Source organism: Struthio camelus, chromosome 12 (genome assembly GCF_040807025.1).
Source record: "Struthio camelus isolate bStrCam1 chromosome 12, bStrCam1.hap1, whole genome shotgun sequence".
Taxonomy (NCBI): Eukaryota; Metazoa; Chordata; class Aves; order Struthioniformes; family Struthionidae; genus Struthio; species Struthio camelus.
In genome coordinates, this window is record NC_090953.1 from 17,313,446 (window position 1) to 17,416,189 (window position 102,744).

Sequence of the window (102,744 nt, forward strand, 5' to 3'; positions counted from 1 at the left end):
AAAAAATTTACTGAAAGCATTTTTCAAAAGCTAAGTTAATTTTTCAATCCTAATAATATTTCTGCTTTCTATGTCAAAAAAATACAATTTAAGTGAGGAATTCCATACTCCAGGTTGCTATTCCCAACTCAAATTTCCTATTTTGCTAAAGCTCTTTTTATGTAAACACAGAGTATATTACAATCACTTTAATTATTCAAAATCCCTTGGTAGAATAGCCAGAGTCAGCTCAGAAGCACACAAAGAGGGACATTTCCATGCAAGAACCTCTGAAATAGCTAGGTAAATACAAGACTTCAGATGATTATAGCTACTATTTTAATGGAACTGAAAACAGCCACTGGAGAGAATCAATTGCCAGTGACCTACAGCATTTTTCTTCAGGCATGAAGTTAAAACGAAGGACGTCCTGAAGAGCGACAGACAAGGAACAAATGACAGTGTCGCCATCTTTGTGGACAACTGAAGCCGTTTTGGTTTTTCAAGAGGAGAGCACCATGAGAAATATTGTCTATGTTCTGTGCCTCTGTCTAACTCAAACTATGCGTCTCCCTAGATTGTTTCCAGGATTCCTTTTTTTTTTCCCTCTGGGAAAAGCTAAGGTAGACCACTTCTATTGCTGATGTTCAGAGTTGTTTGGTTTATAAAATAATATTTGGTCTCAGTATTTCTAGTAGATTTGAAATACAGTCTCTCTGAATTGCACCTGCATCATTGGTTATTACCAACTTTCCAAGCTATGAACTTTGCAAGCTCCCCAAAACAAACCCGGCCTGCAGAGAAAGGCTTTGTTCAGAAGATAGCGAAGGACAACAGAGTGAGAGGCAAAAGCTGAGCAGAGCTGGCCTCTGCTTTCTCTCCAGAGCAGATGCCACAGCTTCGGCATCACGCTGCACTAGACAAAAGGCACTCAAGAATCTGAGACAACTTCTAATCAGATTCGTATGATGTAATACATATATTCACAGCAGAACAGACACTAAGTCATGATTTGCCTGCAGTTACACATCCTAAAACACTTAGAAACGTTTCGGGCAATAGGATAAGTATTTAATAGCATTTAATAGTTCTATCACTTTCTTGGGTAAGAAGACAGAAAAAGGGATCCTAACTTTAGGGGAAAAAAGGTTTGAAAGCATTACTTCAGGAAAAGCAGGTGATCAAAGGTCAGAGATCTCTACAGAGTGTACTGAAACCCCAACAATGGGGATACTGCAGTTTGGAGATTAAAGTTTCGGGGGGGAGGAGGGGGGCTTTTCTAGTTCAACTGAAACAAGCCAGTATATCTTCAGATAACAAGCTTTTATAAAAGACTGTCAAATAGGAAAATAAGAGCAACAACATGGAATGCTTAAACTTAGAACGCTCTCGCAAATATGAAGCCACATATTAACTTTATTCTGATTTCATTTTTTAGGAATCATGTCCAAATATATCCCACCCCAGTATATTTGAAAGTCATTATTCCAATTTGTAATAACATTTAAGTAAAACCTAAACTGTAGCATAAGGCACTCACACAGTACTACAGTTTCAGACACAACATCACACGATTGAAGACCTACCCGTGATTCAAGCACTCAGAGCGGTGCCTCGCTTTGCGCTCACTGGAATTCTTACCGTCACACTCCAAACAGAGCCTAGACTTTGCAAGCAAACAAAACCCTACTCCTCCCAGACTAAAGCTTAGAATGACAAAAAACTGTTATGCTTTTAATCACCTCTGCATAATGCTGAACCTCCATTACTCAGAACTAAAAACTTTTTTTTAAAACAATTTTGAACATTAATGAAAAGGCAGACTACATCATTGATGTGCAGTCGCTACTGTTTTTGAAATAAGATACAATTTAATAGTTTAAAAGGAGTTTGTTACCCCCTTCTCACATTCTCACCAATTCTGACTATACACCCTTCTCCACAAAACAAAGACATTTAATGAACAAAACAGTAAGAAATATAAAATGATTAAGTGAATAGCTACAACCAAGGATTATTAGGTCAAATATCAGTTAACAAAAATAAAAGCTATACACGCATTCGTTGGTCTCCTTCAAAACACATTAAAAATATACAGAAAATTTGTGTTTTAAATGCTTAGACATGGATTTTCCTTTCAAGCCCTCTAAGTTCCTAGACAGACGTTTAATGACACTGATTTGCAGAAGGGCTCCACTTGAAACAATTTAAATACCTTTTGCCCTGACAGCGCTACAGAGGTAATGAGGGGAAGCACTTCTATATATACATATGTATAAAAAAAGGTCACAGGGAAGAAATACCGCTAGGAAGGAACTCTGAATATGCTTTGATTCTATCAAAGCATATGTTGCTCAGCTAGGGAAACAGATGTCTAAACAGGTCATTCTCAACAAACACCGCCCTAAGAATGAGAAAAGACTAGCTGGCAGGACTTGGCTTTTAAAAGCAGTCTCATTAATCAAGAAATCAACTATTCAATACACATAAAATACAGACAGGTATAATACAGGTTTTAAAATACCTTGTAAAAAGCAGATTTGATCCTCCTAAAAGTCTAATCCATCAGTTGTGCATTTTAAGTATTATACGTTAATCAGGATAATCCTCTTCAAAAATAAGCTTATTTCACAAGGTAACCATTCAGTAGCTCTGCTGCCAGGCTTGAACACCTCAACAGTAACTAGTTTCCACTCTGAGGACAAGAACAGAGGAAGTCTTATTCTGTACAGTGATCATACAAATATTTAAAGGCAATTTTAGGGGTTTTTCTTTAAGAGGTTACACAAACAAGTTTTCACTCTTGCATTTAACTTTGTGTTGCCGCAACTCAAGAGATGCACTGTCACAGCGTATGGATCATCCAATTACTTTCTGGTGTAAGAGTCCCTCCACAGTGAAAGGCAAGAGTTAGATGGAAGTAGAATCCCTACTCCTTTTTGCTTTCAGGGTTCAAAAAGTAAATGGACCTTCAGCAGATGATTTCATCAAGTCTATTTATTAATGCATTTCAAGTTTCAAAAAACCTTACATATCTTTGCACAATACTTTATTTTTTGCAATTTTAGTAAAAATTTCCAAAGTGAACAAAAAAGATACTGTATAAAACACAGTGGACATGAAACTGACAGTAGTATTCCATTTCATTTGTCTTGATCTTTCTTTTTGTTTTACCACATCTACACTTGCAGTGGAGAGTTCAGTGCACATTTCTCTGTTCAGAAAACATTTAACTTAGACTCAAAATAAAATAGGGCAGCATTTGTCTGCCAAAACCCTACCACAGGATAACATTACAGGCAAAAAATTTACATGTTCCAAAGTCTACCACACTCAAGAAGTTACTAAGAACTCTTGCTGAATAAAAGTCACCATTTTAGAAATGCAAACCCACTTCCAATCTTTGCACAGTCTTAAAACAAATGTATTTCGAATGGTTTAAAAGCAACTACATATACTTCTAACTAGTTAAGATCATTTAGAATTATTTATATAGTCTATTGGACTGGGGTTTCATGTACAAAATTTGTCTCTAAACCATGTACAAAAAGCTGTATTTTGAAAAAGTCACCACATACTGTACAAGTTTACAAGGAAGAGATCCCATTATATTCTGTAACATTTTTGGCCTTGCTGGCTTGCGTCACATTATGAGAATGATTGTGTAAACCTTATACTCTTAAACAAAACAAAAAACAAAACAAATAAAGGAAGCCTGTCCAACCCTTAGTAAATTTTCTCCTAAGCAAAGCCAGGAAAATTATAGCCATTTGCGCCTCTAATTAGCTGGGTGCTTTTGGAAAACAAGCAATAAATATATCACAAGCTTAAACATTTTGTAATGCCCCTTTCATCTCCTGCATAGCAGTAAGCACCTTAAGACATCTTTTGTTTTCTCTTTAAAAATGCCAATTATTTACATTCGCAATAAAAACTTTGGAATGGGACATTGTGCTGTTGAACTTCACTACTCTTACAAAATGTGTCAGGGAAAGTTGCTAGTCCTAACTACAATTTTAATTCTGCCACAGTAGCTGGGCAAACTACTCTACTTCAGTGGTTATCAATTAACAGTATCTTGCTGAAAAATTACGCAATTATTTGATAAATTAAAAAATTTTAAAAAATGCAAAACTACAGCTTTTCTTTCTTACCACATCCCTCAGAATCAGGAACTTAATGATCATACTGTAAGAATATTTGAACATCCCAAATAAACTGGCTGCAATTTTAAAACAAGTTGAATAACAGGCAGAATTTTCTACTAAAGCATGGAAATATTTCATCCAACTTATTCGTTATTTAACTGAATAATCAGACAAATTAAAAATATTTATGCTGAGCTACAAGAAATCAGACATTTATATAAAACAATTTTGAAACATTCTGGCATTAGCAAAGTTTGCACAACACCTGTTATACCTCTAAAAGAGCATTCAATCTTGTATGCTATGTCTTAGCAGCTGTTTGATAAAAGATGAAATGAGTGCTTGAAACAACTTTGATCATAAGAAAGCTGGATTTGATTCAAAACTGCTGTGTAAAGCATCACAGGATCCTTGACCATTATACACCATCATCCTCTGTTATCCTGAGTATGTCAATTAAACAGTAATTTCTTCATTAATAGAGGAAAAGTTTTATAATACAAAGAAACATCCATATTGCAATTCTTTTGTTTACAATTGCACACAAGTACGGGTGTATGTTAGAAATACATGTCTGCATATAACAACGTATATACATTGGCAAGTAACGTCTCCAATGTTGAGGTGGTCTAGCTTCCTAGCCTTGTCTGGCAGTTGAAAAATATATATTTTTTTCAATTCTTGAATAAAAGTTTTACTAGAGCCATATTTGCCTGCAAGTGAAGAAAATGCAGCAATGAAGAGCACAGAAGGGGGAAGAGAATCACGATACCCTAGGACTTTGTGCCGCTAAATTTAAAATACGCAAGAAAAACATTTTTCTTCTTTCTGAGCTGGAAGATTCACTCATTAAAGGTTAAACATCTTCACTTGTTTTGAGGGTATATCATGCTTTTTTCTTCTATTTTGGAGTTAGACTGGGGACAATGACTTATTAGGTTTTCTTTGGAGTGAGTTTTCCCATTGTAGGCACTAGGAAGAACCAAGGCAAAAAGCTGCAGTCAACGTCTCATATGTCCCATCTGATAACTCTCTCGGGGCCTTTGCCGCTGCGGTGGCTGAGCGGTTTGTTGTGGTCTCCTCCTTTTTAAAGTGCCTGTTTCAAAGAAAAGCATGAGTTATTAAAAAAGCAGAGAAGAAACAACGATTGCCAGAAAAGTAAGTTGCCTTGGCCTTGCAAGTTAGACATAACTCATTTTCTGAAAGGCTTCATATCTAGACCCGCAAGGTTTTAACTAGATGATTAGCACTGCATGCAGCATTGACAGAATACATTTGTTTTAAAAAGTCGTTATCTCAATAGTAATTCTTTAAACAGACCGATTCTCACAAAAAGTAGCACACCAACAGAAAATGAAGGAAAACCCAAGTTAGAAACACTCTTCAATGCTTTCTGTATTTTTGACGTGCATATTTTGTTGCAGGAAAGTAAGACAAGAGCTGCATTTTCATGAATTGTTCCACTGACGTGAATTCCATTTGTAGTTTCACAGTCCCAGACCGTGAACTGTAGGTCTCAGCACACTAGCGTCCCTGAAGGTTCCCTTTTGCAAGATTTTAGCTGAGGATAAAACGTTTCTCTATGAATGTAATTACTTGGTATACTTACCTGGAAGTGGTTTATGAGGAGGCAACTTTGGATTACTGCTTGGAGTATGAACACTGCATATCTTAATGAAACCAGCCATTAACATGATGAGGGCAATTCCCATAAGCAATACTGCCCACCAATGAGCCTAAAAACATTTAAAAAAAGGTTTTCTGTTTTTTCAGGAGTCTTTTTGGGGGAGGGGGAGAAAGGGAAGAGGGAAGGGGGACACACGATATAGGGGCGATTAAATATGGCTTTCCTTTTCCTTTTAAAAGCCACCCAAAAGCTATTCTGAAACATCACTAAAAAAACCCCTATCATTTTAAAGAAAAAAGTCCCCAAAAGTTTTACACAGAAAAACAAAAAATACTTAAGACTCATTCTATTAACTGAAAAGTATTTCTCACAAGATACTTCACTATCACAGAGTGATATAAGCCTAAAACAAATCAAAGGCTTACACAAAGCTGACTGACTGGACAGCTCCGTCATATGACGTTTCTCTGAAGCTCTCCCTCCCAATCCATTACTAGGAAAACATCATCTTGTGCAGTAAAAGAATAGAAGTACGCTAGTGGTCAATAAACTCAGTCGTCCTCCCTCACCCCCAAAATCAGAGCATTCAAATATGAATTGTAAAAAGGAGAAAAACCTCAGTTAATTAAAAATGTGAACATTAACACAAAAATAAGTAACGACATGAATAGAAGTACTAACACAAAATATTTCTTGTAAGGCACTGTATCCATTCCCTCCAGTCTGTCAGACTTCACTTGCTGCCCTCAAGGTGCTTATAGACCAACTAGTTAAAGCAAGGATTGATTGTATTTTGCAGAATGCTGAAGTACTGCGAATATACAGCAACATTTACCAGCTGTGAGTACTGATTTACAGGAATATTTGATATTAAACTGTTAAGAAACAAATACTTACCACAATCCATTCCGCAATATTTTCATATAGTTCCGGATTAAATATCGCTTTCTTTAACCTCGCTAGAGGGCCATCAGCATCTACTAGCCGACATCTCATAAACACATCACAGTAGCCTTTAAAATCATTACAAGGAGATCCAGGTTGCAAAGTAATAGTTTTATGATTAAAGTGTTTCTCCCACTGTTTAGAACCTGTACTTGCACATGTTGTTGGGTCCACTGAAAAGCAAAAAGTGAATACAATCAAATTAATTCAAAATATCATTGTAACAAAACATAGATGCATGAATACTTTAACAGATAATTGTGTATCTGTTCAAAACACTTATGAAAATGTTTTGACATGCTGTCAACCTGTAAAACAACAAAATGCATTGTTTACTTCCTACAAAATACAATGCAACGTCTATCTGAAATCAAGTATTAAGAAAACTCTGGTACAATCTCAAGTTAATAAAAAAACCTAAAATACAAATAAAAACCTAGCAGGAAAACTCTTCAGATATCTAGTGCTATAGACATGCTAAGAATTCACACAAATCTTACTTTTTCTCATGCAGCAGACATGACACAATTCTCTATCGTCCTTGCCATCGGAACTAGCACACGTACATTCCTCCAAGCCATACTTCTCACAGATAGAGCCAGCACATTGCTATTTGAGACAAAAGCAGGAGTACACAAAAATCAGTTTCAGATTTAAGCATACACTAGGAAAGAGACTAACTTTCAATAGCTGAAAGCACGATTAACAGGTATATGAAAGTGCTCAACACTTCCAACAACCAGCTTGAATTTGCTCTGAAGTTTATAAAACAAAAAAAATGATCAAATTAATCCAATTTCAGTATTTAGGCTTATTTGAAAATATTATAAAGGCAATTATGATTCTACACAATACTTTTTTTAAACACAGCTTTCTTTTAGAAATGGCAGGTGGCCCACAAAACATTTCTAGCACTACAATACACAGTGAAAGACGATTACTCCATACCATAGTTAGGAAAAAAAGGTGTATTCAAAATATTTTCCCTTAGAAAAATAATAGTAAAAAGTTAATGGCAGGAAAGATTCTGTATTTCATTCCACTGTAGGACAACCCCTCAAATTAAAAAAAAATAAAAATAAAAAATTATATCCATAAACTTATTTTAAAAAAAATCAAATAATTGCATAAAGAAGAGAAAATTTCTGTCTTTAATCTAACCTTAGATTAGTTCCAAAATTATAAACACAATTATTTGATTAAAAGTTGACCTGTAGAACAGAATGGCAACGCAAGTTACTACTCTTTAAAAGGATAACTTTCTCTTGTTTCTCCTTCCAAGTAGACTTAGATGGATTCGTAAAAGACTTCCCATTAACTTTTAATAGTGACTGCCATGGCCTCTGTAACAGAAGAAACCAATGGCAGTACAGGGTAATTCTATATGCTTGTACGTGTATGTATGGGTGAGGAGCTTTATATTTCCACTAAATCAAACTGAATGTGTATTTTAGCACATTAAATTTTCTAAGGCGACGAAATTACTTGTGAAGACTCAAGAACAGATAGAAATATGATGGAAAATGCATTTTCCTACTTTTACCAAAGCTTTAAATGGAATTTTCTTACATAGTAAATCTAGCTGGCTACTTGTTAACTACTTCTCCAAGTCTGGTGTAGCTTCACAGTTTAGATCAAAACCTAGGAATCAGATCTCCTTGTGAAAAAGAGACTGTATTCTTACACCATACTCTAAGCATTGAAACAGTACTGCTTCTTCGTGCAGTGCCCTGCAACGTGCAACTCTGCTGAGTTGCCCACGACTGTAAAAAACCTACCCCATTTAGGCAAACTTGGGTGTGCCTGTTGCAGTCTGTGAAGTTTGGCTTAGGCTCAGATGCTGGACAGAGCGCACTGACACCGTTACACATTCCTTCTTTCGCACAGTCAGAATCATTTCGACACTTATCAGTCTTCAGTTTGAAATTACACTGTGCAGTACAGCAGGGGCCTTGACTAGGGCTGGAAATAAACAGAAGATATGGATATAAAGAAAAGTGCAAACAACTTCAAAAGGGTTATTACTCCTGAAACCTATTCAAACATCCAACACGTTTTCGATTTGTGCTAGGCAAAGTGTGAATTGAAAAACATTTTTTCCCTCCCTTACAGTAACGAAAGGTTGCTGGCACTGAATTTCTGTAGAAATACCACTTACATTGTTTAAACAAACAAGTAGAAGAGACAAGTTAGAAGCTTTTACATCAGAAACCACAGTAAGCATACAGTCAAATTTTGGGAAGAGGAAAGATTTTCCAAGAAGCCATGTAGCTTAAACCAAGCAAGTCTCAGCATGACTGGTTCCCTCAAGACACTTAATACTCCTTTTTGCTATGGACATCAAGGAGTTTGAGCCTCTGATGGGATATACGCTACACATACCCTATCAAACTAGTGTACCTGGCATAACTGCAGGAAACAATTATTTCTTTTTTTTTTGAAGCCGTATGTGAGTACTCACGCCATTACAAGTAGCAGAAGAGCGTAGATGATAGGTAACTACTTGACTAGAGTCAAGCCACACTGGGTTCCTCAACCCAAGTTATTCTCCATCTCAACACCATTCACAGTGGGCTTTTCCTTGTTGTTATTCAGTGGACATCAGAGGATAACATTGGCCTTCTGCAGTTCAAGATCTCTACTTCAAACTACTGCATACTAAGAAAATCATTCTTTTATGTCACAGACAAACAAAAAAGACTAAGGGAACGCGAAAAACAGTTGGATAGCTACCATAGCTTTCCTAAAGTACGCTGTTATTTTAACATGTTATTTACACGATCCATTCTTACCCCTGGGTTTTGCTTTACGTGTCTTTGGAAACTTGGTACCATTTAATTTTCAATCTTAATAGACAAAACTGGGAAAAAAAGAATTATAAAACAAAGTAATGCAGCAATTCCCATTGAACACCACGCCAGCAGGGCATAAAGCTAGAACTACAGTTAGCTGAACACAAGATTTTTAGAAGGAAGCAAAGAAAGAAGGTGGCAGCAGCACCTGGTGTACTCAGAAGGAAACAGGTCTTCACCACAGGCACAGTACAAAGTAACATAAAAAAAATCTCAGAAATCACTGTTAAACAAAGACAACACAAGACCTTTCTTTTGGCAGAAATGACTAGATTTGCAAGAAAAAAAAAAAAGACACACAAAATTATTGCAACCATGAATTCACAGGAAACAAACCTTCTACCATGTCTACAGTATTAAACAAACATTTTCAAAGTAGATGTTACCCTTACTTCCGCCCACAGGTTGGCAAAGATTATTTTTTTAAGGCAAGAAGTTTAACTAGTTAATTAGAAAAAAATTGTGTATGTTGCATTAAAGATGGAGTTGTTTCAGACTTTTTTTCAGTTTTTTCAGTTTTTTTTCAGATTTTTTTCCCCCCTCTTCACCTTCGCCCAAGAGTCTAATCTGTTGTTCTATTTTCTGTCTGTCTCTAGAGCAGAACAAAAGCTCATGCCTTCCTACAAAAAAAAAAAATCCACTTAAGTTTTTAGATGAAGTAAAAAAAATTATGTCTGTTTTAAGCCACGTAACTGAAAGATAAAAGCTGAGTTACTTTAGTGTAGTATCTACAAGTGTTTCAAAAGTTAGTTGTATAAATCACTGTGTATACTGCACTGCCAAGATAGAAGGTGATATAAAAATGTAATTTTATTTATGAAGCAAGTATGGGGTGGGAGGGGGAATGATATCAATCAGCTGTATCCTTAAGTCATCTTCTAGATAGGTAATACCATACAAATGGCACTACGACTGCATCCGATTTCAGAATCGGTCGTGCAAGTCACTTAGTCTAAGTTGTTGACTATCTTACAGTGCACTTAAAAGAACTCCACCTGTATGGAATCACCACTCCCTTGAGAGTTCCCTCCTCATGAGATGTTTCAGTACATGCGATCATATAAACTTGTAATTATGTTCAGTATCAGCTTTATAAAAAGCTTAAAGCTGTAAATATCCTCCTTTAGACTTTGGGCAATTTATACTTTCTTGCAGATGCTATAAGAACAACATTCTGATCATGTTTTTCTCAACCACAAGCTTTTTGCAAAAAGCTTCTGGGCAAAACACTTCAGAAAAAAGTCAGAATTTCAACACACATACTGAATATTAAGATATATTAGCACTGTTACCATCAAGTGTCCCATTACGTTTTTTCAAAAGCTAGTAAACAATCTCACATGGCTACTAACCAAAAGAAAGCTGCAATAAGCAGCAAGAACTGCAAAGCATAATTGCACTAATGAACTAACTATATGAAGTATTTTAAATAAAACAAACACTTTAAGAACAGCACGTAAAGTGAGATTCAGATTCTAAAATCTACCAGATTCAGATTCTAAATCTACCAACAAATCTGAATAATTAAAAAGTGTACCATAACAGACATGTACAATACCTGCAGTGTTTGCCTGGTTTTAATCTGCATTTCTTATCTTCTGGCTGGTTTGCATCATAACAGCATTCGTCTTTACATTGGTCACTGTATCCACAATCACATTGCTCTCCTTGTTCTACCAGTCCATTACCACAGATAGGTTGACCAGATTCTGAAAAATGCCGTATATTTCAGTACAAAACAGTACAAAGAATATGCGAATAGAGGTACGAATATCAGCACTGACTTGCAACAGCATCCAACTAAGCGCAACTGACAAAGCCTGGTCAGGACGGGCTTAGTACAGACTAGGATTCAAATAAGCAAACTTGCACTACTGTTGTTCATCATCCAGGTTAGTCATTCCTACAATTTTGAGCCTCTGAGCACGAAGCTTCCGCTGGTAACTATGTGCTTTCCTTGTGTAATTTTTTGCTAAGCCTTCTCAGAGCAGGACCTGCTAGAGCAGCTTACCTGGGACCTTAATCCACTTGGGTTTTAAATATCTCCAAGGATGGAGACTCCACAACCTGCCTGGTCAACCTGTGTTCAGCTACCCCCACAGTAAAAAAGTTTCCTCTTACACTTCAAATGGGATTTCCTGTATTTCAATTTGTGCCCACTGCTTCTTGTCCTCTCATTGGGCACCACTGAGATGGGCCTGGCTCAGTTTCCTTTACTCTCTCCCATCAGGTATTCATACAGATGGATAAGATCACCCCAGCACCTTCTCTTCTCCAGGCTCTCAAGCTCTCCCCATACGTCAGATGCTCCAATCTCTTCATCACCTTTGTGGCCCTTGGCTGGACTCACTCCAGTATACCCATGTCTTTTTGAATTGGGGAGCCCAGAACCAGATGCAGTACTCTAGATCTCAAATTCAATTCTTTACTTATAGAACCTTTCAAGTAAACTGATCAGTAGAATAAAAATTAATTTCAAATTAAGCTTAATATGAATAATCTAGCCATGCTGCATTCAGGATGACTAAATACGTACCAACAAAACAATTATTTCTCTTTTTCTCAAGAACTTGGCTGATGTTTCGAATACTACAGATAGAGAACTTGTTGTTGTTAAGTTTGTCCCCAGATGTAGCTCTTGCATACATGATGTAATTGCCATTTTCTTTCTGTCCCAAGTTCTTGGACTCTCCTGGAGTGCATTCCATTCCAGAATCATGCTGCAAAACAAATATTTAATACTATGTCTGTCAAGGGAGCTTCTCTAATTTCTTGCTCTCTTTTTCTGCACGTGCACAAGAGACCTGATGCGGTTGCATTAATACAGGGAGAAGAAAAGGCTCATACAAACAAAAGACTGTCATATTCTCAAAGGTTTCATGGAACCTAATTAAAACAAATACAGAAGATAAAGCTTTTATGGATAGTGAAAAGCATCTAATTTCTAAGGAATAGCTTAAGTTTTAAGTGTTAGAATACTGTTAGAATATTTGAATTCTTGTGGACAGGTACTCCACTCCCATTGTGCATCCCAGAAGGGATACAAACTCCAGAAAGTTTCCATCTGATCATGAGTGGCTTTATGACCAAAGGCTGTAAGTGCTCTCTGGAATAAAAGCAGGAGGAACAACTGAAACGGTAGTTCATATTTTGTTTGTTTGTTCCAAGGGAGAGGTAAGGAGAACTTCAGAACAGAGCAGACGGTTTTTGTCCACCAGTGAATAGCTCTACATGATATCCAGCATGAAATGCATTTTAAAGTTGGTGTATTACCAATTATCAGACTGACAAAAATATTTTCTTTAGAGTTCATCTTAGTCTTAACCATTAATGCTGTTTTGATGCATCTAACTGCCCAAGAATAACCTACGTCTCCAAGAGAGGTAAATTTTAAAATTAGGTACGCTTGAGGAACTATACTTTTACTTACTACCCTGAATCAAATGAACTGATAGATAAATTAAATGAATCATCTTCAAAACTGATCCAAAGATGTTTCATTCAGTGGGATTAGCTTTCACATTTATGTGCCCATATTTTCAGTTACACTTGGAAGGCTTGTTCACACTTATAGCAGTTGTATTAGAGACTTTCTCAAGGCACATGAAATAGGCATTCATGTGTGAACATGTTCTGGAATAACTCATTATTTCTGTCGTATGTTGATTTCCATTTACTTCCAAGAGTAGAAAGCCTATATACTTAAGTTAAAAAACAAAGCAAAACAAAAAACTCAAATACTCCCTCCCCTCCCCCCCCCCCCACACACACTTTGTTCTCGTCTCCAACAACACAAAAAAGTCTCATGCTTTGGCTTGCCACAAAGAAATCATATCCCTAAATGACACGGAGACAGACTTTTGCTCTGAAATATTCTAGATATTTTAATCTACCGCACAAAATTTCTTAGGCAATCTTGCAAGAATAATGGAACACTAAAATATAGCTGGTTTTATCTTCACTTGTTGAGTTAGATATCTTAATCAGTTTTGCCTCTGATCCTTACTCCTCTCTAGTATCCACCACATTGAATTCTTATAAAATATCTTATAAAATAGCCTGGCCTTCAATAAAGAAACAGGAAAGTTTTAAGGAATAATAATATACTCACTTTATCAGAGAACAAACTAGTAGAAATAGACAATTCACAAAATATACTGTGGCACCAGCGCTGCAATTACAATACTCAAAAAGCCCTACTGCAGCAACCTGGCTTTTGTTTGTACGTATTATATGCATGCACACAGACACATGCAGTCATGCATGCATTTTCCTTCTTTATCAGAAACAGTAAGAACTGGATTCACAAATCACGCCTTCCAAAACGTTTGAAATCAAGGAACAGTTCAATAGTAATACTCACAGGGGAACCAAAGTTGTGTCCAACCTCGTGAGCAAAAGTGATGTGAGAAACCTTAGGAGGAACATGAGAGCCGTAGTTCTGAACAGTGATGATTCCAGTGTTCAAAGATTTCTTTTTACCATCAGAATAGAGTTTGCTCTTTTCACAGATTCCACCAGAGCTCCCTGCATTTGGACAAAAGTGTAATAGTTCAGGCATTTAAGAATAGTAGTACTGTGTTTCTTGTTCTAGATGTCAGCTGAAAAATAACAGTTTGTATACACAGGAATATCAGTGGAAAGAAGCATGTATTTCAAATGCAATTATTTTCGGTATTAACTCCTCATTGGACACTTATGAACTAAGGGTGCTTCTGTGTAATTTATGTTAACCCAGCTTTTAAAGTAGATTAAATTTATCTGCATTAATGCAGAGTCATTCATACAGTAAGTTAGCTGCTTCAGAATAGCTATTTCAGTAAGAGCTATTTTGGGTTTTCACAGCTTGGATAAGCTCTATCATACCTGCAATACAAGACTAGCAGGGTGTAATGTCCAATGCTGGTGCACTCAGCCTACATCCCTGAGCTTTCTCCAAGTAAAAAAAAGGCAGGAAAAACACAGAAAATGCTTTCTCATAACAAGAAATTATAAAACATTCACAGATGTTTGTAAAAAATGCCTAAAATTAGCTACATATCCTTGTCAGCAAGGCTGACTCATTTTTCACCATATAACTTAAAAGCTGAAAACGGTTTTGATGTGTGGGTTAATCAGATACATATTTAAAAGGTCAATCAAGTGCATCACATTCACTGTTTGCAAGAGTCTTGACATTGTGACTTGAATTTTACTGCAGTTTCCTGTAACTGGAGTTTGTACTGAGCCAGTGCAAGTGTAAAATACAGCTGTTCTACTGCTAACATAACTGGTGTCTAAAATACACTTTCCTTGTACAGGAAAGAAGTTTCCTCGCTTGTTAAAGTAAAATTTCAGTTTAGTGAAATATCCAACATCCAAATTTTCTCCCAGAGCAGCTGCACACTGCAGTAGTGATAAAATCTCAGACTTGTGCATCTTACAAGTCAATGAATAAAAGTAGTACAAAATTATATCTATTTGCATTAACACATAAGAGATCTTTAAATACTAGACTACTCAAAATTACAGTCTTTAAAGAATGCTTCAGGTACATACCCCTTTTAAGATATCTCTCGGCCATACATCTAAATATTTGTCATCTAGTCTTTAGGTTATCATTTTAAAAGCTATATAAAACCTGAAGTTTAACCTATTTAAGTTTGTGCATTAAGCATGAACATCTCTCAAAACCATCAGATTTTCCCGAGCTGACCTTTTTCTGGGAGCAGTGTTTATGGAGTTCACACTCTAATTCATCCTGTGCTCTCTTCTCAGCCTACACGCTGGACTAGTCAGCACGGATCCAGTGTCTTATTTACACAGGCCCCCTCTGGATTAAGTTTCCTACGGTTCTTCCACAGTCAGTAAGATTACTCCACACAGGTTCCTCTAATTTATTCCACTAGTGGGTCAACTGACCTGTAACCCTCTGAATATTCTACTAACGTTTATTTGGAACACTTCAATCTCCTAAAATGAAAGAGACACAGAGACTGTCATACCATGACACTCTTCCACTTGCTCCAGTATTTTTTTTGGCCAACACATGCTGCAGAGAAAGTACAACAGGAGACAAAGAGAAGTTATAATGTAATGCCCAAAGCTAGCCCTCATAGAAGGGCCTAACGTTTCTTCCATAATTACTCTATTAGAGCTCTTGATATGTTCTTTAAAAGAGTCTGGATGCTTTTATGAGAATAAGACTGTTCCTTCTGAATTTGGGATTCTGATTTCTGTGGAAGTTTCCACAATTCGAAATTTGTGCTGAGCTACGATTAAAGAATCTATATTTACTTAAACTTAAGCGTTAGGAAGTTAACATCAGATTCACGCTTGAGTAACTTGATTCAAGAGTCTCATTCTTTTCCTGCCCAGACTTTCTGCCCAGCTCTCCCCTTTCTCAGCTTTAGTAGAGAAAGGCCTTTCAAAGTAGTAGGCCTTTGAAAAAAAATGAATCTTTATGTTCTAGTCATTCCTCAGCTTTAATTTTAAGCTTTTATTTAGGCTGAAGTTCAATTTATTTCCAATTTGGGGGGGGGAGGGGAAGGAGAGAGAGACAGACAGACAGATAGACGATGCTTGTCTCATCTCAGTGATCTCAACCCAGCCCTCCCTCCTCAAGCTATTTTCCTAAAAATAAGAACCAGCGCAGGGGGAGGGAGGGTGGGGAGAAAGAGGAATCCACAAGAATTAATTCTGTAATAAAGTGAGCAACACACTTCATTAAAGCAGGAACCCCAAATACTCTGTTTTTAAAAAAAAAAAACCACTACATTTATATTTTTACTTGATCCAGTTAGTTCACAAAGACTGAAAATACGGAATTGTTGAAGCTCTTTAAAATGATATTAATTTGTGCACTGAAGAACACCTAGGACACCTAACAGCATCAACCTTTATTTTAGCTGATCAGGGCAAGATCTGTCATTCAAGCAGTTAATCTGCCAAATTTAAATTACATTAAAGTTACAAGTTATCACCAGAATTTCCACATCTGTCGAAAGCTTCCTCAGGTTGGTAAGAACGCAATTATCTCAATAAATACCACAACAAATACATAGATTAAGTTTCTTTGGTGAAACTCTCAAATGTAGCAGTAGAATTAGGGTAAGGTTTTTTTGTTTGTTCTTTGTTTTTGTTTGTTTCCCTACATCAAGGGACACCCTTAAGACCCAAAGCAGGGACTAGATTGAGACTAAGGAGAAGCAGTTCAAGAGTCACAGAATAATTACTGAGGTCTCCCTCTGACTTTTGTTTCAAAAAGATTTGCTTCCAATACCATCTAGAAAGTCTGAAGATTCTGCACTGTAATTCTGCTACAAAATGCAAATTGCACAGCTGCGAGCTCTGTTCATATATAGCAGAAATACTTCTGCTTTTTCTATCATTCTGCTCATCACTCTTACCTGTCATAAATAAAAAGTCACCCAGACAATATCACCTTTGTCTACCAAGAGAGTATGTTTTTCTTTCTTGTTCACGTATTGCTCAAGGAAAAGACATCATGACTAATTGCAATGCTACTTTTTTACATACACACACACACATATATGTAAAAGATGTGTATTATATATTTTATGTTTATTATGCTACATATTTATATGTGCAATACATATGTTTTATATATACGTAAAAAAAACATACCTAACCAAAATTGTGAAAAGTTGGTTAGGATTTTTCATCCACTTGCTGTTGTCTTAAACAAAGTTGTTTCTCCTTCTCTTCTTTGCACCTACCTACAGTATTGCCTTTATCTCATAACGCAGGTTCGGCTATAATTTATCTCATAATGCAGGTTTAGCTAGAGTTACCTGAGGGGGCTCCAACCCAAGCCAGACCAAGGACTCCATCATCAAAATCACGGTCTGTAAACACATAGGCCAAACAATAATCATCATGATTCTGTTCCGAGTTCAGTTCCAGAAACTTCTCCACGCCAATGTTCGGAAATCGGAAGGGATTGGAAGAATCCTTCTCATCTGCAGTTGTGTTAATCTAAAAGTAAGTTGAAACAAACTGTAAGACATGGTTCATTTTCATTGGACTTGTAAATGCCAGCTAAGAGGCTTGCTGTTGTCAATACCTTGTTATGTCAAATAATTAAAGAGGTAGGTAAAGATTTACAGGCCCTGGCATATTACTAGCAGAATATTTGGAAAAATGAGTTCTAAAGTGAACACAGAATTGCATTTGTGTGATAAATCCCCATCCCCCTTTTTATTCCCTGATTTGATTATGTTTTAATAATATTTTCTTTTTCATCAGTACTCAAAAGAGAAAATTTATATTCATCCTCTTAAATCATCACCTTTTAGAAGGACCTTTAATCTGGATATCCATTATCTATTTTAGAATTAAAGTTCTTGGGGCAAATGGACTGTATTGCTTTCTGCAGTCAACACTGGTGAAAAATAAGCAGTCCACTCCTGTAAGAGTTAGTCAACGTTGACTACAGCTTCATAATGGAAGTAGCAGTCTTTTTACAGTCAACACTAAAACTAAATCAAATAAGCAGGGTAGGAGACCACTTACTGCAGGGACACCCCTGTGTTACATACTTGCTTACAGGCAACAGTAACAGGTAAATGCCCCTGGAAATACAACAGCTCTTTTGAACAAACACTGCTTCCAAGTAAAATAAATGAACTAAAAGGACTTCCAATACAACTTACTCTTATTCGTTTCACCATAAAGCTGATGTTACGGATTCCTGAGAAATCTGTTGACTGGTAAATTGTGTCAATTGCTTTAACATGGCTGGATATCTGTCAGGAAGAAAAATACACCTACAATTCAAAGATCTATGCACTATACTACATCTATTCTTCAGTAATAGTAACTATATGTCCTGGACTTCTACATATGAGATATGGTGATATATGAACTCCAATACACGTTTTTAATGAAACACTGGTAGCGGATAATGGAAAGAGGTTTACTATATAACTTAATATCTACACTACTACCAAACCAGGTAAAGGCAAAATCTTCTGCAGCCAAGTGAAATTTGTTCATATAGTTCCACTAACCAGAAATTCAGATACCTGTTTTCAACAGTCATTCAATTCATTGCTACTCTAAGGTAGTATTGCAGTTAAAATTGTATTCAAAGCACTGTATTTTTTTTAAAAAAATGAATTATTGTATTATTTTACTTGTGTGAGAAAAAAATACGAAAAAAAGATCATTTACCTTTTCCAAGAGCACATAGAAAGCTAACTCAGTGAGGACCACGTTTTAAAGATGACTTCAGAGCTTTCAAAAAGTTATTCAACTGAGTTGATGTATAGTGTGATGAATAAATAGTACATCTCAGATATGCAAGTGGCAGTGAAACTTCATACTTCAAAGGAGTATGTTAACACGCTACTTACGTTTTTAGCAACAAAAGAACGGCAACAAAGAAGTTTTTCAGTTAAGATTATTTTGAAAGAGGAAAGGCATGCACCTGCAATTACCTCTGGCTTTTTTGACCTGCCACTACACTAGACACTACAGAAACAGATCTCAGAGTTCACAAGAATTTTGATACACAAGTGTTAAGTGAGGCTTGGCTGGTTGTCAAACAGGACAAAAGTCTTCTAGAACAATATTTTTCTCAGTAAGAACTGAGGAAAAATCAGGCTGCAAGTCCTACCCCGAAGCGTTAAACAAATCATGGCCGCCATTATTAAAGGAAGTACAAGTCCCCAGAACCTTTGTCACAGACAGATGGTATCTTTTTAACGAAATAAGGAAAAAGCTGTTTCAATAAGGTATCACTGTAGCAAATTAAACAAGTTATTCTAAATGAAATAACAAAGTACACACAAATTACATCAAATTTGTCAGAAATATTCCTCAAAGAGTAGACTATTTAAACAAATGGTTTGCAAATACCTGTGCGATTACAGCTTCTCTTGTTCCATAATGCTTATAGAACAGATGATCAGTCTGAATATAGAGCTGGCAAGTATTTTTCTCAGCCTGAGTGGCACGCTTTTTTCTTAAAAGTTGTGGACCATGGTCGTTAGGCTCTTCAAAAGGCTTCTATTTGCACATGGGAAATAAACGCATTTATTTTGTACATCTCCACTGTTTTCTAAACATACTCCAATAATGTAAAAACTCATTTTTTTGATCTACAATGTTGCACGACTAACTAATATATTATAACCATTCTTCAAGTATGCCATCTGTTTTAATGACATTCAGTCAAATCCTTTTGTGCATTTCATTTTATATTAAAACAGACAGCCAAAGTAAAATAGGTGCTTTGTCCATGCGATTTTTCTTCTTCCTAACCCTTTCCAAGGGTGAACAAACATAGTTTGTAGATTAGAAAACACAGTGCTGTGGGATCTAAACGCACCCTCCCTAAGGGAGGCATTTCCCTCCTAATTACCTCAGCAAACAGACATGCTGAAGCACTTCAGGATGGAACAAATGGTTCACTAAATATGAAGTTAAAATAACAGTCATTAGTTACAGCAGTATGTGCTAACATATTTGCCTTATTACATTCACTGCTTGATGGTCCACTCTCTTCAGGAAGTTTTTAAAAGCAAATTTTTGGGAAAGTACATTGTTAACAACACTGAACTCCACAATACTGTTGACAATCTCTGGAGTCACCAATGTAAATAAACTAAAATAAAATAGCTCCTGCTGCTATTTAACCAACTGTATTGCGTAGTTACGTTGGCATATATCTGACCTCACAAAACAATGTTGAAAGTTGAAACAGTTCCGAATATACCTAGAACTAAAAGGAGTTCAAGAATTTACTGATGGAGAGTTTTGGAAAAAAAAAAAAAAAAGTGAATTTTGTGACAAGGACCCTGGTGCAACCTCAAAGGCAAAAAATGCAAGATTCTGTAAACAGATAAGTAAGTCTCTTCCATAGACCACTTACCTCCTATTAGAAGCAATCTGTAGCATACTGTATGTAACCCCTCCGATCTTTCAGCATTGCTGCTAAGACCCTCCCAGTCATACTGCTTATAACTGAAAGCACTCATACGTCATTGCACTGCATCAACAAAACTTGAAAACCTAGCAATGACTGTTCTTCAAGGACCAGCACACTGCTTAAGAGATCAGGGAATCCTGAAACCTCTTCTTTCTCAGCTTCAGTCAAGTGTATTCCTCATCTCAAACTCAATTCCCATATCCAATTGAAATTCTAATTGTTTACAAATTTGAGACCACGTAGGATCCCATTAAAGCTATGAGCTAGCACATCTATGCAGAAGCAATAAGAAAAAAAATTTAGAAGAATTATTTAAACAAACAACCTCTAGTAAGAATTAGGCACCTGAGAACACAAAGGAATGATAACTGTGACCAAAAGCAAAAGAGACAACATAAAAGATCAGAGAGAGTTATTATACTGTAGTTTCTAATCAATACAATCTGTCATAACCTGTGTTGTACCTCTGTCGTTGGTTCTTCTATACCAGTCATCTGGTACTTCTGCATTCTTTCAAATACTGAATGATCTGCACAACCTCCTTGTGGTCCATATTTATGCGGATATTCTGAAAAGAGGAAGGCCAGACTGAGGTTTCAAATTCCACGTATGTTAGGTGTCACTTCTGTATAAGATAAAGCTATATCATTGCAACTTGTTCAATTTGTGTCCAACATTGCTCATGTGGTATTTTAAGGAAGCATCTCTAATAGTCACGCTGTATGCAGCTGTCTTTTTCCATTAAAGATTTCTACTAAGATGTGTTCTTAGCTTAACTAATATGATCAAATTGTGATGCTTGCTTCTTGTAATTGTTTTTTAGAGCTAGCAAAACAAAACTGGAAGTGAGCAGGCCTAACAAACTATAAGGACAACAAAAGCATTACCTCGGCATCTTTAGAGATTAGCCTGAACTAACAGCATTCTTACGCTACTGAACTCAACAGTAAATTAGTGCCTGAGCTTATGTACACAAAAGATGGCACTGATAAGAGAAAACTAGTTCTATTCTAATTGGTTAACTAACACCAAGAAAATTTGCTAAAATTCTTGTCAAAAGGTTCTATTATTTATCTTCCACTGCATTTTTGAAAAAGATCTGTATTGTGCGACTGTTAACTACCAATATACACAAATTGAAATGGGAATGATCAATTCCTTGTTTCAAACTCAACTCTACAATTCTAGAACTATGAGATCGCTAATAGTTTTGTTGGCAAGGTGAAACGCACAATTTGTCCATTCTGGAAAGCAAAGAATACAGTTACAGGTAATGGCTGTGCGTTTACGTATGTATTTGTTGAAAGAAGGGAGTCGTTTCTCGCCCCACCCCCCAGCAATACTAAAATATGTTCTACTCAAGTACGATCTCTTTTAAAGATTTTTTTAAATTTCAGGATGTTTTCAAGCAGAACTCATACCAGAATTCCACCTCAACATTCAACAACATCCTTCCGGGGAAGGTGCACTTAATCCATAAAAACAAATATGGAAAGCTACTTTTCAAATTAGTAAAGTCTTGAAATCTCATGCTTGTTCTCGCATGAGTAAGGTTGAATGAACACTGTTAGTCACTTTTTTAAGGAAAGAAATGAAATTGACAGGGCAACTTTAAATCAGCTGTCTCTTACATCCAGTCACATTCCTAGTCAGCTTTAATCACATGGTGCAGTGAAGATCACATGTCAATCTGCACTGCAAATCTACTATCACCTAAGGTAACGGCAAGGGTAAGGTACAGCTCTTAGAGAGTTTAAATCATTCATTGTACGGTTTTGTTTTCAGGTGGTGAAGAGTGAAGGAGGACAGTAGGTCTGAAAGAAAAAAATTAGATCAATGATGCTACACGGTACAGTCATGGTACTATCTGTTTTCAAACATACAGAAAACAATGACAGACCACTACATGATAAATTGAGGTATGCAATCATATTGCCTCCATGACATGTTTTGCTCGTTTGTTTTACCCTGGAAATATTAAACACAGAACAGATTTAAAACCTGTAGGCAAAGTGAAAAAAGAAAAAAAAAGCCATTTTACATCATCTCTTCAGTATAGCTGTTTAAAAGTTTATAAAAAACTCTAGCACAATTTGGGTACATATAGAGTTAAAGAGATCTGGAGATCCAAACTGGCTCATTAAGGATATCTTACAACAACTGGCTGCTTACCTCCAGTAATTCTTTCAATACATGCTAGCATTGAATTGCTAGCGTAGATCTTACTGCACATGTAAATGTGCTTCAGAAATATATGGTCAGATTTGTTTATTTTGAATGTTAGTACCTACTGAAGGTTTGTAGGCATCTTGTGCTTTCAGAAGCTTTCTCCAGAAATGAGAAGTACGGAAGAGGAGAGGTCTTGCCCCTTCAGCTTCCCTGCATTTTGGAACCCATTATAAATTGGTGCCCCAGTAACAGTTACAGTAGGGCTAACAATAGTTTAACCATCCTCTTAACAGGGTGTAAATCTTACACGAAACATGCAAACTTTATCAAGTTTTCTTTTCAGTAAGTATGAAGAGCCAGAATTAGGGAGGAAGCAGAGCAGGCTAACTAACAGGAGCGCAGAGAAGTTGGCCCTGCGGACTTGCGTCCCCATTACATGCATTCCAGGGGGTTTCACTCTGCACTGCCTCTAGCCGCGTTCTGTGGACCGAAAGCCCGTTAGCAACTGGAGCAGAGCTGATGCGCTCTTGGAGCACATATTTTGGTTCAGTTTCATCTGAAAGTTGTGTTAAATTATCTTTGATGATCATACCTGTTTCTTGAAGTCATACCATGTGATACTGCTAAACCTTTTCCCACCTGCTTTGGATTTTTCCCCTGTATCATTAAGCGCTGAACTTAATATTTCAATCACTAAAAACACAGGGGAGATTACATAGCAAGCAGGAATCAAAAAAAAAAAAATCATCACCGGGGCACACACAGGCCTCTGAGCTCTGAACCAACCACTCAATATGAGTTTATGATCCAAAATCCCCAAAGACTGAATTCAAGGAACCCTCTTATAAACTTGGACTGATCAAGAAATAAAAGCAGTTTGCTGATCTACGTTCCTCCCAATCACACTTACTTACAAACATTTAAACATCCATGTAGCTGTTGAAAACTTGTTAATGACAAATAAGACTAATTTAAACGTAAGTAACTGGAAGCATTTTTTCAAATTGGACCCTTGTCCAGACACAACATTTTTTACTCCAATTGTAAACTTCTTAGTGAAAAAGAGCTACCTTTAACAGAACATGCTTCTTGGCAAAGATAGTTTCAGCCTGAAAGAGCGAACGAAATCTTTATTCATTCACAAGTCATCCATGAGCTCAGTAGCAAATTAATTTTACCTCCTGGAAAGATCCAAGTACCATACTGTATTTCAAAGTGTGTTTTAAGTCTGAATTTTAAAGAAGCTGCTTTAACATACAGCAACATTGCTATGATGTAGACTGCTTTTTCTTTGGTCAACTTCATGCCTTTTTTGTTGTGATTAATGTTTGACAAATGAGATGATTCGGAAAATCTTGATGTTGTATGGAAGGTAATTTGTTGGGATTCTAGTAAGGATTCTTGTTTAAATGCAAAGAAAAAATTGTCAGGGAAGGGTAACTACAGTGAATGCTCACTAATCAGTATTTTGAATAATTCTAGACTTCTGAACTCAGCATCAGGACACTTTTATCCACTCACAACCAGCATAACCAAGACAGCTCCTGCTGGCAGCAACTGCGGGGACCCGCAGGAATCAACTGGAAACCCAGCATATTTTGCACTAGCACGATGCCATTTTCTGTTATCACCCTAGTTTTATTCATACTGCCTAGCATTATGAAAACTGACAGAACAGCACTAGCAATAAATGCTCACAGTGTATTTCCCAATACAATAAACAGTCTTTCCTCGGTGTTTTACTTCCCAAAGAGGTTAGGAAAACTCTTAATGCTTGACTGCCTGCAAATATTTCCCATTTCAAAAAACTGGCAAGAAACAAACACTTTAAAGGCATGACAGTGAAGACTATCAAAGTATTGAACATGAAACAGTCTGCAACAGCAACTGCCAAGTTATGCATGTGATGGGAAACAAATGCCCAAGGACAGATTTCAATCTTTCCTGCTAAAAACAGGAGTCAGGTAGTAACGGACAGTACAGTCTGGGACCATCTCTACTTTACAAAAAGAGCTGCACACAAAGCTTTCCTTTGATAAATGCTGGACTACTCCCAAACTGTGAGGCACTGTCCCCTGTTCAACTTCCAAGGCTTGTTATTCCCACCATCCCCTGCAGCAGTTTCACTTGTGAAGTGAGACAGAAATTACACGGTGTCAGATGACTTTGAACCAGGCAATGTTGACCCACACCACAGAAGTTCGATCATGCTCTTGTGATGCTCTTAAAGCGCTGCAAGAGGCATAAGCCTTCTGCTGCTTCTTTAGGATGAAGGCTGCTTAGCTTATTCCTACCACAGCCTTACAGACTGATCAGGAGAAAACACGTCTTTACAATCAAAGTGATTGCTTCTAGTGAAGGTCTCCCCCACCCCCACCCAAAAGGCCCATTTTCCACATGAGACTAGAGTCTGTAAGAGTTCAATTCTCTAACTACAGAAAATCCTCAAGGCAGAACAAATACTTTCTATTTTTCTCCCTTGTTGTCAAGGGCGTTCCTTATTTGTCCATTTTCCATTTTTGTACATCCTAACATAATCTTATAAAAAAGTCTTGCTACTTCATACTTCTCAGTATCATAATCAATTAAGCAACTAGGCCAACTACTTGATGGCTACTGGATTTAGGCTTCTGGGCAAAGGACAGGACATCAAACTTGCATTGCAAACGATGAGAATTCACTGCTTCAACAGCAATCTGCCTAGTTCTACCGAAAGTAATAATGTCAGAGCAAAATTCAAATATAAGCAGGTAGAATGAAGATAAACCCGTAAGACGGTTTTTTTTCCTAGTCAGTCAGTCACACTGTGCTCTCATGACAGCAGTCAAGTAGAACTTCATTATAAAATTGTCAACTACAATATGAAATAAGTAAATAAAGTTCTCACTAATAGTTTGCAATGGTTGGTTCATTCAGCGGATAGTGCTTGGCAAAAGTACAAAATTCTTTACCTTCTGTTCTTAGTTGTACAGTTCCTCCAAGATCATAAAGACAATTAAAATGACCGCTTTCATTTTCCTTAAGTTCTGAACAGGATTTTCCTGTCTGTGGTTGATGTAAGGAAAATGCAAGCAAATTTTGTATTTCACAATCTAAATTCAGGGATACATTTGAAGAATATGTGATTTAAATAAATTAAAAATACAGTTCCAGTGATATCCTGACCCTTGAAGAAAAAGCTTCCAATAAATCTGTTAATGAAAATAGTTCGCATCTTACTAGCGCTAAATTATAAAACAGTTCGATCAGGAGTGGTTTAGGAATCTAAAATCATTCATCTTGTGTTTCAAAGTCATGAATAGAAGGCTGCCTTCCACTGGTCACCACATCCACTGTAACACAGACAAAAGCTGCCTTATAAACTTGACAATATAATCCCCATTTACAAAAAAATCTTTTGTTTAACTACTGAATACGACCTCATTGAGATGCTAATCATATGTTGCATTGTGATCTCTGAAAAGCACTAAAAAGCATATTGTTTCAAAAGGCTGAAACATGGGTGACAAAAAACATCCCAAATTAAAGCAAAGACTTCTCCTCTTCCCCCACAATCTCTCCCAAATTAGCAATGTGAACATTTTTTGTTGCTTTTCCTCCATTTAAGATACTAGTTCAGTTTCTGTTTCAGATGATTTAGCTTCAGATTAAATAAATATCAAAGAACAGATTTGTAGGTTTGTATGTTTTTACTTTTAAAGCTACTGTAAAGCCTAAGGTTTTTTTAACTGTAGTTTAATGTAAAAATAGCATGCACGAAGGAAGAAGTGTAGTCTCAAAAGCACAATTGAGCAAGTGATAGAAGCAGTTGTATATGTAAGATATTTGAGACTACAGAAATGCTACAGGCATCTAGGATACCAGAGAAAGAAATTAAACTGTACAGCCAGAACGCAGTCACCTCAGCCCCTGCATCAACAGAAGTGGCATGTTTTCAAATAGCGCTGCTTAAAATTAGCTTCAGGACGGGCAATTTTCCACCATGCTGAGCAAGCAGCAATATTCACTAACTAGATGATTTGGCAGCCCTACTGTACTGTTGCTTAACAGTAAATATGGCTCTTATGAATAGATTTAGACAATCCCCATCAGAAAATCTGATCTTCTTTCTAACCAATGGATTTGATGCGCCAAATTATAGAGGAAAACCAGTGTAAGCTAGTGTAAGATAATTCTATCATCTGAGTAAGCAGTTAAAATCATATCCTGCTCCCATTCACTTTAATAAGATGCTAATATGAACCAAACTCATCATTAGCTTTTGCTATGTCTCAAGTCATCCATTAACTCCTCTGACAAAGATCACTTCTACAAGTGAGCTTTCATAAAAAAACAAACAAACAAACATTCACTGCTTTAAGGAGCAGTTCTAGTTCTTTCATTAGCTGATAGCAGTGAAGAGAGTCAAATTCAGAATATTCGCACAATTAGCCATTTCCAATCCACTTTTCAGTCACCCACTATTTATGCTAGAAAGAGCTGGGATATCAGACAACCTTCCCGGCCTTGCCCTCTGCGGACCAGGCAAGTCACTTGGCTGCCTTACGTCCATTTACCTTCCTCTTTCCATTTCTACCACACAATTATGAAAACCTTCTGTAAAGCAGATGGAGGTTTATTCACAGAAGTGCTATATAAATGGTAGCCCTATGTGCCTAACAGCCAAAGAATTAAATAGCATATGCAACTTATTTATAGAAGTGCTGTTATAAAAAACATTATCTTACGGTTTAACTCCAAGCTTCTGTAATTTTATACTAGCTATCCCCACTGCTCTTCCCCTATTATAGGTGGCAAATCCTGTCATATTACAAAAACAGTGGGCAAGGCAAACTGCCTTCTCAGACTTTCACCCAGAAAGTTTTATACAACTGAAAATTAAACGCATGCTGCAACTTCTCTAAGGGGGCCAAAAGTAGTATATGGAATGTTACCCTATGAAGTTAACTTCATTCTCAGATATGGGTCTTGCGGGCAGCAGGAAGATACACATTTAGTCAGTCAGAAAACTAATGTAGCTCACATTGAACATAAAATTCGATGAATTGCAGTCATTCACAAGCTCTTTAAAATTACGCAACTTTTATGTATCATTTGTTTTTGGTAAGTAATCATATTTACAGAATAGAGTAACAGAAAGGGCAAGCATACCTGGTGGTTCCCAGAAATTTTAACATATGCAGAAACAGCACGCATACAGTCACTGAATGTAAAATACGGCTGTATTTGATGCTTTATTCAATTAGAAAAATAGACAGAAGCTGCTGAGCTTTTAGCAGTGAAAGATCATTTCTTTTCAGCTGCATTCACACAAGAGCAGTAACTAGAAAGCATAATTCAAAAACCCTGCATTTGTCACTGGTTTACAGGGCAGAGAAAAGGATGATGTGAGGAAAAAACCACAACCAGAGCTTTTTTTTCATTTATCTTCCTATTTGTTGATATTCCTTTTCACAGTACAGCCTCAAATATGACATCCTTTGAAATAATTTATTCATATATCATGATAGCAGTTTAAGTGATCTCTAGAGCGCTCTAAAGCAAGACTCGTCACCCAATTGCATATGAGATTCCAAACTGAAGTTGTCTAGGATTGGCACATGGTCTGACATGACAAGTTTTAAATGAAGTTAAACTGATTTTTAAACAAGATTAAAATCCTGCTCAAAGTGAGTTTTCGACACACAACTCACTAGCTTTAGTAATCAAAACATAGCCTTAAAGTGGCTCTCTGCCAACAAATAATTGGAAGTGTTGAGACTCAGAATCACAATCTTAAGCTTAACCTCAAAAATACTGCACTAAAGTTACTGAAGCACCAAATAAAACTAATTTTTATTACAGCTGAGGACTGATCATACATAAAAAGGTAGCTGGAGTGAGGGCCAATTCTGATGCATCAGTTCTGGAAAGGCAGAAGCCTGCCATGATACTTTCTCATCCTTCTGGGCATCTATCTGCCAAGCTAGATTTCCTGGGGCTATATTTTTCAGCTTCAAGTACTGTTCTCTGTATGTTTCCATCAGCTCAAACTCCCATCAGAACTGTGTAAAACAAAACTTACTGGGTGCCCCCACATCTTCTAAATATCTATCTAAAAGGAATGGGGGATCTAAACCTGCAGGGGAAGCATCCATTTCCCACAAGTACCTTTGTACTTCGCTAAACGTAGGTAAATGCATACTGACTTGAATTTTAATTATCCTGTATTTTGCAGATCACAAGAAAGAGCAGTCATTACATGACATTTTAAGAACGCATTTTTCAAAGGCAACAGGTATCTACCAAGCAGAAAACATACCACTTGTACACTAACCTGACTGCCAAAGATTTCTTAAAATGGCAGGATAAAGAAAACATGCTCGAGGATGCCATATATCTCTTTCACACCATAACTATATATGAATCACTTCAGGACAGCATGATTCACACTGGCATATGCAAGCTGAAGTTTCATTTGATGGTTACAAATGACTTACAGTTTTTGACATTTAATAAAAAAAACTTATTTAATCTGTAGCACAAAATGGAAATACTCACTGATATCATCTTCATGATAAATGACAGAGTGAAATGGTAGAGTTTTGTCCTTAATATATCTCTCTGCTGGCTCAATATAAAAGGTCCCACTGTGAGTTTGGATGAATCCCTCAAATCTTCCATCAATAACAGATCCATGACTAAGACTTCCCTGCTCACCTATTAAGAGAAAAAGCACAGTAATCTTTTATACCTTTCTAAAAGCTTTCAGTGTAAACGTGTGTCAAGCATATACTGGAAAAAAAAAATCACCCAAACAAAAAAACAAACCAAATTAAATCAGAAAGGCTGATGCATGACTCTCATAATTATCCTGCTTGCGTTGCAGTTCCTAACTGCGAAAAAACTACACGAATTACACAAGAGTAAGATTCTGCCCCAGCGCCATAGCTAAGTTCAACAGATTCCTAAGACTCCAATGCAAATCAGATGCATAAATGGCATGTTTAAAAAGCATATAATGCAGAATTCAACTCCGTATTTTAAAGCTGTCACGTATATAGCATGTAATTTTATGACTAAATGTTGTCCTTACACATCTGCTCGTATAATTGTAAAAAAAAGAATTCAGTGTGTATACTGAATTTTAAAAAGCTTCCTAAAGAGAAAATTCCCCTACATTCAAGACGCCCATCTTCTCTTCAAATATAAGCCTGTTAAAATTGTAGCTAGGTTTAAATGTGGGAAGGCGTGAATATATATTCAAAACATTCATGATCTAGAAAAATACAATTCTCAAAGCTTAATCATTAGCCACTACAACACGCAGCATCTGCAGAAAGCCTTTTCCATAAAAGGACCAAAGATTACTAAAAAAAGTTTACACAGAAACCTCCACTGAGGATAGTTCAAAATCGGACAATGTCAAATTATCAGAATTGCAATTATTTTTACCATTCACCTGTATTAATTTATAGTTAATAATTATCAGGAATTATATAAAGCTCATACATAGTACTGAAATATGGAAGAGGCATCTTGAAGATATTGCAGTCAGCATACACATCTGTACAGATTACACTCAGATGTACCAACAGGCTTTGTAGAGAGCTCTAATTTTAAGATACTCCTAACTGATCCCAGATTTACTTCAGATAGTATTCTGCTAACACCTGCGTTAATATCCTGAAGTTAAAGCTAGACCATACATATTTGGGAATTTCAGAGTATTTGAAAGACAGACTGCTGGTCTGAATGGAAATCATCAAGAACCAAAAGCAAAACACAGTTTATTTACTGGAATCTCTTATTTTGGTCATGATCTTCATTGACAAGTAAAAAGTTGAATTGAGTAAGAAAGATAATAGAGATTTAAAAGAAAATTTAGAGTAAGCCCAGTGACTAGCTTCCTGTGGACCTTTTAAACCCATCTCTCATTAATAAAGAAAAAACCAAAAGGATTTCTGAAATAATTTCAAAGAATCGTGCCCTCAAAAGCCCTCCAACCTACATAAGCCAGCAGGTAAACTGATATCTTAGATGCATATGAAGTGCTAAGCTTATATACCTCTTAAAGTTAAAAACAGTCATGTCAAGACCACAGGTCATTACTAACAGTGATTTTCCATAAGCTGTTAGATTTCTTTCAGGCCTAAGACAGACTACAGAGATGGGGACAGAGTAATTCTTAATCTTCCTCTCCTTTTCATCTTTTTTCAATTCCATAATTGTCCTTCCTTTTTAAACAATTCTATGTTTTGCATTTACTGAAATCAGGGATATTACCCTTAATGACTGCAGCTCTGTAGTCCTTCAATTCCTTTAAATTAAAAACAGTGCTTTTTTTTTTTTATTTTTTTTTTTGAAGCGTAGACAGTCTTTAATTCAGGCTTCTATACAGAGTGTGTTCATAAACAGTTGAACTTCAAGTTCTATGCATATATGAAAATTAGGCAAAATACTCATTCAACTACGACTTTTACTTGCGGATGAGGGGAGAAAGAATGCAAATGCATTTAGAGGCATTATTAAAATTTAATAGTGAAGATAAAAAATGTAAATCCATATGATTAGGTTATCTATTTTACAGAAAAATCTCTGCTTAAAATGACTATGCTTCAATCCATTCTAGTGTCATACTTACCATAAATGTGTCCAGTGTAAATATGAGAGGTATCATAATCAATTACTGTGTTTGATGTTTCTACTTTAAAATCATCACTAAAAAGGGATGTATCTCTCTTCATTCGAAGATTGAAGTGTCTAAAGTGAATAAAACAAGAGATAGTAAACTGACTTGGAACTTCAATTACAAAAGCACTAAATGAAGTACTTTTAACCAACATTTTAGTGCAAACAATTTGCAGGCCCTGTAAAATTTACCTATGGAAAATGTCTTATACTGTGCAATTAGACAACTGACTCAGACAACAGCCTAAAAGATTTCCTTAAACAAGATTTAGATGCTTTTGATACAAGTAGCTAATTTTACAACATTTAAGTCAAAAAATACGATTAGACTTAAATTCATAAATTGAAAATGCTAACTTAAAATACGACATTCATTCCCATTTCTCCGTAAGACATAGACGAAGCTTAAGGGAAAAAATAAACCATTTCTGTGAGGCAGCCCTGTGAAGCAGAAGAAATTAGAACAACCAGCAGCTTATTTTACATTCATTTCCCATATTTAAATATAACATAAATGAAACATAAGTGGACTAATTATCATGGTTCACCTGAAACTTAAAAAACAAGATGGACAACACTTGCAATAAAAAAAACATATCAAACTGGTAGCTACATGTACAACTAGGTAAATAATTCTGCCCATTCAACAATCTGTTCAAATAACTAATTTTTGACACAAATCCTACTACTAATCTTTGTATGAAATATACTCCTTTATCTTTGTACAAAAATGAAAGTTTGGTACAGTCCTGTCAAGCAACAAGTTTTACTAAAAAAAATGGTGTTTTAAAAATGTCTGACGTTATTTTGCATCTGTGACAACCATTAATTTCAAAATTTCATTTTCTGTTGTGTTAAATTCTACATAAACATATTGTTCAAATACAGAAATCAGGGGAGTTGTTGAAACTTCAGTCATTTCAGTTTTACTCGCACATTCTTCCCATGTTTTCCTCTTTCCGCATGACCACGAAAATAAGGCAATATTACAGTCATGTCGCAAGTTTGCTACTTAAAGTAGATCTAACAGTTGGACTTTCCCCTAGTCAGACTTTTTATCTAAAATACGTGACCAGTCTCTCAGTGTTATTATTAAAATTAATGGTGGAGCTGACTCTCCACAGTGAAAACTGGCGGTCCCTTGGTGCTAACGGAAAAAAGGAACAATTAAGGGACATTAAGTTATTTTTCCAGTATAACTGAAGTATATATAAAATATATCTTCAGTCTTCACTTGCAGATTAGATAGCATAACACAACTGCAGTCGTAAGTATTTTGAAACAACTGTCTGTTAAAATGCAAAATTCAAGAACAAAGAAAAGGACATGCCTGTACCTGAAACACAATAAGGGCTTTAGTGACCCATGTTGACTACTCTGCAACGTAAACAGCATTCCACCAAAGTACCCTTATTACTGTTGTCACAGGGTTAACGAAGCTTCAAAATGATGAGCATTCTCATCTGGTTGTGCAGTAAATATTCAGAGGTAGCCACTAAAAGGCTATGAAATTCTGAGATGCGGCAGGTAGATGGGGAAGGTTACTTTTTAGCAATTTCCCCATGATTCTGGGGCTTACAGCCAAGCCACCCAGCGCTTGTATTATAGTCCCTATGTGGATGTTATATGACAGGGCAGACTCTCTGTTAAAACAAAAAAAAACAATTCACTACAGATGGACTTTTGAGTATTACCATTGCTTAAGAACCCACATCAGCAATAAGTTAAGAATTATCTGCACCTAGATAGAAAGCTACATTTTACAATAGTTATTTAGTATTTATTATATCAAGTAGGAGCAAAAATAAAAGTTCTCCTCCCTTAAGTCTCCTTGCCAGTTCTGTAAAACGGTCTTTTGGTAATATTGAGAGAGATTCATGACAATGAGGAAATAAAATGAATAATGAAACATTTTCCCAGGAAAATGTTGTAGGATGGAATGCTACAAGAATTTGCAATGCATATTTATAGATAAAATAAGAGTTTAAACCATTTTATATGGTTCTTCTGGGCAAAAGTTAGCAATGAAGAGGGAGAAAAGAAGAATTAAGATCAGCATGACAACAGCTTTAAGAACTTAATTCCTGAATGCTTTTAAGTTCTTCTCACTTCAGTTGTAATATATTGCTCAATGCGTTAAGAAGATTTGAACTCCATTCTAGCTTGAGCTTCTCCTGTGGTCAAGTTCTTCAGAGTTACTGAGGATGGATCACAACCTCCTCAAGTACATCTGGATTGAAGTTAGATGACAATTGATCCTGGTCTGATCAACTAGGAAAATCTGCAACACCCAGTGACTGCTGTGGTACATTTAAAGCTTTAGCATGGTTCCTTTCAACAAGGAATTTTGTTAGCTCTCCCCAAGGTCATGTCATCTTTTGTGTTCCTATTGCCTACTGAGAAGATACCTGAAGAATGTCGTGCTCCTTACTTGCTGCTGTCACGCTCTCCCAAGCAAATCTACTCCAGAGCTCAAAGCCTACAGCCTGGACACAGGGCCATGCCAAAACCTGAAATACTATTGCTAGATACATCCAGGGCAGGATATAATCATGTATTTGGCAAAGGTTTTTAATTACAAAAAAAGCATCCAGCTGTGTCTTGTAAGTTGAGTAAGAAGGTGACATCCAGAAAAAAGGAACATATCTAGGCAAGCAGCAAAGCAATGTAGAGAGGAAGCAAACATAAATGGTCTGTAAAACGAGCAAGTCCATCATCAGCTGTGTTGTAAACAAACTCGTCCTTCAACTACCACACCAAGCAGATTTGGTGATACGCATTCAGACTCCAGCAAGTTTTGTCTGTAAATGACACTTCACTGCACAACAGAAGGAAACTTGTAACAGTTTCAAACGCACAAACCCTGAACTAAAAAAAGTTTGACAGTGTTTCAGGAATAAAGTTGATTGGATGATGAGGTGTTAGAGGCAGTTAAGAAGTTGAAATATCAAAATATTTGCATTTAGAATAATTAAGTCAGTATGTTTTTCATTATGATTCACCTACACTATATACCAGCAAGCAACTGTACTATTTTAATTAGGTTGATAAACCCGCTGCATGGACATTTAAGTCGTATTTCAGTGCCAGCTGAACCAATAATCCAGATAGAGACAGATGCGATTATCATGCACACTGCAGCAATTAGGTTTTGTAGAAACTGACTTGAATAAAAATGTCTACCTGTTCATTTACCCTGAGATTCCTGTCTTCCGGGAATATTCTGGAATAAGTACAGTATTTGATGAAGATGTCTATAATTCCGTCTGTGGAGAACTGATGCATCTACTAATCCAAGCAAGAATATCTATTGAGGCTACTTAAGAAGTGAGTTTTTTCTACTGGGAAAAAAAAGTTATCGGGGGGAAAATTAACTCAGTTTACATTGCTTTTCTCTCTCAGAAATGCGAAGAAGTGACTCTAAATTAGATTTTTCTGGTTCTACTGATGTACTTTCCAAATAAAAAGATACAAGAGTGTTAGAAATAGCAGTTCTTCAACTACTTAAACAACATAAAAATTGCTGAGAAATAAACCCAAGTCAACGCAAAACGCAAGACTTTCATACACCAACTCCCACATACGCAAGTGGAGTAGGCACCACAGAGGCTCTGTCACAGAGAGAGTACTGGGTCATTTCCAAGTTTTGCCTAAGCGCCAGGCAGACAGATAAAAGGCCTCAGGCCCCATCCGCCAAGGCGCCTAGGGTCCCCTGCCGCGCTCTGCCAGCTACGGCAGGCGAGCACCTCCTTGTGCTGGGGGGCGGTTTGGCCTGTACCACGGGGCTGTGCTTCCGCTGGCGGGCGCTGGAGCCGAGAGGAGCTCACGGAAGCAGAAAAGGGTGCTTCCTTTTGGGTGGGACACCCTTCCCACCCAGTATTACCCTGTCACTTCAGGGCAGGCCATTAGTTTCAAAATAAAACTTTATTTAGAACACTGAACGCGAAGCTGTATTTCTTCCCCTTTTCCCCCTGCTCTCTCCTTACTTTTCCCATTGGTGCATAACTAAGACTACAAATTCTAACCTAAACGCTAATTCAGTTATGCTGTTAATTATCTATATATTAATAAAATTAGCTCTGTGTGTAGGATTAGTGAACTATTTCTAATACAGAATAATACAGATGTGTTTTACATTGACTATTCTTTCATCGTTAGTTTAACTGACTTAGTAAACCATTAGATAACCTGATCCTCCAAGGACTATTTTTAAATAGGTCTTTTATTGGTCATTTAAGCATGCACGATGGTAACAGGGTTATCCGTCTGGACTGTTGACTCTTAATACTGAAAAACGAAGTGAGAAATCTTCCTGTAATTCTCCCCCACCAAAAAGGGATGGGCAGGGAACCAAAGAAGTCTCTATTAGCCATTACTTCTAATTAGTCACCATTTTAACTAATCACTAAACTTTACACAATACTAATCATGAAACCCCATGTATTACCTAAACGCTACAGCAGGAAAAGAAAGCTGCAGTTTTTACAGCTACGCAGAAACATGTTAATGTGCTACTTATAAGTATCAATGAAAACAGCTGCACTGAAGGAGGATGTCACTTTATATTTGAGGAGACTCCAAATTATAATAATTGCATCCAACAAACGCATGGCTGGCAGGGACCCCCATAAAATCCAGTCCCTTGCCTTTACGGAGAGACAGGATCAAAAACCCCTGCACCAACTTCAGTGTGTACTTACTTTCTCAGTAAGAAATTTCTGAAGACTCTTATGAAACCCTTTTCAGTATCTCACCAGACAGAAGTTCTCCTAACATTTACTCTAAATCTCTTCAAAGCTAATATTTCTTCTTCTTCCTTGAAGGGAAGATGCACCGTTCTCTATCTCTCTCAAAACGATACGGAAAAGAATGCATTTCACAGTCGTCTTTCCTGGCTTAAATCCTGAAACTTCATGATTTCCTCTGAGCAAAGGAAGCTCCAGAGGACAACAAATTTGCCTATAACATTCCTGAATGTGGTTTCTAAATCTAGTAACAACACACACAAGGCTTCAGATAAATCTTTTTAATAATCACCATTTCTAGAGCCTACAGAGAGCTCTGTGTGACAGCACCTAGATCAATGCAGACTGAGCTAATTCCTAGTGTAGCAATGTGCCAGACAGAAGATGAGTATTTGCAGAAAATAATGCTGAGGTGCTTTAATTTCACGTTTACTATCTTAGGATAAGCCTTTTCCCAGCAGTATTGGTGTCTAGAATACAACTAACACATTTAAGACTGAGTTTCAAGCTTGCTTAGTTGCTGCTACTTCAGTCTTCGATGTATCTGATAACTGGTGCAGTAATAGGGCATTATTTGGTTACTACAGGATTGCTTGTTTGGTTGAAGCCAGAATTTTTGGTAAAAGCGTTGATATTGTTATATAATCTGCTTTGCTTAAAAAAAAAAAATCTGCGTTTTCCCCATGTCTTAGTCATTAAGGACAGTACCTTAAAGACTATCAAGAAAGAGGTTTTGATTTCACCTTAGGTTACCTCAAATTTGCAAGCATGCAGCAGAGCAATTCAGTCATAACTGAAGAAAATAGTTTATACCTCCATGTCAAGCCAAAAACTGCAGCTTCCCATAGGCTCCAGTTATGAAAATCCTATGATCTAGTCACAGAATATTCATTTTCCTACTGTACACAGAGCACGCAGTTTAAAACAGCTATGGGTACATACACACATTACTTGGTACAAAGACTATGAATGTGTACATGTAAGAATTAATGCTTAATCCAGTCTTCCATTTCTCTTTCATAAGAGTTACTTCCTAAGATTAATGATTTTGCCATGATGAAACACTCATATTTTAGGACAGTAAGAGCAAGTCAGCAGACTGTTTCTCAAAACTGGCAAAAAGCTACTATCAGTGGTATGTGAACAGGGCACTTAGTGTTTGCTCTTCTCTACCCTTCCTCCTTCAAACTGCTGATAGTAACCAGCAGCAGGCTGAGCATGCAGCATCGCTCAGGGATCAGGGCAGATTGTACGACGACGTACAGATAAGGAGCAGCTGGAAGGAGGAGCTGGCAGTAGCGTGGAACACAACTCCAGCGCAGAGTTCCTTTAGGTTCATATTCTTTTCTATTTCCAATGAGCCAGAACCAGAGCACAGAGCAATTGCGCTTCCCACATTTCTCCTCAGAAGTTAGAAACTAGGTGATACTCTGCTTGACATGCAAGTATTTCTTCTCTATCTTTCCCATTTAAGAAGTCAAAGTCCCCGTCTTCCCTCTTAGAGGGAGAAGGGGGTCTATTGCTGAAGAATGAGCCCTTCTTCCTGCCTACCTCCATGCGGGACACTCACAAAACCTAAACTCTGTTCCCACAGACTGTCAACAGACTCGTTCCAACCCTGAGCTATATTAACCAGAAGACAACTTAACAACTGACTGGGGAGTGTAAATCTACTCATGGGCTAAGTCTACAGCATCTTCACACTTACGGGCACATTTTTACAGTTCTCACTTACTGATAAACCCCCAAAACATATTCCATCGTCATTTAACAGCTGACAATTCCCACGGTCCTGCTAGTAACCCTATAAAAAAATCTCATCATTGAAACAGCAGGTGATAGGGTCACTAGGTTTTATCATTGTTTTTATTAAACATCCAGATACAAATAGAGGGTCTCATCCTCTAATATTTATCTAAAAATCAATCTCTACACTTGACAAATCTAGCCAGAATGCTTGCAGCTAATGTCCTGTTTTCCATTGACATCTCTAGGGTGACATTTGTGACCATTCAGAGATCTGTTTCCTGACCTTCAAAAGCTAAGCTTGTTATTCTAGAAGAACATAAGTGAGGAGGCAGCCTTCCTCCTTAGCAATTTGCCATTTATTATCCATACACATAGCTGCAAACACTTAAGCTAGCTCAGATAACAGAAACCAGCTAAGTAGGATAACAAGCAGCTACACATTGGCTAGTTTACACTCTGAGAAAGTAGGTCAAGTACCTCTGTCTTAAACAGTATAGTATACAGGTTTTAAGAACAGATTAGCAGGGTTGATTTTTTTTCCACTACAGCATAATTTTTTTCGTTTAGGAAGTTACACAGCATTTCTGTATCACTTGGTTTCCAGTTTATCCAAAATAACCTTCCTACCTGCATTTACAGAAGGTTTGAATATTTGTATGCACCAAGCGAAGAAGCAGCAAACAAACTAAGATTTAGGAAGAAGAGAAAACACTGGCTGATGGTATGAACAAATATCAAGTCCACTTAAGTAGTTTCATTTAAATCTATTGCTTCTGATTGTAAGAACATAACTTTTCATGGCTGCGCCTGCTGAAGTTTGTTAGCCAAAGAATAAAGTTCTAAAGCATGAATACAACATACAATGGTGCAGGTGGGAAACCCTGTGCCTCAGCTGGGCAGTCTTATTCTGATGCCATTATACCAGCTGTTTTCCAGACAAACTTTTGAGTGAAACACTAAATGCTTTTTCCCTCCCCCCGAGGGCTCAAAGTAACTCTACTTAAATCTCTTGCATTTTATGGGCTTAACCCAAAGATCAACCCTCTGAAGTATTTTTCACATAAATTTAATACAAAGACGACAAATGAAGCCAAAACTGAGAAAGAACTCACGTCCCTGGCTCCCAGTTTTCTGCCAGATAAAAACATTTGACCTACATGCACCAGCACTGAACAGCTTAGGTTTTTTTCAGTGAAATGGGTTTAAAATTGAGGGTTTATTCATAGGTTGTCTCTTGTCTGCCATTGAATGGCAAGTTATTTTTCAAGATACATATTTTAAAAGAAAGTACAATATATAGAGGATTATGGAAGAATGGCCACAAAGCGCTCAAAAACACTGAAAGGACTACAGTGAGAACGATTTTTTTTTTTTTTTTTTTAAATTCAAGGCAGTCTAAAATGTATTTCAGTAAGAAAATCTTGGGAAAAATTCACATCATGTCTTAAGTCACACAGAAGTTCTCAATCTTATTTAATGACCACTAAAGCAGTCTGAAAATGACCACTGACGTTTGAGAGGTTAGTTTATTTAGTAGTGAGTTTAAGTGCATAAAGACACACAACAAATTTTCAGACTAATTCAATAACTGTGCATCTGTTTTATGTTACCAGAGTCACAGAACATAGAAAACAAAGCCTTTTCATAAAGCAGGTACTAAGTTGTATACAATTACAAAAGTACTTCAAAATAAGTTAAATATCATTTAAAGAAAATCTATTGTTTAATAAAAACAGAAGGGCACAAGATAAAGTCCACTTTAACCCAAAGGTATCCGGCTCAGTTACTTCAGTCCATCTTGGTCTGCGTGGCAGTATGCTCAGCAGGTCACCTTTGAAATTCAGCATATCCAATATGATTTCAGTGTGCCTAGCCTCTTTCATTTTCATACCTACTCAAATAGTCAACAATTAAACAAACATACCAAGCTTTTAGCAGCTCTGAAGAATGACAGCAAAAAAAAGGATTACAAATTACTGTAGAACCAACAATTAAAAAAACAAAAAATAAGCAAAAAAACCCAGAAAAACCCACCCCACTTAAAGAACTTTGAAATGTTCTAGTCCTCTCCTGCCATTCATGACTGTACCAGAAAGCTCAACTGACATGAATGATAGCTATTTGAAATAACTACAGAAAAGATACCCGGACAGAACATCAATGAAAGCAATACTGAAGTCAATTAGCATACAATGCCTCACAAATCTCCACTATCAAATGATACATTGAGCACAGATCAAGACCCAAAGCCACACATTTTCACAATATGAAAGCTCTCATTGTTATAAAAGTTCTCTGGCCTTGCAGATGAAAAGTAGCTTTTCAATTATAAATTGAATTATTCAGAGTTGGACTATCATCATGTTTCTCCCGAAGATTAGTTTCCTGGCTGATAGAGCTGGTATTTGACCTGCAAACATAACTTTTGCTTAAAATTTTGAACTGCAGTTAAAAAAAGAAAGAAAAAAGCTACTGCTAGGGAAGATCTTAACATGAATGTCATTACTAGAGCTGTCAAAAGGAAGACAGAACGTGGGAGAGACCTCTTGCTTTTTTACAGCAAAGACAGTGAAGCCTTCTTGCTTTCCACCAGCTACAGGAAAAAGATGCGCAGGCATCAGGATCATCTAGCAAATATCTTCTCTCCCTCTCCCTTCCCTCCTGATGCTAGGTATAGGAATAAGGTCAATTTTTTCCATAAAAAGCTTCTTTGGGGATATTTGGGTGGATACCAAAACATTCCAATTAGGTCAGACCTTTAGACTGTAGGATGTCTGATACATCACTGATGAAGGAGAACTGTCATCAAAATGAAACAGACTAGCATCATTAACTTTAGCTAATAATTTAGAATTATCTTAGGGAAGAATCTAAATGAAGTCTCTTCTGTAAATTCAAAAAGTAACATTTATATTGCACAACTTAGGGGTATAAACAAATACTCAATACTGAAGATGTCATTCAAGATCTTCATCAGACATGTATCAGAATTTAAAAGAACTTGTATTACAAATTGTTGTTTGAGAAGTGCGTGACCTTGACAAAAAAAGGAGTTGAGATAGTGAAATAATATTTTAAGATTAATCTGAATCTTAGAGAAAGGCATACAGGTAAGTGCAATACTGAGGGGTCATGAGTGGAACCAAAGTCAAGTCACTAATTCTTGAATGCCAAATTTGGGATGAAAATACTGCTCTTCTGAACAGAGACCTCTGCATTACTACCAAAACCTTCTCCTTTAGCATCATTAAGTGAAAAAAGGTTTTTCAGTGAATACAGAATAACGATGGCAACATTCCAAGATGAGTATTTCTAAATTCTAAATGTGTACGTTCTCAGCTCAAATCTACCCTGCGTTTTAGTGATTCCCTGTAATGCCACCCAAGTGAGTCAGATATCACAGCATGAAATATCATTACAGTTGAACAAACTCCAAAAAACAGTTTAAAACAGGCTAGATCTTTTACTGGACACAAGACACAGTAAAAGCTAGCAGAATATTTAAGAATCAGTTATTTATTGAACTTTAATAGATCAGTCACCATTCCAAGTTGGGTGGCAACTACAGCATTTTTAGCCAACAGCTGAATGGCACGATCACTTTACAATGTATTACAGCTTTACACAGTATTTGCCTAATAGTAAAGACATCACAGAAAGTTTGCATATTGCTCTACTACAGGGCAAAAACGTTACATACAGTAACACTAATGAGATTGCTGGAATTTTTTCCAGCTGCTTATTGATGCAAAAAACTATTCTCAGCTCCTTGACCTAGCAGGCCGAACAACCTCAGGTGAAATCCTACCTTACAGGATCTTCCTAGTTCTGCACACCCTGTGACACTTCTGAAAGCACTGTTAGGCACCTTAGCTGTCAAGTTATTCGAAGTAACGATTGAGTCTCAGGGCCTGCTGGACTCAGCACATTAGGTAGATGCAAGCTATTAGTCTTTTCTTGGTAAGAGCATAAAGACAATGGCTCCTTTCCCTCCCTCCCCATACAAACCCAAGAAGGATGGGGTAATAAGCTTTTTCTGAACTTCTATACTGTTTTTCTCCTAATAACTGCTGTTGCAGTTGTAAAGTTATATAGCAGTACAGTAGAGCTGGATTCATTCTTTGTGGGACATACAGGTATGTCCACCCTTGCAGTGGAGCAGAACAGCAGACAGCTGTTATTCTAGCGAATAACAAAACAAAAAGAGAATGCCTAGTGGTCTCCAGAGACCATGAATGATGAACCTGGAAGTTTTCCCACATCCCCTGCAACAGTAAGTAGAAGTGTGAGGAAAACGAGAAACTGACAAAGACCAACTTTTAGAAGTAGATTTCAGAAAACTCCTATTGAAAGCAACTGTTTGCCACAGGAACCTTCAACTGTAGCTGCTCCTCACAGAGTATCGAAGAACAACATCTCTAACTCCAGCTTGATCCTGCCAGATCAACTGGGTCTTGGCATGACCACCATACCAAGCAAGCCCGGAAAAAATATCCTGAAGCACGGTGAGTCAGAACAGCTAAAGTAACATATGGCTGAAAGTCGCTAAGCTAAAATATCACATGAGCTGTACCACTCCCACCAGTTTCTTCTTGAGACTTTTACATTTGTATATGCACCCAGCGATTGTTGGTACTCTACCATAGCTGAAAACACCCATTACGAATCGCTAAATTTTCCTTGTCAGGTTTCTATGTTATGAGAGCACTTTTATTTGAAAATTAAGGACTCTCCTTGAATATCAACACGAAATACCCAGACTCTACAGAGTATCAGCATCACTGATTTTCAGTGCAGTGGGAGCAAAATTTGTGTTTCATAATTAATTAGAAGATACTCAAGTTCCTGACAATCCTATCGTGGACTTCAACAAATGTTTACACAGAGTAAAAACAGGTATGATAGTCAGCTACATATGGGAGCACGACTGGAAAAAGTACCTTTGAGTTCAGATGAACTGTATAAGGTGCTAAGGGCTGAAGAACAGGTTATTTCAGTTGCATTGACTGACATAACTGTAATATTTACATAATTTAATCCCATATTGAGCTTGCTTTTAAGATTTTGAATACTCTTGCCTAGAAAAATCTGTGTTTATCTGTCATGATTTGTAAACCCAAAGAAAACATGCAGAAAGATCTTCATTAGTAAACATGTCTTTTCAAGCATCTTTGGTTTTAAAGAAAAAAATAGTGTAACATTAAACAAGTGAATGATTTAAAATATTCACTAGCATAACCACATGAAGTCTTTTCACTTACAGTGAAAGTACTTTACAGCTTACAAAGAAGTAATGCTGCATGCATATTGCAAGCACTTCCAATAGCAGCTCTCCTATTAAGGCCACATGTTCCAAAAGCAGCAATGTTTATAAAATTCATTAAGCTGTTCCTTAAGTTCAAAATTCTAAGTTTAAAAAAAAAGCTTAGAAAAATGGTAGTTAAATTGAAAAAATATCTGAAAGAAGTTCTCATTGTACCTTCAATTTAGTAATAAGCAGATGTTACCAGGTCTTCAAGTACCACTTGAAAAATTTCATTTGTTCGCTCACTCAAAATGCGTAGGAAACTTTCCCAAGTGAGAGTCATCAATTTTTACATAATCCAGGAGAAAGCAGAAGTGGGTGTGGATGGGTGATTAGAAGGACAAATTAGAAAAAAATTAGAAAGTGCAAGTTATTACAAATGCATTAAGTAGAAAGTTGACTGACAGTACAGCTAAACACTACATAGATGTAGTTCCTTTATTCTTCTTGAATGCACCAAGGTCTCAGGAATTCACATCTTTTTCTTATTAGGTAAAAGCTATAGTTCAGAGACTATTATGTGTCAGGCAAGTTTTTCAAGCTCTAGCTTCAAAATGATGTTACTATTAATAGAAGCATCCAGCATATTTTTGACATTCTGTGATTGACAGCTCAGGTTAAGATGATCTGCAATTAATATATTGCTAGTGTCTGTACTGAAAAAGTAAAGAAAATAAATTTCAATTCAAACTTCAAACTTCTCTGGATAGGAAGGTTTGTGCTCAGTAAGCAAACAAGTAGAAGTACATATTCTGCAGCTTAGTAACCAGAATTACATAAAATACAATGCTAACTTTTACTATGTCCCAACTTCATTGTTAAAACTACTGCCGTTATCTAGACACACAAAGGAAAGTTATACCATATTATATTTCTTCACTCTATCTCAAGCTGCTGCCAAAGTGCTTTTGTATGAAATACTGGATCCTTACAGATATTTTATTTAAAGGCAAATTTATACCAGGAACTTAGCAGGTTAATGCTAACACCAACTTTGAGTGAACTTTCCCTTTGCTCAAAGGGTGTCTTAAATGTACTTATACTAAAACAGCTGATAGAACCTGGCATGCAGAAGAGCTATGGCACATAACCAGATTTTTTTTTTTAAACTTCGTATTATTTCCAATTTCATACACTTTAGATATAAGCAAATTTTGCACCACTGATGAAATAACAATGTCAACTCATCTAAACCGATGATGGTTTATCATTCAAAAGATTTACTGGGCGTCCATATGTTACTTCAGCAATCTTAACTGCCTTATCAAGTAAGCGTTCTAACATTGAACGGTGGCTGGGTTACTCTAATTCAAGTATTAAAGCTGCAATACAAGCTGTATTTTAGATCATCCAGCCTGAGTTTATAGTGACATTTTTGAAACATTTCCATGTTTAACAGTACACTGTGTAGAATTCAACTTTCAGATGAAGGTTAAATAAAGCAAGGTTTCTACAGTATTGTGTTACACGTCCATTTGTAAAACTATTTAGTCTGATGTGGAAAAGGGTAGCTTTGGATTTTATTTTGTTTTTTATTTCCCCCATTATCTATTTGATAATATTAAACTTAGCCCATGGTTACACAGTAACTGTAACTTGGTGTAAATATGTGAAATTTCAATTCTGCTTTTTCCTTTTTGGAAGAATACTATTAAGTATAGCTCTTAAAGTCAAACAATCTACAAAAACAATCAGATGCTATTTGTATAATCTGATTTATAAAATAGTTCTAGCTACCAACATATTCAGTAAGTTTTCTGGAAAGTGATGCTCTAAGTTTAATGAACACTAAGCTAACATTTGTCAGCAGTGCCACTGAAAAAAGTAGTACTGCATCTTCTCTTTCACTACATCTGCTTATCTTTGCACCCTTTCTTCTGACAGCACACATAAGGGCTTGAATCAGGAACTGATCTGGCTGAAAAATAACTAGCCAAATCACTTTCCCAGTCTGACTAACCACATGATCCACAGGCGCTTCTTCTGGCCCAAATGTCAAGACCAAGCTTATAAAGTTTAAACTGGCACCTGAGGCAGAGCATTTAGAACTGTTATGGTCCAGCTAGCTCTATTTGCTATTTTCAGCAGTGACCTGCAGTATATATGATAGAAAAAAGACAAACTACACTATGCACATAAGAATCACTTCATCAGAAGCCCACTCGAAACAAAAGATTAGGATTTAAGTACTGGTATAAGTAGCATCTGTTTAGTATCTTCATTAAATTAAGGAGATGCAAGTTGGACAGCATCACCCTTTCAAATCATGCTTATCTTTTTTTGCCAAATAATTTTCAGTGGATCAGTTTCCAGAACCTGTTCCTTGCATGGCTGTAGGACCACTGGTGACAGGACAAAGATGACAGTGGGAATGCGGTCAGGCCTGTTCCTCTTTGCAACAGTCCACGCCGATAAGCCAAAACTAACCACCAGCCTGCAATTTGAATTGTAGCATTGTACTGAAACTGAATTTCACCATCTTACAATCTTCATGGAGATTTAATTTCAAAGCAGGAAGGCTTACAACGAGAAGTCTGTGAAACATTCTACTCCGCGATCTTCCTGTTTATTAGAACAATTCAACAGCAAAGGCTGAAGTTGGCTGTGAAGCTAAGGCAGAAGTAGCAACAACGGAAGACTCTCCCGTACATAACACTCCCTGAACCTTTGTTTATCCCTTTGAAAAACGAAATAAAACCAAGAAAAATCCCAACAACGCTAACACCTAAGCCTGCTACTCCCTAGCTAAAGCACGTATACAAGAGGTGGACACGGTTTCCTTTCTTTCCTGAGAGGAAGAGACATATTGTCACAACATAAAAAAAACGTGGTTGTAAGGACATGACTTACAATTTAGGATTTGGGTTGCAGTTCTATAGCAACCAACCCTGAACATGCCTCCCTCACTAAAACCCTAATCAACCAAAACCCCAGTCTTACTGACAGACCTGCTCCTCCCCCTCCAGGTGCAGCACACATTGAAATTGCTTGATATGTAATCAAAAGTGCTATGCCAGCAGAAAACTAACACACCAAAACAAAAATTGAGCAGTTACCTATGCAACCCTAATGCTAGCCCTTTGGGAGCAAGCACTGAAATTCAGTCATTACACCATACACCTCCAGTAGCAGCCTTTTGTTCCCTGAAGAAATTACAGGCTGGCAAAGCAGCAGAATGCTTACCCATGAAGCAGGATCCCAAACACTGATTCAGAAGACCCATTTCTACTCTTGCTTTGTCAGATTTCTACCTGACATCAATCATTTATGTTAAGGTTTTTAGATACGGCTAGTACTTATTTACCAAGTTCTAGTTACTTAAAGGGCAAGTGAAATCATTAGGAAAGCATATTCCTAAAAATATTAAAGGCAGTGGTGCTGCAAAGCAGGGAGTCAGTGAAGAAACAAAGATATGAAAACAAGTGCTTTAACTTTTTCTTCCATCTGAATAAAAAGACAGGAAAAAGTCTCTTCATAGTTTAGAATTCCTAAGTAAAATCTACAAGTCATACATTAATGAATTGCTCACTTTTGTACTTGATCTTACAGTCATACGTTAAATGCAAGGCTAAGCACATCTTGTAACACAGCAGTTAGCGATTAGTTAGCATGGGGAAAACTTAAATTTCACCGTAGCGCAGCAAACAAATGACATTTCACTACGCATGAAACGGAACACTTTTTTAAAGCTACTTTTGTAGTTTCAAATCCCATTTGGAATAGCACATTTCTTAATTCAGACTGCCCTGGCAAAACGTGGCATAATTTTCTGCAAAGAGATAATGCCAAAGCTGCATTGTAAACTCAAAATCAACTCCCACTCTGTTCCCAGTATGACTCCATTGTTTAAGCGTCAAAGTGCGTTAACACTGAACCACCAGAAGTCTGAATGAGTGACTGCTATCAACAATTTCACATATACCCTGGACATTATAGCAAACACTCTCTGCAGGGACTGTAAACTGTGTTTTAGCATATTCTGCCTAACAGTAGTCAGGTGATTGTAGTTCACCAATTATATTTCATTACATAATTAAAAAGCATATATGAATAAGAAATAATTAAAACAAATACCTTTAAAAAAATATCACTAACCTTCCATGAGCATGAAAATCTAAGCGCAGGAATTGATCTTCATGCAATACTGCTCTTTTGGCACGCTGGTGTTTTTGGTGTAACAAATCCACATCATAAGACAATCCTTCATAATGTCTAATGTATTTATTTAAAGGATTTCCATACTGGCCTGAAAAGAGAGAAAAAAAAAATGTAAGCTTTAGCATGTTTCAGACACCGTTACACTCACACCTACACCAGTAGGTATTGCAGATCTGTGGCGCAAGACAGTTGATGACGAGAATCTGACTTCAGACTCATTCTGTTCTGGTCCCATGGACTAAAATGCACACTTCCAGCTGGACTGTGTCAGCTTGACCTTGGAGCGCATCTTCCACTTTCACATCAAAAGGAGCATGGTTCATTTACTACAAAACCACTCTGTGATACGAACTACATCAGTTTAAGTGGGGATTCTTAACATACATTTCAAATACGGTCTCCCGATGCACACATGAGAAGTGCAACAGCTTAGCATCTTTCTCCTGGTTCCTGAGAGGAACCACACTTCCATTTTCACTCTGCTTTCATAGCACTGAAATATCTACCACTACTGAAATATCTACTACTATTACTAAGCCTTCTGAGGCTTACATTCCACATGCCAACTAGCCAGAAAAATTAAGAACAAATCTCAATACCTAGCAATACAGATTTTATGCCTCATTAACTTCCAAATCTCTCTCCAAAAAAAATGTTTCTATCTCACAGAAAAGTTAAAGACATCTCCAAAGATGTAAATTCAGTTCAGTATTTTGGATACTCCTTATATATTTCTGACTCATATTAAGAGTACCTGACAGAAAATGGGGACAAACTTAGTCCTCATCTTCCATCATGAGTCCTGATGGAAGAAGAGAAATACAGAACTGACCAGAGGCAATGGCAGTTAGGAGCTCTGCATTGATTTAAAATATGTATACAGAAGACTACACTATCAGCCTTGTACACCCACTAGACTTGAACATTTTGCTTTAATAGAGTATTTTTGACTCTGAGGTTAGCAATAGGTCAATAAGGGGATAAACAACTTGTGCTGTCCAGTCACCCGCCAGATGTACTGCTGAGATGCAAGTCTGCCTATCAAAGCAGGCCAGCAGGCTAATAATAAGAATTGAAATGAGAAGGAAGTTAACAGAGTATAACTTTCCGCCAGAAAAGGGGCTGCTTTGTGTATTACATGCCTTTGGATAATTCAGATTTTGGTCACTTCTTCCTAATAGGTACAGTTTCCAGTTGGGATTCACCTTCATATTTTTCATGTAGTCCAAGCAGTCATAGTAGTGCATGCACAATTAATTGACAGCACAGTGCGTATTTCACAAAAAGTATATTTTTGTATCTTGATAACCAAAGGTCTCCATCCTCTGCCTCTGCACATTCCACACCGGTTCTCTTTGCAAGAGTAAGTCTTAACTGCATTTTCATTCTAGCTGTGTTGTTTGATAGCAAAAATTGCAAGAAAAATTTTGCATCTACTTGCCAAAAACATAAAGAGAAGAGATTTTGTGGAAGGAATTAAGAAGTGATTCCATAGCAGTGATCAGAGACCAAAAAAAGGCAGTTAAAAGCTCCAACTGTAGAAAATTGTGGGGAAGAATAGAAAAACACACACAGAAAAGCTCTGCTGCTTTACAACAGAGGTCTATTGAAAGCTGTAGTATACAGACCCAGTCTCATCTACATCAAGAGTATGAAATTAGAATACAGAAGTTGCTATTTTTTCAACTCCAAGTTGAATTGATCATCTTTAAACGTTTCTGGATAGAAGAGCAGAAGAGTTCTTTAAATATCAAAGCAGTTACATTTCATAGTGTTTACTACTACGTTCTGATATTTCGACAACCACTGATCAACCCTATAACATTAGGCACCAGTTTCTGCTTCTATGACACAAATGATTTTTCATTTTCTATTCTATTTTGTTAGTCTTCTTTGCCATATGTTCTTACTCAATTTCAATGTGGCAAGCACTTGCATACACACAAACTGACTCCTCATCTAGCTCCGGCTTCTTTAAATGTTTGTGGAAGATGTGCACATAGTCACCAAGATTTCTAAAAAGAAATAAAAACAGCTACAAATCAAGAGAAAAATTATTCTCCTCTTCAAGAGAGTAGCTTAATAATTAACTCCAATTTCCGTAACATTTGTCTTGGTAGCCTATAAATTCTTAAGTTAATTGAGCCCGACAGAGGACTTTTACTTCTCAGAGTATCTGATAAAAGATTAGTATTATTTGAATTGAGACTGCAGGACAGATCTATTAAAATGAGCATATGATCAGAAAGCTTGTAGTAAGAAATACTGAGCCATGAGTATTCAAATAAAGTTTCAGGTAGCTGCTCTACAAATCTCATGTTGCCACTAGCCAAACATCACAGATGACAATACATTTCCAGGCAACCCAGTGGAATAAGTCAACACTCCTCAGCAGTACGGTGCCTGAACGCTCAGCCTGTGGACAAGAACGCTTCAGTATACCCAGCAGTGAAAATGGGGTGGCTTTTTAACCTGAAAGGAAATGCCACACCTAGTTAAGCAAGTCCCTAGAAGACTATCCTACAGATTAAAAAACCCTCAGGAAAGAAGCTTTACTTTTACTGGGTTAGAACTAAATTCTAAGAAGGAAATACTCCACACAGAATTAGGCAGAACATTCAGGTAAAGGTCTCACGGTGTCAGTCCTTGTGAAAGATTTTTGCACATAAAGGTTTGGCGCTCTGCCATATCCCTTGAGAGTTGTAAAGAAAATATCTACAGTTGTCTTGCTTTCTGAACAAACAAATCCCACTGGACAGAGTCAGAGGTATATATTCTAACCTTCTACCTAAGCATCCACACATTAGGCAAAAGGTAAAATATATCACCTACTGGATTTTAGCTGAGCCTCTTGGCATACTTTGAGCAGCTATATATAACAGTTGTTCGGGGGCCTGCGCTAAATGATTTGCTGTTCAGCTCATTCATCATGATTATTGTCTCAGACAAGACTAGCGAGACTTTTCTAGACAAAACCTTCCCCGGCTAGCAGAGTCTGTGGGAGCGAATCATTACCCGCAGTATGAGGTGACAGAGTTAGGGAAGACTTAAGTCAACTGAGCATGGCAAAGCCCATGGGACTGGATGGGATGCATCCAAGAGTGCTGAGCGAGCTGCTGAGGCCATCTCAAGGCTTTCTACCATCTTTGAAAGATAGTGATTCATGGTGATTTGAGGAGGTTACTGATGACTGGAAGAAAGCAAATGTCACACCTATCTTCAAGGAGGGGGACCTGGAGATCTACAGGCTGGTCAAACCTGGGAAGATTATGGAGGAAATTACAGAGGCCAACTTCATGCACATGAAGGAGATCGGTAATAAACAGTACTGAAAGTTTACCAGTGTAAACCTAAACATCTATTAAGTTTATCTACAGCATGGTAAAAGATGGCAACGCTTAACTATCCATAAAATAATAAGATAAGCTTGGACTGTTCTAGAAGTGAAGACTTACCTGACAAAGGTAAATAGTTTGAATACAACTCACATTTATTACCAGTAAAAAAAAACTAGAGTCCGACTTCATAGACTATCAAAAAGTTCAATGGTCAGCCTAAACCTTATTGGACAACTCTTTTTACTGAGAGCATCATCACCGATTTGCAGATTTGAAATGCCAGCATATGATGAATACTGTTAAGAGAATGACTTTTGACTTAATCATCATTTGAATTACTTAAGATTATCAAAATCTGTCATATTTCTTCAAACAATTTTCAATCCACGGTTTTTCTCCTAAAAAAGTTCCCTTTACATGAGACTCCCATTAAAGAAGGGTACACAGCACTCAGATTTAGTATTTCTATGCTAAAGCATGTCAAAAGCAACCAAATTTGCAAATAGTGCAAATTCAGATCCTCAAACGTGAACCTGAATAAAGTTTTTAACTCAGTTAATTAGAAGCCAGTAATTCTACCACACACTGCCTGGCTTGAACTTCACTGAAGAATTAATTCAGGCTGTGGTTTCATGGCATCTACCAGAAGGGGAGGTCCCCCTGTCCTTTTTCATCCAGCCCATTTCTGCTCCTCCCTTGTGCCAGCACTACAACTGATTTGGCTCAAAAACATACATTCTCTTTTAGTCAAGTTGGTTTTTGGTGGAAGAAAAAAACATGTTACCAAAACAAAGTCAGCATCATTTCCCTTTACTGGAAACTTACACCTAGGGTACAGTTAGACAGTACATACAGCACCACTACTGTAACTGGCCCACAGATGTCTTTTTTTAAGCCTCTTCCTCCCACTTTGGCAATGCCCCAGTTCTTCTTTTCCATTGGGCCTGGGTCTGCACAATAAATCAATGGAATTTATGTTTCTGGAATAAAACTATTAATTTACTTTGTTTAGATTAGCAGGTTAGATTGACTCCTCAAGCAATCAAACACTGGAGCTCGTAAAGGAGGAGAGGCGGGAACGCATTACCAGGGCAAGACCACCAGGCAGCAGTAACTCATTAGAGTTGCTCTGCCATATGCATAACTGAACCTTTAGATCCTTTTAAAAGCAACCAGATTCCAATCTCAGGTTCTTAGATCATGGCCACAATAGGGTGCAGAGGAGATTATGGTATTTCAGAGTTATGATCTAAACACCATTTTTTTAAAATCACTATGGGCATTCTTCAAGCAACTGACAGCTGCCTTTACAAGTCCTCGTCTTATTCAGCCATATAAAATCCTTAACTGTTTATTTTAAATCCTAGTTATGTGCTAGAGGCCGAGTGCCACATTAACGAAGGCTAGTACTCTTCTCAATTGATAGCTAGGATGCAGACTAAATCATTCCTATGCTGATCATTCATAAATGCCTTCCCACAACTCCCCCATGTGTCCAGAAAAAAAAAAAAAGAATTTCTCCCATGCTAACTGGGAAGCAGGTTGTTCAATATTCAGCAGCACAAGACATTAAGATACAATTCAGAAGTCCTAACAGCACAGAAGAGTGCGTACCAGTAAAAACAAACAACTTATCATACACTCACAGTGAAGTTCATCATTTGATCAGCCTAGCCAAAACATGATCATTCTTGCTAAATCCAAACTTCTTGTTTCATTAGTTCTCTTTTCTGTATTTTCTACCTCCTCTCCTTTTTAAACAACCCTCAGCTAGAAGGAAGTTATATCAGTTGTTTCCATTCCTCAAAGAACATCATTATTTATAGATAATTAAGTACTGTTTAATATATTTGCATGCTTCTTCATTGCATGTAACAGAACATCCTCCTAACAGTTGCAAAGAATGTTGCCTCAAACTGAGAATTCATTTATACATGTCAAAATTAATAGCACCAGCATTGAAAAGAATCAAGCAACTCCAAGTGTATTAGAGAAAAAAGAATGAGATCCCTTTTACACTTTTGTAAAGTCTTAAAAGTTTGAAAGCAGTATCTACTGGAAACTAACACACATATCCCTTCTGAAAACAAATTCCACCTTTCCCCAATTACTAAAAAACACTGGCATGCCTTCTTCCTACTTACAATATTGAAACTGTACTCAAACTTCACAGCTAGGCAGCTTGCTTTCTGAAGATCATATTTATTCAGTCCTAGTAAAGAAAAAAAAATTTCTGACCCTACTCCCAAGTGAGCTAACATCAGAAAGTGATTATGCTTGTGCTTCAGGTCCTATCAGATTGAGTTGCTTATGGCTTGTCTGTATTAACCACAGACTGTACAGATGGTTACAAAGTATCATAATATGGATACTGCACTACACTTCATTAGTATCCTAACACCAGTGACCACTTTTAATTGTGCTCCTGTTACAGAATCTTAAAAGAACAATTTAGGCCAGAGAAGTAAACAACTTCTCCATCAATCACAACGAAGACATTTAATTCCGGATAATTAAATCACTCTAATCTTTCTCCCTCAAACAAATCATTAAATTATGTTGCATCTTAATACTTACAAATATGCCTTTGTGACTCCAGTTCACAGTTAACAATGAGTCATAATAAATTCTGTTAATCTATAACATACCTTTAACAGTATCTAAAGACTAGTATAAATAAATATTACTGGGGTGGACAAGACTTAAGTAATTCTGAAAGAAGAGTTAAATACACTTAGGTATCCCAGAAAAATGTCCCAAGTTCAACATATAGAAGAGCATTCCAAAAAAGGAAACATTAATGGTGGCTTTTTAAATTATTCGACACTTATATGACTTAAAACTACACAGCTTTACAGAGAAGTATAACTTGGAATCAAGAATTGTGTAAAATTAGTCCATACAGGAGGTACTGTATATGAAGAGAGCACAGGTAACTTCTTTTTTCAGTTGCTTTCAGTTCGTGCTGTTCTCATAGCAACGCCACCAAAAATCACGAACTTGCCTTTTTCTGGCACAGCTATCAACACCTTACTAAAAGAAAATCGTTCAAATGCAGAATTCTGTCTTTCCAGTGTTTGTAAACGTTTACAGTACTTAGTCAAGAGAACCTAGAAACTTGCCAAAAGTTTCTTTTCGTCAGACTAACAACGGGATGAGTTCAGAGCACGAGTCCCGTTTCCTTTTCCTTACGGCGCTAACCCGGAGAGCTGAGCCACAAGTGCGGCCCGCCGGCTGGAGCTTTCACGTACTCGGACGCTACTTCTCAGCGCGCCCAGAGCAGGCCAGGGCCTAGGGCGGCTCGCCCCGCTGACGGCCCGCCGCCGCGCCGCGCCAGAGCCCGGCGGGGGCAGAGGCGCCCCCTCGGCCGGGGGAGCCGGCCCTCGCCACCTGCTCCGCCCGCCCTCCTCCAGGGACTGCCCCGAAAGTCCAGCTCACCCGCTATCTAGGCGTCTCGCCCTGGAAGGCGCTCCCCTGCCCTGACTGGCTCAGTAAACACGAGCGCACCCGGGGAAGAAACTGCCCTGCCAGCTCCCTAGTGCTGAAGGGCAACTAACAGCCGAAGTTGCCCGCCGCCCGCGAGCGCGCTGTTTCTGGCCCCCGAGGGCGCCGAGCCCCTGCCGCGGGCTGCAGCCGCTTCTCGGGAAGGTCGGGGAGGCGGTGGGCTTCCCGGGCCGCCGCGACCCCGCGGTGAGGGCCGCTGCCCGGGCGGGGCCCGGGCCGGGCACCTGCTCGACGGCGCGGCGCAGCGCCGGGGGCGGCTCGGGGCCCGCAGCGCCGCCGCGGCCCGGGAGGGCAGTCCCGGGGCGGGGGGTGACCCGGGCAGGGGGAAGACACCGCCAGGCGGGAGGAAGGAAAAAGAGGAATAGCCGCGGCGGGCGGAAAAGTCCCGGGAAGGCGGTGGGGGCGCGGGGCCGGCCGGGGCAGGGGGTGCGGAGCCCGCCCCAGGGGCGGCGAACAACGGCCCGGCCGCGGCCTGCCGTCGGGCCGGGGAGGCGCGGCGCCCCGCGGAGCGCGGCCCGCCGCCGCCGCCAGCCGCCGCCAGCCGCGCGGGCAGGCCGGGCCGGCGCTGCTCACCTCCGGCGCCCGCCGCGCAGGAGCACAGCAAGATTATCGTCCCCGCCAGGTCCATCGTCGCCGGGCCCAGGCCCCGCCGCCGCCGCCGCCTACCCACAGCGCATCCGCCCGAGTCTCGGCACCGGGGACAGGGAGGGGCGAGCTCCTGCACCGCCCTCCGCTTTGTCCCCCGCCGCGCTCGGAGGCCCCTCGGGGTCCGCTTCCGCTTCGGCGGCCCGCCCCGGCGCCGCCCGCCCGGCCGCGCTCCGCTCCGCTGCACTCCCTGCTCCGGCCGCCGGCCCCCGCCTGCGCGACGCCAGCAGGCGGGGCCGTGCCGGGCCCCGCCCACCGCGCGTGAGGGGGCGGGGCCGCAGGGAAGGCAGTGCGCACGCGCGCGCCTTAAAGGGCCGGGCACCTGGCGGGGCGGGGCCTGAGGGGGCGGGCCTCATCCGGGCTGCCCTTCCCGCCCGGCCCGGCCGCTGCGTTGCCGAGCAGGCGCCCTCGGGTTTCTCTGAAGCCGACGCTGTGTGAACAGCCCGGTGGCCTTTTACCGTAACGAGGCCTTACGGAAGCTTACGCGCGTGGGCGGGTTCCCGTCACCCCCCCACCTACGCTTTACCCACGCGCGGTTTTCCCCCGCCGCCGCCCGCGGCACGTTGACCCGCCCCGCAAGCTTCGCTCCGGGCGCCTCCGTGAGGCCAGGGCGGAGGAAAGTCCTGCCGGGAAGAGGAAACCGTGAGTCGCCCGGGCGACACGCTGCACGTCCCGTTTTCCCGGTGCCCGCCCGCCCCGGCGCGCCGGGCGGCCGCGTCCTTGGCCTCGCGGTCTCGTCGTGACGAGTTTCTCCGCTCGCGGTCATCCCCGCTCCGTCTCTTCTCCTCCGCTTCTGGTGTCCTGCCGGCACGTTAACGCATAGGCGATGCTAAACCTCCTGAACGGGATTTGGCGGTCGTTTCCTCACCCACGCGCGAGGCCGGAGCGGCGCGAGGAACGGGGAACTGTGGCGCGACCTAGGGGAGATCTCTCCGCTGCTGAACCGTGCTCTTCTCCTTCTGAAACCCCCCTCGTTCCCTGAAACCCAGCTCTTCTGCCTTGTTTCCCTTAGCAGTCAACGCAACCGCTGAGTTTTCAAATGAATCCTTCCCTGTTTTATTGCTGAAATTAGCAATAGCTCGCTGTAAAAGCAGTTGACTTTGCAGGCGGCGGTGCAACTGCATATTCATTTCTGGATCCCCCAGAAGTTGGGTAAACATTGCACCGAAAGTGCCATTACAGCAAACTACTTCAGATAGGCCTGCGGCGGCTGATGGAACAGCTTCCGGAAAACGCAGATAACGAGAAAGAGCCCCTGCGGAGAGCAGAAAAGAGAAAGTCCTGTCTTCCCCAACCTGTATTTTCCGTTTGCTTTGGAATCGGCCCCCGAGGCGCTTCTGTCTCTGCAGGGGAGAGGAAGAGGAGGCACGTGGCCGCGAGGGCGAAGGCCGCACCCGTCCTCGCCCATCGCAGTCCCCGCACAACCCTCTTCTGCCCTCACGGGCGGTTACCAAACCGCCACAAAAAGCGCTGGAAAACGCCGAGGGAAGCGGAGCTCGTCCCGTGGCGGGCCGAGCCCCCGCCGCCCCGCCCGCTCGGGAAGGGGAGCGCGCCCCGCCCCGCCGGCAGGGGGCGGGGCCCGCCCCTCGCCCCGCCCCTTCCGGGCCCGCGCGCGCCCCGCGCCCCCCCGACGGCCGGCGGGCGCGCGCCCTCCCCACCTGTCCGCCCCCCCCCCCTCCCGCCGGGGGCCGCCTCCGCCCTCGCGCCTCGCCGCCGACCGGCCGGAGGGTTCCGCCGGTCTGATCCGGTCCGGCCCGGCCCGGTCCGGCCCTCGGGGTGCCCTCCCGCCGCGCCGGCCCCGCCGCGACCTGGGGCGGCTCCCCCTCCCGCCCCCACGTCCCCGGCGGGGCGGAGCCGCCGCGGCTGTCATGGCGTCGCGGGCGCTGTTGGCGAAGGATCAGCCGCTGCGGTGCCAATAGAGCGCGGCGGAGCCGGCGGGCCGGGCATGGAGAGCCTGGCGCAGCCCCCGCCGCCTCCGGGCTCGCTGAAGAGGGGCGGCGGGGGCGCGGCGGACCAGCTCCTCCCGGCAGAGGCGGCGGCGGCGGGCGAGGGCGGTGGCGGTGGTAGTGGCAGGGACGGGCCCGCGGCCGCTGAGGAGGGCGGCGGGCAGCCCGGCCCGGCCCCGCCGCCGCCTGCCGCCGCCGAGGGCAGCCCGCCGCCCGCCGAGGCCGCGGGGCCGGAGAGCCCCGGCGCGGCGCCGAGCTCGGAGAGCGGCCCCGCGGAGGCCGGCTCCGGCAGCAGCGGCGCCGCCAGCCCGCCGGGGGAGGAGTCCCGCAGCCTCGACTCGCTGGAGTCCTTCTCCAACCTGCACTCCGGCTGCCCCAGCAGCTCCGAGCTCAACAGCGACGCCGAGGAGGCGGGAGCCGCCGCGGGGGGCCCGGCCCCGGCCCCGGCGGGGGACAGGCCGGCGGCCGGCTCGCAGCTGCTCTCCGCTTCCAAGGAGCGCTTCCCGGGCCAGTCGGTCTATCACATCAAGTGGGTGCGCTGGAAGGAGGAGAACACGCCCGTCATCACCCAGAACGAGAACGGCCCCTGCCCCTTGCTGGCCATCATGAACGTGCTGCTCCTGGCCTGGAAGGTACCGTGTGCGCGGGGGGGGCGCGCAGCTCCGCGCCGCGCCCGCCGGGGCAGCTGGGGTGGCTGGCGGCTCGCAGCGCCGAAAACGCGTTAGTGCAACGCCGGAAGCTTGTGCTGATAAGGCACAAACTTACGTCTGCTGTTAAATCTCACACAAGCCACCTGGAAAACAAAGAGTCGCTTGTAGTCTCACCCATATATTCCTTGGGTAGCGCTGTCACGCATAGGTTTACTTTGTTGTCGCCTTTTAAAACAGGAATCTATATCTAGTTGATGCTTTGCTAAGCAATATATTGTTTGCGGATATGTGCGGGTTTCTAGTGAGTAAACGTTTCTATAGTAGGAAAAGTAGGAGCAATGTTTTGAGAAAATAGGTTATTTTTATGCAATTACACGTAGGCAGAATTTGGCAAAATATAGATTTGTACGAACAGCTGCCTGCATGGTAGTGATGTACTTGCACTGTTATGCAGCATATATTGCATTTGAAAGTAATTAGTAAATCGGGTCATGATCGAGTACAGCTTTGAGACCTGGAAGTTTTTGTGTTCTAATAACAGTCTTGGATACTGACTTCCTCTAGCCTTAGAGTAGTTGTTTTTAACCTCTAAATTTTTAAAATAGGAGGAAGGCAACTTAAATATAAGGTGTAATATGAACATTAATGATTATCTGTAAAAGGGACGTGGAGAGGAGCTATTAGGTTGATGTGCCTTGCAAAAATACTAGTAGTTCAAACCCAAAAGATAGGTGAGATAGTGGAATGATGCCTTAGAGTAGGAAAGCTCTATCAAAGTAGCTTTTCCGTTGTAGTATCAAGAGAGAGAGATTTGGTATTGGAAGAGCTGATGGCCATTCACAGGTGTAACAGGTGACACGGAAAAACATCAAAAAGAAGAGGAAGAATGCATTTTGCAAGTGTACGCCTTGGGCTTACAAGTCATGGTGTTTTGCAAACTCTAACGTGAGATTTATTACTTACTTCAGTGGTAGAAACTTTGAGACGTACTCACAGAATTAATGAAAGCAAGCCAGTCAGGGAGTGCAGGCAAGAGTACAAATGCTTGATGGTGTACCTGTATATTAGTGTGGAAAACTTGTGTTGCATTCCATTTGTGCTTCGCTTCAGGAAATATGTTTATCGACTTTTGCAAGCACAAAAAGATTCATTAGGAAGATGCAGAAAAAAAGTTATAGATTTTTGATATCTGATTGAACAGCACCTGAAAGAGGAAACCAACAACCAGAGGAATGTTCACTCAGAAACAAAGCGAAAAAAAACCTGGCTTTTAAAATTAAATTGGAAGGTGGACCTTCCAACAGTCAAGCTTTATAAAAAGTGCTTGCTTGAGAGGTTCCATCTTTTGTTCTTTTTCAAGTGGAAATAGAACACAGTAGTTGTTTTTAATGGAAGATAATTTTTCAGACAATTGTTGACTTTTTTTGAGTTACAGTTTCTGTACGTTTTCTTAAGCAGAATGGTTCATATATCAGGACAAAAGCTGTGGATACAGTGGTATTCGTAGCAGATGTTTAGACATCAGTGAAAGCAGTACAGGGAGGCTGTCTGTGATTTTACGCTATTGTCTTATGTAGGTTCTGTCTATCTCAAGTGAACACAAAGGTGTGTTTTATATTTCAGTATTCCACCCTTATTTTCCATGCTTCCTCTTTTTAACGTCTAAGGATGAGTGCAGGGCCTTGGAGAACTGGTTCTGTTACTATTCTGTGTAGTGCTGTTTTTAAAGAAATGGCTAGTTCCCGAATTTTCCCTTTTAACTCTTCCTTTAATGAAATAATATAAATGGAACAGAATTGTCCTTGTTATTTGCGCTTAGTTTTTGAGAGAGTTTTGTCCCTTGTTATTCTTATTTTGCCCCCTTGTGTATAAAATTACATTCTTCTGCTCTCCTCCATCCAGAGTTTTAGCTGACATTCTGCTTTGATTGAGTATTACTATGTTAGTGAGAATTAATGTGATATCTGATTTTATAAGTTAGTGAAAATCAAAATGCCTCTTTGGAGCGCCCTAGTATTTCTTGTTGCTAGAATTACAGAAAAGGTTTTCTGTAATTCTGTTTATATAAAATTTCAGCAGAGTATCTGTGATTTACAACCAGCCAGCTGATTTGGTGAAGCCACTATCATATGAGCTATCACTTATGTGCTTCAAGGTTTTTCTGTTAGCCGGTTATATATTGCCCCTGCCTATAATTTGATTCTCCTAATTAGTGCCTCTCCAAATTAGCCTTTCTTTTCCCCAGTTTATAGTCAAGAACCATGTTGGCATTGTTTGGAGTGGCAAGCTTATTGGCAGCTCATCTGTACATCATTGACAGTAGCCAGCTGCATACCAAGGCTGAGGATGGACATCCACATTCTTCTCACTTCTCCTGAACCAAGATGAACACTAGATTGGGTCAGGTAATTATAACTTGGGAATAAGCGAGCAGACCAAGAGATTTAAAAAAAGGCAAAAGCAGAATGAGAATGCCATAGTGTGCGTTAGGTGAATGAAAGCTACATGGTGGGGAAAAAAATAAAAACATGGGAGCAAAAAGGAAATGAGAGGGGGATGGCAATAAAGATGTAATAGAGAATAAGAAGGTAAACTCTTACACTTTGACCTATTTTTCCTGCATCAACCACCAACCTTCCTTTTCAGAACTCTGTCATCTCAAGGTTGAGTGTTTTGGTCATGCGGTAGGTAAACATGGTCTCAAAGGACTTCAGATAAAGTGTGCAAGCACTCAAAGTTGAGAAATGTTAAATTACAATACTAGCTTTTAGGCTTTCAAGAATGCATCCCTTTGGATGTTAGATTTTGTACTTTGCTTCTCCCAGGGCTGCAGTGATATTTTTGAGGTCCGGTACTGTGTGCCAGCTGTGCTTGAATAACAGCCTAAGTTGAGTTCACGTACTTGTTTGTGGCAAGTGGCACGTAATCAGTTTGCTTAAAACTAAAGACCTTTTTGGCTTCTTATTACTGAGTATAAAGCATCCAGAGGGTATGTAAGTCATAGTCACAGAAACATTTTTGCGTGTTTAATCCTAAAAACTCGGGTTAGCATTTGGATTTATTAAGGAGGACTCAACTTTTCAGATGTTTTAGCGTCGCAAGTTACAAGCTTTTTACCCCTGTACTCACAGTTTTGTAATCTCCTGTTCACGTGTTCCCGTTGTCCTCATTCAAAACAGGTAGGGTTTGGGGGTGGTTTTTTGTTTTTTCTGAGTCAATCTTTCTTGACTTAGTGAGGACTATGCGTAGTTTATTCATTTACTTACAGGATTGAAATAACTGCAGTAATAGATACCTGCAGTGTGCCATATATTCAAGGTGTTTCTTTGTAGTGGCTGTGAAAACGTTGTTCATTAGTTCAGCAAGATGGTTCTCTGTTCCTAGTCATTATTCAGTTTTTATTATGTTTCTGGGAGGTGTTTTTGAGATCAAATTTAAGATCTCTAGTGGGGATACAGGTATGCAAATTACTTTAGAATAACTGATTCTTTGGGAATGTTGCATTGTATGTTATCTGTGAAATATTGCTGCAACACTTGGATTTTTGGAAATTCTGAGGTAGCACCCATAGGGACTAATCACATTTCCTTTCAATAGTACCAGTTTTTTGGAACTAAACTTGTAATACAGCTGTTTAGCCTGCTGCCTCTCTCTTTGAAAGAGAGTTTGGGCTTGCAACTTTGAGGTAGCAGATTGAATGTCTAAAAGTCATAATTTAAAAGGCTGCAATTAGGAAATCATTGGTTTTCTTTGGAAGTGTTCCTGCAGATTCCTTGTAGAAGCTTAAGTTGCAGTGTAACCTTTAGAATAGTAAGCTGAGGAGTTCTCCCTCCTAAAGGAGTGTTACAGAAACATTCTTCTAAGTCACAAAAACCTACAAAAACAGTATGATAGTGAGTTCAGAAAGTAACTGTTGTGCCAAACAGCAGAGTAACCATTTAGGCTTCTCTTTTGTTTTCATTTCCCTAAGTGAAGTATTGAAATAGACCTTAAACAGATATGGAAAAGCGTGGGTTGTCTCCTCGGATGTAGGGTAGCTCAGCACAGTGTCTTTAAGCTTTTTTGAATCTGCAGACAACTCAGTTTTTCAGCAAAGCTGTGGCTCACTAGGTAGTTAAGTTTAGCAATGTAAAGCTTGCTTTTCTAGGTATCTTTGTTAGATGTAGTTTGTGCAGCACTCTTTGATGGTTTTTGGCGTTGCGTTAAGCGTTGTTTTTGGATAAATGGCCGTTCTCAGGATGTGTTCTATGGTAATATGTGGATCAGGTGCTAAGGCTTAACGAATGTGCCATGTAACTCTGATCTATGTTTTGTAGGCAGGATGATGTCCTATAGCCAGAGCAATCTGTGAACCATGACTAATTGTGCAGAAACTAGTTTCTGAAATAGCCAGAGAACAGAGAAGCAAATAATTTTGAAGCATGAGACAAGTCAAAGGGAAAATATAACATAATATGAAAGTAAATAACAGTAATATTAATAAAGTTTTGAAAAATTAATGCTTATGGCATATCTTGTGCCAACAGCTTAAGCAGCAGAATAATCCTGCTAGTGCGGTCGACAGCATATTCAAAAGTTCTTGCAAGTCACAGCTCCCAAAACCTTCAGTTTGTTGGGAGGACTGTGTTCCCCGTATGCTCTAGTTCTGCTAAAATGGCGATAACTTTTAGAACTGTAAGCATTACCTATTTAGGCAATTGTAACAATTATGTAAGTAAATGTTATATAACCTTACAGGCTTAAATATATCCAAATTGAGGTGCGGAGAAGAGGAAAAGTTTAAAAAAAAAATAATAAAAAAGCTAGTTAGAAGTTTTTAGTTTTAGGCTCTTGTAAAAATGGCCTGTTTTTCAGCAGAGCTGAGTACAGCATAGACCTGCTGATAACCATTTGATTTGTCAAAGGCCACAGTGGAAGTACTTAGTCTGCGATCTAACATTGGCCCTTTACATGTTGTCTGCTTTTTCTTTTTACTAATCTAAACCTTCTTATGGCCAGAATCACACTAGTTGCTTGGATGAACTCACTCAGCCTCTGAAGATGAGTTAGCAGTGAGCTTCTGATGAATGCTCAGGAGAGGCCTTGGCAGCCTTCCTTCCTTCCTGTGTATGTGAGATGGGTTGATCTTACAAATGATGGACCTATAGCTGTGCGTTTTCCAGAGTAAAAAGCCTGATCTAAGTTTTTGGGGGGTGAGGGAAGGTTATCATGTGGCAGCACATAGTATCTGTTGATGTTTATGAAGCTGTTTCTGCAAGGACGACGGACGCATATATTTGCGGGGACTTTTTTGTCTTTTGTCTTTGTCTTTTTTGTACAGGTTTGTACAAACCTTGAGCAGGTTGAAGCTTCCCTTCTTCCTTTCCAGAACACTGAATTTAGAGAAGTTGCATATTTTAGAAACACAGGTTCTGAGGCTGTATGTAGTATGCCATTAAAAATTGTTATGGTCCCTTTCTATATGCGTGGTATTTTCAGAAGTGTTAGTTTCGATACAAGACGGTGTCACTTAATTTTAAAGCCTTTCTGGACAGTGGGCTAAGGCAGCTGAAAATATTTAAAGTTATTGTTTAGTTTTCCAGTTTGTAGTCTAACACATAAAAACTCCATGGGTTTTGCTAGATAAAAAAATATTTGATCTAAAAATTTGTTTACCTCCTTTTTAAAATTTTTTGTTACAAAGGTGGCTCAACTGTTCCTTGCATTGTGGTTGTGTGAGAAAGATCTTGTTTCCCGCTCCTGAGAATGGTAGGAGAAACAGAGAGAAAGAAAAGCAGGCAGAAGTAGGAAGAGAGATTGGGGAGGAAGACCAGGAAAACAGAATACAGGAAATAGGTGGGAGTTGGAGAAACACGTTTTTTCTAACATGTGAAATTAATGTGAAATCTAGCAACAGAGCTCTGAAACCTACTGATCAAGTTTATCCCTCAAAACTGTTATGAAGAACAGCAGGTTTTGCTACTGTTGCTTACATTGTTTTCCTACTTCTAGTCGTTCACATGGAGAATGAGTTTGGCTGTGTATGATTCCCCTCCCCACCTTAGATTATAAGGTTGTTTTGTTTTATCAATATGTTTCTTGTAGCGTAAGTACTCATAATGAGCACTCGGACGTTAGGAAATGTCATGTTGTCTGTCTATCCTAATTCAGTCAGTTCTGTTCAGAAGTACTTATGTCTGTGATGGAACCCTGTTAGCCCTCTTTAAAGATGGGCTCGAGGTTTCGTGAAACATGCCAGCCCTGAGATTATGCAATGAAGTAATTCATTGATTTTGTTTAGCATTTAATTAAGGAGTTAATTTTGAGATTTAGCTTGTTAAAACATCCAAGAGATTCTGCAGATACCAGTAAAATTCATCTTCTTTGGTTCTCCAGTTAAAAAAAAAAAAAAATGCTAAGCATGACAGTTGTGAGGGAAAATTCAAATTCTTAGCCAGTGATACAAATAATATCCCTTTTAGTCCATAAATTCTGAAATATTAAAATGTTTATGCTACAAGAGAGAGCATAGTGCTGAAATATACATAACCCATATAATTATGCCTTATGGCTGCCATTTGCAATGTAAACATACATCTAGATTCCCAAATGTAGTGCAGAGCAGAGATCCCCAAGTAACGCTGGCTGAGCTGATAGGTATGTTTTTAAAACCAACAACAAACCCTAGCTTCAGTCCTGAAAGAAGCATCACAGTAGTCCTGCTGAGAGTGAGGTAGCATGCTAATTTTCTTCCATGCTATGCTTATGCATCTGTAGTGTTTCTGGTCCCAGAACCACTTCAGGCATAAGTAATTTAAGTAATTCTGTTCTGTGCTCTTACAGTGATACGCCTTAGGAGCAGTACTGAACCAGACAGAAAGAACTCAGATTGCACAGCTAATGATTGCCCAGGCTGAAATGCTGTCAGTTCAGAGATGGAAGTCTAAGACTTAGCTTTTTAAACCTTAAGTCCTATTAGCTACATGGCACAATATTTTGTATTTATGTGCATGTTCAGTATGAATGTTATGAACAGTATCAAAGATTCTGAAAACCATTAGCATATAGAGTGTTAGTGAAACTTAGAGAAGTTTTGGGAAGAAGTTAAGAAATTTTGTAAGTAACAATCAGTTGTAGCTCATTTAAAATATATTCTGAAAAATTCACAGGCCTTTGCATATGTTTGACTTTTTCTTGTTTAATTCAAATAACTTAAAGTTGCTTTGTAAGCATTTGAACTAATTAAGCCTTCTTTCTTACAAATTTATGTCCTGCTTCTCTAACGATTTATATCCCCTCAACCTTCCACTCCTGCTACCCTTATACTATCATTCCCTTCCTTCCCCAGATTCCTGACAGTACCATCAGCTTCTTCATATATCCACCATCTAAAGGTTGATCAACAGGCGATATATGCTGTGGGCTGTTGCTGACCTAAGTTTGGGCAGACTCGTTAGCCAGTACATAAATAACGGTTAAAATAACAGTGTAGCTTTTCCTTCCAAGGCAACGTTAACTTGGGTCTCTTTCTTCTTCCAGATTTAATGAACCTTGTCAGAAACTCATATGTTATTTACCTTAGTCAGTTTTAATCCTATTTGACAATTAGCTACGTTATTAGCCCAATCGCACCTCTCTTTTTTTTTTTTTTTTTTTCCAGGAAAGTGATTAAAATAACTTAGGTTTCAGGTTGGGAAGGAAACCATCTTAATCACAATGTGAACAGTGTAATCTGTAGCTATTCTGTATTTTTGAGTTTGGGGTACTTCATCAAAAACCTTTATATGTATTGTTCTTCCATCTCACCGCTTTTTACTTCCTCTTTCTTCTCCACACCTGGCAAAGTAGTTGGAGGTTATTAAAGCTTAAGCATGAATTAACAATTTTACATATGCCTTTCTATTTGTGTGTCACTGAGGTCTGTGTCCAGCCTCTCTTGTGTGGAGATAAAGCGAACCCTTGAAACGCAAGTGTGGGGCACTTGGATGGGGGGGAGACGGAGGGAGCATTAGTCAGCCTTTCCATGGGGAGGTCGTCACCTCATACCTGTGAGAGTCTTGGGTTCCCATTCCCAGGAGCTACTGCTACCAGGTCCTCCACAACCTCTTGTCTGCTCACAGCAACTTTTGAGTTAACAGGCAGTTAAGAAATGTAATGACCTCAAGGTGCCAAAGACTCTTACGAAGAAGGTGAAGCTTTCTTAGTTAAGTGTGGCTACAGTTCTCTGTCTCTTCATCCTGGGTGTTTGCAGCTGACCTGACAAGGGGAGCAGCGTGAACCCCTGTGAGATCAAGGGAGATGCTGGCGAAGTGTTTCGGTAGGAGATGGGAGCCCTGGCCAGAGAGCAGCATGTGAAAGGGAAAGAGAGAGAAGGTGCTGGGAGCATGTCGTTTCACTAAGAACCAAAAAGCCTTCTCAAATTTCTTCTCTTAGCTCTCTAGAGGTCCCAGTGAGGTTCTCAGTCCCAGTAGGTAATGCTGTTATAAACTGGAGAGCCAGGTGTCATCAGAAGGCTTCAGTCCAGAAATACAGTTTAGGAAGTGCCAATAAAGTATTGCTTTGAAATTTTAAAGATAATATACTTTTTCTTTCACAGGTTAAGCTGCCACCGATGATGGAAATCATAACGGCTGAACAACTGATGGAATATTTAGGTTCGTAATTGTTAACAATAGAAGGTTTCTCATAATCAATTATATATTATACTTACTAGTGAGTAGTATTATATGAGGACTGTGTTATTTATTTGCCAACTCTTTTTATGCAGCTTTACTTGAATTCACATTTCAAGAAAACCACTGCATGGTGTACAGTAACTTAAGCTGTTCTTTAGCAGTGTTTAAAGCTTTCCTATATTGCTTTCCTAAGTCAGCCTAGTGATGCGGGTGGTTTGGCTTAGTACACCAACACATTTTTAGACATAAACTTCTTCATGTCTCTTACAACGTTCTTTTGTTATACACCACAGAACGTAGTAAGTCAGTTGTGCCTTTTAATTATCCGCAGTAACTCCACTCCTTGGTAGTATGACCCAGTTAAAATTACAGGAAAAATGAATGTAATTGTCATAGTGAATGGGGGTGTCTCGTTTGCAGGCCGCTCCATCATCCTATTCAGTCTTGGGCAAACCTGCAGTGGCTTCCAACTGACCAGTCTGTAACTTTGATAACCCAGAATGATCCAGATGTTAGAAGTGCAGTTGCTAAAGTTCTTAAGCTATAGGTACCACAGTTCTTTCCCTTTGCAGCCTAATACATTTAAAATGTTTGAGCTTTCTGTGCTAATTTTGTTTAGTTTCTTAAGTAGGAGAGAAACTTGATATATTTTCTTTCTTTCTGCTTGCGAAGAATATACATTGTTCTTGAAAGTATTTCACTAAGTTTTTCAGTGTAAGAAAAAACAGTTAATTACATAACCTTGAATGTTTTAATTTCAGTATGTCCTTTAAGAAATCTCGCTGCCTGTGTCTAACCGCTTCTTCTAAACTGTATTGACAGTATAATACTGTCTGAACTCGCTCCGTAATCACAGTTGTCTAAATGTTCATCCTATCTGTTTTGAAGGCATGTATTAGCTTCTGGAATTTTCATATTAACTTTAATTTCAAAATCATTTTCTCCAAATTGTTTAGGTTCTTCTTCAATTAACATGATTAGCAGTTGCCAAGTATTTCTATTACAGCTTAAGAAGAAAAAAAACAGATTATGGGAAAAAAAAACAGATTTTATTCTTTAATAAGATCTTACTACTTTTTTATACTCATTATTTTTATTCTACTCTGTGATTATAATTCAAACTCATGCGATCTCATTAATTTAATATAACTCTTAAATGCTTGCATTTACGATCAGAGTCATCTTCAGTCAGAAGTGTTCTAGAAATCTCGAAGCTTTGAGTGTAAAATAAACTTAATTTTATTTTCACCTTTTTAGGAGATTATATTCTTGATGCTAAGCCTAAAGAGATATCTGAAATTCAGCGTCTAAATTATGAGCAGGTAAGAAGCTGCTCCTAAAGTAGTTGCTTATATCTGACAGAACTATTTTTTTTTTTTTTTAATTTCTAATGTAAGGTTTATCGTGATATTTTAAAAATAAAAAAAACCAAACTGTTTGCAGTTATAATTTTCCCTGTTTTTCATTTCTGGCCTTAAAATAGAGTATGATATATAAATATTTCCTGTTAGTGAAGAAAATCTTAATATCCATCAAGACAGGAAATGATTTTTCCTGCAATGTGTGTAATGAAAGACTCTTTTATATTTGAAGTACTTCATCTTCTTAGTTAACAAATGTCCCTGGAGTATTGATAATTAGTTCTGTATTCTAAAATCTGAGTCAGCAAAACAGCATGTGCTTTTATTTATAGGTATGAAGAAAATTACTTTTTGCTGCTATGGACAGATCACAGATACAGTACAGAAAATCTTAAATTTTATGAAGAGTGTTTTTAAGCGTTTTTTTCTTAATATAAGTCAAATGAGATAAGCAAAGAGTAACTACATGGTAAATGCAGACTGATATTGTTTACCTCATACCATGAGGACGCTTTGTTGTGAATTCCCCAAAATATGTAGTGGTTTTTTTTTTTTTTTAAACAAATAAAAGAGGAGAGGAAAAAAAAAAGGGAGAGAAGGAAGAGAATTGGTTTACTGAAAGTTCTGCCAGGATTTTGAACCAGCATCTTGAGAAAGGCCCACAGTGAAGTGCTTGAGGAAGATTGAGAGCAAGTGGATAACTTCCAGAAACTGTTTTTTTCCTTCCACAGAAGTTGTGTAGAACACTGGCACAGTTGGAATATTTCATCTGAAGCTTGCATCTAGTAATCAGTAGATCTGTTTTTGTTGTTGCAGTCTTACAGCGAGGGACTTAAAAAAACAAAGGGTTTTACAGTTTACCTGATGCTTCTAAGACCGCAAAGTACCTTCTCTGTAATGTTACATAGGATCATGGGATAGATAATTCAAGTTGAAAGGGACCTCAAGAGTTCTCTAGTCCAGCTTCCTGTTCAGAGCAAGGTCAGCTGTGAGGTCAAAGTAACTCAGGGCTTTTTTCAGTCTGGTTTTGATGATTCACACTTCTGAAAAAGAATGTGTCCTAGCTGCTGTGTATCCTAATTCTGGGAGGGTCCTTAATGCCAGTGATAAATAGCAGGTTCTACCAAGAGTACTACAGACTTTGAGAATGGCTTGTTAAAAGGAGGTCCTGGCTATGAAATCGAAGATGTGAAAGAAGAAAATAATGTGAAAAATAATTATAATTACATCCTAGGACTCAAGAACTGGTAGCATACTGAGAAACTGTAACGTGGAAGTATACGAGGGCAGTTGCTCTTAAAAATCTTCTGTTCATCTGTGTTTTCCAGAACGATCCATTCTGTGATCCCTGCTAAACTTCCACTGAGGATATAAACTGAGCAAGAAAGAAATCTGTGTTTTTTGGGTGGTGACAAGGGAAAGAGGTTGATTCCGTATTATAAAAGGCAATACCATTTGAACTGACTACTACTTTTATTTTATGGCAAAAGACTTTCTGTAGTTAAAGAAAAAAATGTTACTAGTTTCCAAAAATATTGATATCATATATAGACTCTTGGGGCAGATTTTTCAAGCTCTGTCTGTATGTAGGGCTAGTGCTGACTTTTTTTTTCCCCCCCCCCGAATACTTCTTGCTTCATATTCATTTAGCAGAGTGGGAGTACAGCATTGCTTCTTCCAAAACGCCTCTGATAATAGTTTTTGTATTTGGCATCTGGACCCCAATAATTAAATGCAGTTAAAATGTAAGGTTTGCTATAATAATAATCATGGAAAAAAAAATCTGAGCCTGATCTGGAGACTGACTTACAAATCTTGCTAAATTTTAAGTCTTGTGACATAGGAAAATTGTCAAAAGGATGAAGCAACACGTAGTTATGCAGTCCGAACTGTTGCTTTCCTGGTAATAGAAACTTTATGCAATAGTTTAATAGAGGGCTATCAGTGATACTTTATTCCTAACCAGCTCTCTCACCTGCAGATATTGGATAATGGCCATGGCAGCGTTTTACAGCTATGCCTTATGTTTTGTATGGTGCTTTACAAACTCTTCTATAGAAGCTTCAAGTCTTCTAAGATTTCAAATATTCTTTCAGGTTTAAATCTCCTAAGTCTATGAACAGATATACTTCCTTGATACCTAATTCAGGAGTTTTCGGAAGTTTTTTTGTAGGCCAGATCACATTATAAAGATAGTTATTGCAATCCTTCATGTTAAGGTTACCTAAGACCTGTCATTTGCACAAAATGTTGCCTTCAACACTCACTGGACTTATGTGATGCAGAAACGAAAAACTTTTCTGTAGAAAAAGGCTATTAAATTCAAACACTCAAAAGGATTCTTTACCTAAGCGGTACTGGTCAGAACTGAGTACAGGGTTGAGGCTTCTGTGACAGAAGCCTGGCCTTATATGGTGCAAAAGTCAGGTGTGTTCTGAATAAGGTAAAAGACTGCAGTAAGCGTGAAAATCGGATAGCAGTAAAGACAATCTGATGCTACTCATGAGAAAATATGTTTATACTTGATTCTACTGCATGCTTGTTCCTGAGTTTGAACAGTGTAATCTAGCTAATGTTACAGAGGGTATGGGTGTGGAGGCACAACAGTCTGCTGAACTCAGCTACTTCATCTTCACAGTGTGAAGATAAACTGCTGGCATGGCTGGACTTACAGTGGTACCCAAACTAGGTGTAAAGCAAACCAAATTACAATTGCAGAATGACTGTTGTTTGAGCATATGTTAAGTGTTCCATGAGAAGCTCTTCAGAGTGGCTGTAAAATGGAAGCTGTGGCTTTTATTGCCTTTGTCAATAAGGCGATGTAAAGCAATTTTTTTTAAAGTGCTTTACAAGTATGGTCGTATGTGAGTTGGAAAAACAAACAGTATTACTGTTTATGTATGTTATGTATCACTAAGAGGAGTTGCTTAATTACTTGGGTTAAAATGCTGCAGTTGATAAACACGAAACTCTTACTATATCTGTTAATCCATGTTGTTGCATGTCTAAAGTATTGTGCAAAGATTTGTAGACTAGGCTGTTCTACGTATGTATGCCTACACAATTTTTACACACAAATTTTATTTTGGAACTCTATCACAAGCTGAGAGATACAAGAAAAAAAAAGTTCTTCTAAGGTCTAGATAATGCTCATCTTTCCAGTAGATGCAAAGCTATGCTTAAAAAATTGATCATCAATTGTCAAGTATTGAATGATGCAGCTGCTTTGTTTAGTAGTCAGTATGTTTTAATCTGTACATTCTTCAGAATACTGAATTACAAGAAGCATAGACTGACTTCTTAAAAATAGTAAGGTCTGCCTTACGTTCTACTGCCTTACGTTCTAATATACAGGCTTCTGTTGGCCTTCTGCTTCCGTCTACTCTATCTGTTCATTCCCTCATTCTTGTGCCGTAGAAATGAATATTCAACTTAATATATTGGTTAAGCTGTTTAATTGATCAAGTTGTTTGGAACGTTGCTGCAATTCAGCAAGTTGCTTTTAATTTGATAAAGTAAGTCACCCAACTTCTGTGTTGTTAGCCTACCTCTTTAATTTTTTTCTCGGTGCTCATCCTATAGTCATCCTCATTGTCACTGCTTTTTCCTTCTTACCTTACTAATTCCACTAATTGCAGTTCTTTCCATTTACTCCTTATTAAAAAGAGACAACATAGAGGCAACTGTCTTTAACATTCAGCATTTCATAGTCTTTTTATCCTTTAAATCTTTTCTGTCTCCATCTCCTTTCCAGTCTGTAGTTTTGGTTTTTTCTGATGCCTTTTTTCCATAATTGTAATACCGAGTTCTTTTAAGCAACATAATATTGCAAAACTAGGCAAACAAACAAAAACCCCTCAGAGCTTTCCTGGACCTCTCACAAATACTGCAGATACTTTCTGATGATATTCTCTGTGGATTCTTCTTGCTTAGTGGAAAATACTTTCTTGCATATCAAAACATTTATTTTATCGCTCTGATTTTTAGTTCAAGAGAACTGTCTCACAAAGCACTTTTTCTTAGGCTCATCTTCTCTTTGCTTGATTGGATCTTCATAACTTGATCAATTCCCCTTAGAATTATATTGGGAACACCAATAAGTGTTACTTTCATGACACATTTTCCTAGTGGAATCTACAGGCCGTTTAAAGGTATGTCCAAAATAAGATAGCAAAACTTTATCTATGAAACACAAAATATTCTTTAGTATTCAATCAGAACTAAAAAAAAAAATTAAGCCACTTGTATGCTGTAAATGTTCACTTTTTTTTTTTTAAACTAATAAACCCTTGAATTAGAATCAGCAAGTAGAATTGGAAGGTGTATCATTAGGAGTGTAGTGTAAGAAACACTAGAATTCTTATTCTGCAAATCTTTTCTGGCACAGTGATGAAAATTACCTTAATACTTAACATAGTGCTCAAGCTGCAGGCCTGACCTCCACCCTGTGAGCAAAGAAACTACACTTTGAGATTGGGAAGTGATGGCTAGGACTTTTGAGAGATGAAGGTGTAGCAACCTATGCTATTATATCCCGTATACTGTTTATTTGTAACAGCCCATTTCTGCTCCTACAAATAAGTAGGAATAGACTAAGGAAGGCTGATCTTTGATCCTTTCAAAATAAGTATTGGAAAAATCAAGTAGCTTATATACTGTGGAGGTCCTAGTTATATGGAGAGCTGAGGGGAGCGGTGTAAAAGTACCAGCTTTTAACATCTTTTCATGGGCTTCTGGGAAGAAAAAATTCTGATATTCCTGATTCATATTGGCTTGATTTGTCATCTTATTTTTCCCGTGTAACAGCTTTATGCCTGGGGGGGAATGTATTTCCTAATTATTACCTTCAAATTGCTGGTCAGGATTGGTACCTTCTTTTATAGGATTTGTATTACGTGTAAACTGGAAATTTGTAGGCTACATCTATGCTCAAAAGGGGATCTAGGCAGCAATATGTGCATATATGAAGATACTTCAGGAAAGTATTATTTAGGTGAGAACTAAATTACTGGAACACTTAAATGGCTTATGAATTTCAGGTTTCCCACCAGCACATAGGTACTTGAAAACTAAGTCCTTCTGAGGATTGTATCCAAATCATTGTTTTGAAGGCTTTTAAGCTGTGTCTTTTTTGAGTCCTTGTGGCCAATGTGGCTTGGGACTTTTGTGCTTTCCTTCAGTATAAATAATAAATAAGCCTGGACTTCACCTGCTAGACACAAAACGTACAGTTTTTGGTCTGTGACTGGTGCCTTCATATACTGTGATGATGCAAACAGCAGTAATACTTCATTCCAAATAAGTATTTTCTACAAAAATGTAATTGAATAGTCTTGTATTTAAACGTGCACTTAATACACCATGAATAACGTGAATATACCTTGAAACAACTGTTCAGCTAATTTGCCCTTTTGTAAGTTTGGGGGGGGATGTTCTATTGTGTGGGGTTTTTGTTTGTTTTAATATATAAATGTTGAATTGATGAATGCTATATGATGCAAGTTTATAAGGGTAACCACGGAATGTTCACAGCTATATTTAGTCATCTATTTTTTTTTTATTTGTTTCTGCTGTCAGAATATGAGTGATGCAATGGCGATTCTACATAAGTTACAGACAGGTCTGGATGTGAATGTGAAGTTCACAGGTGTGCGAGTATTTGAATATACACCTGAATGCATAGTGTTTGATCTTCTTGATATCCCTTTGTACCATGGATGGTTAGTGGACCCTCAGGTAACTTATTTCTTTCAATAATAATTCACACAAAGTTAAATTATTCTGTTTTGTTTTTTTGACGATGTTTCCGATTTCTGTTAATTTTAATTGGAGTTGGTAGATCTGAGTCAATAATGATGACTATGGGAAAGGGTTTTCTTAACCTAGTCAGTAAAGTTGGATTTCCTTCAAGGAGAGGGAGAAAAGGGAAACCCAGACTGTCCGTGTCTCTCTCAGTGTAGAACTTTGCAGAGACTAGATTTTTAGTCAAGCTTAGATTCAAAACATTACTCTGAAATCATGATGGTGCAAATGAGGTTTGGTGTCCTGAGGGACATAGGAAGTTGCCAGATGTAGTATACCACTCATTGTTTTTGACGGCTCACTAGGGAACGTTTATCAGGAATTTGAGGCTACTTTCCTCCTTTCTTCAGTTACAGCTGACTTCTGCCAGTCACTGCTTTGAGAACTCGGAGCATTAGAACCAGTTTTAGAAAACTGAGTCTATAATGTGAGCTCTAAACACCATGGAGGGAAGTAAAGGAGAAAGAAGTGAAGGTTATTCTTTGTAGAAGAATAGTTAGAAGAAGAACTATTCTTTGTAGAAGAATAGTTTGTAGAAGAGGTTATTCTTTGTAGAAACGAGCCCCGTTCTCTCCTCTCTCCAGTAATAAGTAATAAGCCATCAGAAGTTATGGATTCAGAATGGAATCTGGCACTGCAAAATGTGTAACAATCTGGGCTAAGGCTTTTTGGCCGTTTTAGGAGGATAATGTTAATGGAAACTTTTCTTTTCTTTTTTTCTTTTTTTTTTTTTTTTTTTTTAACGAATAATTCCAATAGGCTTAGGGCAGTTTTCTGTTCTCCATGAAGATAGGTTCTCACTTTTGTGTCCTGTTCTCTCCTGCTCCAGGTTGCTGACATTGTAAAAGCAGTTGGTAACTGCAGTTACAATCAGTTAGTGGAGAAGATAATTTCTTGTAAACAGTCAGACAACAGTGAACTGGTTAGTGAAGGTGGGTATCTTTTTTTTTTCTGTGCTTTATCCAAATAACCAACCTGTTATATCTTAATGAAGTATTTCTTATGTGGGGCCTGGTGTGTGTTGTCTGTAGCGTAATGATATAGGTGTGATGAATTGCATTAATTGTGTCTATTAAACTTTCCCTGGGAAGCGCTGTGCTTGTCTTCTAAACTTCCATGGTGCAATTTTCAAAACAAGGATCAGCCTAATTCTGTTGAATTCTATTATATATCCTTTTTTTAAAAGCTGGAGAGAACTTACTCTTATAAATGGTAGGATGAGCAGCATTTAGATTTAAACTTGGCTATGTCTCAATCTCTTATAATTAGACCATGAATTATATACATGAAAAGGAAAAAATCAGTAATGATTGGATTGGAAGGGGATATAGCATGTCTAAACATGAGAAGTTGTCTACAGTGCTGAAGTTTTGGAACTTTCAGCTCATTTTTCCCTCTCTGAAGGTGTTCCTTTACATTTGTGGTAATAAGAGGGCATTCCTCTAGTAGGGAGGGGATAAGACAAATTTTGCTCCAATTTATATGTAGGGAAATTGAATGTAGATATTTACAAGCCAAAGAAAGAGAAAACCACTTCTATTTGGTTACTCTAGAGGATTTAGGACTGAGTTTTTGGAGGAATTCTTAGGGTTTTGTATGCTCGGCATGTGGTCTTGAATTATTTTTATTTTGGCCCATCTTTACAGGGGGTAGTTGTTGAGCAGTGAACGCACCCTCCTTGATGGCATTCAGGTGCCACCCTCTTACCCAATGCAGAGAGTTAGCAGTCTATTGACAGTGATGTACAGCTGCTGCTGGGGGCAAAAGGCAGCCCTTTTTTCCAACAGCTGCTCTGTTAACTTCCTTTTCCTGTATTTCTCAGTAGCAAACCAGCTGTATATATTGAACAGTATCCATATTCTACCAGCAGCAGTGCAACCGCGGCTCTCCAGGTTGAGCTGCAACTCAAGCTAAAGGCTAACACGTGGCCTTCTTGAGGCACAATAAAAAGAAGTGTTCAATAGCTACTGGTTTCCACAGAAGGAAAGTGCGACAAAGAAAGCAGTGGGGACTCCAGCTTGTGAAGTATTTTCAGTTTGCTGTGGTGCATTTAAAAAGGGTGTTGTGATATGTGATGCTCTGTTCAATAAATATCGTGTTGCTGTTTCTGGAACCTCTTCTGTCTCATTGTTTTATAGTTAGGGAGGTATTTTGGCAGATGTTAACAAAATTGACGAGTCTTAAATACTGTGATTAAAATCAGAAGTAATGCCTCTGCATGAGGTTCTCGTAGATCTAAAAATATCTCAAAAGAGGACAAGTGTTTTGTAGCTTTATTTACAGCAGAGGAAACTTCAGTAGTAAATACGGATTAGTATGAGAAGAGGTTGCATATTATGGCATTCCTTTATCTGGTCTTTCCCAAGAACAAGTTAGATTAAGAATTTTGTTACGGCTTAGCATACTTCCTCTTGCCATTGTCTAGGGATGTATACTAAATGACAAAAGTTTCCTTCCGTACTCCGTTCCACAGGTGTTTCTGTGGCTTAAACTTCTCTCACATTTTTTTCCTGTTCAATGTAATTACCCACCAGTTCTCTGGAAAAAGTAAGAGGAATGTGAATTGCTGAAATTTGCTAGAGTAGACAGATAGACAAATGGTATTTTTGCTTTACTTTTAAAACACTCTTTTCAGTCAGCCCATTATAACACCCCCCCCCCCCACCACCACCACTTTTTCCATGTTTTCTCACCACATTCAACAATTACTTGTAAGGATTAAATCAGAAGATGTGTTTTGCTACCCATGAATTGCATGCTAGCTGGATGACGTTGTGACGAATAACTCCTAGGAAGTCCTGCTTTAAAAGCATTAAGTAAAATATTTTAGCAAGTAAACTGTAAAAATGGAATTCGCTTTTAACCCAAGCTTAATAAAACAAAAAAGCATTAATCGGTGAGATGTTTCTCTTTCTTTGTTCTAATGAAATCAAAGCAATGACAGAAAAGATTTTTTTTTCTTTAGTTGTCATGAAACTTGTGGGGGTGAGTGGTTAACCAAGCGTATGATAGACACATGCGTAACAGGATGTATTGCTTTTGTAGGATTTGTAGCTGAGCAATTTCTAAATAACACAGCCACGCAGTTGACATACCATGGGCTGTGTGAGTTGACTTCAGCTGTCCAGGAGGGAGAGCTTTGTGTGTTCTTCAGGAACAACCATTTTAGCACCATGACCAAATATAAGGTATGTTCACCACTTTTATTGTTTTTGTTGTTGTAGTTTTCTTTTTCAAAGTGAATCTTTTTTTTTTTCCTGCCTTTAAATAGGCATAAATGCCAGTAATTAATATTATTAAAGGTAGGTATGGCTTATGGTGAATGTAATGTCCACAGCAAATGTTACTTATGAATTATTGGTTAGCATTTTAAATATCAGGATACGTCATCATTTTAAATGTTATCGTCGCTCCTTCCTTTGTTTAGTTTGCTCCCTGCGTTAACTTCTTATGTGTTTGTACAGGATTTACTTACGTAAGTAAAGCTTATTTTACTTAAGTAAGTCTACTTGCAGTGTGTAATTGGCAAGTATAAGGTTAATGGATTTACTTAGCTGGTTGCTCCTTAGGGGAGAAAGCTTTGTTAAATGGGGCCAATAGATGCCTAGCTCCATAGATGGATCTTGGTGTTCAACGAGCAAGCATTTTGAGAAGTTGAGATCAGCTATGTTATTGGCTTCCTTTAATTTGAGGGAAGAGATTATTCTTGAATTTGAAACTGGGGAAGCAAATGGTGAAAACTGAAAGGAATACTCAAGGATACTAGAAGCAGGTGAGAATTTGGTGACTGCTTCTGAAACTCTCCACTCCAGGGAGTGGAGGATTGACTTTGAATTTGTAATCGCTTATGGAGCATCTTTATTCTAAGGCAACTTTGCTTTTACGAAAGTGATAGTGTGCTTTTATGTATCTGAGAGTGCAGGTGAAAAGGGGTGCAGTCAAACCCTCTCTGAAAAGAGGGGAACGATTAAGGAGACAAACTCAAATACTCTGAGGGAGATTTTTGTAGGATTATAATGTCAAATCATATCTGTAGGTAGATATTTCTCTCAAACATAAGTATAGTAAGTTTTTACCTTTGTATTGAAATTTTGTTTTGGTTAGCTATTTTTTAATAAGACTTTGATTTGTATGTATATTTATGTTTATAAATAATGCTAATGCAAGAAAGGATGTCAGTAACATACACAAATGTGGAAGGGCCACTGTAGTAGTAGTAGTATTTTTACCATCTTCTGTTTGGTAACCTCATATACTGTGTTTGATAACTTTTTTTTGTTTAGCACTACTAGTGCTTTTTTGCCATCTATTAATCTTAACTGTCATATGTTTACCTTTGGCATCTTGAGTTAACTACTCATAACCTGAGCTAAAGCTCTGAATAGTTCTAATAAATAATGGATTAACTCTACAAACAAGTAACACTTTTTAAAATAACTTCTTGGAGCACATCTATGATTTGTTTTAAATATATGTAGAATGATAATCGTCTCTTAAAACAACAAGAGAGATGGCTAAAAGTACATCTTCCTCCTTTCCTTCTCCCTCTACCCCATTAAAAAAAGGTTATGGAATGTATTTGAATAGGGAGAGAGTAAGTCTGAAGGAATTCATAGCCAAGATAATTGTTTTATTCCCTGATGAACCTCACTTATGTCACAATTTTAAGACTTACAGTATTGCTTCTCTTCATTTTTCTAAATCTACATCTTGCAATAGTTATAGTAATGTTTGTCATGTTGGCCCATACATTTTTGTTTGATTGCTTTTCTTGAGAAGAAAAATACCAATTCGGTTTTAAAGAGAAAAAGTCTGAGTACAGATGGTACCTGGAAGTGCAGGAAACAATTTTCTTGGTTCAGAGGATATTCTAGATAAAATATTATTTCCAGTAGGACTTAGAATACTTAAGTGCTTCATTTTGGTACAGTAATTGTAACTTTTACAATGTAAAATGTTTCTAATGTTAAAGGACCATGAATGTCACTTTGCATTTGTGAAATACAAATATAGAATTTTACCTATATAAGGTGGACAGCTGTCTTCTGCTGCAGCCCAAACTACAGATCAAAGCCCAAAACTTGGCTTTTGTTGTTAGTGCTTTATCCACTTCATACTTGTAAATCTATACTTCTCCAAGTAAAAAGATCTCAGCTGAGAAATAAAATGCAGAACTTTAATGAGTTAAATATCTTTAAGCAATAATGCAGAACAGATTAAGGCAGTCAATAAAGGTCTGTTATTGAATTTCAATTATAAGAGCTAAACCCAGTTCTTAAGAAATTCTGAGTTTAAACATTTTAAAAATGGCATTGTTTGTCAGATTTGTATTTTACTGCTCCTAAGTCACTGTTGACTTAATTTTGTCCCTTTTGAGAAGCTGCTGACTTGTGAAATGGCAAGTTTCAGAATATGGGCCATTGTTCTTTTGTTTCATAGTCACTCTAATGTCCTCCCTTAGAGCTAGTGTTCAATCTTCAGGTTATCTACAGACTTTTAGTTGTTTCAGGGTTTGTCGTTTTTAACCAATATTGTTCACTTTGCCTTGGATTTTTCGTGAGTTATACCTACGTTACAGAATTTGAGAGCTCAAGAAACCATATTATAAAGACAAAAATTCTTTATTAATCTATTTTTAAAAGCTGTATTTGCAATATTGAATTTTTTTTATTTCCAATAGCTAAATGATTAGATATTCTTTCTTACTGAGGAAGTTAGAAAAGGACTTGACTTTTCAGATAGCTAATCTCAGCTGAAAGCCAATCTTTGGACCTCCAGGATACCGATCTGAGTGTCAAGTGCATTGTTGTCAGAGTTAAGATCTTTCATCTGCTTTCCTCTTTCCTATAATTAGATTTAACGTTAGCTCTGCATATTTTGAATGGAGTTTCTTTGATATCACAGTTCCAGCAGTAGTAGGCAGCAACTCTTTCTGGAGAAAGATCTATCAGTTAGGAAAACAGAGGAGAGAACATAATGCCAGAGAAAATGAAGTCATACAGCGTTTGGGGAAAGAACTATGCAGTCTGTTTGTCCTTCTCTAATATTGCTCTTCCCTTCTCTCCCTCCAAACCAATATATGGAGACATACAAACAAAACAGTTGATGAAGTTAAAGGAGGATTATTTATGTACTGTACGTATAATAAAACTGTTATTTCCAGAAACATGTAATTTTTGGATAATTAGCAGGAATTTGTAGCGAAAACCTATTAGAATAATACTTGAACATCCTACCGTACCTAGTGAAGCTAATATTTAAACTTGGAAGTTTTGATGTACAGCTGATACATGGACTTGCATGCAGGGGATATTTTTTATATATATATATATATACATATATACATATACATATATATATATGTATAAAGTTCAATGTTACAATTCTAAGGCTGATATTTTAATAAGAGGACTTGGATTTTGGCATCTTACTGTTCCAAAGAAAGAATATAGGTTGCTCTCAATTGCATTTATTGGAGAAAAGAAAAAAGAGGTCGCTTATCTCCTTCAAAGGAATTGAGGAAATTAAATCAACTTTAGAACTTTGAGATGCAAGTGTTAGTAATCTAAGAGAAAGAAATGTTTGGGGATGTTGTGGTAATGCAAAGAGAATTTCAGAAATCAGAGACACTTTAAAGTTTAAATAAATCTTTTTTTTCTTTCCTAATAAAATAAAGGAATACAAATAGCTTTAATTCTACTTTATAGTGAGGCCAAGTAACAGCTACATGATTGTGATTGAGTCATTTTTAGTATTTGTGGTGCCAGGTTGAATCTTCACATCTCATCTTGTGAGTTTGTTTTAGAGGTAATTGTTTTCTTTAAATTTAATTAATCTCATTAAGGAAATAAAGCTAAGTGTAGATATAATAATTATCTTGTGGATGTTTTAAGGCAGAAAGAATCTCGTAACAACCTTTGTCTGTGTAAGTTGGATTTCCTGTTTAAATTTTTATTACAAAACATTTGCAGTATTTAATCATTGTTTTGATATTTAGTATCAATTAAAAAATATAAGACTTATACTCAGAATAGTATACCTGATTTTACTGAGATCAGAGCAACAAATCCATTGGAAGCCACAGCAAATGGCAAGAGTTTAATAGAAACATTCAGGCACACTAGTGCCCAACTAGTATGATTGTAAGACCGACTAATCTACTGACACTTCCTTTGTGTCCAGTTTCTCTACTGAGGTCAAGATTTTTGCATGTAAACTAAAGGCATTTGCTTCATATAAGGAAAGGAAGTTGAATGACCCCTTGCAGCCTTGCTTCCTTTTTAATATTATTTTTAGTTGCTACTAAATTATCAATAATAACATAAGTTTCAGTTATTTTTTGCTATTTAGTGCTTCTTGCAACTTTCAACATGAGAAATACAATGGCTATTGTGAACGTACTGCAATATTATGAATACCTGGGGTAGGTTAGTGAGTGGTGTCAGTGCTGTTAAATATTGTAAATAAAAGCTTATTAACACACTCTATTAGCGCATCTTTAAAAGGCAGTTCCAAGCTAGTTATAGGGGTGAAGATAAGGCTTTGGACTTTCATCATGGACTACGATAGAAGTTGTGTATATCAGAATAGTTGGAAAAAGGCACCCAAATATTAAACAACTAATAAGTTTTGTTTAAATATTATTTAAAACAATCTTTGATATATGAACAAGAAAAGCCATAGGAGGAAAAATGATTTTAGTTTACTCTGTCACCATATCTGGAAATGTCTGTTGCTGTTTTGAAATATTTCTGTTTGGTTTAATTATTTGGGCACTTCTGATAGTCTTCTGTTAGTTAACTAGTCTGCCATTTTTACGAGTCTTTCTATTAAATTTCTGACTCTGCAAGTAGGAATAAAAGCAAAAGGGCTTATTTAATAATAAATTTTCCATTTCAGGTATAGCATTCACTTTAAAATGGTAGAAGTTTAGAGAAAAAAAATACCCATGGTAGAAGAATAGTGGCAGTGAGTTTTTTCAGAGGTTAATATGGAAAATTGTGAAAAAGTAATGTTCCTTTAAAGACTTCAACTTTCTCTTTCTTGAAAGATGCTGAGTCGATACCACAATGCAATTGTGAAGATACAGTTTGCATTTCAGAATAAAACATCAGTTCAAATATAATTTACTTGGTTTATTTTATGCAATGTAGTCTTGAATAATATTTTAGTATCCCTCTTCTGAAAACTGAATGAAAATTGCATAATACGATATCATGTTGACATTTCTAATTTGGAAAAGTTTGAATATTAAGATTGTCTTTATAGAAAACTATGTAGCATATTTCTAAATTTAATTATTGCATGAAAACAGTAGAAAAACAAATGTAACAAATCTACAATACAATAGACAGCTGTCAAAATGTGGGTATTAGTTAATAATGGCAGTTAATATCAGATTCTTAATCATTTCACTATTGTGCGTTTGCACTCGAGTAATCACTTCTTCTGTTCTATCCCTTTAATTGCATATTAATAGTTTTCTTGGCTCATGTGATTATGCTGTAATTATTTTCAGCAGTTAAAGATGTGATTTTTTTTTTTTTTTTGCCTTTGCTTTTTGTTACACAGATAATAAATACATCACATGATAATCCCCTAGATCAAGGAAAAACAGGACTGTAAAGAGGGGATCAGTTTGGTAAGAATATCTTAGTTCAGTTGGAACGTTTTTCCCACTGACATGACTGTTATACAATCTGTTTTCTTTACTGAAAAGAACAAGAAGCTTGTTTGTTGGGAGTTTTCAGTATGTATATTGCCATGATGTTTTCTAGGTACCTTGGGTTTCTATTTCGGAACTCAACATAGACCTCTATTGAAATGCAAAATATATTTCATAGCAATAATTGCATTTTTCCTCCCTTTTGGGTTTTAAGAAGATGTGAGAGTTCAGCATAGTGCAGGCAATGTATATAATTTTTTAAACATGTTTAAATATTTTCACTTACGTGGTAAGTGTATAGCTTTTATTCTGAGGCTTAGTCTGTTGAATCATATGGTATTCATTTTCAAAAATTTTCTTAATTTTCACTTATGGTGAAAGCATTCAGATCAATTAGACTAATCCCAAAATAATTGCACTGATTTGCATCAACATAAAACATTTTCATAAAATTCAAAGGGTCTAATCCAGAAGTCCAAGAGAATATTTACACAGACTTTCAAGGCGTATGTTTAAAAAGTTTTATCTTTAAAATATGAAGTTTTTGGACAAGTGTTTGGTTTTACTTTGTCAGTTTTCTAAACTGCTGAAAACTGGATGATGGGCCTAAGAACAAGTAGTTTAAAGATTCTAATGTTATTAAATAATGTTTTACTTGATTTATCTGGTCATGGAATTAACCCAAGAAAGGAGTTCTCATAACAAGTAGTATCACCTGCAGCCTACATCTGTTTGCATTTCAGAATGTTTTTGTACAAACCAGAAGCCTAATGGAGATTGCTCTGTAGAGGAAAAACCTTGCTATCATAAATACTTTGCTTTTTTCGAGCCTTTTACATATGAAACTATAAAATCTGGGCATTGGTCTACGATATCTAGATCTGAATTTTTATGATGAGTACTTTAATCATTCATAACTCTATTGTAGAGACCGTTTTCTGTAACGGTTATGCGCTCGAGACTTTAATGTTTCTTTCACTACTAGGCAATAGTTGTTAGTAGGTAATGCTACTGTATATTCTGTGCTAGCGTTTTTGGGGGCAGCGTTAGGCCGTGGGACTGTGTATTATAAAAGTTCACATTTAGAAATAAACCTAAAAAGGTTCTAGGTTTAGGTTTTAGAATAGACTGATACCACTTTAGTAGTTAATGACCCGTTAAAGTATCGTGAAGGTAGAAACACCTTTTACTTCATAAAGTGAAGTAGTTCTTGGCAAGGTGTATTTGAAAAAGTATACACATTCGCTAGCTGAATTAAATGACCTTACTGCGCTGATCCGTCCTGTGTCAGCTTTAACTCTCGTTAGAGAACATACGCATAATGAGGACCTTGACCTGGTAATTGGAAAACGCATTCTGTTTCTTTTACCTCCTTTTTTATTATTTTTTTTCTATTACTTCCTCCTTGACTTTTGAGTTCAATGTAAATACTAAATCTCTTACTGAGCTCTGCCACTGTGCTCCCTCTTTCCCTTTTCTTCCTTGCGTGTTGCACCGAGTGGAGCAGGAGCGCAGAGACCTTATTCAGTAGCCTACAAATGCACCGTACAACCACTGGACCTAGCAAGTGAGAAATTCCAGTGTTATGTTGGCTTTCTGTCGCTATCTCATAGCTGTTTTGCTCTTTATAGAATTTGTGAGACTGAAGGAAAAGCTATGCCACTCGACTGACTTTACGATCTGGTAAGAATGGTGGCTGGTTCCTGACACCAGGCATGTCCTTATTTACTGCAGGTCAAATTTAGAGGCAAAATGAAGGTCATACGATAAATGTTCTCATACTGCAAATCCCCTTGGTGGAATTTAGGTGCGCCAGCAAAGTGAGCCTGTGGGCTTGTGAAGAGAACATGAATGGTGCCGGAACAGTGCTCTAAAAAACAGTCTGCAGTCAGGGTCTCTGCTTTTTGCAAGAAAAAGGAACATAAAAATTGAAGTTCTAGGAAGGTTGATGTTAGGAGTCTAAATAGCTGCGTTATAGCTAATACAAAAAAAGCTAACTCCTCATTTCAGAAATAAAACTGAAAGTTCTCCAATTATCATCAGGCGTTACATAAATAATAGCCGTATTATGAGGGTCTTTGGGAATCTGTTTTTCTTTTCTTTTCTTTTTTTTTTTTTTTGCCTTTGAGAAACTTCATTAAAAATGATACTAATATGAAGTAGACATCAGAGCTCTCAGATGATTAGTGTTCATCTGCGGCTCTTCAACTGAGGAGGGCTTCAAATTAAAAGAAAGTAACAATATGAATTTTATTTAAAACCGAAACAGTTCTCTCTTTCGAATAACTGTTACAGATATTTTTGAATAACATATATTAGATTCTAGTCCTGTAAAGGTAAAAGAATACTTTACTATATGTATGTTGAAAGTTCAGCTTACAGTAGATGGGAGATTATGAAAGCATTAACACTTTCCTGTTTCAGTATTATTACTAAGCTACGCTGATATTGCAGAGCTGTTCAAGAAGTCATTCAAAGTGTGTGGCATTACAGAAGAAAGTTTGACCCTCTTTCACGCCCCCCCTCCTTGTTTCTTTTTTGGTTTTGTTTAATGAATTAGTGTACTGGTCAAAATAAAATTTAAAAAGTTCACATACACTTAAGTGTTCTATGTTTTTTCTGTTTGCTTAAAAAGACTTCTTTTACGTAAGACACCATGAAATACACATCCTGTGCACATTGACAATGTGAAATTTTGTTTTGCGTGATGTTAATAATCAGAAGTGTTGTTTGGTTTTTTAGGCTGACTTCTCGGAGAAAGATAATTTCTTAGGTCATGTTATGTGGTCAAAACTGTTGCTGACCGCTGTATTTATGCCCTGCCTGTTAGCCTGCCTGTGTTGGGATTACTGCTGTTCTGAAACTTGGAGCGTAAATCAGTGCCATATGGTTTTGTTTCTGTTCTGTTTGGCTGGCCCTCTGTATAAGCACATTTTGTGGTATTAGGCAATGTTAAATCCATTGCTGCATGTGAATCTTCAAATTACGGGTTTTATTTTGTCTCATGGCCCATGAGCTGCAGAAGGGATGGTTGCAAACTTTGGTTATCTTAATGGGATTTTTGTTTTTGTGGATGTGACAGTAAACTGCTTTGGTGGATGTTTGTTTTGTTTTGTGTTTTAATAGCTGAAATGCTGCAACAAGCTTTGCTTTGGACACTTTTGGATATTTTGATCTGGTACATTCAGTAATAATAACGGAAGCTTCTGTCTCAATGTGCCTTTGGTTGGGAATAGCAACATTTTTGCTTTGGAGTATAGTTCTTACAAGCATTATAAAAAGGGCAGGATTGGATTAAAATCCAAATAGGATTTTAAACGTGGGTTTTGAGCTTCTTTGGTGTCTCCCAAACATGCAGCACTATCTCCTTTTACCTTTCTTAACATTTCCATTTGATTTCAGCTCCTCTCCCATTTGTTCAACCTAAGCTTGCATTTCATCCTTCCCCTACTTTGGCTTCTGGACCTGTTAGTATTGTCTCTCTTTCAGTCCCAGACCAGCCCATTTTATAATTTCAGACTCTGAACTTGGCCTTGTGTAATGGTGAAAAGGCTAACATTTGTCTAATGACTTGTTGGGTGACAAGTGATAGCAAACAAAAATAGAAGTCGCTTTTTAAATCTGAAATTTATTTTTTTAAGTGAAATAAAGCATTCTATCAAAACTGACTATAAGACATAAATAAAAAGTCTGAGATGTGGTGGTTTTTGAGATAACGCCTCTTGGATTATTTGGAAAGATCACCTTTGTCCCCAGATCTTACTTTTGGAATTTAACGTGATTTCCCTGTCCTGGGAATTAACAAGGCATACTTCCTGGGTGTCCTGCCAAGGAGGTGTCAAGACATATAGTTGTATTTTACATTCATTTTTGAACTTCCATGTAATTGTTGATTATTATAAAGTATAATCCAGAAATTGTGTAGCTGTTAATTTAGCAGTGAGTCTTTTAATGCTTAATACTGATTAATTTAAATTTTAAACACACAGAAAAAATCTGAATGGATGTTTTATTAGATGGAACAGTTTAGTTAGCAGGAATGACCACCTAATATGTCAGATTTTAAACTAATAAAAATGATTTCTACAAGGTTTTTCTTATTCTTCTGCATAGGGTCAGCTTTACCTGTTGGTGACAGACCAGGGTTTTCTTACAGAAGAGAAAGTTGTTTGGGAAAGCTTACACAACGTGGATGGTGATGGAAATTTCTGTGATTCTGAATTCCACCTGCGGCCTCCATCGGACCCTGAAACTGTCTACAGAGGGCAACAGGATCAAATAGATCAAGTACAGTATTTCTGTGTTTCTGTTTTATTCTTCTGTTTGGTTGTGACTATATATAAATAATTACTGTTTATTTTTAGCTGGATGTGTATATATGTATATATGCGTATCTGTATAGACGTGTGTATATATATGACCGTAAAAAAAATTCTTTAGATCCCTTCATCGGGATTCTCAAAAGTGCTCTTTTAAAGTATTATCATGATTTCAAGGAAACAGTAAGACCAACCCTGAACAGTTTGGAGAAATCCCATTTTAGTGTCTGAGAATCCATTTTTCCAAACAACTTATTCAGGTGAAACGTCAACTGTGTCGCCTTGTATATGGAAACAGAAATAGCACTGTGAAACTTCTCCCTTGCTAATAAGTTTATTTCAAGACATTAATATTGTCATAACTGAGCTTTGCTCTCTGCCCACTCTGCTGAATGTAGGACAAACACCATAGTGATTACATGTGATGCTGGTTATTTATTATTCTTAACTAAATGTAATAACTTGCAGAAGTGCTATTTCAGGTAGAACCTATTGTACTAGATAGTGCAGAAGCACATAGCACGCCCATCCAAGCCCCCTGGAAATCTTACATTCTAAACAGGCAAAGCAAATTAGTCTTTTAAAGCAATTTTACTGTTTTTTAAGACTACTTAAGACTATATGAATAAGCAGATGCTTTTTAATAAATTGAAGCACTTTTTATCTCATTTGTAAGCTATAAAGTCTGGTAGAGATAACGGGGTAGTCATGTTTTGAATTGCCACGTTGTCTCTTCCGTTTCCTTCGGAAGTACTGTCCTGTTTGCGACGTGGAGTAGCGCCAGTGCCTCAGCCACTGCAGTTCACAGTGTAGTATTTTAGCTTAAGCAGTTGCACTGGAATATGGGCTGTTTCTTTTGTGTGGGTGTTTTTTTTTTTTGGGAGGGAGGTTGATCTAATGCTTTGTCATCAAACTAGATTAGAGGGGCATGTATTTAAAACTATCTTTTGATTATTTTGTCATCAGTTTAGAAGTTAATGTTGAGAGTGCATCAGTGAGAAACACTGTTCACTGCAGTGGGGACAGATGTTCTGTTGAGCATAAGTCGCAGATTTTTGATTAGAAATAGTGAATTACAAAGACAACTTCAAAATCATTATTTCTGCCTAGAACAGGTATGAGCTGGACACTGTTTTTCCCTTGCCACTGTCCAGGTAATGGAATTTAATCACAAAAGCAACTCTCTTACTAGATTTTTTTGTTTATGGTGATATAGGCACACCGAAAAGAGAAGTGTAAAGTAGCTGTTTTCAGCCTTGGTACTGTTCCAAGTTCTCTGAGCAGGTTCTGAAATGCAGTTTGTTTTGTTTCCATGAGATAGATGTATTTGTAGATAAAGAGAGGGGAAAAGAGATGGCACTCTGTAGCTGCACTTACTGAAGAATTCAGTTGATGTGACTTGGCTCACTTCTACAACAAGAGCATTAATGAACAAGCTTACTCTTTAGGATTATCTGATGGCATTGTCTCTGCAACAAGAGCAGCAAAACCAAGAGATTAACTGGGAGCAGATTCCAGAAGGAATCAGTGATCTGGAGCTAGCAAAGAAGCTCCAGGAAGAGGAGGACAGACGAGCTTCTCAGTACTATCAGGAACAAGAACAAGCAGCCGCTCAAGTCCAGGTAAGGAGAATATCATTACAGATTATGACTACTAGCTTTAGTGAGTATCAGCTTAATAGTTGATAGAGTCATAGATATTTCAGACAGGTGCAAGAGTTGATGCTATTCGTGTTCTTACACAACAAGTGACAAGATGAGTCAAGGGATCTTAATGTTGCTGTTACTGTTGGAGTATGCATGCAGATCCCAGTTCCTGCTATGTAAATACATTAAAGCATGTCTAGCCTACTACATCAAGGCCTCATTCATACTGTTTAAGTTGGAATGATAGGATGAGTTAGGGGTTGCAAAGACTGCGTTGGAAGAAAATAACGCTGTGCAGTTTTAAGTAATGTTTTGAGAAAGAACAGAAAGCAAACCTGGAACATGAAGACTCCTCAACTAAACAAAAACAGAAGTCTTCTTTTTACATGGTCTGACATTAACAGGTATGCAGTTAGATTTTTTTCTTTTATTATTATTATTCAGCCATTGTAAGTACAAAATTTACATTTTTTCAATTCTGTTCCAGAACTGGTAGAAGTGTTTTTAGATGCAGTTGTTTGTATCACTCTCAGTAAATAAGCTTTTTTTTTTTTCCAGAGATTTTAATAACTTTGTAGAGGCATAGTTGTGCTTAATTTTGAAATCAAATCTGACAAAAACAAAACTCTCTCTCTGTCATTGAATAAGCCCTGTTATTTATATTTTCTCCACAATATACGTAACTTCTCAGTTTTGCAATCTGTGCTTCACTTTTGACTAATACATGCATGAATCGTAGAGAGAAAGGTCAAGCTAAATCTTATTCACAAACTTGCACGAACAAGGGATGACAGCAAAAATAAAACTAAGACCTCTCTTACTTTGGGAAAAAAAAAAAAAACCCTCTGGTTAAAAATACATACCAATATAAATCTCTTTTTGAGGATGATGTCTGAACTCAAACTGCCATAACTTGAGATTCTGTTCTAACACTTGAGTTTGCGGTTTTTTTGCGTTATCTTATTTGCTCATAATTAGTACTGAGCTATTAGCCAATATTCTTGCATTATTTGCAAAAAAGCATTCAAGGAGGAGCTTTTTGATAGTAGTCCAAGTTCTGTCCTTATTTTGTCTTACAGAAGTTTGTGGCTTTACGTTTTTGTTTTTTAGCCTGTGATATCATGTGAATTTATTCTGTCCTGTTTCAAACTTGCTTCTTTCTTCTGTTCAAGTTAACTGCTTTTTCTCTTATGTAAAAAATAAGATAAAACAGTTGCATTCAAAGTGCCTGGAAAATGCAACTCATGCACACGCATATACAAAATTGCCATGTGACTGAATCTTGTATACAGTAGACAATATTGAAGTTGGTGCTCTGGATTCGGGGAGTTGTTTATCTGTGAAGACTTTTCAAAACTGTATTTTTTTTAACGTATTTGTAAATTAAAGAAATCTGAAGGCTAAATCTTCAGATAGCCTGAAGCAATTCAACACCATTAACTGAAATGCCAGTTAGACACAAAACAAGAATTCTGACAATTATAAGTTATTTCCACTGCTCATTGCTTTAATAGAACCATTGGTAGCTATTTCTAAGACAAAGATGTGAACAGGATGAAAGAGAAGATTCACTTCTCCTGGTTGCAGAATGGTGGAAAGAATTCAGGAACCTGCGTAACAGGTCTTAACAGCATCTTCTTCTGTGACCATGAATGGGTAATAGCAGGAGAAGATGATGAATTAGCAAACCTTCTGTCACCTTTTGTATACCAAAGAACCTCCAAGTTTCTAAGTACTTTCTAGTGATGAAAAGCTTCTGCTTTTCCACGTCGGGCTGTCAAAACCAGTATTTTCACTCTGCAAGTTCTGAAACGTGGGTTTCATATTCAACAAACAAATTTTCATTTTTCCACAAACAAATTGGGAAGAATTATCCAGTATGGTAAAATATAGAAGCGCCAAAAAGTGTTTAAAGCCAACCTTGATTATTGACATTATGTTGCATTGATATAGCTGATATTACTAATATGTGGTCAGAGTAGAAGGGACCCATAGGGCTTGAAATATATTGTCAGTGGGCTTGTTTTTTTTCCAGGAATAAGAAGTTTGCATGGTAGTTTTGGAGAACACACACCAAAAGAGCTTGCACCCGAATTTTGCTGTGCTTTGCGTAATAACAGTGAAACAAACTTTGTGAATTCAAAGCTAGATTATTACTTCAGTTTGTTGCATCTACAATAATATTTATGGTTGCTTTAGTCAAGGTTTTATTTTTCCCATGTAGCAGGTGCAAGGTGCTGCTTCTCCAGCAAGTGGAAGACAATCTGGGAGTACTGAACGCAAGCGTAAAGAGCCTCGAGAGAAAGAGAGAGAAAAAGAGAAGAATAGCTGTGTCCTCTTGTAATAGGAAATGGATTTAGTCTGGAGCCAAGTGCATGTCCTCAAAAGCAAAAACAAGGAGTGAAAAAGGAAGACAAACCCGTTACATGCCGCCTGTGCCTGATTATCCCATGGATTTTGTTCACGTTTCAGGAGAGGATGGGTGACTTTATTACAATCATACCGACTTTCTTCAAAGTCCTACTGCGTGCTGTTTGAGATGGAATTCCAAATCACAGTTGGATGCGGCTGTGCTTTGAGTTAGTCATAAGAAATACTGCACCTTGTAGCTGAACACACAAATCATGGCAAGTTTTGTGTCACAGTGACATGCATTACTCATTACATCAGTTAGTAAGCTATTTTATCGTCTACTCTAAACAAGTAATTGGTTTTGTGTCAGACTTCTTCCTGAAGTCTGTACATTAGCACAACATGCTAATCCTGTTACTTTAATGGTATGAAACTATACCTTACACTGGGTCTTCATGACACAAGAGCCCAATGAACAGCTGGGCACTGCCTCCTCCGTGTGTCCAGGTTTCTTTGCTTTTGGATCTGGTATGTTTGGTTTTTTTGAACCCAGATTTATACTGTGTTAGTGCTATCATTGCACCCTCAGCCAGCTTTATCTTGCCCCATGAATATGTGATTTGGTAGGTGTCATACTAAAATTATGTCATAGAAAATGGGGCATTTGTTAATGAGCAAGATGAATTTTATTTGCTTTTCTTGCAATTAAACCTGGGTGTGGCAACTCAGATGTTATCAGGGTTAAACGAGTAATTTTATAGATAATTTTTTTTCTTTTAGTATTTTTTCCTCTTGTAGGTAAACTGGACCAGATAAGTTCTTATTTATTGACCTCTCCGTATGATAAATTAATGATGAGAGGAAACTAAGGTCTATAATAATCCTTATTCTATGTAAGAATGCAGAATTCAAATAACTATCTGCCTTTTTTCCAGAAGTACCTTGATCTTTAAGATGTTAATGTGTCCACTTGTGTACTTAAGCAAGTGTACTGTAGTTAAATACACATTTTTTGTTTGTTTTTCTAAATCACATATTCTTAAAAAGCACACTTTTGAAGGGTGAGAGAGAAGCTAGGCTGCTCTCTGAGATTGTCTGGAAAGGTAGTCAGGTGTAATATTTTGTTTTTTAAATCACTAATTTAGAATTTTTGGGGCACTGGTGTAGAAACCAGGTTTTTCTAATTTATGGGAACCAAATAAACATGTTGCATCTTGTAGTATTTATAGAATACAGAAACAGAATACTTACTGAATTCTGAGGGAACCATAAACCTTCCTCCACTTCCATTAAGTCAATAACAATTATCTTCTTGCTGAACCTTTTTGATAAAATTTATATTCAGCAATTTGTAGATACTTTTGAAAAAGGCTGCTTTTCCTGGACAAGTTCTGATTCATGCTCTAAGCCTGGGCAAGTGCTTTAGTATACACTAGTCTGGGACAGCCAAGGCAGCCAGGAGGAATACGACATTCCTAGTTTTGGATGTTTGAGAACGTCTGGAAGAGAGTTTAAAATTCTTGATGTCTGAACATAAGTCCACAGGTAAAAAGCTGCTTTAAAATTATTTTAAGCAGACTTGCTGCTGTGACTGGAATCATTCATCACACAAATCTGTTACAAATCCGGAAGGACAATTAGACTGATAAAGAATGAATGTCTTAGGTTAACTAAAGGGCCACTTCAGTTCACTTTTTCCTTTTTTATTTTTTTTTTAGTTCACTTTTTCTTCCATGCCTTTTTTCTTTTGTTTTTCACTTTTGTTACCATTTCCTTTTTATAATAATAAAGTAATGAGTGGTAGAAGATCTCTAATAAACAAATCATAAATATAAAAATTTCTCTATATTCTCTAGAAAAGTCATGCCCAGAAGAGTCATTTTAATACTTAATATATATGCAGTTTAGATAACTTTCTATGTCAAAGCAAAGGTTGACTTCTTTTTCCTTTGCAGCAGCCTAACTTCTTCAAACAAATTAATGTAAAGGAGGATCACCAATATAATGACTTGTCTACTTTAAGCAGAACAGAAAATATTTCAATACAATAGTGTCAATAACAAAGACTTTAAGCCAGAATGTTGTTTAAAAACATTCTGTTACTAAGATTTTTCCAATTTGTGTATTTACATTTATTTATTGCCCTTGGAAAATAAATATGTCAAGCTAAGTGTTTGTTATCTTATTATTTTTTCAGTGACAATACTGCCACTTCAAATTCCTTTTTGAACAAATTTCACTTCAGCACACATTGTGGCTATCAAGTGCATCTTTTTGCCCAAGATATTTGCTAGTAGCAGAAGAATTCATGGAAGATTTCCAGTATATCAGACAGATATGCCTGAAACCTAATATACTGTAGTGATAGTAATACTGTCATTTGGTTACAAGGGGAGAAAAGTTAAATATCAATGCTTATCATTAAGTCTGAACTTCCCAGATAACTCAGTTTCTCCTTGAGTAAAGGAGTAAAGGGTGATGACAGATATGTCGTTCAAACAGTTTTCTGTTAATATCCTTTTTTTTTTTTACAGGTCTTGAAGCTTTGGAAAAAAGGTAAAGAATTTCTGATATCTAGGGCATTGTTTTCCATGACTATCTCAGTTGGTATCCATGCTAGCATCTGATGAATCCAAAAAATGATTAGACTGTAGTCTTGAACTGCTTTTATCTGTAACAGTGAACTTGGAAAACAGCATTAGAAAAAGCGCCTGGATCACCAGTAAGATGATGTGTATTTCTGGCTTTCTTTACTTCATTTGCTGTCTTTTTCAAAGCTCGTGTTCTGGAGAAAAGATACAGATTTATACTTTAAATCTGTTTATCCAATTAGCATGCACATGCTTTAAAGGCCTAAACAATATATATTAAGGTGTCCAGAAAAGTAGAGTAGAACTTGTTTTCGGCTAGATAAAAGCTAGCACGGAAGACATGGAACCATATAATTTGTTGCTGCATTGTAGTTGTATAAAAAGCTAAATAAGTATTCTTGAAACTAGCAAAAAATCAAGCACTGCCGTAGCGTAGAATGGTTTTCTAAGAGGCACTTTGTGAACGCTCAAGTCTACTGTTTTTCTTAAGTGATGTTTATGTGGAATCTAAGACCCAACAGAGCAGATCCAAATGAAGACTGTAATACCAGAGGATGAAATTAGCATTCCTGAAAATTCACTTAAACACAGTGCAAAACAATTTTTTGTAGCTAGCCATCCAGTCGGTATAATAAACTTTGTGTTCAGATTGTCTATACAGATCTCTTCTTGTGGATCATGGACACACAAGCTAAGAGTGAATCATAGGCTCTTCTGCATAAAATCGCACTGATTTGCCAGTCCATCTTTCCACTTGTTCAATATTTCACATTACTGTTAAATGTTTCTTCAAACTTGTATTCACAGGTTCTTGAAAAATTCTTCCCTTCTGTAATAAAAGGCAATTTGACTTGAAGTTGAATCTTTTGGTGTATTCAGCAGGAACTATTAGAGTAAGGGTGAAGCTGATGTACTTCTAACTGAACCTTTTTCTTTCCTGCTACAATAGATCTGTAACCTGAAGTAGCTCATTGCTCAAATCAACTCTCTGACCATTGGAATGCTTATCACAGTTGCTCACTGAAGTTTATACAAAGTCTGAACTTCAAAACACGTACTGCGTGAATTAAGAGCTGTATGTATTTTATATAAAAGTGAACTTTTTTTTTTAAGGTTGTAACCTTAAATAGCAGGTAACTCAAGATACGCAAGTTAATTGATGCAGTGTCTTCAACAGAAAGCATATTAGGGAAAAGCAGAAATAACAAACCTTAGTTTGGCTGTAATATAATGTTGAAATATTTCCCTATACATGCTATGAGAGCATGGCCTTGGTAACAAGAAAAATCTGATACTGAAAAATGTTTATGTAGCCTAGAGTGATGCCAACAAGGACAAGCAGCGATGTAAGAATTAAAATATGCATGTTTCATCTTGTGATTCAATATAATCACTTAATTCTTTTGGGCTTTTTAATAAGCACATGCAGCAACAGAGTGGTAGCACTGTTATTTTGAGTGGGAAGATTTGGTGAGGCGAATGACAGTTTCTCATCCGAATTTAATTATGTGGTAGTCTATTTGATCTTAATTTCCATACTATTTCCATATAGCCACTTTTTGTTAACAGCTTGTTCTTACAGTTGTCCAGTAGAAAAGCAGTGTTTTTAAGCTCAACTGTCCTGCGCCCTGAAAGGGAAGATGGGGAGGCAGGGGAAATGCAGGGGAGGAAAGCAAGGTAGGAATATAAAGGTCTCTACGCTACCTACTTTTCTTGAGATTGTTTAGGGATTTGCCCATAATTTTGCTATTATTTTAGCCACTGGTGTGGCTAGGGACAACTTTCTCAGCTGTATCTAGCTGCAGCATAGCAGGTACTGGCCAAATACCCTCACCCAAGTAATGACTAGCATGCTCCCTTCATAGGGGGTTGGCATTGTTTGTCCCTGTACACACTCTTCACTCTCACAATGCTTCCAGGTCAAGACTGTAGCTGTTTTAACTCTCTAACAACTCAAAAGCCTTTTGTTAAATGTCAGTCTTGTACAGTTTAACTTTGCTCTTTAGGTGAGCGCGCTCTCTCTCATTATGAGCTCTCTCTACCTAAAAGTTACTTCTGAAGAACTACCTAAACTTGGAAGTTCTTTACTGCCTTGAACGTTATTTTCCTGCCTTGTAGGATTACTTAGCTTGTGGAGAAGTTTCATGTGTTGAAATGAGAAATTCCTTGGTCTTTGAGTTAAAGAATCTAGTTAAGTATCTGTAGAAGTCAAGATCCCTTGTTCACTTGTACTTGACAGCGTAATTTTCAACAAAATGTTGTTAGGCCTGAGAAATCCATAGGGAAGAATTCAAATAAAAGTTTGTGTACTCAACTGAAAAGTACTAGCTTAGTATAAACAGTATTCTTGCAAACTAACTTATTGTAACAACATGGTGAAAATTGAGGCATGTTTCTCTAGATGTAATCTGCTGGTGAAACACGAAATAAGACACTACAGATGCTTTTGTAATTAGTTGGGTTATAAATTTAAGGAAGCAGGTGGTGGTGATGTGGCTAACAGTCCTGCTGGGGCCAAAAGTGAGTGAAATGTGATTATCTGATATAGTCAAACACAAAGTCAAATGTACTTAAGTCTTGGGGGGGGGGGGGGGAAGGAGTAACACAAAATCTCACCCCTCCCGCCCTTTTTAAAAATCTTTTGGGGAACTGTCCTTTAGTGCTGATAGAAATTCAGTTAGGTTCCATCCAGCTTCAGTGATACATACTGTGAAATTCATAAATGTGGGAAATGATCTACCATGTGGTTCATGAGAATGCCTTTAGGTCATGTAAATGTAGAACTGCGTTAGCAAAATCACTAAGCTGGATGAAGTAAAGCGGTGAACTCAAAGCTGAGCCTATCTCAACTTTTGAGTTAACATTCTTTTTCCTTATGGAAGTCTTTAGTAAAACTTGCATAGACTTTTTGAGTTAGACTTTAGTTATTTTTTCAATTACAAAATTAAAAGATTATGCTAAGCAGTCTTGAAAATTGCACCTGATTGTACAATCTTGTATTTTTTTTCTAAATGTTTCAGGAAAAAAAATGAGAATTTTGTCTGAACCGTCTGTTCACTTTTGTTCTGGTTCACTAGCACATACCAGGGAAAGGGCCTAAAACCGCAGTGAGAAACAACAAATGTTATGTGGAAGTAAATGTAAATCAACTGAGTAGTGGACACTTCTAGGAAACTTATTCTATATGAGTAAATATTAATGCACTTCCTTGGGTTTCATCATATCTTGCTGGGGGGAGCGCTGCAATAAAAATATCAAAACTGGGACAATTCTTAATCCCATTATATGAATTGATCATATCTGGTTATTACTACTTGCATTGAGTAGTTCTCCTAGACCTGCTTATGTGGTGCAGTCTGTGAAGCTGATGAGTAAACTGTTTATGCTTGTAATCTAGCTGTAGTAAACACTGGCCATCATCCAGATGCTAATATTTCTACCTTCAGAAACAGAAATACTGACAAAAAGTCAGTGTTTACATTTACCAACTCTGATGCTTTTAAATACTAGAGCTGTAGAACAGTTAAGAAAAACTAAATAAAGCTGTCTGCCCTTGCCAAAACATTATTTAATTTGTCCTTTTGCAAAAAATGAGAAAAATACAGAATCAGCTATAGAATAATATTAGTGATGTTATCCTTTCCATCTCTGGTAGCATAAAGAGGACTTTCAACTTCTGTTGAAAAGCAGTCTGATTTGGTGCCCTGATCCTTTACTGTGCATTCATGCAGCTCATTAAAACATGTTAGAGTATAACTAGACATAACCATGCCCTTTTTATCTAGCTAATACTGGCTGTTTTAATACTGAGGATATGGCAACATGGACCTCATGGTGTAATGTCTGAAGTCTAGGTACAAACATTATTATTATAGACTTAAGTATTATATGTAGCAACTAAAATAAAGGTAGTGTGACTGTCTCTCCATGCTATAGTTGCACTTGCTGTGGAGGAACTGCAGAAAATCAGATGGCTGCTCTCCTAACGTACCTCGAAACTACCTTGAAATGTTCTTCGTAATAGTGTCTGTACTTATTAGTGTAATACTGTAGGAAGTCTATACAGAATGTAGTAGCATTTAAAAAAAAATACATTTGATTTTTGTAAAAGAATGTTATGTTTAGCAATGTATGTTGTCATCAGCTTTTACAACTCTAACAAACTGCGTCATCAGTAATAAGCCCAGGCTGTAGAGATTTTTACCTGGAAGGATTTAGTAATTATTAGGAACAGAATTAATTCTAAACAAAATACATTTTTATATTTCACGACGGTTTGTCTTGTGACTTGCAGTAGTTAACGGTTCAGGGCTATCCTATAGCCACAGTAATTAGTGGTGGCTGAAAGAGTTTTACGATCTCTTTTTTTAAAACTTTCCCAGCAGTGTTGCAATACTCAAAACACTTGTCCTAAATCATTTTTACTAAATGTCTGGCCAGTCCAACCTCATACTAACAGATACAAAGAGGGAACTGAAATATGACGTTTCAGTATACACTTAACTTACTTAAGCCAGTTTTGTAATTTATTATGTTGTTGCATAGTTAATTATCAACAGGCCCCAGCTCTGCAAGCCCAGATGGCGAACAACTGAAACCTGTAGTTCTAACTTGAGCTGGAATTTCCAAGAAGAATAAAATAGGCTGCTGATCAGTACTTACTTTTGAAAATCTCAGATGAAATAGGAATGTCTCCTTTTTTTTTTTTTTTTTGGGGGGGGGGGGGGTTGTAACAGGAAAGCCAGTATTAGATTCTAGCCTTTGTGGTTTTTGACAATAGGTTCAATTTGAGTTTAACAGCATCTCAGATTTGTTAGCACTCTAGTGTGTTACCTGTTCAGCATTCACATATATTCCCAATGGAATTTTTATCTTCTCTTCACTAGTTTGGTGCCAGAGCAACAACTGTTCTCAATTTTAGGATTTTTTTACTACTGCAGATTAGCAACAGCCAAAAAAAAAGCTGTTTTACAATAAATGCTTTTTTTTTTTTTATTACGGTTGGATTTTAGTAAAGTCATTTAAATTCAAAGCTTGAAAGCAGGTCATGAGTGAGGTGAGTAAATAACAGTATGCTTCTTTTGGCCAAGCACAGCCTTGGTAGGCTTTAGAACGGACTTGAACTTACTACAAGAAAATGTTGTTGTGGAAATGAAATCCTCCTTTGACTTGTACAAGTTTAGGAGCAGCGTAGATAGATATAACAAACCAACAAACCTGCTTGTGAATTTTTAAACTACATACAGTTCAGCAATTTGGATTGCATCATGAATAGTTACAATAATCAGAGGGTTGTGTTTAATATATTCAGCTTACAGCAGTATGTTTGTATTTCTAAATACGTTACTTTCTCTTTGAGGCTGGCAGGCAAAAATGACCTTTGAGAACCCCTTTAAAAAATGACCATAAAAACACTGATTTCAAGAGACAATTGTTGTAGCAAGTGTGTTTCTTCACCTATACTTAAGTAACTCTTGAACTTATTAATACTGTTACCTTATGTTAATGTGTTTGACTGGTGATGTAATTTCAGGACAGTAGAGACATTCATTAAATGAGTGGAACTGTTTTTTGATAAAGCTTCTTTTTGCAAAAAGAAAACAGTTAATACTTATCCCAACGTTACTCTCAGATCACAGTTGACAAACATACCACTATTATGATTGTTTTTTCCTATATTAATATTTTTGTAGTGTAGAATCATTGTTTACAGGTCAAGTCTGAAAATCCGACAGCGGTCCTGAAAACAGTGAAAAGTATCAAGTATCTTGTCCTTTCCCTTTGAAATAACTTCTAAATCTGTTGCTAGATGCTCAGTACTAGTTCTCGCACAAAAAGTCTCAAAATCTTAACACTTTGTAAGAGATCGTCTTATGGCTACTTATTCTATAAGGGAGTGGAAAAATCTCATCAGTGTCCCCAACAGTAACCTGACACAGTGTTAATGTTAAATGGCATATTTTTGATTTGTCTTTCATATTACAGCTTTCAGTGAAAGTAGTTCTTATCCAAGGTTTCATAAATGATTTTTGATTATCTTTTTATCTTGTGAACAGATGTATAGCTATTTTTTACAGCTTCTGATAATCACCTTTTATATATGCATGTAAGTTTGTTAATAAACTGTAAGTTTGATATTCACAAAAAATGAATCGTACATAAGTTGCCACTAGTTCTGCACTGTTAGTCAAATATTCGTTCCCGTCACAACAGTTAGTAAGGTCTTTGTGCAAAGATTATGAAGTCTAAAAAAAAAAAAAAAAAAATTAAGTTCCAAAGATTTCCTGCTTGAAGCAGATCAGTAATACGTTCAAGATGCCTTGCTTAGATATTTTACTTAACAGAATTGTGCAACTGCTAAGCTGTATTAAATCAATGATTTAGTTCTGAGCCTGTTTGTCACCTAATATTTATTTTGTTCTCTAGATCTAACTTAACAGGAAACGTAAAAATGGGAACTAATGCAAGCTACTGTAGATTCCCCAGGAGGAGGGAGAAATTATAAGTTAAACCTGTATTTTAAAAGTACATGACATGACTAAATCCAGTCAATGCAGTATCATATGTACCCAAGTATGTGATTGAAATACTTTTCATCATAATGTTGCCCCTGTTATTGTAACGGCACCTACAAGTTCAACTACTGAATCTGTTTTGCATTTTAAAAGCCTTAATTGTTTATAGTTTTTAGAAACATATTAATGCAGTATAACAAATCAACACTTTCCTGGTAATTTAAGCTAATTTTGAACATCTAGATCATTTCCAAAGAGATGTCTAATTCTGTATTATAATACTGCTTTTTATTGTCTATGTACTGCATAGGAAAAACTGTTAAATTCCATTATCTTTTAAAAAGTGTCTTTGGTTATCAGCTTCGCTATAGTTTAAGTTCCATACCCTGTTTAGATCTATTTTGGTGAACAGTCTTCTGAAATGCATCGCATGTAAATAAATTTAAGTGAGCGAACTTAAATAAGTTTCATTTATTATTTAAATTCTTTCCTAATAAAGCTTAGACAAAATCTGTCAAATTTACTTTGGGGAAGAAGAGGACAGGCCATTTGACTTAAATATTTTACAAATGCTTTACCTTATTTTAAAGTTTTTTGGCAACTTGTTTTCAATCTGATTCTTCCTCCTCATCCCAGCTTGTTTCAGTGTTTTCATTTGGAGTTAAATATATACATAGGACACATTTATTTTTACTTCATTAAGCAAAAGTGTCAAGAAACACTGTTTATAGCTTTTTTGAACAGTCTAAATGCTCATCTAAACTTATTTACTATAGCCAAAATAGCAAGCCACACCTCAGGTTTTATTTTTGTGCCTTTCTATAGCCCAAGTTTTCTTTTAAGGTTATAAACTTTCATATTTCCTGTTTTATCCATTAGGTGCTACAAATACTCATCCTATAGTAAATTCAATAAATAGGACAATACATACAAAATATGTAACATGAAGTACAGTCAAATGATAGTCTCTTTTAAATGCACTCTAACCTAACTTGTACTTTCTCCTAGGAACTACAGCAGAAAGCTCTCAAGTAACAGCATCTCAGTAATCTAAACTTGGATTTTTTTTTTCTAAGAGCTGAACAGTAGAAGTGCTTTTACCAAGTACAGAAGATTCCTTAATATGTAAGCACGTGTTTTGACACACTTGCTGATACAGCGTACTTTAAGTTGAAATCTAACTACTGGTCGATTGTGAATATTCACAAAGGGTTACTTGATTTAAAAAAAAAAAAAAAAAAATCTTTTCCTGAAAGGCTACCTACCAGAAAATAGTTTAGTTAAACACACTTCCTGCTATTTTCTAATTCTTCTCCACATGCCAAATACTTGGCAGTTCTTCTACCCAGCAGCCAGACTAACTGTGCTCAGCAAAGATCATCGTGCATCTCAGAACGTTCTCACGCTGTCCTCGAGTTCTACTAACAAGATCCTGTCTTCATTTTTGTAACTACCCCATTTGGTAAAGCTGTTTAGTGGATTAGATTTGCATCTTTTTACCTGCTGAAAAATGGCTGCGTGGTAACTATATACTTAGGCTGACTGTGTGATAGATGAGTCCTGGACTGACTGAGTAAAATTTCTGATTGGTTCTGGTCAAGAAAGACTTATCTAGGACATTCAGCATTAAGCAAAAGGTTTGAAAAGATGCATCGCTTTTGCTTGAGACTACACCAGCAGCCAGTTGTAGCTATACCTGAACAACACTGCCTATTCAGATCTCCAACCGCCATAACTAAAGTTCATTTGTGGTAGCCTGGTCTTAAAAAAAAAAACCCTGAATGCAGCAGTTACTCCACTGCCATACCTCTATTAGAAAAATATTTCATTCTAGACCCAGCCTGACTCTAGGCCTCATTAAACAAGCTCCATGCTTCAGTAAGTTTTGCTGAGCTCAGTATAAAAAGGTGGTTATAGCCTTGATGGGCAGTAAAGGTATAGCTCTTCAAAAATAATGAGGCTGATACTGCATCCTGCTAAGAGTCCTGCAATTAGTCCAGAGACCAGGCAATGGCTCTCTTCTGTTGAGAAAAAGGAAAATGAAACAACTGCTAGAAGTTAGTAGCAGTTATACAGCTGTTGCAGAATGTGCCTCTTCCTTTGCTCCAACAGGTTCTCTGGAAGGCCAGCTAAAGAAGTCTCCCTGTGCACTCCCCTCTAAAGTTTCAGCTTTCTTTTCACTTGCCCCCCTCCCCCCCCCCACCTCCCTCAGAAGCAGTATAAACAGTAGCCTACCTTTAGTTACCAGGGCCTTCAAGGGGCTATACAAGACTAACTTGAATTTCAGATTCATCACAGTACTAGATAATATGCAATTTCTGTGTAAAAATATAAAGTTCTTGTAACCCGAGAGCCACAAACTATCCTAGACACGAAATTCCTGATATTCCTCCCTTACTGAGGAGGATGTATCTAGCAGACACATTTGCTTTCAGAATTTTTTCAAGTGACTTACTGCTTTGCTTTTCTGTTTTACTCTGTTCCCCTTACACCTGTAAAAGGAAGAACTAAAGTCGATACTAAGTGAAAGCAAGTTACTTGCTGGAAAAAAGAGCATCCTTAGGTGTCCAAGTCTGTAGCAGTCCCTTGGTGCTCATCCACCACACTGTAACAAAGACTGTTGGTAGACAAATCTTAGTCTTTAAAAGGCCCACTACCTCTCTTTCATTTAGAAAGCAACAAGTTATCTGAAATTCAAGGATGATTAATAAAACAAAACCAGAAAAACTGTCTTCCATTAACCTAACTTCATGATAAAGTCTGCCAGAGCTTTGCTAGAGCAAAGGGAGAGTTGTGAGAGCAAGAGTAAGGCCTCTTGCAAGTTTTCTGGTACTAGTCTGCCTAGTACTATCAGAAATCCCACTATGTTTTCAAGGTGCATAACAGTGAAGGAGATGATTAGAAAAAGTTTAGATCAAGCTTCAAGCTTTCCAGCTAATCTCAGTTACATAATGACCATATAAATCTGTATTCCACTGTTTATGCAAATACAATCATGTTACTATTTTTAAAGCCATTTATGATCCAATTCAACAGAACAAGGTAAATAGCTCTAGGACTCATTTTGAACTCCTTTATGAAATACAAACATCCTCCAGTACAACGAGGCTATTTTCTCTTATCTGGTGGGTCTATTTAAAGCATGTGCTATCAAGTACATTTAGGAGAGATCTCTTCATGAAAGTTTTAAGTAGCTACTCCCCATCCAAGTGTTTTGAGCCTGCAGCTTGGGTCAAAACATACAGAAAAGATGTTTTTATTTTTATAGTTTTTATTGGGTATCTCTGCTTATTTGAGCGAGACTGAGGACCACCACTTAATTTTTAGAAGAAGCCTCAGAGTACCCAAATGCATCAGTTGTATTTCTGTCTTTTAAGCAAAGGTAATCCTCTCCCTACAAACAAAAACAGGAACAAGTCTACACCTTTTACCTGCAGTCTCTAGAGAAACTGATCTAAAGTGGTAGGGGGGGTCTT

At 37.8% G+C, this 102,744-nt stretch overlaps 2 protein-coding genes across 6 annotated transcripts; one reads left to right on the top strand and one right to left on the bottom strand.

The window, feature by feature from the left end:
• Window positions 1–2,958: 2,958 nt before the first annotated feature.
• ADAM10 (ADAM metallopeptidase domain 10) lies at window positions 2,959–56,328 on the bottom strand. 2 transcript variants are annotated; one of them, XM_068959107.1, is made up of 16 exons: window positions 56,063–56,328; window positions 47,218–47,368; window positions 31,277–31,395; window positions 29,194–29,352; window positions 20,949–21,052; window positions 19,413–19,562; window positions 18,206–18,298; window positions 17,345–17,528; window positions 13,915–14,078; window positions 12,088–12,271; window positions 11,110–11,260; window positions 8,478–8,661; window positions 7,200–7,308; window positions 6,652–6,872; window positions 5,737–5,863; window positions 2,959–5,223 (listed from the first exon to the last, which is right to left on the bottom strand). In XM_068959107.1, the coding sequence occupies exons 3-16, from the start codon at window positions 31,377–31,379 to the stop codon at window positions 5,129–5,131; spliced, it is 2,028 nt and encodes a 675-aa protein (XP_068815208.1). In that variant the 5' UTR covers window positions 31,380–31,395; window positions 47,218–47,368; window positions 56,063–56,328; the 3' UTR covers window positions 2,959–5,128. The 2 variants fall into 2 exon arrangements, with proteins under 2 accessions (XP_068815208.1, XP_068815207.1); XM_068959106.1 differs by lacking the exon at window positions 56,063–56,328 and adding an exon at window positions 54,696–54,950.
• Window positions 56,329–56,624: 296 nt separating this feature from the next.
• On the top strand, window positions 56,625–95,363 carry MINDY2 (MINDY lysine 48 deubiquitinase 2). Of its 4 annotated transcripts, XR_011143835.1 has the most exons (11): window positions 56,625–57,345; window positions 65,939–65,996; window positions 67,275–67,339; window positions 72,956–73,114; window positions 74,010–74,112; window positions 76,226–76,368; window positions 85,959–86,132; window positions 87,613–87,786; window positions 90,035–90,437; window positions 92,697–92,718; window positions 93,703–95,363. XR_011143835.1 is itself a non-coding variant. In XM_068959109.1 (9 exons), exons 1-9 carry the CDS (start codon window positions 56,713–56,715, stop codon window positions 90,152–90,154), a joined length of 1,629 nt encoding a protein of 542 aa, XP_068815210.1. In that variant the 5' UTR covers window positions 56,625–56,712; the 3' UTR covers window positions 90,155–95,363. The 4 variants fall into 4 exon arrangements, 1 of the variants encoding a protein (XP_068815210.1); XR_011143833.1 differs by having other exon boundaries at window positions 90,035–92,718; XR_011143834.1 differs by having other exon boundaries at window positions 92,697–95,363.
• The last annotated feature ends 7,381 nt before the right edge of the window (window positions 95,364–102,744 follow it).

What these genes read in the sequence shown, in the direction of transcription:
- ADAM10 (XM_068959106.1), bottom strand. Translation starts at nt 54,750, where the DNA reads ATGGACCTGGCGGGGACGATAATCTTGCTGTGCTCCTGCGCGGCGGGC. An exon ending in AAACCAGGCAAACACTGCAG is followed by an intron (nt 8,662 to 11,109) that starts GTATTGTACATG and finishes GTTTATTTCCAG; the next exon opens with CCCTAGTCAAGGCCCCTGCT. An exon ending in TCCTCATAAACCACTTCCAG is followed by an intron (nt 5,224 to 5,736) that starts GTAAGTATACCA and finishes TCTTTGAAACAG; the next exon opens with GCACTTTAAAAAGGAGGAGA.
- MINDY2 (XM_068959109.1), top strand. Translation starts at nt 56,713, where the DNA reads ATGGAGAGCCTGGCGCAGCCCCCGCCGCCTCCGGGCTCGCTGAAGAGG. An exon ending in TGCTGCTCCTGGCCTGGAAG is followed by an intron (nt 57,346 to 65,938) that starts GTACCGTGTGCG and finishes TTTCTTTCACAG; the next exon opens with GTTAAGCTGCCACCGATGAT. An exon ending in AACAGGATCAAATAGATCAA is followed by an intron (nt 86,133 to 87,612) that starts GTACAGTATTTC and finishes CTTACTCTTTAG; the next exon opens with GATTATCTGATGGCATTGTC.